General features: G+C 60.5%; 8 protein-coding genes across 32 annotated transcripts; 5 read left to right on the top strand and 3 right to left on the bottom strand.

Moving 5' to 3' along the window:
* The first annotated feature begins 5,313 nt into the window (after positions 1-5,313).
* DAZAP1 (DAZ associated protein 1) lies at positions 5,314-25,958 on the top strand. Of its 9 annotated transcripts, none has more exons than XM_036845968.1 (13): positions 5,314-5,520; positions 12,531-12,571; positions 13,055-13,221; positions 13,498-13,563; positions 15,013-15,123; positions 15,969-16,017; positions 18,979-19,061; positions 21,364-21,517; positions 22,450-22,479; positions 22,579-22,719; positions 23,516-23,692; positions 24,281-24,369; positions 25,069-25,245. In XM_036845968.1, the coding sequence occupies exons 1-12, from the start codon at positions 5,492-5,494 to the stop codon at positions 24,367-24,369; spliced, it is 1,137 nt and encodes a 378-aa protein (XP_036701863.1). In that variant the 5' UTR covers positions 5,314-5,491; the 3' UTR covers positions 25,069-25,245. The 9 variants fall into 9 exon arrangements, with proteins under 9 accessions (XP_036701863.1, XP_036701861.1, XP_036701862.1 ...); XM_036845972.1 differs by lacking the exons at positions 5,314-5,520; positions 24,281-24,369 and adding exons at positions 6,647-6,820; positions 6,933-7,033 and having other exon boundaries at positions 25,069-25,949; XM_036845969.1 differs by lacking the exons at positions 5,314-5,520; positions 24,281-24,369 and adding exons at positions 8,606-10,866; positions 11,915-12,155 and having other exon boundaries at positions 25,069-25,949.
* Positions 25,959-29,285: 3,327 nt separating this feature from the next.
* RPS15 (ribosomal protein S15) lies at positions 29,286-31,133 on the top strand. Its single transcript, XM_036848784.1, has 4 exons — positions 29,286-29,358; positions 29,754-29,839; positions 30,667-30,901; positions 30,988-31,133. The coding sequence occupies exons 1-4, from the start codon at positions 29,356-29,358 to the stop codon at positions 31,099-31,101; spliced, it is 438 nt and encodes a 145-aa protein (XP_036704679.1). The 5' UTR covers positions 29,286-29,355; the 3' UTR covers positions 31,102-31,133.
* A 4,701-nt stretch (positions 31,134-35,834) lies between these two features.
* On the top strand, positions 35,835-61,700 carry APC2 (APC regulator of WNT signaling pathway 2). 3 transcript variants are annotated; one of them, XM_036846451.1, is made up of 15 exons: positions 35,835-35,894; positions 42,125-42,283; positions 42,430-42,520; positions 42,648-42,828; positions 43,705-43,813; positions 43,955-44,068; positions 44,722-44,799; positions 45,005-45,103; positions 45,616-46,006; positions 46,513-46,608; positions 51,226-51,365; positions 51,725-51,802; positions 51,948-52,064; positions 52,389-52,603; positions 54,404-61,700. In XM_036846451.1, exons 1-15 carry the CDS (start codon positions 35,841-35,843, stop codon positions 59,310-59,312), a joined length of 6,831 nt encoding a protein of 2,276 aa, XP_036702346.1. In that variant the 5' UTR covers positions 35,835-35,840; the 3' UTR covers positions 59,313-61,700. The 3 variants fall into 3 exon arrangements, with proteins under 3 accessions (XP_036702346.1, XP_036702345.1, XP_036702347.1); XM_036846450.1 differs by having other exon boundaries at positions 43,952-44,068; XM_036846452.1 differs by lacking the exon at positions 35,835-35,894 and adding an exon at positions 39,236-39,436 and having other exon boundaries at positions 43,952-44,068.
* Positions 59,337-67,592, bottom strand: C3H19orf25 (chromosome 3 C19orf25 homolog). Of its 2 annotated transcripts, XM_036846453.1 has the most exons (4): positions 67,543-67,592; positions 67,207-67,338; positions 63,156-63,325; positions 59,337-62,224 (listed from the first exon to the last, which is right to left on the bottom strand). In XM_036846453.1, the coding sequence occupies exons 2-4, from the start codon at positions 67,334-67,336 to the stop codon at positions 62,057-62,059; spliced, it is 468 nt and encodes a 155-aa protein (XP_036702348.1). In that variant the 5' UTR covers positions 67,337-67,338; positions 67,543-67,592; the 3' UTR covers positions 59,337-62,056. The 2 variants fall into 2 exon arrangements, with proteins under 2 accessions (XP_036702348.1, XP_036702349.1); XM_036846454.1 differs by having other exon boundaries at positions 62,082-63,325.
* Positions 67,593-70,228: 2,636 nt separating this feature from the next.
* Positions 70,229-81,289, bottom strand: PCSK4 (proprotein convertase subtilisin/kexin type 4). The gene is made up of 15 exons (XM_036849246.1): positions 81,166-81,289; positions 75,812-75,916; positions 74,342-74,434; positions 74,140-74,268; positions 73,986-74,062; positions 73,801-73,889; positions 73,454-73,626; positions 73,154-73,366; positions 72,751-72,851; positions 72,569-72,672; positions 72,382-72,499; positions 71,945-72,166; positions 71,626-71,750; positions 71,156-71,278; positions 70,229-71,011 (listed from the first exon to the last, which is right to left on the bottom strand). Exons 1-15 carry the CDS (start codon positions 81,169-81,171, stop codon positions 70,542-70,544), a joined length of 2,148 nt encoding a protein of 715 aa, XP_036705141.1. The 5' UTR covers positions 81,172-81,289; the 3' UTR covers positions 70,229-70,541.
* Positions 77,148-82,658, top strand: REEP6 (receptor accessory protein 6). Of its 4 annotated transcripts, XM_036849247.1 has the most exons (7): positions 77,425-77,499; positions 79,956-80,104; positions 80,287-80,380; positions 80,462-80,600; positions 80,914-81,082; positions 81,296-81,378; positions 81,604-82,658. In XM_036849247.1, coding segments are annotated over exons 2-7 (1,257 nt in total). In that variant the 5' UTR covers positions 77,425-77,499; positions 79,956-80,102; the 3' UTR covers positions 82,374-82,658. The 4 variants fall into 4 exon arrangements, with proteins under 4 accessions (XP_036705145.1, XP_036705143.1, XP_036705144.1 ...); XM_036849248.1 differs by lacking the exon at positions 79,956-80,104 and having other exon boundaries at positions 77,268-77,499; positions 81,604-81,809; XM_036849249.1 differs by lacking the exon at positions 79,956-80,104 and having other exon boundaries at positions 77,268-77,499; positions 81,620-81,766.
* Positions 82,659-85,166: 2,508 nt separating this feature from the next.
* On the bottom strand, positions 85,167-107,404 carry ADAMTSL5 (ADAMTS like 5). 11 transcript variants are annotated; one of them, XM_036847712.1, is made up of 15 exons: positions 94,859-94,940; positions 93,841-93,959; positions 93,632-93,733; positions 93,171-93,243; positions 92,970-93,061; positions 92,667-92,727; positions 92,405-92,513; positions 91,104-91,231; positions 90,685-90,796; positions 90,271-90,357; positions 89,981-90,144; positions 89,611-89,809; positions 89,465-89,536; positions 88,769-89,115; positions 85,167-88,101 (listed from the first exon to the last, which is right to left on the bottom strand). In XM_036847712.1, exons 2-14 carry the CDS (start codon positions 93,915-93,917, stop codon positions 88,814-88,816), a joined length of 1,578 nt encoding a protein of 525 aa, XP_036703607.1. In that variant the 5' UTR covers positions 93,918-93,959; positions 94,859-94,940; the 3' UTR covers positions 85,167-88,101; positions 88,769-88,813. The 11 variants fall into 11 exon arrangements, with proteins under 11 accessions (XP_036703607.1, XP_036703606.1, XP_036703605.1 ...); XM_036847711.1 differs by lacking the exon at positions 94,859-94,940 and adding an exon at positions 107,346-107,404 and having other exon boundaries at positions 85,167-89,115; XM_036847710.1 differs by lacking the exon at positions 94,859-94,940 and adding an exon at positions 105,200-105,306 and having other exon boundaries at positions 85,167-89,115.
* Positions 105,473-112,827, top strand: PLK5 (polo like kinase 5 (inactive)). The gene is given in 16 exon segments (XM_036847708.1): positions 105,473-105,657; positions 106,316-106,429; positions 106,583-106,699; positions 107,391-107,520; positions 107,634-107,721; positions 107,813-107,908; positions 108,550-108,748; positions 108,879-109,005; positions 109,186-109,262; positions 109,396-109,480; positions 109,730-109,807; positions 110,344-110,456; positions 110,459-110,500; positions 111,668-111,719; positions 111,722-111,777; positions 112,433-112,827. Coding segments are annotated over 16 exon segments (1,677 nt in total). The 5' UTR covers positions 105,473-105,540; the 3' UTR covers positions 112,619-112,827.
* Positions 112,828-115,429: the final 2,602 nt, after the last annotated feature.

Genomic DNA, 115,429 nt, shown 5'->3' with positions numbered 1-115,429 from the left:
GCGCGGGTCCGGCAACTAAGATGCCACAAGCTGCATGGCGCGGCCAAAATAAATAGAATGAATAAATACAATCACTTAATCGTCAGAAGCGCTGCAGTGGTTTCTTCTATCGTCCTCATTTTACAGGTGGGGAAACTGAGGCTCCAGAGACAAAGAGGGAAATCTCATGGCCGGGAGGGCGGGGTGTGGGAACCCCTGATGAACCCCACTCTGACCCCTGTGCGGGGCTGCCTCTCCCCTTTCCTGAGCTCACCTCAGACCCCAGGGGCCTGATGAGGGGCTCAGCGCACAGGGCCCTCCAGTGCTGGGACTGAAATGCCCACCCCAGCGGTCCCCGGGCCCTCCAGCCCAGGACGGCAGGCAGGGCAGCCCTGCAGCGCCCACCCCTAAAGCCTTGCCCCAGGGCAGCCCTGGGGTTCAGCTGTGTCCTCTGCTGGCCACGCTGAGACCGGCCCCCAGGGCGAGCTGGGGTTTCCTCCGGGTTCTGAAACATGACTTCCCCTTCCCATCTATCTGCACACAGGGGGCCACCGGCTGTGAGCCTGGAACACCCCATCTGGGCCAAGTGTTTTGCACATCCCAGTGAACACGTGGGGAAACTGAGGCCCCGAGAGGCTGAGGTCACAGAGTTTGAGCCCAGGCAGCCCTGCTCTTCTGTGTCCACCTCTGGATGGTTGCTCACAGCCTTAACGTGGCTCCAGAATCCTCCCCGTGACCCTTCCCACCCCCTGCAGAGCTCCTGTGTCCCTCCTGCCCCTGGGCCTTTGCATATGCTCTCCCCTCTGCCTGGACAGCTTCTCCTCTCTCCTGGCCTGGTCTCCTTCTCTTTCTGCTTCATGCCCAAGCCCACACCTCCTCTGGGAGGCCCCCCGGGTCCCCCCAGGCTGGGTATGGCCCATTTGAAGCTGTTTCATCTCTCAGTACCTCTCTTTGGTATTTCAGTCACCGAAGGTATTTCTTCACGGTTACATTGTCTGTCCGACCCGCCTGGCACACAGAAAATGCTTGATGACTCCTGAGGGCACATTGGGTCTAATGTGGTCTGGATGGGACAGCACGGATTCCACGAGACCCTCAGGTGGAAGCAGGATGAGTAGATGTCACCAGGCACCAGGGCTGGGCTCACGCTGAATTCGTGAACCCATGTGATTTCGTGTTGTCTAGTTTCCTTACAGCTGTCCTGGTTACTGTAGCAGGGGCTTTGCGGGCATCCTTATGCCAGCATCCTTGGGCCACCCACGTAAACAGGTGGCACTCACTACTGTCACCCAACTCAAGCAATGCCCTGGAATGCCCGGCCTGAGACAGAAGGCAGGCTGTATTCATTAGCTACTGCTATGTAACAAATTGCCCCAAATGTAGTCACTTAAAGCAACACATGTTTATCATTTTTCGGTGGGTCAGGAATCCAGGTGCAGCTTAGCCTAGCCGGGTCCTGTGTTTCACAACCTCTGGCAAGGCTGCAGTCAAGGTGTCGCACAGAGCTGGGGAAGGCGTCCGCTTCCAGGCTTGTTCACTGGCTGTTGATTCCACTCAATCCCTGGCCATGTGGGCCTCCCTGAAGTGACAACTTGCTTCTAGCAAGACGGAAGTCAGAACCGTTTGCCATCTGATCACAGAAGGACATCCCCTCACCCTGGCCGTATCCTACAGGTTAGAAGCCAGGTACACAAGGCTAGGGAATCCCAGGAGGCTATGAATATCAAGAAGTAGGGGTCAGTCTCAGAGGCTACTGCCCACACAGACACTAAGAGGAAGCCGAGGCAGTGGTCAACTGGGAGCCTTTCCTGCAGCTTTGGTGCCCAGGAGATAAGGAACCGCCTGTGTCTGGCCAAGCTGCCACCTCTCAGTGGTCGCTTACATGCAGCCTGGACTCTATCCCCAAGAGTGGCTGAGGGCATGGTGCAATCTGGCTGGCGACTCAGCCAAGGGGTCTCTGTTCCAGCCTTGGCTGGGGTCCTCTTCTCTCAATGGAGTGACCACTCTTGCCCAGCTGATGTCCTCAAATGAATTACTGACACGTGGTCATTCATTGTGTCCACTTTTCTCAAGAGAGTCTAGTGTGCGTGTGCTGCAGTTATCTGCAGTTTGCAGACCCGGACTCAGAGAGGGAAGGTGGCTTTCTCAAGGACACACAGCAAATCAGTGGCAGAGGGGATGGGAACAGGGGTGTGCCTGACTCCAGACCACAGTCTTAAAAGATGTTTTAAAAGAAGGAAAATATTTATTTTCTGATTAGAAAAGGGACACAGTTGATCAAAACATTCTAACATTATAGAGTTGGCAAACTCCGGCCTGCAGGTCACATCCCCCTTCTGTGGTTTTGATACAGCCTGTGAGCTAAGAATGTTTTTTACATTTTTATTTATTTATTTATTTTTTGGCCATGCTGCGAGGCTTGCGGGATCTTAGTTCCCTGACCGGGGTTTGAACCCATGTCCCCTGCAGGGGAAGCAGGAAGTCTTAACCACTGGGCCACCAAGGAAGTCCTGCTTTTTACATTTTTAAATGGTTGAAAAAAATCAAAAGACTATTTCGAGACACGTGAAAATTATACAACAGTCACACTGGCATGTCTGTAAATAGTCAGGACACTTGTTTACGTATGGACTCTGGCACTTTCCAATTACAACAGCACAGAGTCATTGCCACGGAGACCCGACGGCTGGCAAAGCCAAACGTATTTACTGTGTGGCCCTGAGCAGAAAGCTTGCCAGCCCCCCTTACAGAGCAGCCCACAGCTCTTTCCTGGGAAGTGAAAGTCACCCATTTATTCAGCACATACTGAATTCCTCACCCCAGGGGGCCCAGCCCTGACTCCTCTGGAGCTCATAGCCTACTGGGGGGATGGACAAAAATAAGTAATAAGTACATCACATAATTACAAGTCACATGGCAGCTATGACAGAACAAGGTCCCCATGACCCCTACCCTCTGCCCAGGTCTCTCCTCTACCAGGCAATATCCACGTAGCTGTATGTTTTCTGTGTATACAGTGTTACATGTAGTTATGTTTTAAAGTAAAAGGGACCAAATGGGCATTTATTTGTACATCCACGTTCTTAGCAGTATTATGCACAATAGCCAAAGGGTAGAAACAACCAAAGTGTCTATCAACGGATGATGAATAAACGCTATGTGGTCCCTCCACGAACAGGACCATCACTCAGCCATGAAAAGGGGTGAAGCACTGACACTTGCTACAACGTGAATGGACCTTGAGAACACGATGCTCAGTGAAATAAGCTAGATGAAAAAGGACAAATACTGTCTGATTCCGCTCACAGGGGGTCCCTGGAGGAGTCACATCCACAGAGACAGGAAGTAGATGGTGGGGGCCAGGGGCTGGGGGAGGGGCTGGGGAGTCAAACTTCCCAAGTTTCAGTTTGGGAAGATGAGAAAGTTCTGGAGATGATGGTGGGGATGGTTGCACAGCAATGTGAATGTGCTTAATGCCACCAAGCTGTGCATTTAAAAAGGGTTACAACGATAACTTGTATGTTACATGTATTTTACCACAATGAAAAAAAGAACCAAAACTATATTCTGTGTATTGGGTATGCCTGAACCCACGTTAGGAGTAAATTCAGGAAAGTGTGCACATACCCGTTTTTGTCCCACCGTTTGCCCTGGGGTGGGAGGAAGGAAGTGAACGGGGAGGAGGGAAAAGCAAACCGTCAAGTTCATTTTTTAAAAAAGATCTGAAGCAAACGTGACAAAAACGCTAACGTGTTCGTTTCAGTGGCAGGTACATAGCTGCTTGTTGTTTTATCCCTGGTAGGTGTCTGTATTTTTAAAAGTATTTTCTTTTTAACAGTTTGTGTCTGCCTTCCTTCATTTGACCACATCCTGTGCTCGTGGTTTATTTATCCTGTCACCAATGGATGGACATGGGGGTTGCTTCCAATTTTCTGCTCTTCTAATAGTGCACTGTGAGTAACCTAGGGCGTGTCTGTTTGACTGAGCACTTGGGTCGTGCTCCCCCCACACCCCTCCCAGGGGGGAGCCCGCCCCCCTCCCCCCCCACAAGTGTTACTGGTTTCTTCTGACCAGAAAAACTTCACAGAGCCCCCAGGGCGAAGACAGAACACCTGCCCAATGCCACCTGAGGCCACTCCTTTCCCCTCTGCTGAGCCTCTGCTTCTCACCTGCGAAGGGGGACTAATGAGTTGTTCTCCTCTGGTGGAACTGATGATGCCAATGTGCTTTGCAAACTGTAAAGTGGCCAAAGTGAGGTGTATTTTAAATGTTTTATGTTGTACTGTTTGCCTGTGACCTGGTTCCTTGATTCCTTACATTTGTTTCATTTCATGGTGAATCAGTTATATTGTCAGGCTACCAAGAGGCTGAGAAAGTGAGTGGAAAGTCACCACGCAGCACAAACCGCCATCTAACAACACCATTCAGGTCAGCTTTTATTATGGTCCGTGTAGACCTGGGTTTCTCCACCTTCCGTGTTGACGTGTTGGGCAGATTATTCTTTGCTGGAGGGACTGTCCTGCCCATTGCAGGATATTTAGCAGCATCCCCAGCCTCCACCCACTAGATGCCAGTAGCACCCACCTCCAGTGGTGACAACCAAAACCGTATCTCCAGACATGGCTCATTGTCCCCCGGGGGGAGAAGGAGGCTGAATCACCCTGGGTGAAAACCACCGGTGTGGACAAATGAGGACAGGACAATCCTTGGCACATGGCAGGGACTCAATGTGTTTTCATAATCATTGGATCTACAGCCAACTGTTGGATTTGATTCCAGTTCTTTCCCTGAGTAAGTGACCTTGGGCAGGTGAATGAGCCTCTCTGACCGTCAGTATCGTCTTCTGGGGGCAGCGGGAGCACTCGACGCGCAGGAGCGGAACGTGGCGCCGAAGCCTCCCGCGGCCTGGCGGGGTGCGGGCGTGGCCTCCTCCCACTGCAGACCCCACTCGCGCCCCCGCGCCGCACTCAAGACCGAACAAGGAAGCCACAGCCGCGCCTGCGCCCCGCGGTGCCTAGCCCCGAGCGCCCGGCCGCGCACGCGCCCCGCGCCGCCGCGCACGCACGTACGCTCTCAGCACGCGCACGCGCACGCACGCGGCTCAATCCGCGCGCTCCCCTCCTCAGGGCGGGGCCGGCGCCGGCGCGCGGGACTCCACTTCCCAACGTGCCCCGCGGCGACGCTTGCAGTCGCCGAGGAGGAAGGCCGACGCGCAGCGGCCAAGTGGCGGCGGCGCGGGCCCGCCGCACGCACGCACGCACGCACACGGGCGCACCCCTGGCTCCGCCCCCGGAGGCCCCGTGCGGGAGCGCGCCCGGGCGTGCGCAGGGCGGCGGCGCGGGCGCGAGGGCGCGCGGTGACCGTTGGCGCTGAGGGGAGGAGGCAGCGCGGCAGCCGCCGTTGCGCAGATCCGGGCCGCGACTGTGGGGAGGGTGCCGGGGCCAGTGACCTTCCGGAGGCGGGAGCGAGCCAGGGGGCCCGGACGTCGAGCGCCTTCGCCGCCGCCGCCGCCATGAACAACTCGGGCGCCGACGAGATCGGGTGAGGACGCGCCGGCCCGCGCCGCCGCCTCGGCCGGCCCCCGCCCAGACCCGCCCGGCCCGTCAAGGTCACGCCGCGGGGCCGTGCCGAGCCGGCGGCCGGGAACCCGGGGGCGCGACGGGCCGGGGGCCCCTGGCGGGACCTGGGGGTCCGGACGCCCCGCCGCCTCGTGGCCGGGGACCCCGAGCGGGAACCGGGGGTCCGGGGAGTTCTGTGGGTCCGGGCGCCCCGCCGCCTCGTGGCCGGGGACCCCGAGCCTCAACCGGGGGATCCGGGGAGTCCTGGGGGTCCGGGTGTCCCGCCGCCTCGTGGTCGGCGACCCCGAACCTCCACCGGGGGATCCGGGGAGTCTTGGGGGTTCCTGGGGATCCCTGCTGTTTCCTGCCGGGGGGAGACCCCACCGCCGAGCCGGAGTTTACCGCAGGGAGACCCTCGATCGGGAACCCGGGGTGGGGGGTGGGTTCGGGGCACCCTGTCTGCCCCCGCGCCTGGATTTCTCGCTGGCCGGGGGGGGGGGGGGCGGAACCGTCCCCGTGCTCGTGCTTTTCCTCGGGGACCTCGAACAGGAACCTGTGGGGTCCAGGGAGCCCCTAGCCCGTGCACGAACTTGGCGGGTCAGCGCACGTGGCGGCCCGGTCGGGGCGCGGGGGGGGGGTTCCAGTTCTGCCACCGCCCAGCTTCTCCCACCCGGGGCTCAGCGAGTGCCCACTCCACCATCTACTCTCCTCCCAAGTGTAGTTTCGCAAACCGAAGGCCCGAGGGCCAAGGTCATGGGGGGCCGTCGCCGGTCTGCAAGCAGCGCACCCCGCAGTGTCCACCATCTCAGCGCCTCCGCGCCACCTGATGGGGTGTCTGCAACTGTTGTTTTTATGTTGCTGGAGCCCCTTCCTGCTCAGCCCCCACCTAACCCCCATGGGCGGGTTTAAGATAAAGAGAAAGAGAAACTTGGGCGGTGGACAGACAGGCGTGCTCCTGAGGTCTTTCTCCTTGGTGTAACTATTAGTGAGAAAAGGTTTGTTATAGCTAAGTTTCCCTTTTAATTATATCCTTGCCTAATGTTAAACGAGCTGGAGAGGAGAGTGATCCCAGAGGAGCTAGGAAATCCCATTCTGCCCTAGTCTAGGGGTTTGGTCTAGTTTTCTTTGCAGAGACTGGTTTCTACAGCATCAGCGTAATTTTACAGTTAAATTCTTTTTGCGGAGATGGCAGAACAGCCTGGGCTGGGTTTCCGTGGCCTTGTGTACATTTCTCCGTGCACTTAGCTTTGAACAGATGTGGTGTTTACAAAACGCTTGATTTGGTGAGTAAGTCATTGTTGGCTGGTGGGTGGCTGGCCTTACTGAGCCTCCGCCAGGTTCCAGCAGCACGTTACACCATAGGACATAAAGTGTTTTGTGGGCTCCCCCCTCCAGAACCCCACAGCGTTTAGAGGACCAGAAAGAAGGCGTGTAGCTCCTAGCCTGCTTTGTTTAGGAAAGACGTACAGGCACTGGAAGTCTGAGCTGTGTGTCGGGTAAGTGAAAAGTTGCAGCGCTTCCGCTGGGAAACTAGGATGTGGGCAGAAAGAAAGTTGCTGCCGAAAGGGGCAGGACCTGAGGGAGCGGCAGCAGGTCTTCCACAGCCACATGGGCCTCTTTTCCTGACAGCCAAGCCTTCTGCGGCCAAGAGGCTGACTTCTTTAGGCCTGAGCTGCCTTTCCTCTCGCCTGGGAAGGCAGGGAGCCTCCAGACCCAAGAGGCCTGCCCCTTGGTGTGCCCTCGAAGAGACGGCCAGACAGGGGTCCCTGGCAGTTCACCCCGACAGCTTGTACCAACCCCTGGGAGAGGGTGGAGCCAGGATCCAAGGCTGGGTCTGGAGGGTCCCACCCTCAGCACCGCAGACCCACCCCAGACCCATAGGCAGCTTGGGGAGGCCGCAGAGCAAGTAGCAGAACCAGGATCGGGATGAGGGACCTGCCTCGCCGCGCTCCCCTCGCCACCCTGCTGAATGCGCCCAGGTTACCTGAGTTCTAAAGTCGTAGATGTCAGGTGTCCCCGAAACTTTATTGCTTTGCCCCAAAACATTGGTCAGTTTCTGTTTTATGTGGGAGCCTTGTTTCCGTTTGCTGTGGGAAGTCTGGGTCCACCTTGACTTCCTTGCTCTGTGTGGCTGTTCTAGTTCAGTGCTCGTGACCCCATCCGGCTCCCTGGTGATGGGCCCTCTTGGAGTTTCCCGTGGGGGGACCACCGTTGCCCACTTTGGGTGGTCACCGTGTGGGAACGCGCATCATGCTCAGACGAAGTGGTAGCCATGTTATGGGGATATGACCGTCTCACTGATCGCTGACGACACCCACCCTCCCCTCAGACCTCCTTCGCTTTGGTGTCTGGTCAGCCCCTCCCGAGCAGCTCCCAGGCCAGAGGGGCGGCTCCACTGTCGGGACGGTACCTGCGTCCTCAGGAAGTGGGTGGATGCCTGGGGTGCCGCCCCATCGGGGATCTGCACTTTTGAGTTTGAGCCTTTGAAGGTGAAGCTTCCCCGCGTCTGGACTGTACAGGGGCTGGTGAGGCTACTGCTTTTAGTTCATGTTTTCGTCATCTTGGTTGTCACAGTGGCCCGAGCAGAGCCGGGGCGGGTCTTGAGGGCAGAGGCCCAATAGGAGCAGCAGGTGTCACGTGTGGCCTCGTGGAGCCCGGGTGCCAGGGGCGGATGTCCTCCCTCCTGGGCCGCCCGGCGGGACAGGCGCTCACCTTGCTGAGGGCCGGGGAGCGGTCAGGGTTGTGTCCCGGTCTCCTCCGTGGCCTTGGAGAGTCAGCTTAAAGAGGGGTCCCCGGACTGAGGTTCTGGGGACTGACGTGTCATGGAGCCGGAGAGGAGTTTGAGGGGGGTTTTATCTGGCAGATGTGGTTCTGCTGGCATTCCCCGGGGCTGGTGAGACAGGGACCCTTGGATGTGACTGAGGGGAGAGGAGGGTCCCAGGGCGAGGAGGGACCTGGGGGAGGGGAGGGAAAGCGGCACTGGGTCTCTGGAGAGAGCGTGGGCACGCGGCTGCTCACGGCGGAAACGCGGGAGGTGGGTGATGGGGGGGGCACATGAGGGCTCAGGTGACTTAGCACCGGAGGGGTCCTGGGGCGGAGCCTGTGGGTCCCTCATGGGCGCGGCTCTTTCTGGAATGGTTACTTGCGGAGGTTTTGGACGCAGAGAGCTTTCCAGAGAGCTTTCCGTTGAGCTCTGGCTGGCCCCGTGGGTGTAGACCGGGAGCACGGCAGGGCCGAGCGAGCTTCCTGAGGCCTGTGGGCGTGAGCGCCCTATGGGGGGTCCGCTGTGTGGTGGGGGAAGAGGTGTTTCCTGCCCTGTAGGGGTGGGGGTGGAGGGCCTTTTCTCTGGGGCTTCTCTCTTGCATTTTGGAGCTGTCTTGGGCTCTGCAGGGTGTGGAACAGCATCCCTGGCCCCCACCCCCTCGATGCCAGAAGCCACAGATGTCCCCAGACGTGGTCCAGTGTCCCCTGGGTGCAGGATTGTCCAGGTGAGACCCCTGTTTGGGAGCATTTGCTCTTTGAGGCCTGGTTCCCAGTGTGTCCATGCCGCTCGCTCCCGTGGGTTGGGACGTGTGTCCCAGGGCTGGTTGGACGCCTGTACAGTTGGCTGTGATGCTGGGGGCTGCTCCGCTTGACTCACTTCTGGTTCCGGCCGTTGCAGTGGGCCCCAGCACCTGGACCTGGTGGCGTGCTGCCCTCTGTGCGGGGCCCCTCCTCAGAGCCCCTGCCCTGGGCTGCGCTGGACCTCTGTAGCTTCAGCTCTGACCCCTTCCTCGGCGGGGCACACCGAGGCTTAGAAGGGTCAGGGGACTCGGCCAAGGTCACTCCCAGGGTGGCCAGGCTAGAATTGGGGGCACCCCTGCAGGCGAGCGGGGCTGTGTTTCAGCGGAGGTCGTTGTCTGGGGGGCTCCGGCCGGCGGGGGTCGGTGGGCTGTGGTGTCTGTCGGGAGCTGGCGCGCCTCCCACGTGCTGAGCGAAGGTTGGCCCAGGCTTTCCATGTGTTGTGCAGCCCCATAGTTTGTGAGAGGTGATCTCACCGGCCAGCGGAGGGAAGCCTGGTCTGCGGGGTGAGACCCCTGCCCCGACCACTGTCTTTGGGGTGTCCAGTCTGTCGCAGCAGAAGGGCTGAAAGTGGGGTGGCTCCTTGGCTGCAGAAAGGCGTGAACACAGGCTGTCGAGGAGAGGGCGGCCTGTCGGACGGTGTGAGGGGTCCTGGCCTCGGCCCCCTGCCCTCCTGGGCGCGGCCTGTGGTGCCTGCCGTGGGCAGCCTGGGCCGGGGAAGCCACCGGAACCTGACTTTCTGGCGTACGTACCACACAGTTGCCCTAAAGTACCCAGAGCAAGAACAGGGGAGTCATCCAGAGCAGGGGAGTCATCCAGAGCAGTTTTCCATTCAGCAGCCGGAAGAGGGTGAGTGTTTCCCGGATCCCAGCACCCGGTCACTTGTGCCGAACCCCTTCCTGGAGGAAGGCAGCGACCGCACCCCGGCAGTCAGGGTGCAGGCCCCGGGAGCCAACGCTGACTGCAGACCTCCTCTCGGGTCTCCAGGGATGGAGGGGTGTGACAGAGCCAGGAGGTCCCCTGGGGGCGGGGCGGGGTCTGTGGGAGGGCCCCCCAGTTTCCATCTTCAGCTGAGTGATGACTCTGGCACCCTTCAGAGCAGGGAAGGGCTGGAGAGAGGCTGCCACGCGGGGTCAGCTGATCCTTCATCTGCTGAGTCGTGTGTAAGCGCCCAGAAAGGCCTGAGGTCATCTGGTGCCAGCAAGTCTGTCTGGGCCACCCCCCGACGGCGGCAGGGTGGGCAGAGCCCGGCGCCCTGTGCAGGTGTGTTGGCTGCGATACCGGCGATGGCGCCAAGTCTGCCTAGAGCCCCCGAGTCCCTGCCACCGCGGGTCAGTGAGGTCTCCCTGGGCCTTCCGGAACCTTCTATCTGCAGACAGGGAGCAGGAGGAAAGGAAACATATAAAGCACCCAGCACAGCGCTGGCATGGGGTCTCCGGTCACATAGAGCTCTCTCCTGTGCCAGCTGTGCTCCTGACATCTTCTCAGGGGTGAGCAGCTTTCGCCTCCTAGTTTATATAACTTGGGACTCGCAGAGCAGTGACAGGAACAGGGGCACAGTCGCCACGACCTCCTCACGCCGGCCCCGCTGCGTGCTTTCCGTGCCGCGTTCCAGCCCTGTGCGCCTCTGGACGCTCCTGTGTGTCCTGTTTTCCAAGAACAGAAACATTTTCTAAATACAGCACAGTGATAAAATCAGGAAGCACATATCAACACCATATCATCGTCTAATCCACGGGGCAGATTCCGGTTTTGTCAATTTGCACAGGTGATGGCCTTTCTCTCTCTTTTTCCCTTAACGTCTGATTTTGAAATTTAAACGAGGGCTGGAACCTGGACTGGTCAGACCAGTTCCTTCCTCCTCAGCGCATGGGGGTAGGGTTGCTTGGAGGGGCTGGCTGACAACCTTCCTGTCCTGGCCACGTGCAGGCTGAACAGAGGTGGGTATTCCTCTAAGTGAGTTGGCGTTTGTCTCAGGTTTTTTGAGACTGCTCCAGGTCCTTTGTTTCTTCAAGCTGCTTTTCCACAGCAAACCCATTTGTGCTTGTGCCCAAGGCCTGGGCACAGAGGCGGTCCATGCCGGCCTCAGGGCCCTTCGGTCATCGCCCGCCTGGGTGTCAGGCCCTGGGGCAGTGGGGCACAGCTGTGGGCTGTACTCCCCAGGGTCTCTGGGAGGCAGGAGGAGCCTGGCCTGACCTCGCAGGGGTGCGTAGGGGACAGGACAGGAAGGTCATGAGGCCCGGGTGAGAGCTCCTGGCCTCCCCATCCAGGAACGCGCTCTGTGTGGGGGGACGGGGACATGTTGAGGATGGCAGGGGCCACCTGTCTGGGGCGGGGAAATTGTTTCTTCCACACTGAGTTTCTCTCCCCCAGGCAGAAAACCGCAGTGGGAGGGACCCCTGAGTGCGGCTAGGGCCACTGCCCTGCAAGGGTCTGTCCTTCCATCCCGGCTGCCGGTTCTTGGGCGCTCGGGGACTCAGTGCGCTCAGCCTCAGGGGGCCGTTTTGTCTTCAAGCCAAGCAAGGTGGGGTTGGCTGTGGACGGGGACAGTGCCTGGGTGCCGTTCCGAGGGTGCCGGTGTCCGTCCTTTCCCCGGGGCAGCAGGCGGGATGGAGACCCCCGTCCCCGGCCTGCCCTATCACACCTGCCCAGGATCGGGTTGGGAGCCCGCAGCACAGGGCATCTCTCCGTTCACTTAGGCCCAGCCAGCCTGAGAGTGGTGGGCAGTGGAAGGCTCCTGGGTTCTGGACCCGCCCCGGGACCACGTGGACACTAGGCAGGGAGGCCACCGGAAGTTTTCCTCTCAAACATTCTAGGGCACCTGTCCGAAAGGACAGCCCGGGCCACCCTGCCACGTCTGAGCTCCAGGGACCTCCCCAGTGATTTGTGGGTCCTTACTTGTGACCACGTGCTGCATATCCCAGCTTTGTCCTAAAGCCCTCACCCCCGCTGTCGTCCGAGTTTGTTGCGTGGGATCTCAGCTCTGGACTTGGAAACCTTTGGTGTTTGCTGAGCAGTTGGGAAGCTGCCCCGTGATCCTGCTCCCAAACTGGCACGGTAGGGGGTGCCGTCGGTCTCTCTTTTCTTACTGTGGTTGAGGTTAGCGTGTACATGCGACTTGGGATGTTCTAACTCTCACGCCCGCCCTGTGGGCAGATCTTGGAGGCCTCTTTCATGCCTTTGACTGATGAGGCTGGGCCGTGGCCGTGCCCCGGGTTACCACCTTAGGGTAGGCCAGATGGTTGGCACTTTGGGCAGAACCCTCTTTTTTTGCGGGGGGCGCTGTGCCATGCAGCCTGCGGGATCTTAGTTCCCCGACCAGGGCTTGAACCCAGGCCACGGCAGTGAGCACCGAGTCCTAACCGCTGGATCACTAGGGAGTTCCCAGGGCAGAACCCTCTTGACCCTGAATGTTTTCTCGTTGCATTGCAGGAAGCTCTTTGTGGGCGGTCTTGACTGGAGCACCACCCAAGGTAGGTGCGAGTGGACCTCGGTCTTTGGATTGTGTGAATTGTCTTTAATTCCTGACTTATTTATTGTCTTGGTTTCTGGGAAGGGGCACTTGATCAGGAGTTGATGGGGGCAGAGATGAATGATCGTGGGCTTTGGAACTTGATCTCGTCCTGATGCTTCATGGTCATGGTCACGGTCACGGTCGGGGAGGGTGGCCGGCTCTGAAGGCAGAGGCTGTTGGCATGTGGAGGTGGAGCCAGGAGGGCTAGGGATCCACTGGCTCTGCCTACTCAGCTGTGGCCTTTCTCCTTCCCGCGGAGATGGGGTGCACCTTCCCTTCCCTGGCGCCCCGTCCTTCACCCTCTCCGCTGCCCCCACGTCAGTGGATCAGCCAGTTTAAAGGTTCCTAGTTGCACACTTTCCAGGTCAGGCTGACGGGCTGGGAGCGTGTGACCTGCCTAACGCCCTGCTGTGCATGTACGTGTGTCCCGATCTCTGAGCAGAGACGCTGCGCAGCTACTTTTCCCAGTATGGAGAGGTTGTGGACTGCGTGATCATGAAAGACAAGACAACCAACCAGTCTCGAGGGTTTGGGTTCGTCAAATTCAAAGACCCAAACTGCGTGGGCACAGTACTGGCCAGCAGACCACACACCCTCGATGGCCGAAACGTGAGTGCCGGTCCCCGAAGAAAGCTCTCCGTCTTGTTGTGTGTGGCTCCTGGGCGTGCCTCTGTGCCCAAGCTGTGGTGTGTGTGTGTGTCGAGGACTGCTTTCCCGTGGGATTGGTTTGAAGGGGTTAAGGCTCCGAGCTTAGACCGGGCGCTGGGCCAGGATGCGTCCCGGGCCACCTGATGGGCCCTGTGCCCCTGGCCCTGCTGCTCACACCTTCTCTTCTGGGGGAAACAAGCCTCCTGTTCACCACTGCTCCTTTGAAACTTCCAACAGATCGATCCAAAGCCATGTACGCCTCGGGGGATGCAGCCGGAGAGGACGCGGCCGAAGGAAGGCTGGGTAAGGGGCTGGGGGCTCCTCCTGGGTGTCCCGCAGCTGCTGATGCGAGGGGAGCCGTGTCTCTGACCTGGATCCTTGCTCACTCCGACTGAGCAACAGGAGGGCTTCCGGCATGAGGTTGAGCAGCTGAGAACTGCTCGGGTCGATTCAGTGTTGGAAGTTTTTTATCTCGTAGCTGAGAAGTTTCTTATTAGTCTACCTTGCAAACGACGGCTCACAGCCATCTGTCGTTAGGAACCTTCCGTTGTATCCGCACCGACTGCTCCCGGCCACCCCCCGCCCCCCGCTCAGCGCTCCGCTGACTGCTCCCCTCCAGGGAGGAGGCCTGCTGAGTTCAGAACCCACCTTGGGACTCTTGTGAGCCGCGTGTGGCCCCCGGCGCCAGGCCAGCTGTCACCCAGAGTGCCCTGTCCTCGAGGAAAGCCCTGCTGGACGGGCTGGCCTGGGGGCTGTGCGGGGCTAGGGCCCGGGCACCTGCATTTCCATCAGGGGCCTCAGACCAAGGGCGTATTTTTCCCGCTTTCTGTTAGGAAATATCAAATACAGAAAAAGAGTGGTACAGTGAACACCTAAATAAAACACTGCCCAGATTCATCAGTGGTCAGCATCAGTGATCTACACAGCCGTCCCTCGGTGGGATCTGCGGGGACTGCTTCCAGGACCCCCGAGGTGACCAGAATCCACAGACGCTCAAGTGCCTTACGTAAAATGGCCTGTAACCTACGCACGTCTTCCTGTGCACTTTAAACCATCTCTGGATGACTCATGATACCTGATACAGTGTAAATAGTTGGCTGGCGTGCGGCAAATTCAAGTTTTGCTTTGTGGAACTTTGTGGAATTTTTTTTTCCGAATATTTTTGATCCATGGTTGGTCGAATCGAAGGACGCGGAACCTGTGGCTGCGGAGGCCGGCCGTGTGTGTACCCACCTCCGCGCCTGCCCCTGCCGCTGGCACCCTGCCCCCACGCCCAAAAGTGCAGCCTTTGCGTCCCCAGCTGCTGGTGTCTGGGGGGGTGGGAGGAGGTGGCAGCGCGGGGTGTCCACAGAGAGTGGGGTCCGGGCCAGAAGGCGGAAGAGGTGGCAACTGAGCCTCAGTTACCAGAACTTTCCACCGTCCTTGCATCACCAGCTTACACACTGCCCCTGGAAGCGAGGCTGGTCTGCCAGTTTGGTTTGTGCAGGCCACCCTGGTACTCGTTCTCCTCCCCTAAAGCCCTGGGTTCCACACCGCAGAGCTGGCAGGCGCCGTGGGTGGGCGCACTTGGGGCGCCCCGGCTTCTGTCGGCGGGTGGACGTGTTTGTTCGTACAGCGGCCGTTGCGGTTTTCTGGACTCACTGGGCTCCTGGGGTGTCTGGTCTGACCTTCAGAGGCCACGCCGTGCACAACAGCGGGGAGTGTTAGGAAGTTTCCCCACGTGAACTAACGATCTTCTCTTCCTTGAAACAGCAGAAAGGACCCAGGAGTGATAACAGTAAATCAAATAAGATATTTGTCGGTGGAATTCCTCACAATTGTGGTGAGACAGAGCTCAGGGAATACTTCAAGAAATTCGGAGTGGTGAGTTCTCCCCGCGCCAGCAGCAGGTCGGTCAGGGCGGGAGTGGCGGAGCCCTGTGTCCTGGGGAGGCTGAGCCTGGCACAAAGCAGACCAAAGCCCCATCCGTTCCCCGTGTGGCCAGTTACCATCCCAGGAGAGGACTTACTGTTACAGACTGACCTCCTGGAAGGCCCTCGGGTCGGTTGTAGCCACCGCAGTGGAAAGCGCTAGATGGTGTCAGGGAGAAGGGGTTGGGCTTGGGTGAGGCTTCCGCCCCCTCCCATAGGATGGGGGGCGGGTGGGTTTGTTTTCTGGAAGAGGCTAAAAAACGTCAGAATCTTACGGGGGCTCCTATGGGGAGCTGAGTTCTAGCAGAGCAGACAGGACACAGGCAGGGCTTAGGGGGCCAGTGGGCGGGGAGGCTGTCCCCTCATCCGAAGCAGAGACACGAAGTCCCCCCAGGCTTCCACCGGCCACGCATGCCCCGGCTGCAGCGTGCTTGCCTGGTGGTGCCTGTGTGTGCCCAGGGCCTGGCAGGAACTTGCGCGGAGCGGACGAGGAGGGGAGTGTGGTGGCCCAGCCAGGCCGGGGACTCTGATCCCGGGTGGGAGGTCCTGGCTCTCGTCTCCCCACTGGAGCGTGGCGCCTGGGCCCCTGGTGATCCGCCACCCACCCTGCCCCGTGAGCACCCCTCGGCCTGCTCTCGGCCCCGTGGGTCTCAGAGCCCAGGAAGCTGGCCTTTTGCCTCGGGACTTCCTGCACTCGGCAGCCAGTCCCAGGCAGTGGGGGCCGGAAGTGTTGTAGGCAGATGTGCCCATGCCACCTGCAGACCTGGGCCCTCAGACAGACGCCCATCTCCCTTCCAGGTCACGGAAGTGGTCATGATCTACGATGCGGAAAAGCAGAGGCCTCGAGGTAAAAGAGATGGAGTTTGTCCCTGGCCTTCCCCTCAGATGGCAAACTATCTCACAATTAGGTGGTGGTTGTAGCGAGCCTTGCCTCAGGAGAGGGTGGTTTGGAGACTGAAGTCCCTTCCCACGCAGCCCCAGCCTGTCTGCTTCCCAAGGGCAGGCGGTACAACCTTTTTTTTTTTTTTTTTTTTTAGCTCGTTCTTTTGAAGTTTTTACAACTTGGAATGAATTTCAACATGGTTTCTGTTTTTAAGGGTGTCCTGAAAGATTAGTCTTTCTTTTAAATTGTGAACTTCCTCAATTACGACCGTCTCCTGTTTTAAGTTCACTCCAGCGAAGTCAGGAGTCTCATTTCATGTCGTCAGGCTAGGTCTGCCCCAGCTCGGCTTGAACGTGGAGTTCCCTTGATCCATCCCATGCTTTTTTCTTCTTTTCTTATTCTTTCTCCCCTAAGTTGGCGGGGCAGGTGGGAGGAGGGCAAGGAGCCGCCCCGGCGTGCCCCCACCAGGCTCCCCCAGCCGCCCACCTGCACGTCCACTCTGGTTTGCGGGGCTGGGACACTGGGCGCCCAATTTCCGTGCCCTTTGTTTTTCTTTCTTTCCTTTTTTTTTTTTTTTTTTTTTCCCCCTGGCTGCTGCTATTTGTCCCTGCCTCTGTGTTTTGGTTCCTGAACCGCTTTTGGACTGGCCTTGTGAGCTAGGTGCGCCAGGCCCTACGGCCCCTGCCCAGCCCCTCGAGGCATCCAAGCGTGGCCGGCGCCGCCCGCAGCATGCGCCCGCCATGCTGGAGAATAGTTTGCCATTTGAACCTCATCCTCCTCTTCCTCCATGATTAAGTAACGTATCCTCACTTCATGTCGATTAAGCTGTTAAGTCTTAGTCTTAATTTTAATGTAGACGTACATGCTTAGTGACATACTTAAGTGTTTCATAGTAAAGTACAGTAATGTTAAGTAAGTTGTTTTTCCTTTTCTCTCTGTGAATTGTTTGTGATTAACGATATCTTTTTAGATTTCTCTTCTCCAGGTGCTAAATTATATCACACAGGTACAGGCCAGTCCCGCAGTCAGAGGAGGGAGCGGGCTTTGCTCCAGTGGGGTGTAAACGAAGTTTCAGTGTGTTTCTGTTCCGCTTCCTCAGCGGTGATGTCGCCTCTTGACAGACAGACGCGTCCCTAGAAGCCCCGCCCCGGGGCTCCTTCCCCACGACTCACCGCCTCTTGCACTCTAAGGACCGCGAGCCCTGTGGCTTCAGACACTCCTGCACTTGGAGAAAACGTTCACTTTTTCACATGCTGTTCATCACCCATGTTGTGTTACACCATTTGCCTCCGATCTTGGGACGCCTCGGGACGCGGGGGTCCCGAGGCTGCTCTTAGACACCCTGTGGGCCGCCTGTGGTCCTCAGCCCGGGCCCCCGGGGGCGCCAGGCGGCCTGGGCGGGGTCTGGGCAGGAGGGGCTGCGGGAGAGCGCTCGGGGCTCGCCCCTTGGCCCCGTTCCCATGTGGCTCTGACATCCTCCTCCGCCGTGGGGCTTGGCGAGTCCCCGCGCGGCCCCCGGTGCTAGGCGGGTGGAGGGCGGGAGCTGCGCCAGAGCCAGCAGTTGGTCAGCAGGCGCCCCGAGAGCTCGTCCCTACTTTCTCTCCTTCCTGAGCTTTCTCCGAAGCCTCCCTCCCTGTCCCTCGGTCCATCTGAGCCTCCCCGTCCCCGCCCGGTGCTCAGTCCCCACACATCCCGGCCGCTGCCTTTGCTCCCTCACGCCCTCCTGTGTGCCCGCGCCCGCCACTGCGGCCCGTCTCCTCCAGTATGTTCATGGTTCCTCCCCACGCTGTGTGCAGGTTCTGTGTGCATGTGTGTCACATTCAGGCACGCGCGTGTGCGGAGAGAACAGGCCTCCCTGTGAGACTGCCGCCCACCGTTCTGAGCTGCCTTCCTTCCTCCATACTTCTCCAACCACAGTTTTGCCAGGAGTCTTTCCACGCGGTCTGTACGACTGTGCTCCCGCATCCTTCTTTGCTCAGCTTGAGAGGCCTGGAGGCAGCTGCTCTTTCCTGGGCGCTCCCTCCCCTGCTGCCCAGGGCTGCTCCCCCCCCCCCCACCGCCCCATGCATCCACCTCCCGCGGTGCTCCGTGCCCCTCCCCCCACACCCATCTTCCGCCCCTTCCCCTGGCCTGTCCTTTGTTGTTCAGGGTCTTCCGGCAGCCAGCTGCCGTGGGGGGCCTGTAGTGCTCAGCGCAGATGGGCCCTGGGGAGGCAGAGCAGCAGCCTGAGGGCTGGATACTCCACGCTAGCCAGGCGGCCGCGCTCACCAGACCAGCAAACTTCGTTTATACTGCACTCTCTTGTGTTTGGGAAACGCTAAATTGTTTTTCCCTTTGAAATTGTCCTTTTGATGACATGGTGCCTCTTGCTCTTGCTGCCGACAGCAGTGTTTGACCTGCTGGAACCCACTGTGGCCTGTATCTCTGTGTATTTATTTATGTAGCTACGTGTAGATAGACACCTGTATACATACGTACGTTACCTTGGCAGGACTCCTCGGGCTTACCCAACAGCGTTGGGCAAGCTTGGCGAGGCTCTAACTGGTAGAGACGTACCTCTGTTAAGGCGCTAGAACAATGTACGGCTGCTGTCAGCACTAGCTGCAAAGCGACTGCCAGCCGAGGGGGAGGACCCTGGGTTTCAGAAAAGCAGAAGCACACCCATGACACACTCGGGGCTGCCCGCCAGCCGGGCCCTCACCGCCCTGCTGTCCGGGCTGCTGCTAAGATGCACCCCGGTGGTTCCAAGGTCATCTCTGTGGAGGAAGCGGCGTCTGGGCTGAGACGTGCTCATGCCCCACAGCCTTGCACACTTGCTTCGCTGAAACCCTTGGTCGATCCCTCGGCCCGTCCCTAATACTGTTCATCATCCTGTTTTGTGTCACAACACCCTGCTACCTTGATTCACTCTTCGTCGTTGGCTAGGTTTTGGATTTATTACTTTCGAGGACGAACAATCAGTGGACCAGGCTGTCAACATGCATTTTCACGACATCATGGGCAAAAAAGTGTGTAGTTGTAGTTTTATTTTACCTTAAGACCAAACTAAGTCTTAGGCAACCTAGGGATTTCACTGGAGAGGAAATCCCTTGACAGGAGGAGGGCCGGGCTAGTCATCCTGGGACCCCGTGCTGGGGGTCGGACCCGGTTCTGGGAGCCCCTGGCTCTAGAGCCCCTGGGGGGCAGCCGGCGGGGCGGGCAGGCTGGCGTCCAGTGAAGTCACGGGTTGCCTCAGGCTTGGTTTCAGTGACCACTCCTTCAGATGTGTGTCCCCTCCCCTCCCATCCCACGCCGGCCCGTAAAGTGCCGGGCCGTGAACCTTTGAGAACAGGTTCCGTGTAAAACTGAAGGCAACGTAAACATCCTGAAGGATTGGTTTTCAAATTGGGTCACTTACTGTGAACTCGGTACCGACCACATGCTCCTGATAGTTCTTAACTCCATGCAGTCAAGTGACCTCTGGTTGTTTCATCTTCATACTGTGTTGCTGCCACGGAGGGAACCTCTCGGGAGGTGGCCCGACCCCTCATTTTCCGGCCCTGAGCTTGCTGAGAACTCAGCTCTCACCTGAGTAGCTGGTGGGGGGCTGTGCAGTCGGCCAGGCTGCCGTCCCTCCCAGGCCCTCGGCTTGTCCTCGTCCCCTCGGCAAGCCCAGCCCTTCTGCCGGAGCCCTGGCCAACTCGTCGGCTGAGACGTGGAGGGACTCTGGCCCCATGGGTACCCCCCCCCCCCGCCCCCTCACTTTACAGATGGGCGGCTGACTCAGCTCCACCCGAACCTGACTGTGCAGGAGACACAGTCACGCTCTCAGTTTGAGACGTTCATTGATGCTCCTAGTTTAAGGTTAGCGTGCAGATTCCGAGGGTGTGCGCTGTTACGAACACACGTTCAGAGGAGCCCCGTGTCCCATGTTTTAAGGTCCTGTGGCATTTACAACTGGGGAGAAGTGAGGTCCTCCTTCAGGGACAGAGAGGCCCGCTCAGTGCACGGATCTGCTCCCGGGGCAGAGTCCAGCTCCAGCCCCATCTCGAAGGGCTGGGGCCCACTTGTAATTAAAAGCTAAGGGCAGAATAGGAAGACTAAAAGAATATGTATACTTTTTAAATCACAGGGCTGCTTTGCTTTGTAAGCAGGAACCAAATTCCCTTAAGGAAAGTGTGAAGACTCATTAACTTGAGTTCTTTGAAATGGGTCCTCTGGTCCTGCTTTCACACCGCCCTGAGCTACTGGGGATTTTGTTCCTGTCCATGGAGCATCCTCGGGGCATCGGAAGGTGGGGTCTTTGTGCCTCTGTCCCCCGCCTGTCTGTTCTCTCCCAGGAACGCCTTTAGGCAGAATTGATGGGATTCTGAATACACGATGCTTGGCGCACCAGGCTGTGAGACCCCAAGGACGACTCCAAGTGAATTCACTGTCTCTTTCTCCTCACTAAAATTTACGCTACAAACAAGAATAACTGGGGATTCTAGAATGCTAACGCAGCCCTGGAATCGGGGGTCTTTGCTGTCAGTTGGCCCACATTGGAAAGGCTGTGTAGGCGGGGCTAGGCCTGGTGGGATGGGTACCTCGGTCCCCTTGTCCCGCCCTCCACATGCTGTGGCTCCTGGCACGTCCAAAAGCGGAAGGGTCCTGGGCTGCTGACCTAACACAGTATGAAGATTGCTTACTGATTCAAATGTCCATTTTATTGCATGTTTGTTTACTTTTTTTGTTAGACGTAATGTAAGATTCTCTTATCACATCCATTCCCTCTGACATTATTTTGAGTTAATTGAGATTCTTTAAGCGTTAGCCTGGGGAAGGTAAGTCTTTATCTTCCATTAGACATTTTAAATAAAAAACCTAAGTAAATCAACTGTGTTTCTCAGGTATGAGCTGAAGGGCGCAGGCAGGGTGGGGGCTTTGGAGAGGGCCTGCACGGCCGGGGAGGCCAAGAGGAGGGCCGCGATGGTTGGCACAAGCCTGGCCTGCGTGACCCTGGGTTGACACTGCCCCTTAACTTGACTGAAAGCCCCCTGTCACGCACAGAACTCTCTGCGGACTCTTGGCCCTCAGCCCTGCTCTGCAGTGGGTGGGGCTTCATGTGTCTTACAGTTGGATCTGTTGTACCTGAGAAACATTTTTTAGACAAAAGAATTTAAAAACTTTTTTAAGAAAAAAAGTTACTGGCCTAAATAAGGTTTATAGTTAAGTATTTAGTTTTAAGTCATAAGATGCTAAGTGTAGTTGTAAGTTATCTGAGGGTGTGTCTGAAGGGAAGGGGGTCTGAGACCCTCAGCGTCTCCCTAAACCAGAGCTCGATTTGTCTAGGTGGAAGTTAAACGGGCCGAGCCACGGGACAGCAAAAGCCAAGCGCCGGGCCAGCCGGGGGCCAGCCAGTGGGGCAGCCGGGTCGTGCCCAGTGCCGCCAACGGCTGGGCAGGTCAGCCCCCACCCACGTGGCAGCAGGGGTACGGCCCACAAGGTAAGGCTGGCGCCCCTCCCGACGGGCCCATCCACAGCTGGGACGTGCCCACTGGCACGCGTGTGGGCCGTGGGGGCTGGAACCCGCGCCAGGGCCCCTCCCTGTCCAGGGCTGGGTGGGTCTGTCCCCTCTGCCGCCTGCGGGCGCTGGGAGTGCTGGGCTGGTGCCTCTGGTGGAGGTCGGAGGTGTGTCCCCAAGGGCAGGTGCCACGAGGCCGGAGTGGGAGATGGACGTGGCCTGACTGTCGTGCAGGCTCTGGTCGGAGGCTTTGGGGAGAGCGGGGTTTCCACCCAGTGGGGAGGAAGCATGGAGTCCTGCCTCTTGGGCCCTTTGGGTCTATTCCAGCTCCCCGGGCTGCAGGCCCTCCATGTGGGGCTGGCAGAACTTTTACGGACAGCTTGGGGGAGGCTTGGGGTGGCCAGGGGCCCCGAGCCAGGATCCAGGAGCCTCCATTCCCTTTAGAAACCCAGAGAAGGGACACTGTCCAGGGAAGGGCACCAGGCGCCCCCAAGCTCATAGACCCGTTTCTGCATGGCTCCAGGCTTCATTCCTGGTCTCTCCAGGGCTGGCTTTTAGAATGTTTTTTATTGCAAAACAAGCCACGGCTGTAGGGGACCATCTAGTGAGACCAGATGCCCTCACACCCACAAGCAGGGGAAGAACCAGCGCTTGGCCGGAGGCCGCCCTGGCTTCCTGCCTCCCAGCCTGAGTCCCAGACGTGCGACTGAGTCCCTGCTCTGTGGGCGTCCCCGCCCTCCCGTCTGAGGGGCTGCTTGGAAGAGCTGGGTCCATGTGACCCAAGGAAGGCTCCCCTCTGACACCTCCCCTGCACCCGTGATGCGTCAGGACACCAGGTCCCGCGGGGGGCGGGCGTCCCCAGTCCACGCCATGGCGCTGACGCGGCACCCACCCCCTCTCTGTTTTCCCCGCAGGGATGTGGGTGCCAGCAGGACAGGCAATCGGTGAGTCCCTGTTGGGAGGAGATGGAGAGAACAGGGTGTGAAGTTGGCGGGTGGGGCTGGGGGCTTCTGCCCGCCCTCAGCCTGCTTGCTGTGTTCCAGGTGGCTACGGACCGCCCCCCGCGGGAAGAGGAGCCCCGCCGCCGCCCCCGCCCTTCACTTCTTACATCGTGTCCACCCCTCCCGGAGGGTTCCCCCCTCCCCAGGGCTTCCCCCAGGGCTACGGCGCGCCCCCGCAGTTCAGTAAGTGGCCGCGGGCCCTGTTGGGGGGGGTGGGGGCGGCTGGGAGTTGTCGGGTACAGAGGACCCCCCCCCCCACCCGGCTCTTGCTCACCTCAATCCCTCGGGACCTGCTCTCCGTGCTTCACTTGAGGGGGCTTGATTCACTTGCTCTGCCCAGCTGTAATTGAAGAGGCATCAGATGGTCAGCGCCCCTGGAGGGCTGGGGCGGGCCTTCTGTCCCCCAGCACCGTGGGTAGAGGGTGTGGCCACACCTGGTGACCGTGTGTCCATCAGGAAAGAGAAGTGCCTCACCTGATCTTGTAGGGCCGACAGGCAGCCACTTGAGTGTGTCGTTCAGCCGGTGGGAACTGTCTTCCGCCTTCCTTCCCTCGTGGTCCTTGGGGCGGCGTGCTCAGCGGCCCCCTGTGGCCAGTGACCCGGGACCGGGCAGTGCAGCCCTGTAGCCCGGACCAGGGCCTGCGGGCCACCTGATGACCGTGTGCCCTTACAGGAGGGGCGCCTGCTCCCTGCCCAGCCCCCGGCCAGTTTCATTTCTGATGAGAAAGAGCGGGGCACCCTTCATGGACGGCTCACAACTTCCCGCTTTCCCAAGGCCATCCGGGCTGCGGCCCCGCCCCGCTAGGCATGCGCTGCCAGGCTGGCGGCTGGTCGGGCTCTGCCCGGCGGGGGTCGTTTCCTCGGCTATGGGCCCGGCCTGTGGGTGTCCTCGAGGCCTGGCTGCTGGGGTGGAGGTGGTCCGGGCGGCTCCCCGAGGGCGAGCACCGCGTCTGTGTCTGTCTTTACTGTCTGTCTGCAGGTTTTGGTTACGGTCCTCCACCTCCCCCACCGGATCAGTTCGCCCCCCCGGGGGTCCCCCCGCCACCGGCCACTCCGGGGGCTGCGCCTCTGGCCTTCCCGCCACCTCCGTCTCAGGCCGCCCCGGACATGAGCAAACCGCCGTCGGCGCAGCCCGACTTCCCGTACAGCCAGTACGGTGAGTGCCTCGCTCTCTGCATTCACGCGCCGCGGGGAGAGCTCGAGAGACCCAGGCTCGAGCGGGTCTGAAGCAGGCGCTTGGTTTCTGGGGTCTCGGCCAGGGCGCTGGCGCGGAGGAGCATCCGCGGCTGGCAGACGTCTGGGGCCTGTGCCTGGGGGCGCCCCGGCGGGCCCTGCCGCCTTGGGTGTCTGGGTTTGTAGGGCGCAAGGCGGGTATGAGGGCCGTGCGACGTCAGCATTGTGCGTCCCCAAGGGTGCTCGCCAGGTAGATGCTGGAGCCCGGGGTCCGCACCCATCAGAGGAGCTCCTGTGGGGACAGGGTGGGCCTGGGGCTCTGCTGGCGCTGAACAGACGCCCCCAGCACCCCTACATTGCACACTCTTGTTCCCCTGGGGGCCTTTCCCGGCCGCGGTCCCTGAGCATGTGGGTTCTCGCCTCACCCGGAGCAGGACGCAGCGGCGGTGGCGGGTGTGGGGTCGCCGGCCCCCGGTGGGGGTGTGTGAGCGACAGCGCGTGTGCCCCTCCCCGCCCCCGCTCCTCTGCCGAGGCCGCCTGGGGCAGTCAGCCTGGTCTCGTCTCTTGCCAGGCCTGGGTACCTCTTCTCCAGAGCCGCCAGGCTTCGGCCCTCACTTTGTTTACACTCTTATGGTCAGGCTGAGCAGTGATGTGGCCTAGGTAGGTGGCGCCTCCTCCTCCACGGTCCCCACTGCCTGCACCCGGGCCACGATGTCGCCTCCTCTGCCATCCTGGGCGGGGGTGGACTCGGCGGTGCCCTCGGGGACGGGCCCTTGCCGGGGCAAGGATCTCGGCCGGCCACCGCCCTGCTGACCCCGAGCTCTCCTTCCATGGGGCAGCACGGTGGGCGTCTGGGCCCCCTGGACGGCCCCCTCTGCCGCGCATGGTGCGGGTCTGCTCCTGCTTGGAGGAGGGGCTGCCCGACCTGGACGGGCTGTGCAGGCAGCACCGTCAGGGCCAAGCTCTGTACCTGTACCTCAGGCTGGCCTGTCACATTTCCTCCCGTCCTGAAATCTGTGCTGAGTCCACCCTGTGTTCCGCCCGAGGACAAACTTTCTAGAAGCCTGTGGTCCACCAAGGCAGGCCAGATAATCTGTGTCTCCAGGCTCAAGGGCCTCTCCGGCCGTGAGGGCAGGGCAGTGATTGGGGAAAGGGGCTGAGAACAGATGGGACAGACGAGGGGTCCGAGGGGTCTCGGAGCTGCTTTTCTTTCTGTGCAAGACAGCTGCCCAGGGTCCTGCCGAGGCTCCCAGGTGGGCCCTCCACCCTCCGGGTCCACACCCTGCCCCACACAGGGCCCTGGCCGTGGGTGCCAGTGGGAGCGGAAGCGGTCCCAGCTCACTGGGCTCTTCCCCGCAGGTTACGGACAGGACTTGGCGGGCTTTGGACAGGGCTTCTCAGACCCCAGCCAGCAGCCCCCCTCCTACGGGGGCCCCTCGGTGCCCGGCTCGGGGGGTCCCCCCGCCGGCGGAAGTGGCTTTGGACGCGGTCAGAACCACAACGTACAAGGATTCCACCCCTACCGACGCTAGCCGCAGCACCTAGAGGATGTCAGACGGCTGAGGCCAGGATTCAAACTTGTGAACTCGTGACAATCACAAACTTGGGGAAAATACCAACTGGAGTGTGGGGGGCTTCTGGCGGTGGCTGTGGGCATCTGGACCGAAGTTTTTAAACGTATTCTTTCTCTAACCCATCAGCTCAATAAAAAAGTCACTGGTTCAACAACAGGGTTAAAAAAATTCTTCAGCTTTAATTCAAAACTTCAGGTTTCTTTTTCTTCCTTTTTTTTGAAATTATTTTCCTGAGCCTTTATTTTACCGTATATTGTAAACTTTTATGTTAAAGAAAAAAATATACATTTACAAATTGTGAGATTTTTAAGAGAAATTTTCTACAATGTATACTCGCTTATTTTTTAATTTAAAACAGGGTTTCTGTCGGCACTGGTGGAGGTGAGGGGCGTTTTTAGTCCCTCACTCCTGGCTTTGAGGGTTGGGACTCGTTGGTCCAGAAACTCTGGGAGCTTAAAGAAGAAATCTACTGAGTGTGTTTTGTTTTTTGTTTATTCTTTGCTTTTGTCGACTGGCGTGCCTGGCCACGTCTGCAGGTGCGCCGTGGGCCGTGCTCGCCTGCGTCCGCCCTGGCGTCAAGGACCAGGAGGCCGGGCCAGCCCATCTCCCGCGCTTGGGGCTTCAGGGCATCCCCGCTGACCGGTTTGAATAAAGAAAGTGCGTTTGGATTAGAAACCCACGCTGTGTCCGTTATTCTCTCTGCTGGGAGGAGTCCCTTTCCGTGCGGGGAGCCCGGGCCCTCCTCGGCAGGTCTGGGGCTTTGGGGATCTGGTCTGGGGGGCGGGCCTGGTCAGAGCTGCAGACCCACTGTGAGGGACCCTGGGTCCCAGGGTTCAGAGGCCACTTGCCGGGCTCCGAGGAAGAGACGTCTGCACACACGTGGGTGGGGCTGGCCAGGCCTCCCCCGCCCCTGCGGGAGTGACACCTGGACTGTGGCCTCGGGCAGGCCGCTCATCTTTCCACAAAGTGGGCCGTGGACATGGGTGGGGGGGCTGTTGGCACCCCCAGTTCAGGGCCGGTGGGGTGCAGCTCAGGGAGCTGAAGGTCGTCATGGTGGGCACTTGGTGGGGCACAGCTGCTGTTCACAGGGCCCGAGAGGCAGGGCCAGGCCTGGGCAGTGGAGCAGCTCGAGTCCCAGCAAAGGGGGATCCCAGAGATGCAGAGGGAACCTGGGGGCCAGGGAGGCGGGGTGGGACGAGTTCCCACCTGCAGAGTGCCCTCTGCCACATGAAGTGACGGGGCCGTTCTGTCGTCGTAAAAACGACAATCGATGGGCTTCCCTGGTGGCGCAGTGGTTGAGAATCTGCCTGCCAATGCAGGGGACATGGGTTCGAGCCCTGGTCCGGGAAGATCCCACATGCCGCGGAGCAACTGGGCCCGTGAGCCACAACTACTGAGCCTGAGCGTCTGGAGCCTCTGCTCCACAACAAGAGAGGACGCGATAGTGAGAGGCCCGCGCACCACGATGAAGAGTGGCCCCCACTCGCCGCAACTGGAGAAAGCCCTCACACAGAAACGAAGACCCAACACAGCCAAAAATAAACATAATAAATAAATAATAAATAAAAATTTAAAAAAAAAAAAAAACAAAAACGACAATCGAGATTTCAGAACATAAATCCTGGATGGCTCCAGTGTGCCAGGCTTGAGAATGCGGTGAACTAGACAGCCGGAGAGCCCCAGCCCAGCACACTTTGCAGGGGAAGGGAAGCTTGGCTCAGCCCAGAAAGCCAGTGAAACGGGCATCTTCTCCCCCAGACCCAAGATGACACTCCAAGACTGCACCCCTCCTCTTCCCGTCCCTCCGGTTCACAGAAGCAGCAGGATCAGGCAGAGCGGGGGACCTCGTGCCCGCACCCTGCAGTCCCCACCACGTGTCGCTGCATTGTTAAAAGTCAGCTCCTTACATCAGCAAGATGAATTCTCTGCAAAATTAGTCTCTTGGCCAAAGAAAGGGTGCCGTGCAATCATTGAAGGGCCTTCCAGCCAGCCAGGAGCTCCCAGGACCGCGTTTGCCTCCATAAACTTGGGCAAGCCCGCTTCGCACCTTCACACCCTGATAGACACTTCCTGCAGTCCCAAACACAGTGCTTGTACCCCACTGGGGCACGGAGGGACGTCCCCTCCTTCGCGTGAAGCCTAATTGGCTACCTCCCCCAACACCCCGCCCCGTTGTGGAAATGGCTGAGGAGGGCTCAGACTTCCCGTCCCCTCCAGGCCAGCCCCAGCTCCCCACAAAGCCACTCGGCCAAGCCTAGTCGGTAGGGGGCTGGAGACGGTCACCTCGTGCCCCACACGCAAACTGAGTGAGGTGCGGTGGAATCATGTGGCGGGGGGAGGGGAGGGCATTGGCCTTTTCTCTTGTTTTAGCTTCTCATTCTTACCTCAGGGCCTTTGCACATTCACTCTCTCTTCCAGGACCTCAGCCTCCCTGCAGGGCTGGTTGCATCCTTGATCCATTCATGGGGCTTACCCCTGCCAAACGTTTAACTGTTTTCTATGTATCATGTCTTTTTGTTCTTGTATGCCTCTGTTACGCCTTTCTTTTGCATTCAGTGACTATTTTCTAGTGTACCTAGAAAATTAATTCTTTTCATTTTTTTCATTGTGCGTTTTGAGTTTTCTAGGGGTTCTATAGTTTACCACACACATCTGTTGGGTTGCTTTTTACTGTGACAAAATATAAGATTAGTAGGGGACTTTCCTGGTGGTCCAGTGGCTAAGACTCCACACTTTGACTGCAGGGGGCACAGGTTTGATCCCTGGTCAGGGAACTAAGATCCACATGCCACGCAGCCAAAAAAAAAATTAAAAAAATACAAGATTGGCCATTTTTAACCATTTTTAAAGTGCACAGCTCAGTGGCATTAAGCACATGCACATTGTTGTGCAACCATCTCCCCCCATCCATCTCCAGAACTTTCTCTTCCCAAACTGAAACTCTTAACTCCCCATCCTCCTCCCCTAGCCCCTGAACCCCACCATCTACTTCCTGCCTCTATGGATTTGGGTCCTCTGGGGACCTCACATGGGTGGGATTATGCAGTATTCTGTCCTTCTATGTCTGGATTCTCTCACTGATGTCCTCAAGGTCCGTCCACATTGTAGCATGTGTCAAAATTTCCTTCCTTTTTAAGGCTCAATTATATTTCACTGTGTGGGTGGACCTCATTGTGTTTATCCCTCGTTCATGGATGGACACTTAGGTTGTTTCCATCTTTTGGCTACTGTGAATCATGCTGCTGTGAACATGGGTGTGAAAATCTGTTGGAGTCCCTGCTTTCAGTTCTTTGGGGTATGCACGCAGGAGTGGGATTGCTGGGCCCCATGGGACCACATACATCTTAATGTACGAGAATCGCCTTCAGATGGACACCTTGTTCCAGTGACTATTGAAAGCGTACTCCTACATAGCTCTCATCCCTCGGCCCGTCCTTGCTTTTCGTGTTAGACATATTACATGCTTATGTGTTGCAAACCTAGCACTGCAATGTTGCAGTTGTTACTTTATATCGATATAAGTTCGTCTGTTAAAGGCTGGCTGGTCCCTATCAGGGAAGCCTTTTCTGAGCATCTATGCAAAGCCAGTGTCCCAACCCCCCGAGTTTCCTTTTGGCTCAGATATCTGTATGACCTTGTTTCTTACGGGTCTGTCTCGCCCACTGGGATCCGAGCTCCCTAGGGGAGGGCCAGTCCCGAACCCAGACAGCGCGCTTACTGCAAACAGGCACTCCATGAACACTTTTTTACGTGGATTTCATTATGGAGATTAAGAAGCACGAATATGAGTTTCCAAAGCGGGCGGCGACGCGTCCCACGTCCCCCAGTTGAGGAAGGGGCTCCAAAATACTAGGCGGCCGGCCCCAGCCTGGGGTGTCCGAGCACACAAGGTTGGCAGAGGCTCCTTTATTCCTCGCAGCCAGCGCTCTGGCCTCCGGACAGCAGAGGGCGCGCGTCCTCCGCTGGGAAAGCGGAAGCGCGCGCGCGCGCAGCCCTGGGGCGGGGCACGCGAGCGGCCTCGCGATAACTGCGCAGGCGCAGAAAGGACGCTCCTTTCTGAAGAGCCGACAAGATGGTGAGTGTCACGGTTACCGTGTCTGTTCCGGGCCCATCTGGCGCCATCCGAGCTCTGGCCGCGCAGTGGAGGCCGGGGTCAGGCCGCGCGGCTGCGGTAGCCTCCTGCAGGCCTCCGGAACCGCCGCCGGACATGGGGGCGCGGGGCGGGCCTGCTGGGTGTCGGGACGACCCGGGGCAGGGAAGGCCTGTGTCGGCCTGCTTGTCCCAGCCGAGTCCCCGTAGCCACGGGCCGCTCGGGCCGCCCCGGGACGGGCCCGAGGTGGTGTGTCCCCGTGGGCTTCCGTACCCGGGAGGGCCGCACGCTTTTCGGCGGGAGCCTCGGGCCCGGTGATGCCGCCGCAGGCTGGGAGGTGGGTCTCGGGGTTCGGCTCACCCGCATCCCGGCCCGCTCAGGCGGAAGTGGAGCAGAAGAAGAAGCGGACCTTTCGCAAGTTCACCTACCGCGGCGTGGACCTCGATCAGCTGCTGGACATGTCCTAGTAAGTGGCGGCCGGGCAGGGGGGGGTGGCGGCCGGGCAGGGGGGGATGGCGGCGGGGGGGGGGGGGGCCCGAGGGCTGGGGGCTGCAGCCTGACCTGCGGCCGCGGCCGGAGACCGTGTGTAAAGGAGAGGGCGGGGCTGCGTGCGGATAAAACTCCACGTGGAGACGTTGAGGATCGAATTTAAGAGGATTTCTACGTGTCTCCTTTGGACGTGTTTTCGTCCACTCGGAAATGTAAACGCTGTCCTAGCTCGTGAGCCTCTTGAGCTCGGGCATCTGCAGGCTGGGATTTGCCACGTGGGCGGGAGTTTGCCGATCCCTGGTCTAAGGTTTGGCTGTAGGAGCTGGAAGCTTTTAGGCAGGGTGGGTGCGACGCCCTGGCCCCCAGATGGGGAGGGAGGCTTGCGGACAGCCAGGGACGCCTTTTTTCCTGGAGGTGTGCGCGGGTCTGGCTCGGAGGGGCCGGCTTCCTGGGGGCACAGCACAGGGTCTTCGTTGGCTGTGGGTTTCTCCGGGTGGCCCCGCTCCTGGGTTCTTGAGGCCTTCGGGACAGAGCAGTTTGCCCGCGAAGTTCGGCTGCTCCGCCTTCTTACCTGAGCTACCTCTTTTCCTGGCTCGGCTTCCTCGTTTGTAGATAGCGGGGGCGGGGGGGTGCGATTCTTGAACCGGAGGGTTTTATCCTGAACAATTCGGCGCGGGTGCCGTGGGCCCTGGCCGGGCTGCGAGTGTTGCTTTGGGGGCTCTACGGGAAGCGGGAATGTCAGTGGGCGGGCGGTGGGGGGTGAGCCGGGGTTCAGGCCACCCGCTCTGTGCGCTTTGCCTGCAGTGAGCAGCTGATGCAGCTGTATAGCGCGCGGCAGCGGCGGCGGCTGAACCGCGGCCTTCGGAGGAAGCAGCACTCGCTGCTGAAGCGGCTGCGCAAGGCCAAGAAGGAGGCGCCGCCCATGGAGAAGCCCGAGGTGGTGAAGACGCACCTGCGCGACATGATCATCCTGCCCGAGATGGTGGGCAGCATGGTGGGCGTCTACAATGGCAAGACTTTCAATCAGGTGGAAATCAAGGTGCGTGTGGGCTGTGCTGGCCCGGGGTGGGGGCCAGGGCCTGGCCAACCACGCCCGCCTGACCACCCTGCTCCCTTCCTCCTCAGCCTGAGATGATCGGCCACTACCTAGGCGAGTTCTCCATCACCTACAAGCCTGTGAAGCACGGCCGGCCCGGTATTGGGGCTACCCACTCCTCCCGCTTCATCCCCCTCAAGTAGCCTGCTGGCCAATAAAGGTAGAGACTTGTGTAGTCCCGAGTGCGACTGGTCCTTCCCACGTGTGGTGCTTCTGGCCCACCCCCCGGGAAGGGGGCTGGGCCTGGTCACAAAACCTGGAGGCTCAGGTGGGTCATGGGCCATTGTTGGACAGCGTGTGGCCCTGGGTTTCCTGCTGTAGACACAGCCCCTCTCGGGTAGGCTGAGGCTAGGGAACGGGTGGGTTCGGCTCTGTGATAAGTCCTGGGATGTCCAGGGGCCTGTGCTGCCTGCATCGGTGCCTCTTCTTGGCTCTCCCTGTGCTCCTGATCAGCTTCCAAAAACCTTCCACGGTAACCCCGGGGCCCCGCGCCTTGGATTGAGCCCTTCCTGGGGTGTCCTGTGGGTGGGGTCTCCACCGTGTTCCCTAAAGTCTTCCTGGTCAGATCTTGTTTCCTTCACGATGGGAAAGATGGCAGATGCCCCAGTGGATGGACAGGCACGGTGACTGTCCAAGCAGCAGTAAGGCCCTAAGGGGTCCCTGCGACTTGCTGGTGGGATGTGGAAGAAAGTGGATGGGACTCCCAGGTTCTGGGCTGAGCTACTGGAAGGCTGGAGTTGCCATCAGCCAAGGTGGGGAGCAGGGGGGTGTCCTGCAGGTGGTCTTTAGGCACCCAAGTCTGCACCTCAGTTTAGAATGTGAGGGGCGGCCACAGTCCAGCCATGGAGGCGGGGAGGAGATGGCTGAACGGAGCTGCTGCTACTGTGACTGCTGCTCTGGGCTCCTTTTCCAGAATTTCAGTTTTAACATAATTTGCTCGTACTGTTATATCTTGATCTGGAGTTAAATTGAACAGAAAGCACAGCTCATCGTGTGTAATCTTGAGTGGAGAAGGCAGGAGACAGATTGTGTGACAGGATTAAGGACTCGGGTTGGCCCAGTTTGGCCCAGTTTGGCAGAAGGACCCAAGTGCTGAGACTAGATTCTCTGCAGTCTGTCTCGTGTCCCTGATTCATGGAGGACTCCTATAAACCCTTAAGGAGAAGAGAGCAACCCGTTAGGAACAGGGCTGATGTATAAACAGACAGACGTCAAAATGCTGCTGGACCTCTAGTTCCTAACACAACGCGCACATGCCAGGAGCCAGAGCCCTGCAGAAACCGTGAGCTGCCATGGGCCGAGAAAGGACAGGTGGGCCTGACCTACACCTGGCAGGAGGGAAGGATGAGTGGGGAAGGCAGCCTGTGGGTCCAGCGCACTAGATAGGACACCTGGGTGATGGCAAAGGTGAGAAGTGAGGGGCTGGCAGCCCATTCAGTGGATAGAACACTGACACACTTGTGGATGGCCCCCTGAACCTGATCGGGCTTCAGAAGAACAAGCTAGAAACTTGAATCCATCATGTGAGGCTTGGGTGTCAGGTGAGATTAGCTGTGTGCCTCGCAGTGAGTAAGGCCTTTGTGAGGGCTGCCATGGAAAGTCTCTGGGCAACGTGGACCAGATTCACTTCAATCAGTACAGGACCTGCCTGCCCGGCCCTACAACTAGAAAGGAAGTAGGTAGCCTCCCTCCACTGTAGCCTCAGTTGTCTTTTTGGAAATTCCATAATTTAAAAGAGCAGTTGGGCTTCCTTGGTGGCACAGTGGTTAAGAATCCGCCTGCCAACGCAGGGGACACCGGTTACAGCCCTGGTGGGGAAAGATCCCACATATCGCGGAGCAACTAAGCGCCTCACCACAACTACTGAGCCCGTGCTCCACAACGAGAGAAGCCACCACAATGAGAAGCCCGCGCACCGCAACGAAGAGAAGCCCCTGCTCACCGCAACTGGAGAAAGCCTGCGCAGTAACAAAGACCCAACGCAGCCAAAATAACAAACTTTAAAAAAAAAAGGACTTCCCTGGTGGTGCAGTGTTTAAGAACCCGCCTGCCAATGCAGGGGACATGGGTTCGAGCCCTGGTCCAAGAAGATCCCACATGCTGTGGAGCAACTAAGCCCATGTGCCACAACTACTGAGCCTGCGCTCTAGAGCCCGTGAGCCACAACTACTGGAGCCTGCGTGCCACGACTACTGAAGCCCGGGAGTCCTAGAGCCTGTGCTCTGCAACAAGAGGAGCCACCGCAACAAGAAGCCCATGTGCCGCAACTAGAGAAAGCCCGCGTGCAGCAACAAAGACCAACACAGCCATAAGTAAATAAATCAATAAATGTATTTTAAAAACAAGGAAAGATAAAGCAATTGCTGAAGTAAACATGTTTTTTACATTGGATTGGAAGAGTAGAGAGGAATGCCCTGGGCAAATCCGACCCTTTGCAGGGAGGTGGTTTTTGACCCTGAACATGAAAAGCTGTACAAACGTGCTGCTAGGCCCTCCTGCAGGAGCAAAATGCACGTGCCAGGGGTGTGAGCCCCTCCATCTTGCGGAGTGGAGCAGTGCTGGTGGAAGTGGGGATGGGTGCTGGCCAGGGTGTGCAAACATTGCCATCTGTTTTGTAAATAAAGTGTTATTGGCACACAGACATGCGCATTCATATTCGTTCCGGTGCTTTCCTGGCCTGCGGAGTCAAAATTATTGACTGAACCTTTAGCACAGTTTCTTGTTTTGTAAAAATGAGCAGGACCCTCCCTAGTACAGCAGCATTGGTGTAACCCCTCATCAGGCCCCCGGTAACCAGGGTCACCTTTTGAGCCTTCACAGGAAGCTTCCAGCCTGGCCACCACAGGTCACCTCGGTGGGCTTAGGGCAGGAGTGGCAATGATCATCACTTAAATTTTCTGCAGTTTGTATAATTACGTATGATTAGGAGACTGCATATTAGTATTGTATGCGAAACACCCTGTCTTATCCAGACTGCGGCGCACACTGTGGCCGCCAGGTGGCGTCCGAATCTTGGAGCACTGTCGGGGCGGTCCAGGGGGCGAGGCAGGAGTCCTTGTAGACCCGGACGTCCCCGCCCAGCCCTTCTGTCTGGTGGCGGCCCGGGCTCCGCCTTCAGGCCGCGCTACGTTCCTGCTTCTTTGTCCCGTCCCTCCTGAATCTGTCCTGGGCTCCCCAAGCCTGCGCGCCATCTCCACCATCTCAGAGGCAACTGCTTCTCTGGGACTCGGGGCTCTACACCACTCCCCCACCCCCGTCGGTCAGCTAGCTTCAGAACCTAAGTTGGATCTGCCGCTTCCCACCGCCCCACTGCTACCACCTTGGCCAGCCCTCCACCCTCTCCCACCTGGACGTCAATTTAATGCGTGTCATCCTCCTGGGACCTCCCCAGGCTCCAGAAGAACGCCCAGGGTCCGCCGTGGCCCAGGAATGCCCGCCCCCCCGCTGTGCCTCGGCCTCTCCAAACCAGTTCCCACCTCCCAGCCTTCCCACGGGCTCCGCTCTCACCCGGACGCCCTTCACGCTGATTCCCGGCACCTGCTTGCGGAGGCCGGCTCTCACCATCCGGGCCACAGTAGCGCCCCTTTCTCCTCTCGCCGCTGTTCTATACTCCCCAGGACTTAGCAGAGCTCGTGATAACGCCTCCTCCGCCACCCCCACCGTCCCTTTCCATCCCCCCTCCCCCATCCCTCCCCACCCCACACCATCCTCCCCATCTCCCCCACCCCACCCCGCCCTCAGTCGCCCGGGACCCCGCCTCGTCTCCCGGCACCTCCCACGGCCTGTTCTCCCCGAAGCCGCCAGAGGGCGCGTGTGAGCAGCGAGCGGGGCGCGTCCCTGCTCTGCCCGCCGCCCTGGGGGTTGGCTCCCTCGTCCCCCCACCCTGGCGCTGCACGGCCTGACCCGCCCAGTCCCCTTCTCGCCCTCACCTCCTGCCCCCTCCCTTTGCGCTAGCGGTTGATTCTGCCGGGATGCTCTTCTCTCTTGGGTCACCCCTCAGGTCTCCACTCAAGTGCCCTTCCCAGTAGCCCCCCCCCACGCCCCCCACCTCCCCTGCTGTTTCCTCCTCAGCGCCCACTTCTAGCCAACATGTTCTCCTGTTGACTATCGGTCCCTCTCCCCCCATTGTCAGCTTCCCACGGGCAGGGGTTTTGACTATTTTGTTCACTGCATAGGGCCCAGCACGCAGTAGGTGTTTAATAAGTGTTTGGTAAATGACTGAAAATTGGTTTACGTGTGGTGTCGCCCACCAGGCCCCCGCGTGCCCAGCGCCCAGTTCAGAGCCCGGCAAACAGCAGGCGCGCAGCCAACGTTTGCTGAATGACTAATGAACGGAACGCGCGGCCCCGGCCACTGCGGGGACACTGACCAAGCAGGCAGCCGACTGAGGCCGAAGGGCGGCGCCCCCCTCCGTCCCTTCGAGATCTCCGTCCTCTAGGGGACCCCTCATACCCCGGGCCCACTTCCCAACACCGGACCGCCTCTCCAGCTCCCGTGAGAGCCTCTCCCTGCTCTTCCCCCGTCCCCAGGGACCCCTCCCGCACCTCTCTAGGGCTCCCCAACCCCGTTGGACCCCCGCCCCTCCCCCCGCCTTCTCCGCTCACGCTGGTCCCCGCCCCCATCTCCCTCACTCGGGATCTCCTCACGCCGCCCCTCCCAAGTCCTCAGTCCCTCGAGACTCCCTTCCCCCGCCCGGGCGGGCCCCCCAGTCCCCCCCTCTTTCGCCCCCTTCGCGTTAGAGTCCCCGCCTGCCCCGCCTTGTGACCCCACCCCCCTCCGTCCCTTGCTCCGCGCAGGCGCACGCTTCCCGGCCCGTCCCTCCCACCCCCACCCCCGGCGGCCGAGGGGCGGGGCGCAGACTGATTGAGGCGGCCGCGGCTCCATGGGGCTCCTGGGGCTGCTGAGCCTGCTGCACTCGGCCTTCTTCGGGGACCAGGTAGGGCGCGGGGGTCCCGGCCGCGGGGGGTGGGGTCTGGCCGTGGGCGCGGCTGGGGCGGGAGAGCCGCAGCCCGGAACGGGGTGAGGACCGCGGTAACGGTGGTCGCGGCAGCGGGAGGCGCAAGGGCACGCGCAGGGAATCGCCAAGGGTCTGGGGTCTCGCGCAGTCGCTGTGGAGACCGTTGCCAGGGAAACCGCCTCAGGTTGTTCGCAGGGCTGGCAGCCCCTCCCCCGCGCCGCAGCCACAACCGCCCCCCCCCTCCGGGTTTGCGCAGGCGCGGCCACGCCGGGCCCAGCCTTCTGCCTCCGAGACAGACCCCCGGACCCCTCCTCATTGCGCAGACCAGAAGACTGGCTGCGGCGGGAGGGCTGCGGCGGGGGGGCTGCGGCGGGGACTCGCTCTGCCGAGGCTCCGCCGTGCGCAGGCGGGTGGGGGACCGTGCCACGCCCTACACCTCTCCAGGCCTCAGTTTCCCCTTCTGGCCGCAGAGCGTAGGGCTGACTTAGATGTTCGCCCACGCGGATGTTCATAGTAATATCCATCCCACCGGGCCCGAGCGCTTTGCTGGCCTCCGCAATCTGAATTCTGGGGCTATAACATCCCCTCTTTAAGAGAAACTGAGGCTGGGAGGGTGCAGCGGGAAGCCCAAGGTCACCCCTCGAGCTGGGCTGGAGCCTGAGCGCGGGGCGGAGGTGCCCGCAGAGGACACAGCCCAGAGGCCGGCGGGAGCTGTCCGCGGTGCTGAAGGGGCCGCGAGCCCGCCCGCTCCACGCCCGGGAAACTGAGGCCCAGAACCGTGGTCAGGCGACCCATCCCGGGTCGGGATTCGGGGACACGGCCTGGACCAGCCGGCCCCACCCCCCCCCTCACCTCCAGTGGCATTCTCTCCTCACCTGTCAGGGCCCTGCGCAGTCACCCAGCCTGAGCCCGTCTCTGTGATCTCATGACCACCTGCTGCCTTCCTGCTTCCCTGTCCCCCACCCCGATCCAGCTCCGAGTCGGGGGACGCTCCTGGTTCCGCCCCCAACCCCTGACACGGCGGAGGCTCAGTGGGGAAGGGGGGGAGTGTAATCAAGGGGGCAGAGATGCCTGGGATCAGGCTCAGAAGGCCCAAGAGTGAACCTGGCTGTGTGCCAGGCTCGGGGGGGCGTTGTTTTATGGTGGGGGTGGGGAGAATCGAGCCCTGTGCGGTAGAGGGAGCAGACGATACCAGGGAGGGAGACTGGGAAGAGGCCCCCCACTAGGCCTGGGCAACCCGAGATTGGGCCTGGGGTCCTGGGAGGCTCTGAGGGTTCCGAAGGCTCTTGTCTTTCTAGAATTTACGGTGATGCCCGATTCTGGCTGTGGCTCAAAGATTTACAGGGTCAAGGATTTGGGGTGGTGTCAGGGACGTGATGTTCCAGAGGCTTGGGGACAAGGGCATTTTGCCTTGGGGTCTCAGCCCTCATGTGCCCTCAACCTTCCAGGCCCCAGCCCCACCCAGATTGGTGAGGAACGCCCAGGGAGGGCCTGGTGGGGCTTGCGCATGAACTCAAGCAACGTGCTCCCTGCCCTGAGCCTCAGTTTCCCCCTGTGTATGAGGACAAGACTGGCCATTGGACCCTCCAAGCCCCCTGCCAGCTCTAACGTTCTGGTTGAGAGGGGTCTGGAGAACAGTGGCATCTAAGACTGGATGGGGGAGCTGAGACTTCATCCCATGGGGGTTGGGGCAGGGATTCTCTAACCACCTCCCAGTGAACAAAATGGGAAACTGAGGCCATGCCCCAGGTCATGCAGGGGAGTCAAGGTGGAGCTGAAGGCGGCCCTGGGCTCTGTCCTCTACCTGCCCCCATTCCAGCTTTGCCCAGTCTGCCCTGCTTTCCCGTGGTCAGCTCAGCCCCAGGACTCCTCCTGCTCTAAACGTCTCATCAGTTCCCTGGTCCAGCCCCACCACCGAAGTCCATATGCCTTGAGTGGGCTCTGATCTCTCCTGGCTCCAGGCATTGTATGTGCTGTTCCCTCAGCCTGGAATGCTTTTCCCCTCCTTGATCCCATGCCCAACTCTGATTCATGCTGAAGAGGCCCAGCACCGGTGTCCCCTTCTCAGTGCAGCTTTCCCAGCCTCTGGAAAGAGCCCTTCTGCCCATTGCACTCCCTCCTGGGTCCCACAGGCTGGGGGCGGCTGTGTTTGGCTCCGGAGGCTCTGGAACACGGAAGGTCCAAGTTCTTTCGGCACCCCCAGCGCTGTTGTCCCAGGGTGGGACGCAAGGGGCCTCCTGCAGCCGGCCCAACAGGAGACACCATGGTGGCCTTGGTCCTTGTGTCCTTGGCTGCCCCTCCTGTCCTGTCCTTCCCTGCACCAGCCCTTACAAAGGCTGCAGCCACCTCCCCATTTTACAGAGGGAGAAACTGAGGGTCTCCAGGTGAACGACTTGCCCTGGCCCCCCAGCCAAGAGAAGACAGAGGCAGGCCCAAAACCCATGTCTCCTTCGTCCTTTGGGCAGCAGGCGGCCTGAGCTGCAGCTGCAGATTCGGCCTCTGGGTGTTAAACCCTCAAGTGGCCTCCAGGGACCCATTGACGATCTGAGACAGCTGGGGACGGGTACTCCTGGGAGCCCAGCCCCCTCCCTCCTCTGGCTTCCCTTGTGCGAGGGTGAATTATGGGTCCCACATGGGGCAGAGACACAGAGGGTGAGAGATTCAGAGAATGTAGGAAGGGCCATGGTGTCACGGAGGCGCTGACACTCTGCAGGGCAGGGTGACAGGGAGAGATGTAGGGTCCCAGGTGCTCCCCAGTGTGCCTGCCCATCCCCCACGCTCAGCCCCCCATGCCAGCCAGGACGCTCGACGGGGTGGTCCAGCTGGATCCCCAACCCTGGCCTGCCCTGACCCATCGGATCCAGGCCAGGCCGGATCCGTGGGGAGGGGCTTCCTGCCCCGCCCCTGGAGCTTCCCTCCCTCCACCCTAAGGTTCTGATGTAACACCCAAGACTGGATGGCTTACATTCAAATTCTGCAGATCCAGCCATTGCAGGTTCTGAAAGGCCATTTCACCCCGGAATGGAGTGGAGGACACAAGGTCATGGTCATTGGGACGCTCCCTTCCCTAAGGGGGATTCACCCATACACACACGCACGCACGCACGCACACACACACACACACACACACACACACAACCCCCGCCGAACCCGCTCGGAGGCCCGAAGCCCCGCAGCCGCCGGCGGTCCCCGCCCCGGCCCGCCATTGGCTGTTGCCATGGCACCAGCCCATCTTCCCGTGCTGCCATTGGCCGCCGCGCCTGCATCCCGCATCCTCCCCCGCTCGCGGTGGTCTCGCCCAGCGCCCGGAGCGGCGGCGCCGCCTGGCGAGGCCCGGACTGGGCTTTGTCTAACGCGGAGCCCTCGTCCGCCCCGCCGGAACCCCGGAGCCCTGGAGCCCGCGCCCCGCGGCCGCCCCAGCCCCGGAGGACTGGGAACTTGGGCGGGGCCGGCGTAGCTGCGCGGAGGGAGGAACCCCCAGGCCCTCGGCACCGCAGCCGGCCCAACCCCAGTGAGATAAAGTAAGCGGGCGCCTTCCCTGGGTGGAGGGCAGCGCGGGCGCGGCCTCCGCCTTGCCGGAGCCTCCGTCCTTTTCTCTCTGCCGCGCCTGTAAGCACACAGGCTGGAGCCTCCGTTTCTTCAGGGCGGAGCCAGAGGAGAACCTGTGTCCCAGGGAGGTGGGCGTCTGCGTCGCTGCAGTTGATCCCATGCAAACACCCACTCACAGGTTTCAATACCCAGACCTCCCAGAGTCTTCGGACAAGCCACTGTGTGTCTTGGGGAATGGTGCTGCACCTCTCTGGGTGGCAGCTTAACTAGAGGACGTGCGGCCCCTCACTGTCATTCAGACAAACCCCTAGCTATTGGTGCTTTCCTATCGGTGCACATATCTCGGATGCGGTCCCCCGAGGCAGCCTGGGGGTGAGGGGCAGGCAGGAGGGAGGAGGTGGCCTTGTGACGATGGCAGGAGTTAGGAGAGGTGTGCATGTGGAATGGCCTGGGGGAAAGAGAGCTGCCGGTGTCAGTGATGCGGGCTGTATGCAGAGGGCTCACAGCTTATGCTGAGGGCACTGGGGAGCCGTGGAGGCATTGGCGCAGGGGAGAAATGGAATCCAACTTGCAACTTTCCCTCTGTGCATGAAAAGGGGATGGTGGGAGGCCGGGAAGAGGCTGTCGAGGCTGCCCTGGGAGGGGCCAGCTGGGTAGAGCTTGAGGGGCTGGTGGGAGTGTGGCATTGGGGACCCAGTTTGGAATGGGAGGGAGCCTGATGTTTGGCCCTGCTACCAAGTTCAGTCTGATGGGGACGCAGGAGTGACCACTGGGTGTGGGGGGAGTGAAAGGTCTGAGGCTCGGCCTGGTCCATTCCAGAAGAGCCCCTTGGGGGCAGCCTGGGGAGAGGGCCCCAGGAGGGGTCTGGGTTTCCCGAGTGGGAGGGGCATGCACGGGACTAGTGCTTCCCCCTGGCTGGGCATGGCATGGTGGCCTCAGCCAGGACACAGGGCCCCAGCCGGACCCCAGGGATCTTGCTGCAGCGCCAGTGGGTCCTGATCCCCAGCTGGGATCCCCGACTGAGCCTCGGGCAGGATCAGTATCAGGGTGAGAGGGGGGACTGTGGTCCTCAGGCGCCAGCCTCCCCCACCTGACACGCTGTCACCCATGGGACTGTCCTGTCTGCTCCATGACCACCATCCCACCTGGCCCTCTAGTTGGCCCATAAGACAAGCCTGGTAGACCGAGTTCTCCCCATTTCTCAGATGTGCAAACCGAGGCCTGCAGCAGGGGCGGGGCTTGTGTGCTTCCAGCACTGCCTGGACTCGTGAGCACTTCCAGGGCAGTGTCTGGGTTCCAGTCATGCCTGGTGTGTCCCCCCAGGCTCAGTTTCTCTTTCTGGGAACAGTCGAATGGTGATCCCTGAGGCTCAAGGCTGAGGACTGTGACAAGGCGTCAGATGACAAGGCCAGGCACGCAGTAGGTCCTCTGAGTGGTTAGAATGGACTGACTCCTCCTTGGGGCCGAGCCCCCCCACCCCTATTCCAGGCCCAGCTGTGCCCACAGTGGGTGGGGGGCTCCTGGGGGGAGGAGAGAGAGAATGAGTGAGCGAGTGAAGGAATGGGTGCGCCCCGGTGGTGGAGGGAGAGGGAAGGGGCAGGTGCCCCCCTGTGGGCAGGGGCGGCTGACTGATTTGGGGAGGGGGCTCAGGCGGGCAGGGGGAGGGGGCTCCCAGGGAGGAGGTGGCGGAGGGGATGGGCTGCCATTGGTGCATCTCAGACAAAGGCAGAGGGAGGGGGTGAGGGCTGATGGGAAGGGAACAAAGAGGAAAGGGGGGCCGGTGGTGGGGCGGCTCGGTCAAGAGGGCCAAGCCAGGGAGGAGACACCGGCTAGCTGGACAGAGGGAGGAGGCTGGGCTGGAGCAAGAAGGGCACCCAGACACACAAAGAGCAAGCGGCAGCGGCGGTTCCAGGGGATGGGGCAGGGGCCCCTGGGGGCTCTAGGGACAGACAGAGGGCTGACTGGAGGGGCACCAGGGCCGAGCAGGTAGCTACTCCGGATCCAACCGCTGCTGGAGGGGGTGTCCGGGCTGCAGACCCCCAGGATGACCGCGGTGGGTTTGGGTCTGGCTGGCTGGCTGTCCAGCTGCCGGGGTCACCATCAGCCCATCCATCGCTTTCTTAGAACCTTCACGGCGTTCTTATTGTCCAGCATCTGGGCCAGCTGGCAGTCTGTCCACCCAGCCTCTGGGCGGCTGTGCTCATTCAGGAGAGGGTCTTGGCTGTCCGTCCATCTGTCTGTTTGTCTCTCTCTCTCTCTCTGGCTGTGTGTCTCTGAGCCTGGTGGCATTGGGCTGGCGAGTCCCCCTGCCAGTTTCAACTGTCTGGCTGTCCGTCTGTCTAGCCAGCTGTCCGTCTGTGTGTCTAAAAGCTTCACAGTGAGGGCCAGTGTCTGTCTGTGTCTTGTCTGTTGGTCAGTTCAGCTGTCTGTCTGAACACCTCTCTGACAGTTCTGTCCCTCTGTCTCCCGTTGTCCCTGCCTATGTCTGTCACTCCACCTGCCAGGCCGTCTGTCCCCCGGATTCCCTGGGCCAGCACCATCCCGCCTGCAGCAGTCCACGCCAGCCACCCCTGCCTGAGACCCAACCCAGGGCTGGAACTTAGGTCGAGGGTCGCCCCCTACCCAGACCCTCGGATGATCCCTCTCTCCCGTGGGCCCAGGCGCTGCAGGAGCTGAAGATGACGAGCTCCGTGGCGCCCTACGAACAGCTGGTGCGGCAGGTGGAGGCCTTGAAGGCCGAGAACAGTCACCTGAGGCAGGAGCTTCGGGATAACTCAAGCCACTTGTCCAAGCTGGAGACAGAAACGTCGGGCATGAAGGTGCGAGGGGAGGCTGGGCGGAGGACGTGGACCCGGGTCACGGGGACAAACACTAGGGTGCTGGGCCCAGGGATGGGCAGGCAGGACAGGGGCATCTCACAGGGGGCTGGACCACCGACCGCTCTCTTTCCGGCCTCCCTGTTCAGGAGGTCCTGAAGCACTTGCAGGGCAAGCTGGAGCAGGAGGCCCGCGTCCTGGTGTCCTCAGGGCAGACCGAGGTGCTGGAGCAGCTGAAAGGTGAGGGGCTGGCCTGGGGACCCCCCACCCGCACGTTGGGGCCAACCCTGGTCCGCTTCCTGAGGGAGCTGGGAGGAGGGGGGCAGGGGGCGTGCTGACCTCAGCCTCTCCCTCTGCGCCCACCCAGCCCTGCAGATGGACATCACCAGCCTGTACAGCCTCAAGTTCCAACCCCCGGCTCTGGCCCCCGAGCCCACTGCCCGGACCCCCGAGGGAAGCCCGGTGCACAGCTCCGGGCCCTCCAAGGACAGCTTTGGGGAGCTGAGCCGGGCCACCATCCAGCTGCTGGAGGAACTGGACCGGGAACGGTGAGATGGCGGGGAACCTTGCCACAGGCAGTGGTCACAAGGCTCCACCCACCTCATGAGCCCCCCTGCCCGCTCCCTGCCCCATCCCCATGTGGCGCCTCAGCCCCCTTTCCTGGCCCAACTGACCTCAGCTGGAGAACAAGGGCGGGGGTGGTGGTGGCGTTCCTGGCAGAGGGGAAGGCTCCTGGGAGACGTCCCCAGGGGTCCTGGACACACAGGCGTCACCAGGAACAGGGCTGTGTCCAGTGCCAGGGCTCAGAGTCAGGCCTGGAGCCAGAGAGACTCAAGGCAGCCTTTGTGGAGAAAGGGCTGCGGCCCAAGAAACCTGGGCCTGAGGCCAGAAGAAGGAGGCAGGGTCTGGGTGCCTAGCTCAGCTCGGCTGCGTTGTGTGGGGTCAGACAGGGAAGTTCTGGAGCAGCCTGGAGTTAAGTCCATGCTTTGCTGTCTGACCTCAAGCAAGAACCCTAGCCCCTACCAGCCTCAGACTTCTGCTCTGTAAAATGGGAATAGCAGTGTCTCCTCACAGGGTGTGAAAAGGGAGACTCTACTGCACCTGGAGCAATCCGAGCCTGAAGTTTGCCCTGTGTAGGCTAGAGGGAGATTAGCCGGTGTTCGAGAGGTGTTAGAACAGCCTCCTCAGAGCCTTTCTCCGAGGACCAAGATTTACAAAGGAGTTACCTTTTTTACTTTCAAATAATTTCTGCACTCCATCCCCACCCCAGTGCCGGGGGCACCACGGGCGAGACTTTGCCACACTACCTATTAAACTTGGCACCCAGTAAGCACCCCACAAGTGATTACAAAAATCAGAGTAAACACATTATGGCAACGGCTCCCGCTCTGTGAGCCCGCGTCCACCGACCGGCCCTCCGCCAGGTGTTTCCTGTTGAATGAGATTGAGAAGGAGGAGAAGGAGAAGCTCTGGTATTACTCGCAGCTGCAAGGCCTATCCAAGCGCCTGGACGAACTCCCTCACGTGGAGACGGTGAGCGCGCGGAGCTGCCCGGGGTTTTGCAGTGCCCCGCCCCAACCCGCCCATGGCAGGGGGCGGAGCGGAGGCCCAGCCCTCGCCCGGGTATCGCCCCCCACCCCCAACTCACCGAGGCCCGCCCGCCCCTCCCAGCAGTTCTCGATGCAGATGGATCTGATCCGGCAGCAGCTGGAGTTCGAAGCCCAGCACATCCGCTCGCTGATGGAGGAGCGCTTCGGCACCTCGGACGAGATGGTGCAGCGGGCGCAGGTGCGGCTGGGGCGGAGCCATGCACCAGCGGGCGGATCAGAGCGCAGATATTGTTTTGGGAGGAGCGCAGATATTGTTAATGGGCGGGGTTACATGTCTGCGGGCGAATCAGAGGACAGAGACTCCTGCGGGTGGGGCCTGACGCAGGAAGCGGAGCCATAGTTAGAGCTGGGTGTGAGCGGAGCCAGAGGCGGCTTAGCACAGAGCCCGGCTCAGAGGACAGAGTCCCAGAACGATAGGGACGGGGCGACCAGTGCGAGGAACCGAGTCCGAACAAGACTTGGGCATTGACAGTCAAATGGCGGGACCAAGTCAGAAAATAGGTGGGTCCGGAGGGATGGCCTGGGGATTAAGCTGTGGGCGGGGCCAGAGCCTGGGCTTGAGGGTTGGACCTTGGGTGGGACCAGGAAGTGAATGGAGTCAGATAACTGGGGGGGGGGGGGGAGGGTTGAGAATGGGTGGGCCATATCAAGGAGGAGGCGGGGTCAGAGCCCAGGGTGGGGTTTGGGCAATGGATGGGGCCAAACCAGGGACTGGGCGGAGTCAGCATGGGGCAGGATTTGGACTGGGGACGGGGCCGTATTGGGCGTGTGGGCGGAGTCGGAGCCGGGGTGGGGGTGGGATTTCCTCAGTGTGCCCTTTCTCCCACGCAGATCCGTGCTTCCCGCCTGGAGCAGATCGACAAGGAGTTGCTGTCGGCGCAGGACCGGGTGCAACAGACCGAGCCCCAGGTACCAGGAGGGGCGGAGTCAGGGCCCTAGTGGGTGGTGACAGCCCCAGGCAGCAGGGAGACCCCCGGGCCCTGCCCAGGGTTCAGGAATCCGTCTGCGGCCCCCGCCACATCGTCATGGGGGTAGGGCAGGCATCAGCAGCCAGGGCGGGCGCTTTGTGGGGTGCCCCTGGGCGGAACCCGCAGGCTTGGTGTTCTCCCCACAGGCCTTGCTGGCAGTGAAGTCGATGCCGATGGATGAGGACCCCGAGGCTGAGGTCCCCACGCACCCTGAGGATGGTGCCCCTCAGCCGGGCAACAGCAAGGTGAGGGGAGTCCGGGTGGGAGGATGCTGAGAGGCGGGGTGGGGGCAGTTGTGGCCGGCTGGGTTGGGATACACAGTGAAGTGGGTCCTGCATCCCTGCAGCATTTGAAGGCCCCTCCCTCTCCAGGCCGCTATAAAGCATCCCCAGGTGTGGGAGGGTCACCCTGAGTTGGAGGGAGTCGGGAGGTTGGGTTGTGGTGCGGAGCCTGGCGTGGGTGTGGATACCTGTTCTGTATATTTGGGGGGCACTCTGGGCTTAGATGTAGGGGGCCACCCCTAGGAGTACTGGTGAGGCTGATGGGGTGGACATTTGGCTCTCATGGGCTGGGGGCATCTCTGCAGTGGGGTGTGTGTGTGTGTTGCTCCTCGGGAGGATGCAGGGTGAGGGTAGTGGGGTGAGCAAGAGATTCTCCTGGGCTGAGGTCATAGGACTCCCATCCGTTTAGGGGGAGTGCAGGTGGGCCAGGTGAGCCAGGCGGGGCTCCCCACCCTGACATCTCCTGCCCCTCGCAGGTGGAGGTGGTCTTCTGGCTGCTGTCCATGCTGGCGACGCGTGACCAGGAGGACACGGCACGGACGCTGCTCGCCATGTCCAGTTCACCTGAGAGCTGCGTGGCCATGCGCCGCTCGGGCTGCCTGCCGCTGCTGCTGCAGATCCTGCACGGCACCGAGGCCGGGGCTGGGGGTCGCAACGGGACCCCAGGGGCGCCGGGAGCCAAGGATGCGCGCATGCGCGCCAACGCAGCGCTGCACAACATCGTCTTCTCCCAGCCGGACCAGGGTCTGGCGCGCAAGGAAATGCGCGTCCTGCACGTGCTCGAGCAGATCCGTGCCTACTGTGAGACCTGCTGGGACTGGCTGCAGGCCCGGGACGGCGGGCCCGAGGGCGGCGGCGCCGGCGGCGGTGAGTGAGTGAGCAGCTTCTGTGCGCTGGGCGGCAGCCTGGGCTCCCCAGGTGCCAGGGCAGCACCGCTGGGAGTAACAGCAGCCTCTGGCTTTTGCCGGGCACCTGCTCTGTGCCACGCGCCGGCTGAGGCCTCCTGGGAACCTGTGAAGACAGACTGGCAAAGGGATAGCCACAAGGTAGATGCTCAAGAAACGGTCGTTGATTGAAAGGATCGATTGTAGTTAACCCTCGAAAGGCGGGGGCAGAGTTTGAGATTCCCTGTTGGGGCCGTCCACAAAGTTAGTATCAGATGCTAAGCACCAGGCTGGGTGAGGCAGGCCCCTCCTTGTTCACTTCAGAGGGGCCGATGCTCTGGGGGTAACCCCGCACGCCCGGCGGGCAGCACTTTGTAAAGCTCCAGGTCTTGGCAGGTCTGCAGGGTAGAGACTGCAGGGAGGGGCGGGGACCCACCAGGCGACATTTCCTGCAGTGGAAGGGCTCTGACCCGGTCCCCTTGCCCACAGCCCCGGTCCCCATCGAGCCACAGATCTGCCAGGCCACCTGCGCCGTGATGAAGCTGTCCTTCGACGAGGAATACCGCCGCGCCATGAACGAGCTGGGTGAGTGCCCCTCGCCGCCCCCGCGAGCTGGAGCTACCCCCGATCTGGACGGCCTCTGGGCCTCACTCAGCGCAGGGCAGGTTCTCGGCACTAGTGGTCCTGGGGCTCAGAGAACAGGGGAGAGGCCGGGAAGCCAGGAGAAAAGGTGAATCGAAGCTACTGGGTGGTCGAGGCGGAGCGACCCTGTGAAGTTTTAGGTTTGGGAGTACTACAGCATCTTTTCCGCATAAAAGTAATCAAAACATGGGGAAAGGAAATATCAAGGGCCGAACGAGGCACTACTTCTCACCCGGCAGATGGTCAAAGCACTCAAAGGTTCTTCTGTAAGGTCCCACGTGGTCTGGCCACATAGACTCGGGCGCTCAAAACCCAATGGGGGTGGTGGGGGGGAGCGCCCAGGCGCAGCCTTTCCGGGGCGGGGGGCATCTGGAGTGGCAGACATTTTACAAGAGGGCACAGGTCTGCAGTCCTTCCTCTGCCAGCCGGTCCAGGGACCCCTGGAGGTTACCAAGCTCCTTCCAAGAGGCTTGCACACTCACTGCTATGTTGATAATTCCACGAAGATGCGATCTGCCTTTTTCACTCGTGCGCATGTGTGTTCAGAGGGGTTTTCCAGGCACTCCTACTCTGAGGACCGCTGGGCTGTGCGTTCTGGGGTTAAAAGATTTCTCCGTTTCATTTCTAGTGTGGTAAATATTTTTTGTTTATTGAAGTATAGTTGATTTACAATATTGTGTTAGTTTCAGGTGTAAAGGGATGCAGTTATATATACATTTTTTTTTATATTCTTTCCCATTATGGTTTATCACAGGATATTGAATATGGTTCCCTGTGCTCTACAGTAGGACCTTGTTGTTTTTCCATCCTGTCTATAATAGCTTACATCTGCTAATCCCAGCCTCCGACTCCATCCCTCCCCCGTAACCCCCTCCCCCTTGGCAACCATAAGTCTGTTCTCTGTGTCCATGAGTCTGTTTCTGTTTTGTAGGTAAGTTCATTTGTGTCATATTTTAGATGCCACATAAAAGTGATATCATATGGTATTTGTCTTTGTCTGACTTAATTTACTTAGTATGATAATCTCTGGGTTCATCCATGTTGCTGCAAATGGCATTATTTCATTCTTTTTTTAAGGCCGAGTAATATTCCATTGTATCTATATATACCACATTTTCTTTATCCATTCATCTGTCAATGGATATTTAGGTTGCTTCCATGTCTTGGCTATTGTAAATGGTGCTGCTATGAACACAGGGGCGCATGTATCTTTTCAAATTATAGTTTTGTCCGGGTATATGCTCAGGAGTGGGATTGCTGGATCATACAGTAGTTCTATTTTTAGTTGTTTAAGGATCCTCCATACTGTTCTCCATAATGGCTGCACCAACTTACATCCCAACCAACAGTGCAGGAGGGTTCCCTTTTCTCCACACCCTCTCCAGCATTCGTTATTTGCAGACGTTTTAACGATGGCCATTCTGACGGGTGTGAGGTGGTAGCTCGTTGTAGTTTTGATTTGCATTTCCCTAATAATTAGTGATGTCGAGCATCTTTTCACGTGCCTGTTGGCCATCTGTATGTCTTCTTTGGAGAAATGTCTATTTAGGTCTCCTGCCCATTTTTCGATTGGGATGTTTGTTTTGTTGTTGGTGGCAGTATGATGACTATTGAGCTGTAACCCAAGTGAACTCTTTGGGGTCCTCAAAAAAATGTTCAGCATGTACAGGGGTCCCGAGATGAAAATGCTGGCATGTCACTGGTGTCCGTCAGTCAGGCAAGGGATGCACGATGAGCTGAGTGGCCCCTTAGTTCCAGTGAAAGTGCCCCACGCACAGTTCAGTTCAACCTCTTTTCCCCTATTGTTATTTTTTTCCTTTGTGTGTGTTCCCGGGAGTGGAGTTCCCAGATTAAGAAGCAAAAAGGCTTTGGAAGCTCCCCACTCCAACTTCTAATTACATATTTAAACATTTTAAAATTTTATTTTAAGTTTTTTTTGGCCACGCTGCAGAGCTTATGGGATCTTAGTTCCCCAACCAGGGATTGAACCCGGGCCCTCAGCAGTGAAAGCACCGAGTCCTAACTACTGGACCGCCAGGGAATTCCCTAAACATTTTTTTAAATTGTGGTAGATTATATGTAACATAAAATTTACTGTCTTAAGCATTTTTAATCTTATCTTCCCAAACTGAAACTCTGTCCCCATTAACTACTCAGTCCCCCTCCCCCTCCCCAGCCCCTGGCAACGACGAACCCACGCTCTGTGTCTGTGGATCTGCCTGTTCTGGACGTTTCCCATCAATGGAATCACACACTCTGTGTCTGGCTTCTCTCACTGAGCATCGTGTTCTCAGGGTCCATCCATGTGGTAGCGAGGGTCAGGGCTTCACCCCTTTTCGTGGCTGAGGGACGTCCCCGTGTGTGGAGGGACACGGTGTGTTTCTCCATCATCTGGTGATGGACACTCAGGCTGTTTCCAACTTCTGGCTGTTGTGACTTGTGCTGCTGTGCACACACACATACAGGTTCGCTTTGGAAGTTTGTAGGTTTGTGTTGCTAAGCCCCTTCCCCAGGGTGGTCCCCACTGGTGTGCTCTTCAGCAGAACTGCCTCATCGGTCCCGGGTCCCGAGGACGATCCTGTTGCTGAACGAGGGGGAAGGGCTGCGTGTGTTTGGGTTCCTGCAGGTTCTTTCCCTTCTACTCCCGCTGACCATTTACTCTTTTTAAAGAATTTTTTTTTTTTAATTTTTTTTTTCAAATTAATTAATTAATTAATTAATTTATGGCTGTGTTGGGTCTTCGTTTCTGTGCTAGGGCTTTCTCTAGTTGCAGCAAGTGGGGGCCACTCTTCATCGCGGTGCGCGGGCCTCTCACTATCGCGGCCTCCCTTGTTGCGAAGCACAGGCTCCAGACGCGCAGGCTCAGTAGTTGTGGCTCACGGGCCCAGTCGCTACGCGGCATGTGGGATCTTCCCAGACCAGGGCTCGAACCCATGTCCCCTGCATTGGCAGGCAGATTCTCAACCACTGCGCCACCAAGGAAGCCCCCATTTACTCTTTTTAAAAAAAAAAAAAAAAATTATTTATTTGGCTGCACCAGGTCTTAGTTGCAGCATGCAGAATCTTTTTTTTTTTTTTTAATTTATTTATTTATTTTTGGCTGTGTTGGGTCTTCGTTTCTGTGCGAGGGCTTTCTCTAGTTGCGGCAAGCGGGGGCCACTCTTCATCGCGGTGCACGGGCCTCTCACTGTCGCGGCCTCTCCCATTGTGGAGCACAGGCTCCAGATGCGCAGGCTCAGTAGTTGTGGCTCACGGGCCTAGTTGCTCCGCGGCATGTGGGATCTTCCCAGACCAGGGCTCGAACACGTGTCCCCTGCATTGGCAGGCAGATTCTTAACCACTGCACCACCAGGGAAGCCCCAGAATCTTTTTTTTTTAACTAAAAATATTTTTTTTGGCTGTGTTGGGGTCTTCGTTGCTGCATGCGGGCTTTCTCTAGTGCGGCAAGCAGGGGCTACTCTTTGTTGTGGTGCGCGGGCTTCTCGTTGCGGTGGCTTCTCTTGTTGTGGAGCACGGGCTCTAGGTGTGCGGGCTTCAGTAGTTGTGGCTCACGGGCTCTAGGCGCGCGGGCTTCGGTAGTTGTGGCACACGGGCTTAGTTGCTCCGCAGCATGTGGGATCTTCCCGGACCAGGGCTCGAACCCGTGTCCCCTGCATTGGCAGGTGGATTCGTAACCACTGCACCACCAGGTAAGTTCCCATGCAGAATCTTTTAGTTGGGGCATGCAGGCTTTTAGTTGCAGCATGTGGGATCTAGTTCCCTGACCAGGAATCGAACCCCGGGCGCCCCTTGCTTTGGAAGCACGGAGTCTTAACTGCTGGACCACCAGGGAAGTCCCGACCATTTACTCTTTGTAAAGTGAGAACCCAGTTGTCCTAGTGAGTAAAGAACTGTGTGTGCAGGAACCTCCCTGGCGGTCCAGTGGTTAAGACTCCGTGCTTCCACTGCAGGGGCCACGGGTTTGATCCCTGGTTGGGGAACTAAGATCCCACATGCTGCGTGGCATGGCCAAAAAATTAAAAAAGAAAAAAAAGGAAAAGAAAAATCGTGTGTGTGGGCCATCAGCAGTGGCTCCTGAGCACACGCCGTCCGGTCCGTCCCGGGGATGCAGCGGGACAGCCGCCAGCCCTGCCCTCAGTGGCTTGCTTGCTAATGGTTTGGGAGCTTCTCATCTGGGGAGTTGGGGGCTTCCCTGAGGAAGTCACTCTTGAGCAGAAGGGGACCCAGGAAACTGGGCAAACAGTGGGGAAGAGCATCCCGGGCAGAGGGAACAGCATGTGCAAAGGCCCGGCAGCCGGACGAAGTGTGACTGGGGGCTGAGGGCAGAAAAGAGGCGAGCGTGAAGGTGCAGGGCACCCAGGGGGCTGGGCCAGCCAGGCAGCAGGCTGCCTGGAGGAGGTGTCCTCAGAGTTGGGCTTCAAAGGTGGGCTTAAGGAGAGCAGATTGGAGGGAGGGGAGGGCGTATAGGTAGAGTGAGCTGCGCGGGCAGAGGCTGGGAGGTGGGCAGGCGGGGTGGTGGGGGGGTGCCCACCTGCCCCCAGCCCTGCCGTGTCCCCACAGGTGGGCTGCAGGCTGTGGCGGAGTTACTGCAGGTCGACTATGAGATGCACAAGATGACCCGGGACCCTCTCAACCTGGCCCTGCGCCGATACGCCGGCATGACCCTCACCAACCTAACCTTCGGGGACGTCGCCAACAAGGTGGCTGGGTGGGCCGGCAGGCGGGCCAGCATCGCCCAGGCTAAGCCCTGCTGGCCTCCTCCCCGCCTCGAAGCAGCACTGAGAGGCGGGGACAGGCGGGGAGACTGAGGCCCGGGGTCTGGGCCGCCATCCTCTTGGCCCCTCTGCTGCTGCCCCTGTGGAGCGGGGGCCTCTGGGCCTGGGCGGGGTGTCTGCGCCTGTGTGAGCCTCAGTCTCCTCATCAGAGCAACAGGGCGAGTGCTCTTCCTCCCCTGTGGTGGTGAAGATGGGGGGTGGGGTTCGAGCTCTAACACATAGTAGGTGCTCAGTCAACGCGGGAGGTGCCCCCGCCATGGCGTGACTCCCGTGTCGCCCCACAGGCCGCACTGTGCGCCCGCCGGGGCTGCATGGAGGCCATCGTGGCCCAGCTGGCGTCCGAGAGTGAGGAGCTGCACCAGGTACCCGGGAGGCTACGGTGCTGCCGGGGGGTGGGGGGCGTCCCCTGGGCTCTGCCACCTGCCGCCGTGGGGCTTGCGCGTGGGCCCTGCGAGGCACCCTGGCAGCCGGGCCCGGGCCCACACGGCCTGCCCTGCACTCGCCCAGGTGGTGTCCAGCATCCTGCGCAACCTGTCCTGGAGGGCGGACATCAGCAGCAAGAAGGTGCTGAGGGAGGTGGGCAGCATGACGGCCCTGATGCAGTGCGTCCTGCGAGCCTCCAAGGTGGGCACCGGGCGGGGTGGCGGGGGCCACGGCTGCGCAGTGCCAGCCACGTGGCCGGGAGGCACTGGCAGCAGGTGGCGAGGTCGCCACCTTGGGGGGAAGTCAAGCCAGACGGACAACCCGCCACCTGGCAGCGGGTCCAGGCCAGGGGCTTCCAACCCAGCGACTCAAAAGATCTTGCCGTGGCCGGCTGTGTTACTTTTGACTTCTACTCGAAAAGGCATTTGGGTGCCTTGTGTTGGCGCCTCGAGGGAGAGGGCCCGTGGGTGGGGCGGGGCTGGGGCCCCCACCGCTGACCCCCTCCTGCTCCTGCCCCGCGCCCAGGAGTCCACCCTGAAGAGCGTGCTCAGCGCCCTGTGGAACCTCTCGGCGCACAGCACGGAGAACAAGGCCGCCATCTGCCAGGTGGACGGCGCCCTGGGCTTCCTGGTCAGCACACTGACCTACAAGTGCCAGAGCAACTCGCTGGCCATCATCGAGAGCGGCGGCGGCATCCTGCGCAACGTGTCCAGCCTCATCGCCACCCGCGAGGACTACAGGTCAGCCGGGGGCGCGGGGGAGGGCGCCGGGCAGGTGGAGCCCGGGAGCAGCTGGGGTGGGGGAGGCGGCTCCCCCTCTGCGGTGAACCACGGGGAGCCGAGCCTCGTCCTCCTGCGAATGGGTTGGCCCGATGCATCCCCGGTCGCTGACTGTTCTTAGTATAAATACATCCCAAATACTGCCTGGGATATACTCGTACCACATTTTAAATTAACTTAGTAAAAACATACGTAGCATTCTAAGTCATATTAATAATGCTTGTTCTTTTTCAAACTATTACGCACTAAGTAGTAAACAATGCTTATTCTTCATTAACATAAATATTTACTTCTTACTAGGTAACGTTAACAGTAATGCTTCTAACGTATGAAAATACGTAACCGTTAAAAAGTATATCCCAAATAATGCATGGGATATACTTGTGCTAAAGATTTTACCAATTAAAATAAAACATTAATTTATTAATAATGCTAATAACAAACAATATTGAGATTTCTGTTTACTTTAAAAGTACTATCTTTAGTATAAATACATCCCAAACACTGCACGGGATATACTTGTACTAAATTTTAAATTAACTTAGTAAAAATATACATAATTTTCTAAATAATATTAATAATAAATACTTGTTCTTTATTAAAATATTATTCACTAAGCAATATTAATAAATAAAACAATGCTTATTCTTCATTAGCATAAATATTTATTACCTACTAGGTAACATTAATAATAAGTAATACTTCTAAGGTATGAAAATACATAGCTATTAAAAAGTATAAGTATATCCGAAATATTGCGTGGGATATACTGAATTTTAAATTAATTTATTAAAATAAAAATGCATTATTTTCTAAATAATAGTAAAAATGTGTTCTTTATTAAAATAAATAAAATTATTTGTTAATACTACTAATAAATAATGCTTCAGATGTATGAAAACACATAACTTTTAAAAAGCATATCCTAAATACTGCATGGGATATGCTTGTGCTAAAGACTTTATCAATTAAAATAAAACATTAATTTACTAATAATGCTAATAATTAACAAACAATACTTAGATTTTTGTCTTCTTTTAAAAATACTATCTTTAGTATATTCCTGAATGTTGCATGGGAGATACTTGTGCTAAAGATCTTACCATGTAAAATAAAACATTTATTTACTAGTAAGGCCAATAATTAAGAAACAATACTTAGTATTTTTAAAAGCAAACAGAAATATATCTTTAGTATATCCCAAATATCACAAGATTTAGGTGCCCTAAAATGAGTTATACTCTACAGTACTATACATAAAATAGGTAATCAACAGGACCTACTGTGTAGCACAGGGAACTCCAATCAATGGTCTGTAATAACCTAAATGGGGAAAGAATCTGAAAAAGAACGGATACGTGTATATGTATAACTGAATCACTTAGCTGTACACCTGAAAGTAACACAACACTGTAAATCAGCTGTACTCCAATGTAAAATAAAAATTAAAGAAATAAAATGAGATGGTTTTAATGAAATTTCATTTTAAATAAGTAATATTAATACATTAGTATTGTTTCATAAATAGTTTGTTGACATCAATGAATGAAAGCTTTCACACAAGTACAGCGCATTCAATATTTGGGATATACTTTTACTAAAAATGTATCCCTTCCTTTGAAATTCAAAGTTACCTGGGCACCTTCTGTTCTGACTTGCCCCACGTGGCCACAGTACTGCCGGCCGGCGGGCTGGGGACCGAGCTGGGCGGGGGGCCTGACGCGCTCCTCCCGCCCCTCCTCGCCCCTCGGGCCCCCGTAGGCAGGTGCTGCGGGACCACAACTGCCTGCAGACGCTGCTGCAGCACCTGACGTCGCACAGCCTGACCATCGTGAGCAACGCATGCGGCACGCTCTGGAACCTGTCGGCCCGCAGCGCCGGCGACCAGGAGCTGCTGTGGGACCTGGGCGCCGTGGGCATGCTGCGCAACCTGGTGCACTCCAAGCACAAGATGATCGCCATGGGCAGCGCCGCCGCCCTGCGCAACCTGCTGGCCCACCGGCCCGCCAAGTACCAGGCGGCGGCCACCGCCGTCTCCCCCGGCGCCTGTGCGCCCAGCCTGTACGTGCGCAAGCAGCGGGCGCTGGAGGCTGCGCTGGACGCGCGGCACCTGGCGCAGGCACTCGACCACCTGGAGAAGCAGGGCCTGCCCGAGGCCGAGGCCGCCTCCAAGAAGCCGTTGCCGCCCCTGCGCCACCTGGACGGCCTGGCCCAGGACTACGCTTCTGACTCGGGCTGCTTCGATGATGACGACGCACCCTCCCTGGCCACCGCTGCTGCCGCCACCGCCGAGCCTGCCAGCCCCGCCGTGCTGCCCCTCTTCCTGGGCAGCCCCTTCCTGCAGGGCCAGGCGCTGGCCCGCACCCCCCCCGCCCGCCGGGGCGGCCTGGAGTCCGAGAAGGAGGCCGGCGGGGAGGCAGCTGTGGCAGCCAGGGCCAAGGCCAAGCTGGCACTGGCAGTGGCGCGCATCGACCGGCTGGTGGAGGACATCTCGGCCCTGCACACCTCGTCCGACGACAGCTTCAGCCTCAGCTCTGGGGATCCCGGGCAGGAGGCCCCGCGGGAGGGCCGCGCGCACTCCTGCTCCCCTTGCCGGGGGCCCGAGGCGGGGCGGCGAGAGGCCGGCGGCCGGGCTCACCCGCTGCTGCGGCTCAAGGCGGCCCACGCCAGCCTCTCCAACGACAGTCTTAACAGCGGCAGCACCAGCGACGGGCACTGTCCCCGCGAGCACTCGCGGCCCTACCCGCTGGCCGCGCTGGCCGAGCATTGCGAGGGACCCCTGTGCGGCCAGGCGCGGCCCAGCCGGCTTGACCTCAACCTGCCCAGCGGCCAGGTTGAGCCCAAGGCCCGGGACGCCGCGGCCACAGATGCCCGCGTGTGCACCATCAAGCTGTCGCCCACCTACAAGCACGTGCCGCTGCTTGAGGGCACCGCCAGGGCGGGCGCGGGGTCCCTGGCCCCCAGGGCCCGGAAACAGGCCTGGCTGCCCGCAGAGGACCTGAACAAGGTGCCCGAGAAGCTGGCGGCGGAGAAGGCACCCCTCTGCCTGTCGCGCTGCAGCTCCCTGTCCTCACTGTCCTCGGCCGGCCGCCCAGGGCCCAGTGAGGCCGGGGACCTGGACGACAGCGACTCGTCCCTGGAGGGGCTGGAGGAGGCCGGCCCCAGTGAGGCCGGGCTGGACGGGGCCTGGCAGGGGCCGGGGGCCGCCTCCCTGCCCATGGCCATCCCGGTGCCTCAGCGGGGCCGGGGCCTGGGGGTGGAGGACGCCACGCCGTCCAGCTCGTCCGAGAACTGCGTGCAGGAGACGCCACTGGTGCTGAGCCGCTGCAGCTCGGTCAGCTCGCTGGGCAGCTTCGAGAGCCCATCCATCGCCAGCTCCGTCGCCAGCGACCCGTGCAGCGGGCTGGGCAGCGGCACAGTCAGCCCCAGCGAGCTTCCTGACAGCCCCGGGCAGACTATGCCACCGAGCCGCAGCAAGACGCCCCCGCCAGCCCCCGCGCCGCCGGGCGAGCGTGAGGCCACCCAGTTCAGCCTGCAGTGGGAGAGCTACGTGAAGCGCTTCCTGGACATCGCCGACTGCCGGGAGCGCTGCCGGCTGCCGTCCGAGCTGGACGCGGGCAGCGTGCGCTTCACTGTGGAGAAGCCCGACGAGAACTTCTCATGTGCTTCCAGCCTGAGTGCGCTGGCTCTGCACGAGCTCTACGTGCAGAAGGACGTGGAGCTGCGGCTGCTGCCCCCGGCCTGCCCCGAGCGCAGCAGTGGGGGAGGCGTGGGCCCCGGGCACCGCCGGCGGGACGAGGCCGGCGGCCGCCTCGAAGGGCCAACATCCACCGACCGGGACCTGGAGCTGCTGCGCGAGTGCCTGGGTGGGGCCGTGCCCGCCCGGCTCCGCAAGGTGGCCTCGGCACTGGTGCCTGGCCGCCGCACCCTGCCTGTGCCCGTCTACATGCTGGTGCCCGCCCCAGCCCGGGAGGATGAGTCCTGCACCGACTCGGCCGAGGGTACGCCAGTCACGTTCTCCAGCGCCACCTCCCTCAGCGAGGAAACACTGCAGGGACCCCCCGGGGACGGCGGGCCTGCGCAGGGGCAGAAGGCTGCAGGCCGTGCCGCCCCCACCAGGCAGCCCGCCGGGCACCGGCACAGGGCGGGGGGCACGGGCCGGAGCACAGAGCAGCCCCGGGGGGCTGGCAGGAGCCGCGCAGGGCTCGAGCTGCCCCTCTGCCGGCCCCCGAGCGCCTGCAGGGACAGGGACAGCTCCCGCCCGGGCCGGGCGCGTGGGGACGGGGCCCTGCAATCTCTGTGCCTCACGACGCCCACCGAGGAGGCTGTGTACTGCTTCTACGGCAACGACTCAGACGAGGAGCCGTCCGCGGCAGCGGCGGTGGCACCCCCGCGGCGGGCATCTGCGATCCCCCGCGCGGTGAAGAGGGAATCCCTGGCTGGTGGCAGGAAGGAGGTGCAGGCCGTGCCCAAGGTCGCGCCACCCAAGGTTGCTGCGCCCAAGGTCACGCCGCCCAAGGTTGCTGCGCCCAAGGTCGCGCCACCCGCCAGGGGCCAGCCCAGCCTCATTGCCGATGAGACACCACCATGCTACTCCCTGAGCTCCTCCGCCAGCTCCCTGAGCGAGCCTGAACCCTTTGACCGCACGGCCAGCCGGTCCCGAGCCCGCGAGCCAGGGGTCACCAAGGACCCAGGCCCCGGGGGCAGGCGGGACGGCGCCCCCCGCCCGCGGGCCGAGGCAGAGCTGCTCCGGCGCTGCACTGGCTCAGCCGTGCCCAGACGCCGGCCCCAGGTGTCTGGCCCAGGGTGCCGCCAGTCCCGAGCGGCGCAGCAGCAGAAGAGGCCAGCAGAGGGGCCCCGGGAGCACAGTGAGGAGGCGGCGGGCTCGGACCACGCCTCAGACCTGGACAGCGTTGAGTGGCGCGCCATCCAGGAGGGGGCCAACTCCATCGTCACGTGGCTACACCAGGCGGCGGCGGCGGCCACCCGCGAGGCCTCCTCTGAGTCCGACTCCGTCCTGTCCTTTGCCTCAGGGCAGTCGGTGGGCTCCACCCTGCAGCCTCCCCTGCACAGGAAGGGGCGACGGCCAAGGGCAGAGGGCCAGGCGGGCAGTGCCATGCGGCCAGAGAAACGGGACAGGGCTCTGGCCCAGCGCAGCGGCGACCTGGAGAAGCCACGTGGCACTCAGGCCACGTCTGGGGTGCCAGCCGTGCTCCGGGGACGGACGGTGATCTACATGCCCAGCCCAGCGACCCGGGCCCAGCCCAAAGGTGCCCCTGGGCCCCGCAATGTGCCGAGAAAGACGGGAGCCCCAAACCCAGTGCAGCCAGCAGCCCCCGCCAAAACCTCAGGCCCCGGGCAGCAGCGGTCTCGAAGCCTGCACCGACCTGGCAAGATCTCAGAGCTGGCGGCGCTGAGCCCCCCTCAGAGGAGCGCCACGCCACCCGCCCGCCTGGCCAAGACCCCCTCGTCGAGCTCCTCCCAGACCTCCCCGGCCTCCCAGCCTCTGACGAGGAGGTCACCCCCGGCCGTCCAGGCTGCAGGACCCCTGCCTGGCCCCGGGGCCTCCCCCGCAACCAAGACTCCCGCCCGGGCCCTGCTGGCCAAGCAGCACAAGACACAGAAGTCGCCCGTGCGGATCCCCTTCATGCAGAGGCCCGCCAGGCGGGGGCCGCCACCCCTGGCCAGGGCAGCCCCGGAGCCAGGTCCAAGGGCCCGAGGGGGCCGCCCGGGGCTGCCTCGTGTGGCCTCCGCCCGCTCCAGCGGCAGCGAGGCCTCCGACCGCTCCGGTTTCCGGCGGCAGCTGACCTTCATCAAGGAGTCGCCGGGCCTGCTGCGCCGCCGACGCTCCGAACTGTCCGCCGCCGAGGCCGCCACCCCGGCTGCCCAGGCCAGCCTGCCCCGCCGTGGCCGGCCCGCGCTACCTGCCGTCTTCCTATGCTCCTCGCGCTGTGATGAGCTGCGGGGGGCCCCCCGGCAGGCTCCGGCCCCCCAGCGGCCCCCCATGGCCCGGCCCGGCCCGGGCGAGCGGCTGCCCCGGCGCACCAGCTCTGAGAGCCCGTCTCGCCTGCCGGTCCGCACGCCGGCCGCGCGGCCCGAGACGGTCAAGCGCTACGCCTCCCTGCCTCACATCAGTGTGGCCCGCGGGCCCGACGCCCCCGCCCCTGGGCCTGTGGCGGACAACGCGCCCTGCAGCAGCACTGGGGAGGCCGCGCCGGGCACCACGTGGCGTCGCATCCGGGACGAGGACGTCCCGCACATCCTGCGGAGCACGCTGCCCCCCCGCGCCCTGCCCCTGCTGGGCTCCTCACCCGAGGACGGCCCCACAGGCCCTCCGCAGCGCAAGACCAGCGACGCCGTGGTCCAGACCGAGGACTTCGCGACTGCCAAGACCAACTCGAGCACGTCCCCGAGCCTGGAGAGCTGGGCGACCCCACAGGCCACGACCGGCGGCCCCCCCTCCCTCCTCCTCGGCAGCGACGTGGACGGGCCGGGCCCCGCCAAGGCGCCCGCCCCCGGCCCCTTCGTCCCCGCCAGCCGACACGGCTCCCCCAGCCGCTCCGCCCGCGTCCCCCCCTTCAACTACGTGCCCAGCCCCATGGTGGCAGCCACCACTGACTCTGCCGTGGAGAAAGCCCCCGCCCCCGTCCCTACCGGCCTCCTGGGATAGTGGCCGGGGCTGGCCTTCCAGAACGTCCTCTCCCGGCCCAGGGCCGTCTGGCTGCCCCGAGGGTGGTCCCAGCACCCGCCTGCCCACCCGGGCCCCCGCCCTCTGAGCCTCTGCCCTGCCCGTACGGGCCCCACACTCACTGCGTAGACGCTTGCTTCCGTGCCCAGGGGGCTCCGCAAGGAAAGTGAGCTGCAGGGTGGACCTTACGTCCCCGCCAGGGGGCGCCCACGGGGGCGCCGTCCCAGCCTGGCCCCCACGCGGAGACCGCGCTCCTGGCTGGGGCTGTCCTCGGCAGTGCCCTCCTGGGCTCCTGACCCCACCGGGCCCAGCATCAGCACCACACCCCCTCCCCTCCCCTCCGGGGAGCCGCAGGGAGGTGACAGTGCCCGCCCGCCGACGTGGGGGACGGGAGCCTGCCAGCTGGGGGCAGCGGCAGGCAACCGTGGCAGAGCAGGCGCAGCAGGAAGCCTGTAATTACGGGCAAGGCTGAGTAACTTGTTCACGAGGGTTTAGCCGGTTCGTCTGCCTGTTCAGCCTCGGCGTGGGGCACGGGGGAGGGGCGCGGCTGAGCCCCACAGAAAGGGGGCCCCACCGGAGACGGCGAGTGTAGGGAGCCTGGAGCACCCCGGGACTGGCCGGGGGTGGTCTGGACACAGCACCCCCGCAACCCTCGTAAGGAACACGGAGAGGCAGGCGTGCCGCGAGGGCTCTGGCCGAGGCGGGCGGGGCACCGAGGGGAGGCCGGGGCCCGGCTGACCGCCCCGCCGCCGGGCCTGGACTGCACTCTAAGAGAGGACGTCCCGGCAGGCGCCCGCCCGGCCCCCGGCCTTTCCCTTTTCGATCTCAATCTCCTTTGCGACGCGGGAAGCCCTGGATCTGTGGGCTCCGTGCGGGCACGGCCTCCTCCCTGAGGTCCAGCACAGCTGTGGGACTCGGAGTGGGAGGCCCTGGAGCCCACAGGTGCTGCAGGGAGCTGGTCCCAGAGGAGGCGGAGGGGGAGCCCCGGCACACCTGCAGGAAGAGCCGCCCACCGCCTCCCTGCAGAACCCGGCTCTGGGCGGGGCTGCTCTCGGCCGACCCGCGGATATGCAGTCACAGTCGCCCTGCAGAGCTGCTCCTGGGGCCGGGGAACCCTGTGCCGGCGTCCGTCCTTTCTCTGGGAGGAGGGGGAGCAAGGCTGAGTCAAGAGGAGGTGCTAGAGGGGCCCCATCTCCACCCCGGGCGCCACCGACTGCCCCTCCTCTCCCTCGGACACCGTGCCGCCGCTGAGACACACAGACTCGCTGCAACCTCTCCCTCACACCCGACACCCGTCCTGCAGGACAGGCGCCAGGACTCTGCCTGAGGGCCTGGACGCAGCACGAGGGAAGGGCTGCACCACGTGCCCCTCCTGTGGAGGGCCAGCCGGCGGCAGCAGTGGAGGAGGCCGGGGGCTGAGCAGGGTGCCAGGAACCCGGCCCCCTGGCGGATCAGGATCAGGATCAGACGCGTCTCAGAAACCAGACGCCCCCGGCCCCCAGTCCCCTTCAGTAGCCAGAAGGGCGGGGCTGGGGGGTCTTCCGAGCGCCTTCTCAGATATGGGGGCTGAAGGATGCTGCCCCCCACCACCACGGGCCAGCCTCCCCTGGAAAAGGGGGCCCCACCCCAGCTCGCCCCGCCGTGAGGGGTGGGGTGGGAGCCCCCCGCACTGGGAGACCCAGGTGGCGCTCTGGCCGCTGTGTGCCTGTCTCCCCACGTGGGCCGTGGGGCGAACTCCCAGAGCTACCTCTCGGCGAGCAGCGCGGCCACCGTGACTGGGGGCAGAGGACCCTCCCCGGCCGCCCCCGCTGCCCTCTGTCTGGCCCAGGCGTTCTCTCCCCAGGCCGGGGCCATCCTGTCAGAGCCACCTCTGCCTTGTCCAAACCCTGCAGCGGGGCCAGCCACACCTCATCACCCAGCCCAGCGGGCCAGTGGGGGCCCAGGGCCCTGAGAAGATGGGCTTCCTGGAGGAAAGCAGTGGCGGTTGCTGGACAGTCGTCTGAGGCAGGAGCTGGAGGACCACAGTCTGAAGCCCTCAGGACGCCGCCTGGCCACCCGCTGAGGGGACATGGGGCACCCACTCCCGGACCTTGGCCCAGGGGCAGACGGACGCCACGAGCTGGGTTCTGGATTCGGTGCATCACCTGACCCCTGCCACCCTGCCGGCTACAGCCCGAGCCCAGCGGTCTAGGCTCCCCCTCCACCCTGCGTCTCCCTCCTGGGTCTGCAGTGCCACCGGACACATGTAAATATGTACAGCCCCGTGCCATCCCGTCCCCCCAACCGTAAAGCCGTCATCTGGCGGAAGGAGGCCGCGGAACCAGGCGTCCCATATGCACCTTTAATAAACAGCTGTTGAGTTGCGCTCCACACTGCCTGCGCCCGTCTCCAGAGGGGACAAGCCGGGGTGGGGGTCCACGTGCCGCCCGCAGAGCCTCGCTCCCCACAACCGTGAGGACGCAAGGGGACGCCCGAGGGCTGAGCCCCAGCGTGACCCGGGGGTGCAGGGAGAGCGCTCAGGACAGGCGCAGGGGGAGGCACCCGGCAGGAGTCAGTGGAGTGTCTCTGCCTGATGCCGGGGGGATCCGGAGGGTGGACAGTGCCCCAAAGACAGGCGGCCCCACTCGGAGGCCAGGCAGGGCAGGGAGAGGGGAAGCAGCTCACCCCAAGGGCCCGCTGTTAGCCAGTGCGCCCTGGAGGAGGCAGCCTGGCGTCCACTGCTGCCACTAGAGGCAAGCCCGCACTTTCTTGACACCTGGGCCTCCAAGGTCAAGTCTCCAGTTTTGGGGTCTCTCAGGGTGAAGCAGACACTCTTTCTTCCTGGGATGCGCAGGGTCTCCCTTGTCAGGGCCCTGCGTGCTGGGTCCCAGCACTGCCCCGAGCTTCCAGGGACCCTGCAAAGGAGTGGTCCATCGGGGCACTGTTCAGACAGCTACACACGGGGATTTCATCGGAGGGACTCGGGCTCATCCACGACGGTCCTGGCCCCGGGGCCACCTCCCGCCGGCCTACTGCTTCTCTGGTCTTCATGGGATGGTTTTTTAGGGTGATGCCCTTTTCAAGATCCTCTCCTGCCCCACCACCCACCTGTCCGCAGACCAAGGTGCACGGACAGGAGGGCAGCTGGGTGATGGCCCGGGGCAGTGGACTGACCACCACGTCCTCTCATGGCGCCCCCGTGTGACAGAACCCCACAGCTGACGGACAGACAAGTGCCCTGGGGGAGCGCCCAGGCCCTGGGTCGGAGTGCCGGGGGCCCTGAGGGGTGGCACCCACCGCGAGGCCCCATCTCAGATCTGGGCCCTGGGGGGGCCACAGCTCCTCACATAACCTCAGCCACCACGCGTCAGGGAGGACACTGAACTCCTTACCCTCTTCTGGGACCCCTGGGACCCCCAGTTCACACGGAGACGGCACCAGCTCAGCCTGATGGGGGGGGGCAGTGAAGCAGGGTCGCCAGAGGAAGGAAGGGAGGATGGACGGAGGGCCCTCGGGGGCTGGGCCCCGCAGGAAGTCCAGTCGGGGCTCCTCAGGGCGAGGGTCATGCGCACAACCCGGACCCCACCCTCGGGGAGGGGCCTGTGCCTGGCTGAGGCAGCCCCACCCCCTGGGCAGGCTGTGTCCCCCGGGGTCTCTGGGTGCCAGGCGTGCCTAGGCCGCGGAACAGAGAGCCTGGACCCTGGTTCCGGGACCAGGGGCCAGGTGTCAGGTGAGGTGCGCCAGACCAGGTGTCGAGCGGAGCCCCCGAGGCCCCGGGGAGCCGGGTCAGCCCAAGGAGGTGGCGGCCGCGGCGCCCGGCAGAGCCACCTGGCCCACGTGGCTGACCTCCTGCTCCAGCTCCTCGCGTGCCCGCCGCAGCTCCTCGCGCTGCTGCTTCAGCTGGGCGCCCGCATGCCACAGCCGCTGGTTCGTGGCCACGTAGACCCGGCTCTGCTGGTAGAGCTGCTCCCGCTGGGCCTCAGTGTCCTCGGCCCTCCCAGAGGGGGCTGGGGGGTCTGGGGACAGGACACGGCAGCATCACTGCCCGCTGGCCACATAGGGGACTCAGTTTACCCCCCAAAGAAAGCAGTGGACCGAAGGGGACAGGTCACAGAAAAGGCCGGATTCCACCGTCCCTCCGCCCCGCCTGGGGGTGGGCTCCAGCTCCTGGAAAGGGCCTTGACCCTGACCATGAGCCGGCCGGCCTCACCTGTGCTCTCAGCAATCAGGGAGGTGGGAGGAGGCCAGGAGGGCGTGGACGCACATTTCCCAATGACCACGCTTCCTAAAGGGCGTGGCGGGGGGCGGGGGGGGGGGGGAACCAGGGCAGGAAAAGCACAGGTTTCAGGGCCACCTGGAGACACGTCAAGGTCCTCTCCGCTCTGCCTGGTCCCCTTGTCTACAAACAGGCCCAGAAACACTGGCATTTAATTAAAAATCACTTTATCTGCTTTAGTAACAAGGTGGGAAAGGCCAGACAGTGCACACGGAGGCCAGGTACGGTCCTAGACGTGAACACAGGCCGACAGGGGAAGCCCCTCGCCCTCGAGTGGCCCCGGCACTGCTCATGGGGTAACTGGGCCCAGGATCCTTAAGTTGGGGCTCAAATGGCCTCTGAAGACCCAGCCGCGGGCCAGGGATAAATACAGCTCCTGTTCCTGGGGCTGCCCCGTCCAACACGACGTTCCAAGTGATGGAAACGCCCTCCAGCTGAGCCACCAGGGACTCCTGAGCCCTTGAAATGTGGCCACATGGAACAAAGATCAGAATTTTTTTTCTTTTACTATTAAGAAAAATAATAGTTGTCCCACAGCCACGTGTAAATCAGTGAAGTTAGAACACTCCCTCACACCATACACAAAAATAAACTCAACATGGCTCAAAGACTTAAATGTAAGATATGACACCATACAACTTCAAGAAGACAGCACAGGCAAAACATTCTCTGACATAAATGGTACCAATATTTCCTTAGGTCAGTTTCCCAAGGCAACAGAAATAAAAGCAAAACTGGGACTTCCCTGGTGGTCCAGTGGTAAAGAATCCACCTTCCAATGCAGGGAATGAGGGTTTGATCCCTGGTGGGGGAACTAAGATCCCACATGCCGCAAACTACTGAGCTCGTGCGCCTCAACTAGAGCCCGTGTGCTGCAAACTACAGAGCCCATGCACCCTGGAGCCCATGCGCCACAACTAGAGAGAAGCCCGCGTGCCTCAGCGAAGATCCCATGTGGCACAACAAAGACCGAACGCAGCCAAAAATATATAAATAAATGAATAATAGAAATAAAAGCAAAAATAAACAGATGGGACCTCATCAAACTCACAAGCTTTTGTACAGCAAAGGAAACCATCAAAGCGAAAAGTCAACCTATGGAATGGGAGAAAATATTTGCAAATGATGCGACTGACAAGGGCTTAATCTCCAAAATATACAAACAGCTCATACAACTCAATCAAAAAAACAAAACAGCCCAATCGAAAAATGAGCAGAAGACCTAAACAGACATGTCTTCAAAGAAAACATACAGATGGCCAAGAGGCACATGAAAAGATGCTCAACATCGCTAATTATTAGAAAACTGCAAATCAAAACTGCAGTGAGGTATCAATTCACACCAGTCAGAATGGCCATCATTAAAAAGTCTACAAACGGGTCTTCGCTGGTGGCGCAGTCGTTAAGAATCCGCCTGCCAATGCAGGGGACACGGGTTTGAGCCCTGGTCCGGGAAGATCCCACATGCCACGGAGCAACTAAGCCCGTGCGCCACAACTGCTGAGCCTGCAAGGCACAACTACTGAAGCCCGCGTGCCTAGAGCCCGTGCCACCGCAATGAGAAGCCCATGCACTGCAACGAAGAGTAGCCCCCGCTCGCCACAACTAGAGAAAACCCACGCAGAGCAATGAAGACCCAACGCAGCCAAAAAAAAAAAAAAAGTCTACAAACAATAAATGCTGGAGAGGGTGTGGAGAAGAGGGAATCCTCCTACACTGTTGGTGGGAATGTAAGTTGGTGTAGCCACTGTGGAAAACACTATGGAGGCTCCTCAAAAAACTAAAAATAGAGCTACCATATGATCCAGCAATCCCATTTCCGGGCATATAGCCAGAAAAACCTCTAATTCAAAAAGACACACGCACCCCAGTGTTCACAGCAGCACTATTTACAATAGCCAAGACATGGAAACAACCTGAATGTCCATCAACAGATGAATGGATAAAGAAGATATGGTGTGTGTGTGTGTACACACACACACACACACACACACACACACTGGAATACTACTCAGCCATAAAAAGGATGAAATAATGCCATTTGCAGCAACATGGATGGACCTAGAGATGATCATACTAAGTGAAATAAATCAGAAAAAGAAAGACAGAAACTATATATCACTTATATGTGGAATCTAAAATATGACCCAGGGCTTCCCTGGTGGCGCAGTGGTTAAGAATCCGTCTGCCAATGCAGGGGACACGGGTTTGGGCCCTGGTCCAGGAAGATCCCACACGCCATGGAGCGGCTGGGCCCGTGCACCACAACTACTGAGCCCGTGCGTCTAGAGCCCATGTTCTGCAACAAGAGAGGCCACCTCAGTGAGAAGCCCGCGCACCACAGCGAGGAGTGGCCCCCACTTGCTGCAACTAGAGAGAGGCCCGCATGTAGCAACGGAGACGCAGTGCAGCCAAAAATAAAATAAATAAATTTTAAAAAAAACACAAAATACCATTCACGTTATAGCAGTACACCATATATCCTCAATAAATATTTGTTAATCAATAAATATTTTAAAAATTTAAAAAATAAAAAATTATGACCCAAATTGGACTTCCCTGGTGGCCCCGTGGTTAAGACCCCACACTTTCACTGCAGAGGGCGTGGGTTCGATCCCTGGTCGGGGAACTAAGATCCCACATGCCGAACAGCATGGCCAAAAAAAAAAGAAAAGAAAAAAAACAACCCAAATGAACTTATCTACGAAACAGAAACAGACTCACAGACATAGAGAGCAGAACTGTGCTTGCCAAAGGGGAGGGGGGGCGAGGAAGGGACGAATTGGGAGCTTGGGATTAGCAGATGTAAACTATTATACACAAAATGTATAAACAACAAGGTCCTACTCTAGAGCACAGGGAACCATATTCAATATCCTGTGATAAACCATAATGGGAAAGAATATGAAGAAGAATGTATATGTATGTATAACTGAGTCACTTTGCTGTACATCAGGAGTTAACAAAACACTGTGAATCAACTATACTTCAACTTTAAAAAAAGACACAAAGACAAACCAAAAACAAACAAACAACAACAAAAAACAAAGCCCCAAAGCGCTTCTCACTTTCTATCGTCCCACAAGTCTTACATATTGAATGTCTCTACCCACTAGAATGGCCCGAGGGCAGGCACTTTTTTTTTTTTTCCTTTGGCCGCGCCGCGCAGCAGGAAGGATCTGAGTTCCCCGATCCGGGAGCGAACCCGTGGCGCCTGCAGTGGAAGCGCCGAGTCTTCACCACTCGACCGCCAGGGAAGTCCCAGGCATTTCCATCTTTTTTGATCACCTATCCACCTCAGTGCTTAGACTAGACCCTGGCCCACAACAGGTTCTCAATGAAGGTTTGCTGAATGAATAAACAAACCTCACAGAGTGGAACACAAAATTCACCCTACAACTGTATGCCACTCATCTGCTTCCACCTTCTGAACAAGGGGTGGACACACGTTTTCTGCAAAAGGCCAGACCTACGTATTTTTGGCACTGCAGGGCCAGACAGTCTCCGTCCTGACTACTTAACTCTGCCAGTATGTCTTAAAGGCAGCCAGGCGCTTCCCCCGCCCCTTCCTGCTGGGGTCTCTCGGCCGCCTCTCCCCTGCCCGACCTGGGCTCCCCCTACCTTCCCGGGCCAGGGCGGTGAAGACTAGGTCCTCGGCGGGCGCCCCCCGCACGTCCTCCAGGATCTGCTCCACCGTGGGGGGCGCCGGGCGGGTGGGCAGCACCACGCGCTTCTTGGCCTTGGAGCCCATCCCTGCAGGTGGGAGAAGGGAGCGTGGACCGGGTCGTTCCTGCCGCCCAGCGAACACCTACACGCGCTCCGGAACCCCGCTCCCGGCGAAACGCGCCCTGCCCCGCTCCTCCCAGGGCCGAACAGCACAGGGCCAGGGGGTTCAGCCTCCGTCTCCACCCATGCCCCAGCTTCCCGCTGAAGCTCCCAGGGCGACCGCCGCCTCACCTAGGGGAAAGGCTTCACCCGCCACCGCGGCCCAGCGGCCACTTCCGCTTCCGGTTGGCACGCGGACCCGCCCTACAGGCCCGTGACGCGCACTTCCGGCCTCCTCCGGCTCCCGCCAGCCGCGAAGCCACGCCCCTCTTAAAGGGGCCGGGCCCGCGAGGGTCCGGGTACCATCCGAGCAGCTAAGTTGACTGGACCAGAACTAGGAAGGACGCGACATCATCCTCCCCGCGCCAGGCCTGGAAGCCCAAGGGGTGGGCGTAGGGTCCAATCCCGGCTCTTCTCGCTGCCTAACAAGGCATCCGAAGCCCGGTTTTCTGCAAAAGGGGGACACGGCCCCCAACCCACGTGGCTGTCGTGGGAACAAAATTACTGTGCAGCCCACGCCAGGTGGCGGGCGGACAGCGAGCGCTCTGTGAATGCCAGCTGCGCCAGCCCCAGCGAGGTGGCCAGGGGCGTAGCACGCGCGTCTGGTCCGGCCTCCCAGATCCCCGTCAGGGTCGCCTCTCCTGTCTCTAAAACCCCCTCCCCACCGGGGCGGGGGCGTAGCGCTGGACGGTGATCTTGGCCCCTCCCCTCTTGGGTAGCATGGGAAGACAGGCTCAGAGCTCAGGGAGGTTTTTGCGTTTCTGAACAACTTTATTAAAAGTAATTTACAGGGAATTCCCTGGCGGTCCAGTGGTTAGGACTCCGCGCTCTCACTGCCGAGGGCTTGGGTTCAATCCCTGATGGGGGAACTAAACTCCCACAGTCCAGAAGCCGCAAGGCGCGGCCAAAAAAAAAAAAAAAAAAGCAATTTACATACGATAAAGTCCACCTGTTTAAAGTGTACAAGTCAATGGTTTGGGAATATAGAGAGAGACCTGTTCTGGACGTTTCACATCAGTGGAATCACACACCGTGTGTCCTTTTATGCCTGGCTTCTCTCACTGAGCATCGTGTTCTCCAGGTCCATCCATGTCGTAAGGAGTGTCAGTGCTTCACTCCTTTTCATGGCTGAGTGATGTTCCCATGTGTGGATGGACCACACTCCATCTATTCATTCACCTGTTAATGGACATTTAGGCTGTTTCCACGTTTTGGCCGCTGTGAATCATGCTGCTGTGAACATCCTTGCACAGGTTTTTGTGTGAATGTGTCTTTAGTTTTCTTGGGCACGTACCTGGCAGCAGAATTGCTGAGTCCTACAGTAACTCTACGTTTAATTGTCTGTGGAACTATTTCCCAAAGTGGCTGCCCCAAGATGGCATGTTTTGGGCACTTACTATGTGCCAGGCGGGAAAACTACCTCTTTGGATCCTTGAGAGTATTTGGTGAGGCAGGTGCCAGGCTTAATGCTGTTGCACGGGTGCAGCCACCGAGGCTCTGAGAGGGAGGCCAGGTGCCTCTGGACACACAGACTGGACCTAACTTCAGAACTAGGGGCTGAGCTGGGTGGGACTCGGGGGGGTGTGGGCAGGACTCGGAGAGCAGCTGGCTCTCTCCCCTCCCTCACCAGCCACCTGCTTCCATTGGGTCCAGCTGCAGCCCTAGACAGAGACTCATTCCCTTCACGGCTTGAGGCTGGCCAACCTGAAACTGGTGGCCAAGCAGATACTCAGGGGCCCAGGGCCACTGGACACTGGGGCTGTCTCTGGGGCTCCTGAAACAAACCAGGACCACCCCTTGGAGTTCAAGTGAAGCCCATGGTCAAGGCACAACCAGCCTCCACTTCCTTGTGGAAATCGCCTCCCCGCCCTGAAAATCAGGAGGAACATGTCCCCACCCCAGCGGTGTGTGTGAGGACAGAGGAGGGACTCTTACTAACTCCATCCATGCCCTACCCCACCCCCATCCCCACTCCCCTGCACCTCAGGATCCTCCTTCTGTTCCAGAGAGGTGGAGAACCCATTTTCCAGATGAGGAGGTCGAGGCCTGAAGGAGTGAGATCAATGTACCTCCAGCTTATAATTCCCTCAGCCTCCCAACGACCTCAGAAAATAGACAAAGGTGTAATTACTGGAAGCTGGTAGACAGGCTGAGTGGATGGAACGCTGCGTGAATTGTCATTTGCAAATTGCACTTCTATTAGTTCTTGGTGTTAAAGAGAAACTCCCGCATAAAGATGGAAGAGGAGGGCTTCCCTGGTGGTGCAGTGGTTAAGAACCCGCCTGCCAATGCAGGGGACATGGGTTCGAGCCCTGGTCCGGGAAGATCCCACATGCCGCGGAGAAACAAAGCCCGTGCGCCACAACTACTGAGCCTGCGCTCTAGAGCCCGCGAGCCACAACTACTGAAGCCCGCGCGCCGCAACGAAGAGCAGCTCCCACTTGCCGCAACTAGAGAAAACCCACACGCAGCAACGAAGACCCAACACAGCCAAAAATAAATTAATAAAAAAAAAAGATGGAAGAGGAACCAGAGCCACAGGGGGCCAGGCCGCGTCGTGGGGCCTCAGAGGCTTTGCAGCACATGGGCGGGTATCACCTGGGACCCTACCCCACCCCACCCCCACCCCCAGAACCCCAGCTGACCCCTTCTCCAGGGACAGATGCCCAGGGGAAGGCAGATTCCACATGATACGCAGGGGACTCCTGCAATCATGCCATGGAGAAGGGGCCGGTGCCCCAAAGGAGCCCACAGACTTGCACCTCCTATTCAACCTTTATTTGCAAACTTTGAGGTCGCATGTGGTACCCGAGACTCTGGACAGTGTCATCTGCTCTCCTTCCCGCTTCCCCCATTCCGGGAAGGGAAGGGATGGTGGTCACTGCCGGGCTCTGCCCCATCCTACCCTCTCCCGACCCAAACTGTGCAACGAGACTTCTCTCTCTCTCTCCCCCTCTTTCACCTGGACCTGCCAAGTCCGGGGTGCAGGATCCCACGCGGCCGCCCCTGGCCCGTGGCCTCGGTGGCAGCCAGGGCCTTCCCAGGGCAGCTTCCCACGGGGCGCCCATCTGGACAGCAGGGCAGCAGTGCCCACCAGGGACCTGGGTGGAGGCGCACGCTGGCTGTCCTTGTCAACTAGCTCTGGGTTCCAGCTTGCAGCGGGGTCTGGAGTGGTGACGGGAGTGGTCCCCCGCGCCGGGGGGTCCCACCCACGGTGGCGGGCAGCCCACGAGGAGGACGCGGCAGAGGAGGGGGCTCCCGAAGGCCACGGCCAGCAGGGCCAGCACCACGGCCTGGGCCAGGCCGCGGCGGCAGGGGCAGGCGGTCGCGGTGGGCTGGGGGGGGCCCTCAGGGGGGTCGGGTCCCGAGCAGGAGCCCCGCTGCGCGTCCAGCATGGACGGCGGGGGGCAAGCGGTACAGTCCAGCGGGGAGCTGCCGCGGCAGGTGTAACAGGACGAGTGGCAGCTGGAGCAGACCCGCAGGGCAGGCGCGGCTGGGCGCCCAGGTTCAGCCGTCACCGCCTGCTGGGTGTGGTTGAAGTACCTCGGTGGGCAGTAGGCGAGGCAGAGGTGGCCCAGGATATAGGCGGGGCTCTGGCATTCTGCACGAGGGCGGGACACGTCTACGGGGCTGTGAGACCCGTGACCTGCCGCCCCGGCCCGCCCGCCCCCTGCCCCAGGCTGCACACGCACACTGCCCGCCTGCCGCCTCCCAGCAGGTGGGCCATGCGGCGCCGGGCACTCACCCTGGCACGGCCCCTCTGTGTCCCGCTGCACACACGCGCTGCTGGTCACCTGGGGGCCCGAGGGCCGCGCTGTCATGTCCTCGGCTGTCCCATAGAGCAGCAGCGTGTAGCGGTACAGCGTTCCTGGGCAGGGGTCGTGGTGGGCACAGGGAGAAGAGGGAAAGGCTGTCGGCAGCCTCGTCCTGCCATTCTGGGCCCCCACCCTCCCCAGATCCCCAGACTCAGACGGTGCCCAGGGTTGCCCAGTACCATCTGCGTGCTGGTAACTGGACACCTCCTGCTCCCTAATACCTGAACCCCTGCTGTGCACTGGTAACCAGACACCTACTACATGCCAGCCCTGCGTGCTCAGTCTCTCAGAGGAGACCAGCGGGAGCCCCGTGCCTTGGGCTTGGGGGCAGTAAGGAGGCCGTCAGCTCCAGAGCATGGGGCGGGTGGGGCTCGAGCCCCAGCCTGTGCCTGGCTCTCACCTGTGTTGAAATAGTAGCCCTTGTTCTCCAGGACCAGGGTCCACAAGCCGCGCGGGTCCTCGTCCCAGAAGTGGGTGGACATGAAGATCCAGTTGTTGTAGCCTTGGCCACTGACGTCAAAGGGTCTGGGACAGACAGGCAGGCGGGGGGCGGAGGGGGGCTTCACAACCACAGTCCTGACTGGCTGCGAGCACAGTAAGTGTCTGTGATGCCAAGGGGTGGGGTCCAGCCCGCCTGACCCCACGGGGCACTTGGCTCCTCCTCGTGGGGTCACTCAGGAAAGAGAGTTTGTGGCCCGGCCGGTCCCCTGCCCCCGCACCTGATGGCCACAAGCGTGGAGCGGGTGCCCATGGGGCTGGTGAGCGAGATCTCCAAGTCCCCACGGCGGCTGTAGGACAGGGACAGCTGCACCTGCACGTGCTCCAGCGAGCGGATGTAGTTGGCGTGGCCGATGCAGGCTGACACGTTCTTCCTCACGTGCATCACCCGCAGGATGGGGCTGGGGGCTGCGGCATGCGAGGCGAGGGCCCCTCCTGCTGGCCTGCTGGGGGATGGGCGGTCAGCAGGCAGGGTCTGGGCTCAGATCCTGCCCTCTCCTTGTACAGATGGCTGAACTGAGACCTCGGGGCCTGCCTCCACATGTCCACCCCCCAGGGTGGTAATGACAGGTGTGGGGGGAGAGGTCTGGGGACGTGGCAGTGGGGACGTGGCTGGGGTTAGACGTGGGCGTGCAGGTGGGCAGAGGAGGGCGCTCACGTGGGGGTGTGCACGATGCGGATAACGCATTTCTTCTGGGGTTGTGTGGGCAGCCACGAGCGAGCCAAGTCCACCAGCAGCCCGGCGTCCAGCAGCCCGTAGCCATAGTGGTGGCTCACTGCGTGGAGGGGCGGTGGTCATCGCCCTGTGGGCGTGGCGTCCCCAACCCCGCCCGGTCCTGCCGCACCTTGGCGCCCCACACCGTTGGTCCTCCAGTCCTCGGCCTGGAGCTGCGCTGGCCTGGATGCCCGGACCACCAGATGCTGCATGTCCCTCCACGTCAAGAACGGGCTGGGGGTGGGTGAGGGAGGGTGAGCCGGGGCCACGCTGGGGAGCTCCGGCAGTAGGCGGGACCCCTCCGTCACCTACTTGGCCTCCAGAGCCAGGGCGATCATGCCCGCAGCCAGCGGGGCGGAGGCCGAGGTGCCCGTGTGCTTGTCCGTGCACCGGTGGTGCAGGTCTGTGGTGACCTGGGGGCACAGAGAGGGACTCAGGCGCCTGGTGCACAGGAAAACCCGGCCCTTGTTCAAAACGTCCCAAGCGCTCCAAGAAAGAGGCACCTCAGAGCACGACAGCAGGTCTGGGGCCCTGAACACAGCTGCCCAGCTGCCAGCCCCACCTGGGAGACACGAGGGCGTGTGAAGGGGCACCCACCGTGGGGCCTGGTCCCCGGACCCCAGTCTGTGTGTCAGACGCCAACCGGGCAGCCCTGGGAGGAGGCAAGGTGGGGGACAGAAGGGAAGGCAGGGCACCGGGCGGGGCGGGCGCTCACGATTTGGGGGTCGGCAGCAACGCCGCTGCTGTAGGTAGTGGTGAGCGTGGAGGCGCAGGCCTCGCTGTACCAGGGCACGCGGCCCTGCTGGGTAGTGCTGCCCACCGAGAGCGTGTGGATGCTGTTGGTGTAGCCGTCACAGTTGCAGTTGTCATAGTGCAGGCCGCCGTTGCCCGACGCCCAGATGAAGAGGGTGCCCAGCCCGCCTCGGCCCTGCAGATGGAGAACCAGGCCAGAGACGGGGACGGGGTGTGGGCCTCGCATGCTGGCCCAGGCCCTCCAGGCCCCATACCAGCTCACCTGGGTCACGCCGCGCCTGAAGGCCTCTCGGGTGAGGATGCCCGGGCCGTCCACTGTGCGGCCGTCGTCCTCAGGGCCCCAGCTGGCGCTGTAGATGTGAATGTGCTGCGGCTGCAGGCTCAGCGACTGGGCCTCGATCACGTCGGTGATGGTGCCGTCCAGCATGCGCACCCCTGCACAGGCGGCCTCGGTGAACACCCCGCCTGCGCCCTGCACTCTCCCCGCCCTGGGGGTGGAGGTGTCTGTGGGGGGCTCAGCTCTCCCCGACCCTGAGCCTGGGGCCCTGACACGGCCCAGTGGCTAGTGTGGGGCCGAGAGGCGCCCCGCCACACTCCTGGCCTGAGTACCTCCGATTCGGGCATTGTAGGCGACGCCAGCACCACAGAACCTGTTGTTTGCCATCGCTGCCACTTCCCCGGCACAGCGGGTCCCATGCCTGGTGCCAGGGCAGAGACAGGTGCCCGTCACAGCCCCTTGGCCCCTTGTAGGGTAGCGGGGGCTGCCCCCATGCCCTGTGGGATGCCGGGCTCACCGGTTCTCATCGCTGGGTGTGTATCGCGGCTGGGGGTCCGGGTCATAGTCATTGAAGTCATAGCTGGCTAGGGGGTCCTGGGGGGTGGAGACATGAGGGGCTGCGACCAGCCGTGGGACCTGGGGCAGCCCCCACCCCAGCCCCACAGGCTCACATAGTTGGCCCAGAGGTCTGGGTGGTCCTTCTCGATGCCGTCGTCCAGGACAGAGACCACGATGCCCTGGCCAGACAGCCCCTGGCTCCAGACCTGCAGGATGTTCAGGTCCGGCTGCACCTCCTTGTTCTGTGCAAGGTGGGGTCGGGGTCAGTGGGGCTCTGGCCTGGCCTGGCCCCGCCGCCCAGCCCTGCCAGCTCACCATGTACCACTGTTTGGAGAACCAGGGGTCCGTGGGCACCACCAAGGAGCGTTTCACCCGCCGCTGCACCGTCTGCTGCTGGAACCACTGCACCTGGGGGCGGGGAGACCACACCATGGGAGGGGCTGGACCCACGAGCAGCCCACCCTCCTCCCAGTTTTCTGCCCTCACACCAGGCTGCTTTGGAGGGCCCTGCCCCTCAGCCCTTCCGCCAATTCTTGGTCAAAGGGCCCAAATCTTCTTCCAGGGTCTGGCGTCGGCCTCTTCCCTGGATCTGCCAAGGGGCAGCGGTGTGGGGCTGAGGCTTAGTGGGTCTGGGCTGTCACCTACTTGTCCTAGGGCCCACGTTGTGTGCGATGGGGCCAGGGACCCCGTGTTTGCTGGGGCTGCTCTTGGGGGTCCCCGTGTGCCTGAGGCTCTGCCTCCGGAGGGGACTGAGGGCCTCAGAGCACCCATCCCCTGTGGCCCACAGACATGTGGTGGCTGCTATTCAGGGTGGCTGCAGCTCCTGGGGTCCCAACCCTGCCCCTGTCCCCATCCCTGTTCTAGAATCCCTCTCCCCAAGACATGCCCATATCCCCTTGCAGTGTTCACTTCTCTCGACCGCACCCTCCCCGGTGCAGGACACCCCTGTATGGCCACACCCACCTCCTCCCTGGTCCTCCAGCAGCCCTGCCCTGCTGCCTCTCTACAACCCATTCTTGGCACACTGCAGCATTACTCTCTGTGGAACCCTCTCTGTGAAACCCGTGCCTGTCCACCACCTCTCCAAAGCCCACAAGGCCCCCTGCCTGTCTGGCCCCCAGCAGCCTTCCTCTGCTGCAGCCACAGTGGCTGCCTCACCCCAGGGCCTTTGCACATGCCCTTCTGCCTGCCCCAGGCCGCCCTTTCTCAGACCTTTGCCTTTTCCCCCTTTTCCTTGTTCTGCTCCCAATACCCCCCCCAACCTGGTTCATGCTCCCCCGTCCCCATCTCAGCAATCAGGGCCATCTTCTCTCCATTTGCTCAGCTCCAGATCCTGATTTCTCTCTGTCCCACACACCCAATCCATCAGCAAGCCCTGGCCTCTGTCCTGCAAACCATGTCTCGAATCAACCACTTCTCTCTGTCTCAGTGCTCCTGGTGGGGTTTCCAGCTGTCATGCTTCTTGCCTCCTTGCCAATCAGCCCCCCCACCTCCCCCAGCCCAGCCTCTTTATGGGGTACCTGGGAACTTTGATCTTTCAGGGTGAGATAGAGGAGGGAAGGGGAGGTGACAAGAAATTGCTGACAGTGCACCTGCCCTGGGGTGAGTGCTCTGCACAGATCTTCCCCATTTGGCTCCCCACTGTATAGACTAGGGGGCCAAATGGACACCAAGACTCAGAGAGAGCTGGTGACTTGCCGAAGGTCACACAGACATTTATTACAATTACAAGAATAACGAGAGGTGCTGACACCCCTCAGGGCGCAGCCTCAAGGCCAGGCTCACCTTGGGGTCTTTCTTCAGGCGCAGGCGGTGGCCCCAGTGTGGGGTCAGGGACTGCTGGACCACGCCCCGGTGCCGCAGATGGAAATACTGCCCGTCAGGGAAGATCTGGGAATAAAGGGGAGCAACTGCATGGCTGGGACCTGGTTCCCCTGATGGAGCCCCTCCCAGGACAGGGGCCAGCCCCCCTTCCTTACGTTTCCCCCAACCAGGTGCCCAGGTGGGAGCTTCAGATGCCCTCTGAGGGTCCCAGGATCTGGAGATGGTCTAGGCAGTAGTGAGCTGGGGGGCCCTGGATATCTGGGGGACCTAGCGAGGGACCCTCTCATCTGCCGGGGTCTGGGGTCGTCCAGCCACCGCCCCCTCCCGTCAGTCCGGGTCCCACCCACCGGCCCCAGGTTGACGAAGCCGAATTTGCGCGCCAGGCGCTCGATTTCCTGATAACCCTGGGACACCCGCACGGCCCAGCTGCTGACATAGATGGGAGCCCGGGGTGAGGCCCAACCCACAGCCATGGGGCCAACGAGTGCCAGGCCCAAGGCCAAGGTCAGGCGCAGCCAGAGCGCACTCCGGGCGGGCCGCATGCCGGCGGGGGCGGCCCCGGGGGCGGGGCCTCAGAAAGCCCCTCCTCCTGGCCAAACCGCCGAGATGGCCCAAGTGCCCGCCCCGCCCCCGGCGCCATAGCAACCCCTGAAAGCCTTCAACTCCCAGGGGGCCTTGCGGCTCCCCAACTTGATGGGCGCGAAGATCTGACAGCAGGGTGGGGGAGAGACATGCCCACCCTGTTCTTCCGCAGACTCAAACCCTCTGGAGCCTCAGTCTCCCCATTTGTACAATGATTCCCCAATTCTTCTGACCCAGAGGTACGGGTTCACTGTTGCTATAATTGACCCCGCCCCTTATTTTGCCCCGCCCACTTTCCTATACACCCCCTCCCCCTAGAATAAGCCTTGCCTCCTCCTCGGTCCAACCAGAATTGCCCTTTCGAATAAGTCCCACCTCCTCAGTTTAGCTCCGCCCCATCCCTGCCTTTCAGAGTCCGTCCCTCCTCCTTTACGTTCAGCCCCGCCCCCTCTGTTTTTTCTAATGAATCTCTTCTCGTTTCTCCAATCAGCTCTGGCCTTTCTCCAGCCCCTCCCCCCAGCTCCGCCTCCCCAGCACTCTTCTCTCCTCACCCAGCTCCACCCACAACGGCTCAGCCAATAATCCCAGGACATGACCCCGCCCCTCCAATCAGCTACGTCCCGCTCTCGCTGGGCCAATCGGAGCCCTCAGCCCCCGCGCCCCGCCCCTTCCTCCAAAGTCGCGGCTGCGGCAGCCGCGGCCGGCCCTGGGGCAATGCGCCGAAGGAGAAGGGGCAGGCCCCACCTCCTTTGTCCGCCCTGCCCTCCCACTGGCCAGAGCGGGGGGCAGGAGGCGGAGACCAGCCCGGGGGCGGAGACCAGCCCGGGGGCGGAGAGTGGCCCCAGGGTTCGGCGGTGCGGCTCGCGTGGAGGGAAGGCAGCGCGCACGCTCTACGGCAGGTGCGCGGGGTGGCGGTCAAGTTCAGCCTGCCAGCCCCGGGCCCGCCGGTGCCATGGATGGCCTGCGCCAGCGCTTCGAGCGCTTTCTGGAACAGAGGAATTTGGCCACCGAAGCGCTAGGGGCGCTCGAAGCCAAGACCGGTGTCGACAAGCGGTACTTGGCCGCGGGTGAGCCGTCGGGGGGGCTCTCGGGACCGCCTCTCCATTTCGCCGACGGGGACACTGAGGCCCTGGGCCACCGGGTCCTCGGACCTGCACCCTCCGGCCAGCTCCGGCTGCGGGGTCCAGCTCAGGCGGCGGGGCGCGCCCACAGTTCAGGGAGGAGACTGAGATCCTGGGGAGAGGTCGTGGACCGGGACCTCAGGTCTACCCGCAGCCCCTCCCCGCCCCCGCTGTGCGACCTCGGTCGAGGACCACCCCCTCCTTCGGCCCCACAGCCGTCCTCTGCCCCCTCCCTCCGGGCCCTGGGTGCCCGCCAGGCAGAAGTCCTGTTCTTCCAGTTGTCCTGCTGGCCCCGGGGGAGGACGGGGCAGGTAGGCAGCCAGTGCCCTGCCAGTCTTGCCACCCTCTTCCCAGATGGGCTCCAGCATGGAAGCAAGTGTAGAGATCTTCCCGTTTTCCCAGGGGATGCTCCAGACCTGGAGGGGAAGGGTCACTCCCACCTCTCCTCAGGTTGTTTTGCTGCTAATATCACCTCCCACCCCCCGCCCTTGGCCTGCCCTCTCCCCTCCCCCGTCCGGAGTTGGGTTGTTTGACTGCTGTGATGGGGTTGCAGAAAGGTTGGATGGGGCCCACGGAGAGGGAGGTCCAGCCACCCCGATTGTCACTTCCATTCCAGTCCCTCCTCTGCCTTTCTTCCTCAGTGACCTTGGGTGGCCCCTGCCACCCTCTGAAACTGTCCAGTAAGTGTCCCTTAAGTGCCTCCCCTCTTTTTTGGTGCTTCAGACCCGACTGCCCTCTGCCACCTCTTCCAGGAAGCCCCCCTGGAATGAATCACAGGACACTTTGTTCGGACACTGGGGGGCAACTCTGGCTGAGGACATGCCACGTGTTTTGAGCACCTGTGTACAGATCCTTGGAGTCCACTTTCCTCCCATTTCCCTGCCAGCTGGGGGATTCCCATGCCAGACAGCCCAAGGAGGGTCCAAAACCTGTCCCCCCAGGTTCCTGGTGCCCAATCTGTGTCGGGTCAGCCAGGGACCTGCCCCTGGGAGCAAGCCCTTGACCTCCTGCCTGGTTTTCAACATCCCTGATACCAGTGGGTGGGGAATTTAGGTCATAGAACACAGGGGAGGGGCCCGTTGGGAGGGGCCTGCTGGGTAGGCTGGGGGGGTCACAGGGAGGAAACTGAGGCCTGGAGTGGAAGGCTGCCCCTGCTGCCTGCCCTGTCTGGAGCATCCACCCCCACCCCACCCCCGCCCCATCTGCTGCTGATTGGACTGTCCTCACCCATGTCCAAGGTCATCCTCCCTTTGCTGAGGCTGCAGGAATAGGGATTGAGGGGAGAGGGGCCCTGGGAGAGCTGCTTCTCCCCAACTAGCAGCAATCGCCAGGGAAGGGGTGCCATTTCCCCCACCCCCTCTCCCAGATGTCGGAACCCTTGGGCCCCACCGGCCTGAGACGGCCAAAATACCCCCTCCCAGGTAGCCGAGGAGGAAACCCAGAAGAGGCAGTGACCAGGCCTCCTAGGGCCAGCTGGGGATTCCCCTCCCTCTCCTGACCCCAGATCCCCAGGATAAAGGCTAATGCAGGTGGAGGGGAGGGTGAAGGGGACTCTGCCCTTTGGTCCACTAGTGGCCTCTGTCTCTCTCTGCAGATAACAGCCTGGAGGTGGGGGAAGAGGCTGTAAATGCTCCCAGGAGCCAGAGGCTACCCCAGTGACCGAGCATGAGCCTCTTCCGCCACCCCTATCCCCAGCTTCCGTCTCGTCCTGGCTGTTGAATGAGACAGAGCAGGGAGGGACAGAGCCCTGCACACAAGAAGTGCTTCATAAATGCAGCAGCGACCATTATGATTTCAGAGTGGCTAACACTCCTGGCCCCCATCCCCCACACTGTTCTCCTCTGAGCCCTCATTGCTGGGAGTGTGCTTGGCCCGCCGGAAGGGGTTCCCTAGACGTGTAGGGCGGGGTCCCTTCTACTGAGTCTTGTTTAGCTAACCCCACAGCAGCCCTAGGAGACAGGGCCACTACCCGCCCCACTGACAGTTGGGGAAACTGAGGCTGCAAGCAGAGAGACACTTGGCTAGGTGTCTCGTAGTGGGTGAGAGCTCTCCTCAGCCAGGGGTACTCTCAATACGGCGCTTTGCATCCTCCCACTAAGACAAGGACTCTCAGAGGGGGCCGTGCAGCCCCCAGGAGACACCAGGCGATGTCTGGGGACATCTGATGGTCACGACTGTGGGGGCCTCCTGGCATCAAGTGGGTGGGGACCAAGGATGCTGCTCCACACCCCAGATGCAGTGCCCAGGGTGGTTCCCCCCGCCCCAGAGTCAGCACTGGTGAGGGTAAGAGACCCTGGACTAAGAAAAAAGTTAGAAATTGTTGCCTTTCTCCACTCTCCAGGAATCACGTCTTGGTTTTTCTCGCATTTACTTATATTCAAACTCCAGCCTCTTGTTCTCAGCCCCTCCTATAGGACCCAGAGTGAGGCGGTTATAATTGCAGAGATCACATATTCATTCAACAAACACGGGGCAGCCACTCGGTACAGACCAGTCCTGAGGTGCCGGCCTGCCCTTGGAGTGTTCACAGTCCCGCGGTGGAGACTGACATGTTAGTGGGGTTCAGGGCCACGATGAGGGTTGCCCAGGTGCTGTGGGGCAATAACCCCTCCTGGAGGGGCCGCCGAGGCTCCTGGGAGGAGTGATGGATTCAGGCTGCATGGGCCAGGCCAAGGGGGCTCTGGAGACCGGGCTCAGCACGTGCAGCCCACACCCAGCCCCCTCTCTCCGCAGGAGCCGCCACTCTGCTAAGCCTGTGTCTACTGTTCGGGTACGGGGCGTCTCTGCTGTGCAATCTCATCGGCTTTGCATACCCCGCATATGCTTCGTGAGTGCCCGCTGGTTTGGGGGTGCGGGGGGGGGCGTCTGGGGCTCCGAGCAGCCCCTGAGCCTGCCTCGCCTCCCCCAGGATCAAAGCTATCGAGAGCGCAAGCAAAGAGGACGACACTGTGTGGCTCACCTACTGGGTGGTATACGGCCTGTTTGGGCTGGCCGAGTTCTTCAGCGATCTACTCCTGTCCTGGTTCCCTTTCTACTACGCGGGCAAGGTGGGCACCACCCGGGACACACTGTGGCGGCTGGGGTTCCCAGGAGTGGGTACCCAGGGGTGTCTGACGGGGGGAGGCCAGGCCCATCCCCAGGGGTGTCTGACGGGGGGAGGCCAGGCCCATCCCCAGGGGTGTCTGACGGGGGAGGCCAGGCCCATCCCCAGGGGTGTCTGACGGGGGAGGCCAGCCTCATCCCCAGGGGTGTCTGATGAGTGTGGCCAGGTCCACCCCAGCCCAGCGTCTGATGGAGGAGACCCCCCCAACCCGAGGCACAGAGTGGGGGCCGAGTGTAACTCCTGCCCTGTGTCCGCAGTGCGCCTTCCTGTTGTTCTGCATGGTTCCCGGCCCCTGGAACGGGGCTCACATGCTGTATCATCGCGTCATACGTCCACTGTTTCTAAAGCATCACGAGGCCGTGGACAGCATCATGAGCGACCTCAGCGGGCGGACCCTGGACGTGGCAGCCGGAATAACGAGGGACAGTGCGTGCTCGCAGGGCGAGGGGTGTCTGTCTCTCCGGTCTCTGTCTGTCTGTCTGTCTCCCGGCTCCCCCTGCCCCACTCACCTTCATTCCTGCCTGCTGTCCTCCTGACTCTGACCGGCCTCTGTCTGGCGTCTGGACTGCCTCCGCTGGGTGCTCGCTAAATCTTCCCCTCTCACTGTCCGCCTCTCTCTCCTACGCTCTCCGGAACCAGTCCTGCAGGCCCTGGCCCGCAGCCGGGCTCTCATCACCCCGGCGGCTGCGGCAGTGGGCCCCTCACTGCCCTCGGAGCCGACTGTACGTAATGCCCGCCCCTGGGAGGTAGGGAGGGCCCACACGTGTGTGCGCACGTGCGTGTGTGTGAGTGCCTGCACCTGCCTCTCTCCCTGCCAAGGCCGGCTGCTGGCCGCTCAAGTGAAGTTGGCCCCCGGCAGTCCCCGGCAGCCTCTGTCCCAGTCTCCACCGGCTTAGCGCAGCCCTTGGGCCCCTGGACACAGCCAGACCCACCTCACTCACCCCCAGGGCGCTCTCTCCACAGCCAAAGCAAGCGTGACTCAGCTCTGGAAGGACAGGTGAAGTGCCTGCCCAGCCCCTGTGCAGAAAAGCCGGCCGGCCAGTTACACTCCAAGGCCTCCGCGGATCCCCCAGCCGACTCCCCAGTGGAGTCCACCGCCAGCCCCGCGTCCCCAAGCAAGCCAGCCCTCAGGAGCTCCACCAACTTGGGCCACTCCCAGCCTCGATCCCCCGCCACTGGCCCTGCCAATGGCACCCAGCTGCCTGGCAAGCTCCGGGGTGGGCTTCGGTCTCAAGCCAACTCCTCCAGCCAGCCCCAGGCCCCAGGGCAGCCCCAGGCTCGCGGGCAGTCCCAGCCACCCCGACAGCCCCAGGTCCACGGTCGGCAGCACGCCCGGCCCTCCATCACTGCCTCAGGCCCTTCCCAGACGGCCCACCAGTCCTCAGGCTCCGCGCAGCGTCCCAGCACCTCCTCCAGCCAGGGACCCCCCCTTGTGCAGTCTCCCAGTGGCACCACCATCCCCCCTCAGCCCCCCAACAAGACCCCCGATGGACCAGGGGCCTCAGCCCCCAACTCCAGCAGACGGCATCAGAAACGGCCCACAACAAAAGCCACCAGCAGCACCTCGGTGCCCAAGCTGCCCGCCGCCTGCCAATCTGAGTCCTCCCTGGAGTACTCCTCAGAGTCCACCACTGAGGCCACCTGCAGCTGGCCCCACCACAGACACGGGTTCCGCTACCTGCAGCACTGCTGGCGGCTGAAGCACCTGGCCTGCTAGGGAGGGCTCAGTAAAGCTCATCTGGACCAGCCTTATCTCACCGTCTGTCCGCCGGGCTCCAGGGGGCGGGACTTCATGGGCACAGGGTCTCCTCCAACCGGGGCAGGTGCTGGGCAGCCCCACTTTACAGATGAGAAAACCGAGGCTCAGAATGGAGGTGTCACCAAGTGGCTGAGAAGGACACGAGCCTCGGCAATCCTTGTCCTCACGCTTTCTCTCTCCCCTCCTGGGGTAGCTCTCAGGCCCACTCACCACAATCCCCTTCTCTTTTTTTTGGCCGTGCAATGCGGCATGCGGGATCTTAGTTCCCTGCCCAGGGATCGAACCCATGCCCCCTGCAGTGGAAGCACGGAGCCTTAACCACTGGACCGCCAGGGAAGTCCCCACAATCCCCTTGTTTTGAAAACTCTTCCAGACAAGCAAGCTAGAGGCAGTAGCCCCACGTCACTTGCGTTCCCTCTAGAAGCAGATGGCGGGGCAAGAATTTGAGTACAAGTCCTTTACGTGGGAGGGATCCCAGGAAGAGCCAAGAGGGAGAAAATTGAGGTGGGAGGGGAAAGAAGCCAATAAAGCAGGCGTGGCTAAACCCAGCACACCTGCCAGCACGTGGCTCTCCCTCCCATGTTGAATGCACACCTGAGACTTATCCTGTCCAGGTGCTGAGGGGCTGGATCCACCACCCTGCCGGTCACTGGGGGGAGCGGTAGCCATTCACTCCAGCCAGCGCCCCCGCAGGCAGCGCAGGGTCCAGGGCCAGGCAGCCTTCAGCAAAGAGGCCCCGGGAGGCTGGCCGTGGACGTCAGCCTGGCCTTCATGGAAACTGGGAGGCGGGAGCTGGGTGGGCATGGACAGGACCTCCTAGGTCCCGCCGTTGCTTTCCTTTGTGAGGCCAGCACAACCCTGATTGTAAAAACAGGCAGAGCCAGAACAAGTAAGGAACGTGATGCACCTGTCAGGTGGATATAGACGCAAAAACGTCTAAGCAAAAAATAGCAAATCCAACCCAACAGGATATGAAAAACCAGAACACTCTCCCCTCACTGCCCCGTTCAACTTCACGTCCCTGGAAGCACAGCCTGAGTTGGAAGCCGGAGGGTGGGGGGAGCTGAGTGAAGCAGTGGTGGTGGTGGGGGGTCTGGAGCTGGCACTGCACCTGTAAATCGGCCCCCCTGGAGCCCAGGGGCCCGTGTTTTGTGCCCCCACATCTGTCAGTCACTGGTTTCAGCCCACCCTCGGGGAGGGGGCCTTAACCCCACGGGCATCTCCGAGTGGCAGCTACTGTCGCCCAGAGACAAATCTCCCGCGAGGCATCTGCAGCCACAGCTGGAAGGACCCTGCAGCGCCCATCACAGTCTGCCCGCCCACCCGAGCTCTGCTTCTCCCACATTCTGGTTGGTCACAACTTCTGGTGCCAACACAAGGGGAGGGTTAGGAGGAGAAACCACGAACCCCGACAGGGCAGTGGCTCTCAAGGCCATAAGTCAGTGGTTCTCAACCGGGGGTGATTCTGTCCCAGGGCCATTAGGCCATATCTGGAGACACCTTTGATTCCTGCCCGAACACATCAGCCAAGTACTGCAATCCTTTGACATGCCATCCCTCTCCCCACTGAGCGCCCCAGCTTGTCCCCAGCTGGTGGTGATCCCATCCATCACAGTTTTCCTGAAAAGGAGGCAGCTCTGTGCAGCTGCCAACCTGGCAGCCCTGTGTCCTCATCCTTGAGAACTCCAGCGAGGGAGGAAGAAGTACGGAGCGAGTGCTACTGGTGAGCAGTGGGTCCAGTTCATTCAATCAGTCACTCAACAAATATTGAGCGCCTACTGTATTCCAGGCCTTGCTCCAAGGGTAGAGTCATGACCCAGAGAGACAAAAATCCCTGTTCCTGAGGATTTGGGGAGGTGACAATCAACAGGATAAATGGGTAACAGGTCAGAAGGAAGAGAATATGGGGGAATATGTGACTAGGAGTTGGGGGGAGGGGCAAGGGTTGGAGGGTCAGAGAAAGGCCTCTCTATGGAAGTGACTTATTTCTCTATTTGGCTGCGTCGGGTCTTGGTTGCGGCTTGCGGGGTCTTCGTTGCAGTGCCCGGGCTCCAGAGCGTGTGGGCTTAGCTGCTCTGTGGAATGTGGGATCTTCCCGGACAAGGGATCGAACCTGCGTCCCCTGCATTGGCAGGCAGATTCCTAACCACTGCGCCACCAGGGAAGTCCCTGGAAGTGACCCCTGAGTAGAGACATGAAGGAGGCGAGGGCTCAAGTCTGTGAATACGGGGGCAGGAGTGGTCCAGGCAGGAGGACGTGCAAAGGCCCTGAGGCAGGACCGTGCCTGGTGGGTTAGGAGAAGAGCAGGCAGGCCGGTGTGGCTGGAGCCACATGAGCCAGGGCGAGAGAGGAGGTGGGTCTGGGGGGGTGGACCATGCAGGTGCCTGCCTGGAAGGTGTGGTGAGGACTTTGGCTTTTACTTGAGGATGTTGGATTTGTTGGGAGGAAGGGATCGAGGGTAATTATTAATGAGCCCCCACCCTGCTGAGAAGTCCACTTGGGCTCTGGGGACAGTGATCCCTTAATCTGCTTATCGCCGGCCCAGGTGTTCGAAGTAGGTGGTGTGGCCTGGGTCCAGGGCAGGAGACGGGGCCTTGCCCCACCCCCTGTGCCCCTTGAAGATTGTCCTTGGGCCCTGCCCCCCCGGGTCAGGTCACCTGGGAGCACAGGTGAGCGGACACACACCTGTCTCCCCAGGTGGAAGCAGTGACGTTTACTTAGCCCCTCAGATTTGTTTTGGTTTTAATTTAAATGTGCAGAAAAGTATAACCCGCGACTCGGGGGCAAGTATCTCAACAGGGCCGGCCCCTCCCAGTCACTTCCGCCCCAAGGTAACCCCCATCCTGCCTTCATTGCCTCTGGCCTTGAAGGTCACTTGTGTCGTGTCCACGGTGTCTTCTGTCCCCTCCTGTCTGACTCAGACTCACCACGCTGCTGCGGGAATGATTGGTGCATCATTCTTTTTCGTTGGCAGAGCGTGTATTCTGTGAGGGCCAGAGAATGATTCAGTCCACTGCTGATGGGTGTTAGAGTTGTTTCCAGTGGGGGGCTATTGTGACTAAAGCTGCTAGGAACATTCTAGAAGCAGCCTTTGGTGAGCGGAGCTCTCATTTGCCTTGGGCGTACACCTGCCAGAGACGGCAGGGTGTAGGGTGAGCCTCTGAGTCTCCTGGGGCTGCTGTAACCAGTCATCACCAACTGGGTAGCTTGGGACAACAGGAATTTTTCCTTTCACCATCCGGAGGCCGGAAGTTCAAGATCAAGGTGTCCCAGGGTTGTGCTCCCTCTGGAGGGTCCAGGAGAGGGTCCTTCCTGCCTCTTCCAGCTTCTGGGAGCCCCAGGCATCCCTGGGCTTGTGGCCACATCCCTCCGATCTCTGCCTCTGTCTTCACACGGGTGTCTTCTCTCTGTCTCTCCTCTGTGTGTCTCTTACAAGGCACTTGTCACCGGATTTAGCGTCCATCTGGATACTCCAGAATGATCTTCTTGAGACTCTTAATTACATCCTCAAAAATCCGTTTTCCAAATAAAGATCTGTTCACAGGTTCCAGGGGTTAGGGCGTGGACATTATTATTCAACCTTGTACACGAGTGTGTGTTCAGCTGTAGCAGAAACAGCTAAAATGTTTTCCCAGGTGGTCAAGCCATTGTAACCCTCAACTAACCCTCAGGGTGTGAGACAGTCCAGGGGTTTTCAGCAGCCCTTCAACCGGACTCGTCCTCCTGTGGGTGAGCCAGCTGGTACAGGGTCGGTGAGAGAGAAGCGCAGACAACAGAGGGGTGCTGTCTGCAGAGAATTCAAAACAGTAAGAAAAGCATCGCACCCCCCAGAGCTGGTACTCCACAAGGTTGTTGAATACAATATTTTGTGGGGTTGATGAAAGAACTGTCGTGATTACTATTGTTTTATTAACATAGACACAAGTTTCAAGCTTGCCCGTTTTCATTCTTTATCCTTTAATAAACATCGCCTCCTGTGGGAAGTCCATTTGGAGAATTCCCAGTTCTGGACCCTTGAGGACTCAGCTGTGAGTGCTTCCCTCGAGAGGCAGTTCCGTCTGTAATCACCGGCGGTCTCTTCGGGCAGCGATCCAGTCTCTAAACCAGATGGGCCCTGCGTGTTCCTACAGGGACACAGTAAATAATAAAACCCGAGAGCCAGGGATTGTAAAGACACAAAGATACAGCTCTTGAGTCTCTCCGTTTCCGTTGTTGCACCTAGAGTTTTTACTCGTGTTTAAAAGTAAAGCATCAAAGCAGCGTGGAATTTTTGCTGGGCAAGTAAGTGCAAATGCTAGTCCCACCTTCAACTGGGTTGCTGATTTTGAGTATCTTTAAAATTGCAATGCTTTCTTCTCTCTTTAAATGGTTCCATTGATTGTTTGTAACGTGACCATTACCGGAAACAATGTTGCCGCTCGGAGGAAGGCATGCGGGAAATCGTGGCTCCTGTGGCCACAGGCCATCCTGTCTGCTAGAGTGGGCCCTGCATTGGCCTCTGCCCCGGCAGGAACCTCACCCCTGCAAACCGGTCCCGCTGGTTGGGGAGTAGATGGCAGGGTTGCCCCACAGAGCTCCGGGGAGGAAGAGGCCGGAGGCTCCCATTTCCAGACACTGAACACACTCCCACAGTGCAGTGAGGCAGAGGGGACCATCTGGGGCCATCGGGGACCTGAAGCGCTTGGGGGCTACAGGTAACACCCGAAACGCTGAATTCCTTCTCCCCCCGTCCTGCCACCAGGGGGCGCCCAGACCCCACGCCTCCCTCCAGAACTGCGCCCCACTCTGCCCCGTGGGTGGGTGGGCGTTCGGGAGATCCTCCGGCTTCAGCACTTGTTACAGAAGACAGGGCTAGGCCGGGGCCGCCCCAGGCGCTGCTGGGTCCCAGGCATACAGTAGGTGCTCAATAAATACTCTTTGGAGGAATGCACGAATGAACAGAAGGGCTAGGGAAGGAATCTGGAAGAGTGAGGTTCCCAAGGTCAGGGCCGGGAGGGGCTGAAAGGGTATACACAGATGGGGAAACTGAGGCCCAGAGAGGGGCAGGACTTGGCCTGAGGTCACCCCCAAGGTCAGGGGCCGAGTCCATTGAGACCCACATGTCCAGCACCCGTTGCACACTCCCACCATCCCGCGCCCCAGAAGAAGACACAACCACAGATGGTACAGACGAGCAGGTTGTCCCAGATGACGGCGTGAGTCACCCCACTCAGGATGGGGAGGCAGAAGGGGAGGTTTTCTGCGTGACTATGTGACACCCCACTGACACTTCCAATCCACACATGATCTAGGCCTGCCCTCCTGGCTCTAGAATCTATGAGGAGACTACATCCAGGACACATGAGGACAGGGCACACGCTGAGGGTGGGGGCTCTGACCTGCCTGCTCTGCTCGGGGGTGGGGAGGGGGCCCCCTGAACGGCCTGAGAGGAATATGTGGCCCCAAGGGGCATCAGGAGGGGGCTTGGAACCTCAGAAAGTCCCGCCTTCCCCCATCCTCTTATATTCCCCGTCCTCACGGTCGCCCCAGGGTCAGACACGCTGGGGGGAGGTGGGGGCTGGACCAGGAGGAGGAGGAGATGAGGTGCACGTGATCACGTGTGTTCAGGTGGTGACAACGTGGCTGTGGATCTGACTAACAGGGCATCCTGAAGTGTCTGCGGCCAAGTATGTGAAACTGGGGTGCCCTTGTTAAAAAAAAAAGTGCTTGTAAAAATTAAATAGGAATAAAAAAGGGGTGAACAGCAGTGTTGCCTGGAGGGAACCCTCCCACCTCCCCCCGAATTGCGGAAGCTGTCAAGATTATCTCTGAACTTCCTGGTAGCCAGGGCAAAAGGGGAAATTGGTACGTTACAGTGCCTGGGTAGGCATGTTTTCTAGGGGGTCATGCCTGTTTGTAACAGTGTCTCTGAATACGTGAGTGTGCATGTGTTAAGTGGCAATGAGAAGGGAGAGACAGAGTGTCAGGGGGTTAAACAGTGGTGAGCTTCCTGGTAGCCAGGGCAAGAGGGGAAATGGATACATTACAAGGTCTCCTTAGGCATGTCTTTGTTGGGGTCATGCTTGTGTGTTACAGTGTGTTCCAGCAAATGAGTGTGAGACAAGGGGAATAAAAGCAGACACAGAGTCTCTGAGAGTAAAATAGCTATGAGTTTCCTGGCAGCCAGGGAGAGAGAGGAAATCAGAGCTAAAGAGTCCATTTAGTGTATCCTCACCAGTGCGTGCCTGCTTCCGACAGTGGATCTGACTGAGTGCAGGGGTGTCTGAGTGTGTGTGGTGGGGAGTCACTGAGCTGCAGGTGGGAGATAGTTCTGAGCTCCCTGGAAGCTATGGCAAGAGGGGAAATATGCTGACTTTGAGCCTGGTCAGCCGTGTGTGGCCGAGGTCTGGTCCAGGGGCTCAGAGGGGGCAGTGTCTGGCGGCCAGGCGCACGCGGCTGTCCTCGGCGGGGCTCCAGGGCCGGGCGTAGCCAGCATGGGGGAGCAGCAGCCAGTCCTGAGTGCCATCGGGGCTGATGAGACGCCGGGCTGCCAGCAGGTAGTCCCGATGAAGGGCCAGCGGTGGGCAGGGGCAGCGGCTCGGCGCCCACACATACTCGAGGGCCCGCAGTGGCGAGCGGTTCTTGTAGATGAGCTGCACGCGCACCTCATATCGGGTCTCCTGGGCCTGCCGGACGCGGCCCAGCACGCGGGCCCGGAACACTGCGGGCAGGGTGGTGCTGAGCCCGGCTGGACACTCCACCCCGGGGCCCATCCACACACCCCTTGCCAGACGAGGGAACTGGGAGTCAGGTGGGGCATTGGGGGCCCTTGGGGACTGTGGTCAGCTGAGGCCGGGGGTAGGGGTCAGCTCAGGGATCAGTGAGGGGTTAGGAGTCAGATTAGGGCAAAGGATCAGATCAGGGAGTCAAATGAGGGTCAGGAGGGGTCAAGCTGGAGTCAGGTCAAGGAGTGAAAGGCAAAGTCAGACCAGGGTCAGAGGTCAGCTGGTTAGGGGTCAAGTTCAGGTCAATTAGGGGCCAGGTGAGGGATGGGGTCAAGGGCCTCTCACCAAAGTCGCTGCCGCAATAGTGGAGCAGCCGGTGGGCACGACCGCGGGTGTCAGGGCAGGGTGGGCAGGGGTCTGCGGGGGCAGTGCAGTCAGGGGCACAGGCCTTGCCTCCCTGCTCGCCCCCGCCCAGGCTGTCCCCAGCTCACCTGGGGTGGGGCCTGGGGTCCGTGGGGGGATAACAGTGGGGGCAGCGGGAGACTCAGGGGACTGAGGATCTACCTCCCGAGGCTGCGGCTGCCGCAGGGACCAACCCTGGGCCTGAGCCTCCGCCTGGAAGGGGCCATAGCGCTCCCGGGGGAGCCAGAACTCGAACTCAACGCCGGGGTTGGGCTCCTGCAGGAGGACCTGGGCGGCGGGGGTGGGGGTGTGTCACATACTAGGGAGTTGCCCTCGGACCTGATGGCCCAGCGTCCCCCAACACACACTCTACCCAGCCCCCCCCCGCCCCGACACCTGCTTCCCAACGGATTCTTTAACCCCACACGCCCAGACGCCCTCTCAGAGGCCCGCCCCCACCTGCAGGAGCAGGTCTTCGGAGGTGGGCCCGGCGGCGCGCAGCGTCTCCTCTGACCCTGTGACGCGGGTGTAGACCACGCGGGTGCCCGCTGCCTCGTAGGTCCCGGGAGGGCTGACCGCCCAGTTCCCGTTGAACACGTAGCGCCCGTCGCCCCCCATCAGCGCTGCAAGGGAAGGGTCAGCCCGGGTTCCCCGGAAGCGGCCCCGCCCGCCTCCCGACCCTGTCGCCCCCCCCCCTCGCTGGATTCGGGCGGCCAGCAGGGCGCCTCCTCCCTCGGACCCTGCGATACCCAGGTGGTTCCGGCTCCGGTGGGCGGCGCGGATGTGCCTGGCGCCCTCGGGGATCAGGGTCACGTTCCAGTACCCAGCGAAGGCACCTGGGCGGGAGGGAAGGAGGGCGTTGGGGAGCAGGTGGGGTGTATTTGAAGGATGATTTGAGGATTAAGTGGGATACTGCGGTAAGAAGGTTATCCAAGGCCCTGGTACTCCGAAAACGCTTCCTAAAGGATTGGAGTTACGATGATTATCACTTAAGTGCGGCAGCGAAAGAGTTAAACCCCGTCCATTCTGGGAAGGGCGGGACAATCTGTCAATGACCAATCAGAATGATGAGCGATGGGTGCTGGGCCGCAGACTGCCCAATCAGCGCGGGACGTCTTAAAGGGCCCGCTCTGGGAGAGCACGAGGACGGGGAGGGCGGTCACCGGCATCCCGGAACACGCGCTGCACGAAGAGGCACGAGTCGTTGGCGCCGCCGCAGCGGCCGCAGCGGTCTTCGCGGGCATCCGAACCCAGCAAACCGTCACAGCCGGCGCTCTAAAGGGGTGGAGAGGGCACGCGCGCCGTCAGACGGCCCCTGCCGTCGAGGGGGCGGGGCCCATGGAAGAAGGCAGGACCAAGAACTAAAAGGATGGAACCTGGGGGGCGGGCCCTAGTGGGAGGAGGCTGGGGATGAGGCCTAGTGATAGGTGGGGCAGGGGAGGTCGGGGACTCGGTAAGGGGGCGGGGCCTAGGGAAGAGGGCGGGACCAGGAACTTAGTGAATGGGGTCTGGGGGCCTGGAGGGAAGAGGCCGGGTGGCACCTAGAAGGGGCGGGGATGGGGGCGGGGCCTGGAGTTCTTACGAGGCAGCGGCCAGCCACGCAGAGTCCCTGGGTGCCCGGCCTGCAGGGGGTACCGTCCAGCACGCGGCCGAAGCTGTGATAGAAGTCGTGTCCCTCCGCCAGGCAGTTGAGGTCGCACTGGTTGGGTGCTGGGGATGGGAGGAGTCGGTGGGAGTGGGGGACATATCTGAGTTCCAGCCCCCTTCCTGCCAGTCTCCCTTCAGGCAGCCATCCTCTTGGGCAGATGAGGCCCAGAGACTCAGCCAAAGCCACACATGGAGGCTGAGGCAGAGCCAGGACTGGAACTTAGGCATTCTGCTTCCCGTTTGCTGGGACTGTCCCAGGCAAGTATCCTGGGCCTGCACTCATTCGTTCATTCATTCATTCATGTTAAGTCCTAATATTAGGGGCCCACTATTAACATCATCACCCATTCTTCACTCACTCTTCCACACGTTCATTCCACAAACACTCATAGAGCACCTACTATTTTCCAGACAACGTTCTAGGTTCTGGGGTACAGAAGTGGGCAGAATTCACTCGGCACTTGGGCTCTGCACCCAGCAGGTGCCCCCCAAAAAGTATTTGTCCAGTTCTGACTGAGTCCTGCATAGCCTGGGTATGTTGCTGGCCCTCCCCGGGACTCAGTTTTCCCCTCTGCCTGGCAGTGGGCATAATGGACAGTCTGACCACACCCCAGGCCCACAGACCTGATCCCTGCTCCCCCTGCTCAGGCTCACTCTGGCTCCTGACTCCCTGAGGCTGGCTGGCAGACCCAGCCTGGAATAGAGCCTGAGCTGGCCCTGGCGGGCCTCTGCGGGCGTGAAATCATGGCAAGTTTCCGCCAATTCTTAGGGTGAAGGAAAAAAAAAATCTATGAGGTTGACGGTTGGAACTTTCTCCATTCTAGGATTTTCTTATCTGTGTCTACCCCCACCGTGGCGTCTGAAGCTGCCTGTTTCCCTTAAATCTGGAGGCGCACTGCCCCAGGCACACAGTTATATAACTCGCTATTTTCAGCTCAGTGCAGCAATATTTCCTGCTACTGGTGTAAGTTTGAGAAATGTTGGCCTCTGGATACAGCTCCCAGTAAATCCTCAGCTTGGTGTTCGACCCTGTGCAGAATAGACCCTGCCTCCTTCTGCCCCTCTTCACAACTCACACTTGCTTTCCACCCTTCACTTCACCAACTCCTACATATCCCTCAAAGCCCCAGTGCCAATGCCCCCTTCTTGCACCCCTCCAAGTCCCCCTTCCTTCTTAGCAGCCACTTTTCCCTGCCAGCTCAGAGAGCTGGACTAACAGGAGCATAGGCTACTCACCACCATAGAAGGGCACCCATTGGTAGGTCTTCTGGGTGCCCAGGACAGGGTGGCCATTGTAGAGGGCGCATTGGAGGTCTCGGAAGGGCACGGCCCCTGGGGGACACTCCTGGGGACAGAGATTGGTGGAGCAGAGGCTGGGACAGCCCCGGGGATGCCCAGAGAATCTGGCATGGTGGCAAGCATATTTGGGGGCATGAGTGGGGAAGCAGGAGGGCTTCAGGGAGAACTCAGTCTGGGGGGGTGGGTGGATAGAACTTACGGGCAGCTGGCAGAGGCGGTACTCGTGGGTGTCCCCCCAGCACAGCTCTTCCCTGGGAAACCTTCGAGGAGCAGGGTGGCCAGACTGCGGTCAGCACCTCCGGAAACCCTTCCCCAGAGCCAGCCTGCCCACCCATCCACCCCCGCTAACCCCACCCACATTCCAGCTGGATTAGCGGGATTAAAAGTCACAGCATGTGTGGGCAGGCTGAGGGTGCGGCCAGGGGCTGGGCCAGCCTGACAGGAGAGGAAGGGCAGGGACCCCCTCCCATCCCACCCAGCCGAGTCCCAGGAGCCTCCTCACCGGACGCATTGCCGCCTGCGCACGGAGAGCCCTCGCCCGCAAGAGCTAGAACAGCGGCTCCAGGAACCCCATGGAGTCCACTCACCCGGACCCTACTTGGGGAGACAGAGGCAGAGTCAGCCTGGAAGGGAGGCTGGTGACCCCCACACTGCCAGCCGGGTTCCCATACCCGCTGCCCCCTGGGCCCATGTCCCCCTTTACCTGAGCGTTGACCCCCAAACCACAGTTCAGGAGGGTCCACAGCAGGAGCAGGAGGTTCCGGAGGGGGCGGGGTCTGGGGGAGAGGAGGGGGCGCAGCAGTGGGGGGGCCAGCAGGCCAGGGGTTGCACCCCAGCTCTTCCCTGACTGGCTGCGTGATTTTGGACAGTAACTCAACCTCTCTGAGCCTCCCTTCTCATCTCTGAAAAATGAAGTCATAATAGAGCCCACCTAATAGGAGAGTTTTGAGGGGTTCGTCAGATTAGGTGAGGAAAACGGAGGGTACAGAGCCCGGTCTGGAGAGAGAAAACTCAAATAATTATTATTGGTTGTTTACTGTCTATGATGCACGTAGTAGGTGCTTATTCGGCGTCTGATGATGGAAGGAATCATTCCAGGAGCGTGCACAGGTGTCTCCAGGGTCCTAGGGCCCTCCCCACTCTCCCCACCAACTTTGCTCCTACCTTCCGGTGTGGCCAGGGGCCAGGCGCTCCTCTTCCCTCCACCTTAGTTTCCCCATCTGTGCAGTGGGGACCAGCTGGGCACAGTCCAGGATTCTATGGGACCTTGCAGAGGGTGTGGCTGGTGGTGGCTGGGTCTGGTGCCTGGCAGAGCTCCCCCCACCCCACCCCCGGGCGGGCCCCAGCCTCCAGGGCCCCCTCAGCTCCCAGACCTGCAGCAGCCAGGAGCTCCTGGATGGGGGGCGGGAGGGGGCAGGGTGACCTGGCCCTGGTCCAGTGGGTGCCTCATGGCCTCATGTGAAGAGGGTGTGGGATGGAGTCCCAGAGCCGCCTGCAGAGGGAAAGGGGCCGCCAATGAGGATGACGCAGGGAAGAGGGAGGCGGCTGTGTGGGGGTGGGGGAGAGGGTGGCTGGGAGGCTTTGTCTCCCTGGGCCTCAGTTTCCCCATCTGTCAGGGGAAGAATGAAGTCACTTGCCATCCCCACCCTCCCCATGATCATGGCATTGGTGGAGAAAGTGGCGGACTAGGGCCAGGGAGCCCAGCGGTCAGCAGTGCCCAAAGGACACGCAGGCCATGCTGGAGGGCTCCAGTCCTGGAGGTCTCGGGCAGCGGATGGGGGAAGGCAGGGCCCCACTGGATGTTCTTGAGCAGCAGTGTCCCTGGTTATCAGGCTCTCCTGACTCTGACATTCAAACCTGGGGCACCAAGGGTCTGGGGCCAAGGTGGCTCCAGATGCTGAGAACCTGGAGGACCACGAGGTGGGTCCCCCCGGGTGGGTCCCCCCCGGTGGGTCTCCCCCCTCTGACCAGAGCTGCGAGGCTGGCTGCATCTCTGAACCTCAGCCCTGGCTGGCCCAGGAAGCAGGAAGAAGTCCGGGTTGGAGAGCAGAGGTAGGGGGAGGGGGCTTGACCCTCGGACACCCGCTCCCCTCTTAGCACTGGCTTACGGGGTGGGGGTCTAGGTGATGCAAAATGAGGGGCTTGAGGGATCACCATTCCCACTCTCCAGAGCCCCCTGCCCGAGGAGCAGGACACACCCCCCGTTTAGGCTGCAGTCCTGACCGTCGGTGTGATCTCAGGGCAAGCCACGCCTCTGGACCTCAGTTTCCCCAGAAGGAAGTGGGGATGAGCTTTCTCCCACCCTGGGGATTGCTGCCTCGCCACCCCACAGCTTAGGGAGGGAGAGAAGACTCCGCCCGGGTTAGTGGGGGGATAGGAAGAGGGACTTACCGGCTACGTAGAGCCCAGGCGGCGCGTCCAGGCTCCCCGGGCGGCCCGTGGGCGAGCGGAAGCGGCGGGGCCCGCGAGGAGGGGCGGGGGGAGCCCGGGGCGGCCCCTCCCACCCGGCCTCCCAGGGCGCGCCCCGGCCGGGGTCCAGAGGGGCGGCGGCGCCGTGCGCCCCCGTGCGGCCGTTGCGCGCCTGGGCGCCGATCTGCGGCAGGGGACTGCTCCGCACGCGCCGCGGCCCCCCAGAACTGCGGCCTGGTGTCCGACCGTCCGCGTGCCGGTGACCTTAGGAAGCCCAGGGCGGGGGAGCCACGCGGGGACTGACCGCCCTTACCCCCACCTCGGGGCTGCTATTCCGGGCGCCGCGCTCAGGGCCCGGGAATGTGAGCGAACCGAGGTCGCCCTGTTGAGGCTCCAGGGGGGCGCTGCCCTCTCCCCACCGACGCCCAGATCGCGTCCCCACGAAGGTTCCCTTTCCTGGCCACTACCCCTCCCCAAATCCCTCTCCCTACCCCTCCCTCAAAGTCACCCTACTCAGGAACCCGCGCGCCTGGGTTCCGGTCCTGGGGCTCCCGCCCCAGGTCCCGACCACCCCCAGCACAGGGCCCCAGAGCACTGAGGAGAAGCTCAGTCCCAGGGGCCTGGCGTGGGGGGCGGAGAGCCCCCTCCCAGCCCGGAGCATTCCCGGGCGCTGCTGTCACCAGAGGACTCGCCCCACCCCGCCTCCCGCCCTCCCTGCCCGGCCCCAGGCTGCAAGCCGTGGCTTCGCAGCTAGACCCGGGTCCAGAAGGTCCCCCTCCCACGCGACTGTGGCCCCACCCTCCCCGACCTCAAGTTCCCCATCCGGGCAATGGGGCCGGCGGGGGTCTCCACAGCGACAATTCCAGGTGGATCTCAGCTCTTTGCGCGGACGGGCAAGGACAGGGTAACCCCAGGGCTCCCCACCACCAGACCTTTCCCCGGTTTAGCATCTGCGCGCCCCTCCGCCCACCCCTCATCCCCCGCCCAAGCAGGGACGAAGCAGGCGCCCTCCGCTCGCCCCCTCCCCTGGCTCCTCGCTGTGGCCCCAGGATGCTGCCTGGCGAGCGGGTTGAGGAGATGGGGGCACCAAGGGGGGCGATGGGTGGACGGCTCTTCTGCTCCCTGAGCTCGGCCCAGTCTCAGCTTGAGTGCCCCCTTCTCCCGGGAGCCTGCAGTGGGGTGTTCCAGCCCCGAACACAGGGAGGGGGTACCGCCGGTCCAGCTCTGTCTGTCCTCCAGCCTGGAGCAGCTCAAGGCAGGGCCATCCAACGCCATTCATTCATCCAACACTTACTGAGCATTTACTTTGTGCCGCTACAGCTGTGAATCCAGCTAGTGAGGGGAGACAGTGCCCTACGAGGGCACCATGCTACCTTCCCATCAGGACGTTCTGCAGAAATAGCCCAAGCTCACTGCAGATGGGGTGGGGGGCCAGGAAGGCCCTCACGCAGGAGGTCATTGCCGCAGGGAGGTGGGGGAAGGGCAGCCCAGTCTGCCTGGAACAGCACATGCAAAGGCTCTGAGGCTGGAAAAGGGAATAAGGGACAGTGGGAAGGTTGGGGTGGGTGGAGCCAGTAGCCAGCCTGGGGGTGGGGATGTGGCCAGAGAGGGGCCAGGGGGATGGCAGCCATGGGAGGTGGGAGGGGGTGCTCTGGTTTGGGAACAGCTGCCTCTGGCTGTCATGGGGGCAGGACAGGGGACCTGGAAAGCAGTGGGGAGGCAGCGGCAGGCATGCTGGGGTCAGGGGCTGGGCTGGGGGCGTGGGGGGTGGGGAGGGCACTGGGTGGCTCCCAGCTGTTTGGGAGTGGAGTCTGCAGGCCTTGGGACAGATCCCATGGGGGAGGCACTGGGAGGAGGCAGGTGGGAGCTTGGGCTGAGCAGCCAGTGAGGGGAGGCGCCCCCTTCCCTGCAGGAGGGGGAGGCACAAGTCCGGAGGTCACCTGACGATGGGTCCAGGGTGAGGCAGGGAGAGGCTGGGAGTCCAGGGGCCGCGTCTGGCTGGGGATGGACATGTGGGCATCCTTTGCACACAGGGGTGTTTAGAGTCACCGATGAGGTCATGGGGTGAGAGTGTGGACAGAACGGAGACTGGGGCCTGAGTGTCAGAGGCCGGGGTGGGCGTGGGGTCCCCCAAGGTCGCAAGAGGATGGGCTTCCGGGAGGAGGAGGGGCAGCCTGAGTGGGTAAGATGAGGATAGAGCGTGGACCAGTGGCCAGCGGTTCAGCATCAATGAAGGCAGTGACCTTGACAAGGTTCAGCCTGGGGGAACAGGGCTCGAGAGAGGATGGCAGGAGAGAGAGGGGGATGGTGAGGGCAGGCACCCTCTGCAGAGCAGCTACTGTGTGCTGAGCTGGGGCCTGGGGCCTGGGCGGCATCAGAAAGAAATCAGGCTTGGCCAGGAGCGCCACCAAGTGGACAATCTCATCCCCCGCCCCCCCCCCCATGTGCCTTATGCCCCAAGCCCCAGTTCACCGCGCTATGCAGGGTGTGCATACAGCAGGCAGTGTGCCCTGCAGGAAGGTATACAGAAGGCACTGTACCCTGCAAGGAGTGTATATACCAGGCATTGTGCTTTGCAAAGAATGCATACAGCAGGCGCTGTGTCCTGCATGGAGCATATACAGCAGGCATTATGCTTTGCAGGCAATGTATGCAGCAGGCACTGCATCCTAGACATGCATACAGTAGATACTTGGCCCTGCAGTACAGTAGGTACTGCACCCTGCAAGGAATGCATTTAGTAGACATTGAACCTCCCAAGGAGTGTATACAACAGTCAATGTAGCCTATAGAAAGTGTATACAGAAGTCACTGCACCCTGCAGGGAGGGTATACAGAAGGCACTGTGTCCCACAAGGAATGCATACAGCAGGCATCATGCTCTACAGAGAATGTCTACAGCAGGCATTGTACTCTGCAGTGAGTGTATACAGCAGGCACTGAGTCCTGTAGAAAGTGCATACAGCAGTCCCTGTGCCCTGCAGGGACAATACACAGCAGGCACTGGGTCCTGCAGGGAGTGCATACAGTAGGCACTGTGCCCCGCATGGGAGCCCTAGCGCTTATGGGATGGCCAGATGGGGCTGGGGTGAAGGTGTGGAGTCCTGTACCCACCCATGCCCCCTCTCCCCAGTCTTTGTCGCCCTGCAGGTCTCCAGCCTCCCACCCCCATGCAGGAGGTAACTCAGCTGGATTCAGCAGATCCCCAGAGGAGGCGGAGAGCTCAGCTCGAAATATCTGCTGCAGGTGGAGGGGTGGTTGTGAGGTTTGGAGGCTCCAGGTGCGGTGGCATCTCACCCCCCCGCAACTCATACCCTGGTCTGAACTCAGGCCCAGGGGTCGGCAGGGTCCCCCTACGCTGAGCTCCGGCCTGGGCCCCGTCCCTGACGCTGGGCCTGGACAGGATCAGGCCAAGTGGACACGAGTCCTGATGGGTGTGGGTCAGCCTAGGCTCCCTCTGTGGTCTCACAGCCTTGAGCCTCCCCCTGCCCCCCTCCCCAACTCCCTATGGCCTCCCACGATCCCTCAGGCCTGGGCACGCGGTCCACAGGATACTCCAGTCTCCTGTGTAGATGGGGTGGGAGGGGTCCTGCAACCCCAGAACCCAGGTCTCTGGAGCTGCCCAGCTGTCCCTGGGCATGAGCATGAATGGAGCAGGATCGGGGACCCACCATGGCCAGGGTCGCCCATGTGAGCTGGGATGGTAGTTTTCTCCACCCCAGGGAGAAGCCAACAGAAGCAGGAAGCAGAAAGGGCGAGATTTCTGAGACGGTTGTTTCAGTCCCTGGATCAAGCTGCACCTGAAGCCATCCATCCATCCATTATTTTTCACTTTAGCAATTTGGAGTTTCTGTGACTTGTAATCAGGAGGTCCTCTCTAATAGTGAACAGCATCTTTTTCATCACCCTCACCCGCCCCCCCGGACAGGTCCTGTTTCTCAGGCCACTGATCCTGTGATGGAGTATTTCACCTCTACACATCACCACCACCTTGGAGGCCTCCATATCTGATGTGACACCCCCAGCTGCCCCCGTGAGAGGAATCCTCACCCCCACCTCATGGGTCGGGTTGCTGGGGGGCAGAGGGGCAGAGTCACACGCAGTGAGACTTGGAGGGCCTGGGATAGCTTCGCAGTCACATCCAAATGGGTGTCCTGAGCTCCTTTTGAGGCAGGGGGTTGGGGGGACTTGCCTGAGTGGGGAGATGCTTGAGGCAGGACCTGGAGAATGAAGGGGAACCAGATGGAAGTGGGTGTGAGGGAGAGGGTGTTCCTGGCAGACAGAACAGCATGTGCAAAGGCCAGGGGGCCAGAGGAGGAGGGTGAGGACCAGCCCAGTGAGGAGACCTGTGTAGCTGGAGAGCAGTGAACATGAGGCCAGAGGGGGCAGGGGCCTCGCATAATGTGGAGACCGGGAGCATGGGAAGGTTATTCAGAAACGGCAAGAAGTGTTAGGTGAGAAGGAAAAGTTATGCATGATCTGATGCCATTTATATAAAAGGAAAAGTACCTATGTTAGCATAAACTCAGACAGGAAGTGGACAGGAATAAACCCTCACGGTCGAGCACGATGATCTCGGCGGTGGGGGGGGGGTGTTGGGGTGAGTTTGAGTTACTGCCTTTTAGGTTTTAATTTATTGTAGTCTTTTAATTCTCTTTTTTTTTATAATTTTTTTTAAAAATTTATTTATTATTTATTTTTGGCTGTGTTGGGTCTTCGTTTCTGTGCGAGGGCTTTCTCTAGTTGTGGCAAGCGGGGGCCACTCTTCATCGCGGTGGCCGGGCCTCTCACTATCGCGGCCTCTCTTGTTGCGGAGCACAGGCTCCAGACGCGCAGGCTCAGTAGTTGTGGCTCACGGGCCTAGTTGCTCCGCGGCATGTGGGATCTTCCCAGACCAGGGCTCAAACCCGCGTCCCCTGCATTGGCAGGCAGACTCCCAACCACTGCGCCACCAGGGAAGCCCTAATTCTCTTTTTTAAAGAGAATTTTTATTTTGGAATAATTTTAGATTTACAGAAAGTTGCAAAGATATTACAGCAAGTTTCTGTCTATCTTTGTCACCAGTAGTATAATGTCACCCCCCCCCCCCCCCCACACACACAGGATGTCCATATCCTGGTCCTGGGACCTGTGACGTGTCACTTCATGGGGCAGAGGGGACTTTGCAGGTGGGATTAAGGCCCCTGGGATGGGGAGGTCCCTGGATTCCCCGGGGGGCCCAGTGTCATCACAAGGTCCTTATAAGAGGGAGGCGGGAGGGTCAGAGGCAGAGAGAGACGGGAGATGCTGCGCTGCTGGCTGTGAGTATGCAGGAGGGGCCGCGAGCCAGGGATGCGGCGCCTCTACAAGCTGGAAAAGGCGGGAACCGCTGCTCCCCTGGAGTCTCCGGAAGGACCGGCCCTGCCCACGCCTGGATTTTAGGACTTCTGACCTCCAGGATGTGAGGTGATAAATATGTTTTCTTAAGCCACCAAGTTTGTGTTAATTTGTTACAACAGCCATAGGAAACAATGACTATTTGTCACATCTAAGGAACTCACGTTGGTATATTATGATTACTAATTGATAATATTAGTAATTACCATCACTATTGACCAAACTACAAACATTATTTGGATTCCACAAGTTGCTGTTGTTGTTTTTTTTTTTTCCCCAACTAATTTCCTTTTTCTGCTCCAGGATCTCATCCAGGAGCCCACATGACATTGAGCTGCTTCTCTCGTAATTGGTCAAAAGACCCAAGCAGATGAAATACAGATTATTCCTGTGGAAATCTGGCTGGTTCTGATGGCACCCAGTACTTTGCATGCAGCGGAGTCAATCAATGTCCCCAAACAGAGGTTGAGAAGGCATCCAGCTGAGGACACTGGGGGAAGAGTGTCCACCTGGAGGGGCAGCACCCGCTCAGGACCCTGAGGATGCCCACCAAGCAGGCGGGGTCTGAGGCAGCTGGGGGAGGGTTTGGACTTTCCCAAGGCCCCCCAGCGAGTGGGTCAGCACCTACACGGGACATAGCAAGGAAATGCACAACCTGTCTCTGCCATGAAGCCCCCAGTCCTGTAGGAGAGAAGTCAGCGAACTAGCAAGGAAATGGCATGATTGCAGGTGGTGAGGGTACCGCAGAGGGACTCATAAGGTGTGAGGGGCCCTTGCCTGGGTCCCAGAAGATGAGAAGGAGCTCCTGGATGAAGACTGGGGGGTGGGGAGCCCTTTGGGCAGCGAGAATGGCATGTGCAAAGGCCCTGAGGTTGGGATGAGCTTGGTATGGGATCTCAGATCAACAGAGAGGCCAGGGTGGCTGGGCCAGGGTGAGCGAGTGGGTGTGTGGGAAGGCCATGGGGGCCCACTAGCAGGCTTTGGATGTGATCTGATTTGGTTCTGGAAGGCTTCTTGCTGTCATGAAGAGGCTGGACTGTCCCTGAGCCCCACAGCATCCCCTGAGTCCAGCTCTCAGCCAGCCCCTGGTTCTGTGAGCCTCTGAGGGCCTAAACACATCGTGGCCCCCGACCTGGCCATAGCTGTCCTTAAAGCTCCTGACCCAGGGCCCTGGCTGGTCCTGAGCATTGTGCCAGGGAGGCCCCACGTGGTGTCTTCAGTTCCATCTCCTCCTCTAGATCATCCTTGGGCTCCCCTGCCAGGCATCTTGAAGGCAATGTCCCCAAAACTGCACTCTGGATCTCCCCTCCCTGACCCTGTCTGCCGCCCCACACCCTGGCTGTGGACATGTGTCCTAGTGTCACGGGTTAAAGGGGAGAAGTTGAGCCCAGGCTCTGCTCCGCTCCGGGGGGGCATCAAGCCCCTCAGAGCTCCCCACCCACATACCTTCCTGTCCCACATTTCACTCCATTGCTCTCTGAGCTGCAGCTGGACCATGTATGGGAGCCATTCCAAGCTGGGTGTGCAAGACAATTAATGTCCAAGGTGGAGGCCCCGGCCAACGGGGGGCGGATGCCAGGGGTCCATGCGCCCCTCGTCCTCCCCTCCCATCCTCCCCGGCCCCTCACTCCTGCTCTTCAGATCAACTCACGGCACTAAACCCTTGCTTCAGGGTCTGCTTTTGGCAGAGGCCGGACTAAGACAGGGGAGGAGAGACAAGCCGCCCGCGTCAGTCTCCTGCTGGGAGTGGACAAAGGGGATGCGGGGGGGCTCTGAACGGAGTCCTGGGCACCGGGGGGAGGAGGAGCCTCAAAGGAGAACCGAAAAGATGTAACAAGAAAGGTGGGAGAATAGCCTACAGAGAGGTGTCCCAGAGGACACGAGGGGACAGAGCTTCTAGAAGGAGCCAGTGACAGTGGGTGCTGAGAGGCGGGAGAGGCAAGGGCAAGGTTTGTTCCCGGAGGATGGAAGCTCAGGGAACGTGGCACCCAGGTCCCCACAGCCCCAGCTGGGCCAGTCTTGAGGCGGTCATGAGGTGGCCTCCCGCCCGCTCTGCTCACGGGGCCCGTCCCTGGGGACCTGCGAGGTCTGGCCGAGTACAGACAGGCAGCAGGGAGTCCACCGCGTTTCAAAGTCCAGGAGGCAGGAGGCAAGAGAGGGACCCAGGAGCCGGGCTGAGTCACGCCTGCCCGCCTGCTCCCGCCCCAGTTCTGGAAGGAGGGGGCTGCACCACCGCGGACCCCGCACCCAGCCCGCCCGCCAGCCTCCCGAGGGAGGCCTCCCAGGGTCCGGCCCCGGGCGCTGTCTCAGCAGCCGCCCCCTCCACCTGCAGCAGGTATTTTGAGCGAGGCTCCCCAGCACTTCTCCTGGGAAATCTGCTGAGTCTGGGGAGTTATCTCAGGTCAGGGAAAGAACAGACTGGAGACAAATCAAGCCTCTGGCCTGGAGCACGGGGGCTCAGGGGACTGCGCGGCCAGGCTGGGGCTCCAGCCCACGACCACCCCGGCCTCCTGAGCCCTGGGCAGGGGTCGGCATGGGAGGGTCAGGCAGCCCCACTGAGTTCCCCCCTCAACGCCTGCCCCTTTGCAAAACTGCGATCTTGTGCTTGCTACACACACTAGGCTTCAGTTTGCTCATCTGTAAAATGGGGGTATTAGTTCCCTAAGCCTGTAGTTTTTTGGGGGGTGGGGAAGCTAAAATGGTTTTCACTTTCTGATTGTGGCAAAATATACAATCACACAAAATTCACCATCTTCACCATTTTTAAGCGCACAGCTCGGTGGCACTAAGCACCTTCACACTGTCGTGCAACCATCCCCACCATCCATCTCCAGAACTTTCTCATCTCCCCAAACTGAAGCTCTGTCCCCATGAAACCCTGACTCCCCAGGCCCTCCCCCAGCCCCTGGCCCCCACCATCTACTTCCTGTCTCTCTGGATGTGACTCCTCTAGGACCTTCTGTGAGTGGAATGACACACAGCGTGTCCTTCTGTGTCTGGCTTATTTCACTGGGCATGATGTCCTCAAGGTTCATCCACATTGTATCAAGTGTCAGAACCTCCTTCCTTTTTAAGGCTGAATAATATTCCACTGTATGGGTGGAGCACGTTTTGTTTATCCCTCATCAGTCGATGGACACCCGGACTGTTTCCACCTTTTGTCTGTTGTGAATAAAGCTGCTATGAACATGTAAGGTTTTCCTTTTATTATAAAGTTTTTCCATTCTAGAGTGCTGGGGGAGGGCATCCCTGCTCGAGGGGGCGCAGGCTGGGAATGGGACGGCTCCCCAGCCCCGTGGAGGAGGTTCAGCCAGGAAAACAGCGGGCTGCCAGGAGATGGGGGCAGAGCTGGTGTCTGCAGAGGGTGTCAGCTGACAGCCCTGCTGTGAGGCACTGGGCCAGGAGCTTTGGATTTCTCTCCCCCAGGAGGCTTCTGGGGGTCCAGTGGGCTCAGCTGCCTACTGCAGCGTGAGGGCTCTTCCTATGCTCCTGTAGCCCCCGGAGGAGAGGCCTGGGGGGCAGTATTGGGGGGGCAGGGGCTCCAGACGCACCAACCTGCACTCCAGGCCAGGTTCGGCCACAGTCTGGTGACTCTGGCTTACATGTCCCTTCCTGAGCCTCAGTTTCCTCGTCTATAACATGGGGCTAAGAAGAGCAGCGACCTCTGGGATAAGCCACTGCCTGGAAGGGGTCTGGCTTTCTGACGTTGGCCTCCAGAACCTGCCCAGACCCCCGGCTTTGGTTAATTCTGGGTGATCTCCTCTCCACCGTTTCCTGAGGGCCGGGTGGGTCTGTCTTGGGCACAAGTGCTGAACAAATACCTGAATTAGCAGGCAGCAGAGGCGTGCCACTGAGAAGGACCTGGATTCCTGCCTGCCAATGTGGATTCCCTGGCGACAATGATGTGACAGCTCAGACCCCCGGGCCCCCCAGCTGCCTTCCTTCTGTCGCACCGCACCTGGTTCTCATTAGCAGAGGACTCGGGCTCCCCCGGCCGCAGCCAGCTGGCCCCCTGCACTGGCCTGGAATCCTTGGCCCTGGTGCTGAGGCCGGCCCCCCGCAAAGGTACCAGAGGATGGCTCCATCCAATGCACTGGGGCCCCCGCAGAGTCCCCCATGCCCTGGGTGCCCCCATTTGACATGCCAGGCAGACATGTGACAACGCAGAAGGTGTTTCCTATCCCTGGTGGCTTGGCTGGGCCGAACTCCGAAATCTGGTCTCTGGAAAATTCCGAGGCCTGATTCCAGCCCCACGGAGCCCTGCTAACCCCTCCCCATTCATTATGTTATGTAACTTTTGGGGATTAATACCGAGGCGTCCAGAGGCAGCTGCCTGGATTCACATCCAGCACTGTCCCTTCCTGGCTGGGTAAGCGACTTAACCTCCCTGGGCCTCAGTGTGTTCATCTGTAAAATGGGGCCAAGGCCAGTTCCTGCATCTCAGAATCGGTGAAAGGGTGACTTGAGACAATACAAGGAAAGAGCTGGGAACTGACTCTGGGGAACAGCTCAGAGATGCTCCCATGGTTCCCGGGGGGGGCCTAAGCCTGCCCACTTGTTCTCCATCCCCCTGCCTCTCCTTGGCTGCCCAAGCCAGGAGTCACACCCCCAGTGTCTGTCCATCAGTACACAAATCCTGCTCCTTCTCACCACTGAGTGTCCATCATATACGCCAGCCTCCCAATCCCAGCAGTGCCCCTCTGGGCTTCACTCCCCTCCCCACCTCCCTGAATCCTGCTGTGGCTCCCTAGTGCCAAGATGATCAAGCCCCGTGCATTGTCATATGGGGCCCGGGGACCCACCTGCCAGGAGGACCCACAGTCACAGGTATTCAGGACGACTAGACTCAGACCTCAAGCGCACCCTGGGGAGAGCCCTGCCAAGCCCTCCCTCCCACCCACCCTTCCCCTCGAGGCCTCGAGAGAATGAGACAACAATCCCTCTGACCTCAGTCTCCTGCTCAGAGAAATGGGCGTGTTGACAGTTCACAGCTTGGAGGGAGGAGCAAGCGAGCTGAGCGCGCGCGGGACTGGCGCTGGGCTGGCGTGCAAGGTGCCAGCGCCGCTCTGGTCCCTGGAACTCCCGCCAGCCCCGCGTCCCCGCACGCCCAAGCGCCCCCACGCGCCCGCCCCCTCCCGCGCTGGCCGCCCCAAGCGTCTGGACTCCACCCCTCCCCCCTCGGCCAATAAGACGCGTCCAGGCAGCGCGCGGCCCCCAGAGCAGCGCCGCGCGCGGTGGTCCCGGCCGAGGCTGCGCCAGTGCGCCCGCCCGCCAGGCTCCCGGGAGGGATGGAGCTCGAGCCGCGGCGGCGGCGGCGGCGGCACAGTTGCCGCCCGCTGGTCTCCGTCTTCCTGCGCGACCCGAGCTCGGGGCGCGTGTACAGGCGCGGGAAGCTGATCGGCAAGGTGGGGACCCCGGCACCCCCAGTCCGCTGGCGAGGGGGCCGGGCCGGGCAGGGGTCCCGGCGGGGCGGGGCGCGTGCGCGCGATCGCGACCGCAAACGAGCCAGCGTGCGCCCCGGCTTTTGTCTCTGCGTGTGTCGCGTGTCCACGCGAGTTTGGGGCTGGCGTGGGTGGACTCCCGGGTCTGCGATGTACCCGCTGTTCTGCGTGCATCGTGTGGCGGGAACCGGTGTTGGGCACGTTGTGCTGTGTTGTGGGTTGTGTGTCTAGGGTGAGGGTGTGCGCCCGAGTGTTCTGCGACTTGGAGCCTTGGTGCGGACCCAGACTCTGTTGTGTTGTCCCTGTGCGTGTGTGTCTGAATGTGTCATAGGTCTCTGCTTTCTGTGTTCGGGCGTTGTACCATGTGTCCGGGTACTGTATTAGGGTCCGTGGGCTCTATATATCCAGGTGTGGATGTGTCTGTGTGTCTGAGTGTATGTGTCCCTGTGCCTTCGTGTACTTCTGTGTGTTGTGTTGCCTTGGGTATCCAGGTATGAGGATGTGAGCTATGCATCCATGCGTCTCAGGGGTGTGTGTGTGTGTGCATGTCTGTGTGTGAAGAGGCCTGGCCATCTGTCCCCACACCTGTGTGCCCTGAGCTCGTGAGTCGCCTGCCCCGCAGGGCGCCTTCAGCCGCTGCTACAAGCTGACCGACATGTCCACCAGCTCCGTGTTTGCGCTCAAAGTGGTGCCTCATGGTGGTGGCGGGGCTGGACGGCTGTGCCCCAGCGACAAGGTACGCTCTGCGCATCAGTGCCCAGGGGCCCTGTGACCAAATTGGGTCCGCAGAGACGTCCCTGCCCTGGGGGTGGGGAGCACGCCCGTGGGGGCATGGGTACCTCGGGTATGGGCACCTGCCGGGTGTGTACACGTGGGACCCCGCCCGCAGGTGGAGCGCGAGATCGCCCTGCACAGCTGCCTGCGACATCGCAACATCGTGGCCTTCCACGGACACTTTGCTGACCGTGACCACGTGTACATGGTGTTGGAATACTGCAGCCGCCAGGTGCCCAGGGGGCGGGGCCTAGAGGGAGCCATGCCGCCCCCGCCCCCAGTCTTCTGTGCTCATCTGTGTCCCCCCCAATGTCTGTCTCTCCTTACCTGTTTCTACCTGTGACCACACTAGGCCCACCTGTGCTCACCCTTAATGCGCTTGTGCCCACCTGCCCACCCAGAGGCTCTCTTGACTCACCTCGGCACACCTATGCCCACCTGTGCCCCTCCTGCCCTCAGCCAGGCCCCACCTGCCCACACCCGGCCTCACCTGGGCAGTCCTGTCCCCCTTCCCCAGGCCCGGGGCCCTTGGGGCCACTCACATGGTGCAGCCCAGAGCCCAGATGTCCGACAGGCAGGAATGCCTGTTCCTGAACCCACTTGGGCTTAGTTGCACCTTCATAGACCCCTTGAACTCCCTGAGCCCACTTAAGTACACCTGAGCTCTCCTTTGCCCAGCATGTACCCACCTTGGGTTCGTCTCTTGCCGAAAAGCTCACTGTGGCCCCCTCGGCCCATCTGAACTCCTATGTTCCTCCTGGGGCTCAGAGCTCACCTCTGCCTGTCCCACAATCAGCCACATCCACCTGGGCCCAGCTGAATTTACCTTTGCCTTCTTGGGTCCCTGGAACTCACTGTGCCGCCTAACCTGAGCTCACCTGTGTCTCCTCGGCGCTGGCGCTGCACCTGCCGGTCCCCTGCAGTCACTGGCCCACGTGCTGGAGGCGCGGCAGACGCTGACAGAGCCTGAGGTGCGTTACTACCTGCGGGGCCTGGTCAGCGGCCTGCGCTACCTGCACCAGAGGCGCATCGTCCACCGGGACCTGAAGCTCAGTGAGGGCGGGGAAGGGGCCGCGGGGGCGTGGCGGGGGCGTGGCGAGGGCGGGGATTCCACCCTCACGCCATGCTCCTCCCCCTCCCATCCCCCCCGCACCCCGCCCCGGCAGGTAACTTCTTCCTGAACAAGAACATGGAAGTGAAGATCGGAGACCTGGGGCTGGCCACCAGGGTGGGCCCAGGAGGCCGCTGCCACAGGTGACCGGGAGGCTCCGAGCGGGCTCTCTGGGTGGGCGAGGGTGGGCCGGCTCTGGCCCCAGCCTTCCTGAGCCCCTGTTATGCCCCCCAGAGTGCTCTGTGGGACCCCAAACTTCCTGGCCCCGGAGGTCGTGTCCAGAAACGGGCACTCCTGCCAGTCGGACATCTGGGCTCTGGGCTGCGTCATGTGAGTGGCCCCAGAAGCCCCGGGCCTGGGGAAGGGGGGCAGGACTGCCCAGCTGGGGCCAGGTGTGGGCAGGTGGGAGCGGGCACCGGCAGGTAAGGACAGGTGTAGGCATGTACAGGGGAGGTTGAGTGGGGGCACAGGCAGGTATGAGCAAACACAGGACCAGTGTGTGCAGCTGGGGGGTAGGCGGGAGCACACACCTGCCATCATCTGAGCGTGCAGGTATGAATAGGGCATATGGAGGGATGATAGTTTTGAGTGTGCACAGAGGTGTGGACAGGTGTGTGCAGGTGGCAGGTACACAGGCAGATGAGGGCATATGTACAGGTATGAGGCATATGCAGGAGTTGAACAGGTGTGAGCATGCATAAACTAAAACTGGAAAGGTATATGCAGGTGTGTCCAGGTATAACCCAGGAGCAGGCAGGTGTACAGACAGATGCTGGTGTCTCCTGAGCAGACAGGAATGGCCAGGTGGGAGCAGATGTAGGGCAGCTATGAGAAAGTGGATGTGACGTGGGTACGGAGTCAGGAAGTGTGGGAAGGTGTGGCCAGGTGTGCACAGGTAGGTGTGAGCCAACCCTAGATGCCCAGGACAGATGCAAGCAGGCACCCAGGTTCCTGCCCCCGACCCGGCCCAGGTACATGGTGCTGACTGGCGCCCCTCCCTTCGTGGCGGCACCCTTGTCGGAGATGTACCAGAACATCCGAGACGGCCGCTACCCCGAGCCTGCACATCTGTCCCCCAATGCACGCCGCCTCATCGCCCGCCTGCTGGCACCCAACCCGGCCGAGCGGCCCAGCCTGGACCACCTGCTGCAGGATGACTTTTTCACGCAGGTGTGGGGTGTCAGCGGGTCGGGGCTGCCCTTCTCTGGGGCATCTCAGCAGACCCAGGTGTGGGTCAGGACCCCCAGCTAGCCCAGGTACTCAGGAGCGGCGTGCTGACGCCTAGCTCTCCACTCCGAAGGGCTTCACCCCGGACCGGCTGCCGCCCCACTCCTGCCACAGCCTGCCCATCTTCTCCATCCCCCAGCCTCTGGGCAGACTCTTCTGGAAGGTGGGCCGGCTGCTGCTGCCCCAGCGCCGGAGGCCTTGTGAGTACCGCCCCGCCCCCTCACCTGCTCCTACCTGCGCCCCGCATCTCACACACCTGTCCTCCTCCCTACCTGCTCTGAAATGTCACCTCCACGGCAGAGGCGGATGTCGGTGGCAGAGGTCCCGCCCTGCATGGGGTCAGGCTCTGCCCCCCCCTCCAATCCTCGTGCCTCCTGCAGGCCCCTTCACTCCTAAGGAGGCCTCAGGTCCAGGAGAAGATGGCCCTGACCCTGACTCCACGGAGTGGGGTAGTGAGGTGAGGGCGTGGGGAGGGGGGCATGGTGGAGAATGTGGAGGGCATCCTCACAGGGAGGCTGGGCAACGGGAGAAGCCAGGGGGTCTTCAGGGGGGGAGGCCAGAGCCCCCAACCCCTGCTGCTCCCTCCCCAGGCCTCCCTGTCAGAGGGAGGGGCTCCGTGCCCCCGGCGCCCTGTCCGCCTGCTCAGCCAGGGGACCCTCGGGAGTGACCCGGCGGGTGAGCAGACTCTCCATCCTAGGTGGGAGCTGTGGGCAGGAGTGAGGGTCGAAAAGCGGGGGGCAAAGATCCTGCCTTGCCAGGATCACGTCCCCTCTCCCGGCCTCAATTTTCCCACCTGTGAAATGAGAATGATGTCTGGAATCCTTCTGGGGTGAAAATCGGACTTTCCCGGATGTGGGAGTTTGGGGCGGGGCTGGTTGGAGGGGCCCTGGCCTGTCTGTGCCCCACAGAGATCTGTCTCCCCAGGGCCCCAGGGGAGCCCGAGGCAGGAGGTAGAGGCAGCTATCAGGAGCCTGCAGCTTTGCCTGGACTCTGGCGCCCCAGGTAGGAGCAGCACAAATAGCTGGAGATTGTATTACAGAGTTCCAGCTTCTCCTGTGGCCCAGCTTCCTGGGCCACTGGATTTTCCCAGGGTTTCCATTATTGCCCTTTTTCTCTTCTGCGATCCAATCTAGGATCCCACATGGCCTTGAGCAATCTTTATTTTTTAATACAAAAATGTTTAATGAAATAAAGCAAAGCCCTACACTGTTTTGGACCTTACAAGCATTTCAGATTTACTCATTTCCAGAGGCAGCTGTGATCCCAGGGTCCCCCAGTCCTCCCCCCTCAAGGCAAGAGTTGGTTTTTTTTTTTTTTTTTTTTTTTTTTGGCCACATGTGAGATCTTTGTTCCCCAACTACGGATCGAACCCGTGCCCCCTGCAGTGGAAGCACGGAGTCTTACCCACTGGACCGCCAGGGAAGTCCCAAGAGTTGGTTTTCTATTCCTTGGACTTTACTCTCCATCTCCTGTGCCTCTGCCGTCCTTCCGCCCGCCCCTTCTAGGACCCCTGCTCACTTCATTTCATCCTGTGCCAGCCATGCAGGACCCCCCAGGAGAGCAGCGGCCCATCCTCTGGGCCCCCAAGTGGGTGGATTATTCCAGCAAGTACGGCTTCGGCTACCAATTGTCAGACGGGGGCAGTGGTGTCCTGCTTCGGGATGGCACCCACATGGCCCTGCGCCCCGCATGGGGGTAAGTTGTGGAGTTCCTATCCCCCTGGGAGGCCAGGCCCTCCTCCCTGCCTTTCTTCATTCACTCCTCACAGATTTATTAAACATCTACTGTGCACACCTACAGGCGCTTACTGCCTGCTGGGGGAGAACAATGCTAAACAAATGAATTACTAAGTTGATTTCAGGTGGCAGTTTTCTGAAGGAAATGAAGCGGGTGAGGTGACAGATTGGGGAAGTGGAGACGACTCTCAACAGAGTGGTTGTGGAAGGAGGGGCTTTCTGAAGAAGTGACGCTCAGGCGAGACAGGAATGATGAGAAAGAGTCCGTCAGGAACAGCCTCTGAGGCATAGCGAACAGCATGTGCAAAGCCCCCAAGATGGGACTGAGCGTGGTGGGTTTGAGGAATGGCAGGGAGAGGGGGAGGACATGAAGTCACAGAGCCTCACAGGCCACTGTTGGGGTTGGGGCGGGAAGGAGGGGTCAGACTCACACTTTTTAAAAAAAAATTTATTTAATTAATTAATTTATTTTTGGCTGTGTTGGGTCTTCGTTGCTGCGCGCGGGCTTTCTCTAGTTGCGGCGAGCGGGGGCTACTCTTCGTTGAGGTGCATGGGCTTCTCATGGCGGTGGCTTCTCTTGTTGCGGAGCACGGGCTCTAGGCAGGTGGGCTTCAGTAGTTGTGGCGCACGGGCTCAGTAGTTGTGGCTCGCGGGCTCTAGAGCGCAGGCTCAGTAGGTGTGGCGGCCCATCAGGATCTCAGCGTGGACAGGCCGAGTCCATGGCTCCAGGGGTCTGGAGTTCAGGGGAGGGGCTGGGGCTGGATGGACAGAGAAGGCTGGTCCGTGCAGAGCTGGTTTCACATCATGGTCCAAGAGACACGGCTGCGTGAGAAGGTGTCCTTGGGTGTGAGGTGCCCGGGACGGAGGTCCTGACAGCTGGCACCCGCCCTGTGCAACCTCCCACCCCCCATCAGCCAAGTCATCTACATGCCCGACCGGGAAAGCTGGAGACATTCGCCCTGAGGGATGTGCCCAGCCTGCTGGGCGCCAAGCTGGCCGTCCTTCGGCTCTTTGCCGGATTACATGCAGCGGCGGCTGCGAGAGGTGAGGCTGGGTGGGGCTGCGGGGTGTGGCCAGGCGGGTGGGAGCCCTCTGCCCTTAGGCCCCATGGCTGGGTCTGTCCAAGGAGGGGGGCCTGTCCACAGCCACCTGGTCGGCAGCCCCCAGCCTCTGCCTGCTTGCTTCCTGGTGTCCGAGCGGGCCGCACTCCTGCTCTTCAGTGACGGGACGGTGCAGGTGAGTGAGGGTCCCCCCCCAAGCAGGCCTGTTACATTGCACGCTGCTGGGGGGAGCCCCAGGAAAATCGGAAATGAAATGTGTCTGGATGACAGCAAAATGTCCCTTAGGGTCATCGTCCTGTGTGGTTACCTGTAGCAGCTGTCGAAATGTCATTTTGTTGCAGAATCATTTTTAGGTTTTCCTGCGCCGTCCTGGCAATCCCTGGGACATCATAGCCACTCCTAAAACAGATTTCAAACGCACTAGGATACAATACTCATTATTTTTAAAAATTAGTATGATTTTATTTTATAGTAAAAATCCCCTCTCTGTTCAGACCAGAGTAACCCGGCCTGGGCCGGGTCTTAGAGAGGATTGTCTTCAAATGGCCCTGCCCAGCAGCTGTGGAAGCTGGTACCCATGAGGAGCTGCTGTTCCCCAGGGCACAGGCTTAAGAGTAGGAGTTCTCACTGGGCGGCTCTGGGCGGGGGAGTCCCATCTGAGCCTCAGTTTCCCTGTCTGTGTGGCAGAGCCCTGGGCTCCTGACCCTGAGTTCCTATGGGTGGGGCAGCCACTGAGACTCAGATCAGGGGGACCTCAGTCTCCTATCCACTTGTCCTCCGAGGGCCAGGGCCCCTTCTCCCCTCGGACCCAGCTCCTCCCGCCTTGGTAGGTCAGCTGCAGGGGAGGCCAGGCTCAACTCGTGCTGAGTGGTGGGTGTGAAGAGCTGCGGCTCACGGTCTGGGAACAGGGCCAGCCTGGCACCTCCTACCCGCTGGGCGTCCTGCGGAGCCACGGCTGTGCTCCGGCTGCCCGCCAGCACCTTCAGCATGCGATCCACATGCTTCAGAACATCTAGCTTCCCTGAGGGGTCAAAGGTGGACCTCTGCATGTTGATGCCCAGGACCCAGGCTCCATTTCTGTCCCTCTTGCTCTCCCAGAGGTGTCGTCCTTGGGGACAGCTCGGGGAGCATCTAGGGGGTATAGGAGGTGGGGGTCCTTGCCTCGTGATATGACTGTTCAACCCAGACTTGTGTTTGGATTTGTTCTTTTTTTCATTAAAGTAAAGTTGACCCTGCAGCCTGCCGTCGGCCTCTCTTTGGGGGAATTTGAGGAGCTTTGGCAAGGGGGCACCATGATCTGAGCCCCCTGCTCTTTGTGGCAGAGACAGGCCAGATTTTCACCAACACAGAAATTCTTACTAGAGTGGGGTTCTGCCATGACCAAAAATCTAAAATATGGAACATTCGCTTAACTGCTGGGCAGTGAGGACACAGTTGTTGGAGGCTGGGAAGATGGTGACCCATGTCATGCCCGGACAAGACACCAGGGTCACCTTGATGTGCTGGGCCTGTGAACCAAGAGAGCCAATTGCCAAGGGGGACGAGAGCTTGCACTCAGGACACCGGCCAGGCCTTGGCGTGAGGGAGCTGGGCGCCCAGGACACTTGACTTGCTTCCCCTCCTCCCCACCCCCCGGAAATGCTTTCCAGCTCCCTGACTGAGAATGTGGTCCCTGTGGGTGGTTGTGAGTTTCAGTTATTCCAACTCACAGTGGCTGAAACAAAGAAGAAGAGCTTATTGGTGCCTATTAACTGAGAGGTTGGGACACATGACCTTCGGGCAGGGCTGCATCCAGGGCCTCAAACGGCAAGGTCAGGAATTCACCCTGGCCTGGCCATCTCTCTTCCCGAGGGCTGCAGGGTCTCTGGCCTCACACTTAAATATTCACAGCCCTGTACCCAGCAGTAAGCAGACTCCTCAGGCGTTTCTGGAAAGTCCTGGGACAGCACTTCCTCAGACCAGAATAGGTGACAGCCCTGCCCATGGTTGGGGGACCACCCCGTTAACCACTGCATCTTCAGAAACCCCTCCAGGGGGCTGGCTTTGGCTGGTCTGGATTTGGGCTTCTGCCCTGGGCCTGACCCTCCCCTGGTGGGTCCTTCAGCCACCCAATCTCCACGATCCCCTGCCAAGCTCCTGGGCACCTGGGCCCTTCGGGGCCCTTCTCTCCTCTTATTTCAGGAGCAAACTGACAAGCCCACTCCCTGCAACTCCCCAGAGGCCCCTCAATTCCTTACAGACACCAGGCCAACACCCCTTCTGCCCACCCCTGTCGGGACCCTCGCTCAGGCTCCAGGTCCCACCTCCCTCCCGAGGACGCACACCCACCACCATAGACCCCTTGGCTGGGGGTGGGGGGCGGCCACAGCTCTTCCTCTTGCTCTGGGGGCCAAACTGCAGGGGGGTGGTCTTCATGCCCCAAGTCCCTGCTGCCTCCATAACCCTCTATGGCCTGACTTTGCTCCAGGTCACCTGGGGCCACTGGCGCCACAACTACTCCGCCGCTGAAGTGTGGGCCGGCCCCGGGTTAAGCATTGCCCTCCCACCCACCCACCCATACTGGTTTCCCGAAGCGCTGTAACAAATTACCACAAAGTAATAGGTATTTGTTCTCCACGTTCTGGAGACCAGAAGTCGGAGATCAAGGTGTGGCAGGGGCGCGATCCCTCTGAAGGCTGCAGGGCAGGCGGGGGAGGGGGGATCCTTCCCGCCTCTTCCAGCTCGTGGGGGCCCCAGGCATCCCTGGGCTTGTGGCTGCATCACCCCAGCCTCTGCCTCTGTCTTCACACAGCTTCACCCTGTGTGTCTGAGTCTCCTCCTCCGTCTCTTATAAGGACATTAGATTTAGGGCCACCCTAATTCAGGATTATCTCATCTCAAGATTCTTAATTATATCTGCAAAGACCCTTTTTTAAAAAATAAATTTATTTATCTATTTTATTTATTTTTGGCTGTGTTGGGTCTTCGTTGCTGAGCACGGGCTTTCTCTAGTTGCAGCGAGTGGGAGCAGCTCTTCGTTGTGGTGTGCGGGCTTCTCATTGCAGTGGCTTCTCTTGTTGCAGAGCACGGGCTCTAGGCGCGTGGGCTTCAGTAGTTGTGGCACGCGGGCTCAGTACTTGTGGCTCACAGGCTCTAGAGCACAGGCTCAGTAGTTGTGGCGCACGGGCTTAGTTGCTCCGCGGCATGTGGGATCTTGCGGACCAGGGCTCGAACCCATGTCCCCCTGCACTGGCAGGCGGATTCTTAACCACTGCGCCACCAGGGAAGTCCCTGCAAATACCCTTTTGTAAGCTCCCATCCTCAGGTTCCAGGGGTGTATCTTTTGGGGGCCACGAATCAATGCACTCCACCCCCTGAGCCTCATCAGAGCTGGTTGCGTGGACCTAGGTGTATCCCCCTTTTTTTTTTTTTTGAGCCACACTGTGCGGCATGTGCGATCTCAGTTCCCCGACCAGGGATCAAACCCGTGCCCCTGCAGTGGAAGCATGGAGTCCCAACCACTGGGCCACCAGGGAAGTCCCAGGTGTATGCCTATTTTACAGATGGGGAAATTCCAGCAGGACTGGGCTGGAACCCTGGGTGTATGTGGCCCTTCCTGAGACCCACCTGTGGCCCTGCAGCCTGGGGCTACTACTCTCAGTTGGAGGAACTGATGTGGCCGTCACTCGCTCGTGGGGTGCCCTGTCCATCTCTGGCTACTTCCTCTCCATCCCTGTTGCCCCATCAGATGCTCCTGTCGTCCCAAGCCCCTGGCCTCCTCCTGGAAGCCCTCCAGGCTGCTCTGCTATGCTTCCTAGCTTTCCTAGCGGGCTGTGTCCCCCAGACCC

Source organism: Balaenoptera musculus, chromosome 3 (assembly GCF_009873245.2).
Source record: "Balaenoptera musculus isolate JJ_BM4_2016_0621 chromosome 3, mBalMus1.pri.v3, whole genome shotgun sequence".
NCBI lineage: Eukaryota > Metazoa > Chordata > Mammalia > Artiodactyla > Balaenopteridae > Balaenoptera > Balaenoptera musculus.
Note: the sequence above shows the minus strand (reverse complement) of the source record. Positions and strands in the feature narration are given on the sequence as shown.

What these genes read in the sequence shown, in the direction of transcription:
- PCSK4 (XM_036849246.1), bottom strand. An exon ending in TCAGGCGCGGCGTGACCCAG is followed by an intron (nt 73,367 to 73,453) that starts GTGAGCTGGTAT and finishes CTCCATCTGCAG; the next exon opens with GGCCGAGGCGGGCTGGGCAC. An exon ending in CAACGGTGTGGGGCGCCAAG is followed by an intron (nt 72,500 to 72,568) that starts GTGCGGCAGGAC and finishes CCCTCCACGCAG; the next exon opens with TGAGCCACCACTATGGCTAC.
- DAZAP1 (XM_036845966.1), top strand. Translation starts at nt 5,492, where the DNA reads ATGAACAACTCGGGCGCCGACGAGATCGG. An exon ending in ACACCCTCGATGGCCGAAAC is followed by an intron (nt 13,222 to 13,497) that starts GTGAGTGCCGGT and finishes AACTTCCAACAG; the next exon opens with ATCGATCCAAAGCCATGTAC. An exon ending in CGCGGCCGAAGGAAGGCTGG is followed by an intron (nt 13,564 to 15,012) that starts GTAAGGGGCTGG and finishes TCCTTGAAACAG; the next exon opens with CAGAAAGGACCCAGGAGTGA.
- C3H19orf25 (XM_036846453.1), bottom strand. Translation starts at nt 67,336, where the DNA reads ATGGGCTCCAAGGCCAAGAAGCGCGTGGTGCTGCCCACCCGCCCGGCG. An exon ending in CACCGCCCTGGCCCGGGAAG is followed by an intron (nt 63,326 to 67,206) that starts GTAGGGGGAGCC and finishes TCCTGTCCCCAG; the next exon opens with ACCCCCCAGCCCCCTCTGGG. An exon ending in GCGAGGAGCTGGAGCAGGAG is followed by an intron (nt 62,225 to 63,155) that starts GTCAGCCACGTG and finishes ACTCCTTTGCAG; the next exon opens with GGTCCCTGGAAGCTCGGGGC.
- RPS15 (XM_036848784.1), top strand. An exon ending in CAGCTGCTGGACATGTCCTA is followed by an intron (nt 29,840 to 30,666) that starts GTAAGTGGCGGC and finishes CTTTGCCTGCAG; the next exon opens with TGAGCAGCTGATGCAGCTGT. An exon ending in TCAATCAGGTGGAAATCAAG is followed by an intron (nt 30,902 to 30,987) that starts GTGCGTGTGGGC and finishes CTTCCTCCTCAG; the next exon opens with CCTGAGATGATCGGCCACTA.
- ADAMTSL5 (XM_036847711.1), bottom strand. Translation starts at nt 93,917, where the DNA reads ATGAGGCACCCACTGGACCAGGGCCAGGTCACCCTGCCCCCTCCCGCC. An exon ending in GGAGCTCCTGGCTGCTGCAG is followed by an intron (nt 93,734 to 93,840) that starts GTCTGGGAGCTG and finishes ACCCTCTGCAAG; the next exon opens with GTCCCATAGAATCCTGGACT. An exon ending in GACCCCAGGCCCCACCCCAG is followed by an intron (nt 89,537 to 89,610) that starts GTGAGCTGGGGA and finishes CTGCCCCCGCAG; the next exon opens with ACCCCTGCCCACCCTGCCCT.
- APC2 (XM_036846450.1), top strand. Translation starts at nt 35,841, where the DNA reads ATGGGGCTCCTGGGGCTGCTGAGCCTGCTGCACTCGGCCTTCTTCGGG. An exon ending in AACTCCCTCACGTGGAGACG is followed by an intron (nt 43,814 to 43,951) that starts GTGAGCGCGCGG and finishes CGCCCCTCCCAG; the next exon opens with CAGTTCTCGATGCAGATGGA. An exon ending in TGCAACAGACCGAGCCCCAG is followed by an intron (nt 44,800 to 45,004) that starts GTACCAGGAGGG and finishes TTCTCCCCACAG; the next exon opens with GCCTTGCTGGCAGTGAAGTC.
- REEP6 (XM_036849247.1), top strand. An exon ending in GCATACCCCGCATATGCTTC is followed by an intron (nt 80,381 to 80,461) that starts GTGAGTGCCCGC and finishes CGCCTCCCCCAG; the next exon opens with GATCAAAGCTATCGAGAGCG. An exon ending in CACTGCCCTCGGAGCCGACT is followed by an intron (nt 81,379 to 81,603) that starts GTACGTAATGCC and finishes ACTCACCCCCAG; the next exon opens with GGCGCTCTCTCCACAGCCAA.